Source organism: Ipomoea nil, unplaced genomic scaffold (assembly GCF_001879475.1).
Source record: "Ipomoea nil cultivar Tokyo-kokei standard unplaced genomic scaffold, Asagao_1.1 scaffold1407, whole genome shotgun sequence".
NCBI lineage: Eukaryota > Viridiplantae > Streptophyta > Magnoliopsida > Solanales > Convolvulaceae > Ipomoea > Ipomoea nil.
The window spans coordinates 3,596,141-3,731,644 of NW_017617835.1; the positions used below are offsets into that span (position 1 = coordinate 3,596,141).

At 34.7% G+C, this 135,504-nt stretch overlaps 28 protein-coding genes and 1 pseudogene across 43 annotated transcripts; 15 read left to right on the plus strand and 14 right to left on the minus strand.

Annotated features, from left to right (window-relative positions):
* Window positions 1-4,374: 4,374 nt before the first annotated feature.
* Window positions 4,375-6,873, plus strand: LOC109186398 (protein trichome birefringence-like 36). The gene is made up of 6 exons (XM_019336359.1): window positions 4,375-4,520; window positions 4,553-4,942; window positions 5,556-5,727; window positions 5,859-6,040; window positions 6,121-6,279; window positions 6,354-6,873. Exons 1-6 carry the CDS (start codon window positions 4,411-4,413, stop codon window positions 6,649-6,651), a joined length of 1,311 nt encoding a protein of 436 aa, XP_019191904.1. The 5' UTR covers window positions 4,375-4,410; the 3' UTR covers window positions 6,652-6,873.
* Window positions 6,874-7,360: 487 nt separating this feature from the next.
* On the minus strand, window positions 7,361-8,307 carry LOC109186404 (germin-like protein subfamily 3 member 2). Its single transcript, XM_019336365.1, has one exon. It carries the CDS (start codon window positions 8,092-8,094, stop codon window positions 7,456-7,458), a length of 639 nt encoding a protein of 212 aa, XP_019191910.1. The 5' UTR covers window positions 8,095-8,307; the 3' UTR covers window positions 7,361-7,455.
* A 1,368-nt stretch (window positions 8,308-9,675) lies between these two features.
* On the minus strand, window positions 9,676-16,539 carry LOC109186402 (ACT domain-containing protein ACR12). Of its 2 annotated transcripts, XR_002055134.1 has the most exons (11): window positions 16,314-16,539; window positions 15,765-15,822; window positions 14,803-14,913; window positions 14,255-14,349; window positions 12,182-12,266; window positions 11,975-12,034; window positions 10,852-10,907; window positions 10,586-10,691; window positions 10,426-10,494; window positions 9,901-10,135; window positions 9,676-9,870 (listed from the first exon to the last, which is right to left on the minus strand). XR_002055134.1 is itself a non-coding variant. In XM_019336362.1 (10 exons), the coding sequence occupies exons 1-10, from the start codon at window positions 16,478-16,480 to the stop codon at window positions 10,073-10,075; spliced, it is 870 nt and encodes a 289-aa protein (XP_019191907.1). In that variant the 5' UTR covers window positions 16,481-16,539; the 3' UTR covers window positions 9,676-10,072. The 2 variants fall into 2 exon arrangements, 1 of the variants encoding a protein (XP_019191907.1); XM_019336362.1 differs by having other exon boundaries at window positions 9,676-10,135.
* LOC109186405 lies at window positions 12,774-14,248 on the minus strand. 2 transcript variants are annotated; one of them, XM_019336367.1, is made up of 2 exons: window positions 13,850-14,248; window positions 12,774-13,278 (listed from the first exon to the last, which is right to left on the minus strand). In XM_019336367.1, the coding sequence occupies exons 1-2, from the start codon at window positions 13,917-13,919 to the stop codon at window positions 12,884-12,886; spliced, it is 465 nt and encodes a 154-aa protein (XP_019191912.1). In that variant the 5' UTR covers window positions 13,920-14,248; the 3' UTR covers window positions 12,774-12,883. The 2 variants fall into 2 exon arrangements, with proteins under 2 accessions (XP_019191912.1, XP_019191911.1); XM_019336366.1 differs by having other exon boundaries at window positions 12,774-13,270; window positions 13,842-14,248.
* A 1,545-nt stretch (window positions 16,540-18,084) lies between the features above and the next one.
* LOC109186403 lies at window positions 18,085-20,612 on the plus strand. Its single transcript, XM_019336364.1, has 2 exons — window positions 18,085-18,844; window positions 20,184-20,612. Exons 1-2 carry the CDS (start codon window positions 18,298-18,300, stop codon window positions 20,420-20,422), a joined length of 786 nt encoding a protein of 261 aa, XP_019191909.1. The 5' UTR covers window positions 18,085-18,297; the 3' UTR covers window positions 20,423-20,612.
* A 325-nt stretch (window positions 20,613-20,937) lies between these two features.
* On the minus strand, window positions 20,938-23,032 carry LOC109186406 (iron-sulfur assembly protein IscA-like 3, mitochondrial). Its single transcript, XM_019336368.1, has 3 exons — window positions 22,827-23,032; window positions 22,485-22,602; window positions 20,938-21,344 (listed from the first exon to the last, which is right to left on the minus strand). Exons 1-3 carry the CDS (start codon window positions 22,966-22,968, stop codon window positions 21,230-21,232), a joined length of 375 nt encoding a protein of 124 aa, XP_019191913.1. The 5' UTR covers window positions 22,969-23,032; the 3' UTR covers window positions 20,938-21,229.
* A 3,159-nt stretch (window positions 23,033-26,191) lies between these two features.
* LOC109186627 (ferredoxin, root R-B2-like) lies at window positions 26,192-27,115 on the plus strand. Of its 2 annotated transcripts, none has more exons than XM_019336695.1 (2): window positions 26,192-26,382; window positions 26,468-27,115. In XM_019336695.1, the coding sequence occupies exon 2, from the start codon at window positions 26,471-26,473 to the stop codon at window positions 26,924-26,926; it is 456 nt and encodes a 151-aa protein (XP_019192240.1). In that variant the 5' UTR covers window positions 26,192-26,382; window positions 26,468-26,470; the 3' UTR covers window positions 26,927-27,115. The 2 variants fall into 2 exon arrangements, with proteins under 2 accessions (XP_019192240.1, XP_019192239.1); XM_019336694.1 differs by having other exon boundaries at window positions 26,192-26,373; window positions 26,465-27,115.
* LOC109186626 (uncharacterized protein At2g38710-like) lies at window positions 26,895-48,916 on the minus strand. Of its 2 annotated transcripts, XM_019336692.1 has the most exons (6): window positions 48,486-48,916; window positions 47,681-47,800; window positions 46,996-47,110; window positions 46,506-46,599; window positions 46,116-46,337; window positions 26,895-27,011 (listed from the first exon to the last, which is right to left on the minus strand). In XM_019336692.1, the coding sequence occupies exons 1-6, from the start codon at window positions 48,587-48,589 to the stop codon at window positions 26,986-26,988; spliced, it is 681 nt and encodes a 226-aa protein (XP_019192237.1). In that variant the 5' UTR covers window positions 48,590-48,916; the 3' UTR covers window positions 26,895-26,985. The 2 variants fall into 2 exon arrangements, with proteins under 2 accessions (XP_019192237.1, XP_019192238.1); XM_019336693.1 differs by lacking the exon at window positions 26,895-27,011 and having other exon boundaries at window positions 45,960-46,337.
* Window positions 34,298-35,102, plus strand: LOC109186628. Its single transcript, XM_019336697.1, has 2 exons — window positions 34,298-34,556; window positions 34,734-35,102. Exons 1-2 carry the CDS (start codon window positions 34,469-34,471, stop codon window positions 34,976-34,978), a joined length of 333 nt encoding a protein of 110 aa, XP_019192242.1. The 5' UTR covers window positions 34,298-34,468; the 3' UTR covers window positions 34,979-35,102.
* On the minus strand, window positions 40,596-43,177 carry LOC109186623. Of its 3 annotated transcripts, none has more exons than XM_019336690.1 (4): window positions 43,165-43,177; window positions 42,170-42,764; window positions 41,310-41,464; window positions 40,596-41,197 (listed from the first exon to the last, which is right to left on the minus strand). In XM_019336690.1, the coding sequence occupies exons 2-4, from the start codon at window positions 42,678-42,680 to the stop codon at window positions 40,901-40,903; spliced, it is 963 nt and encodes a 320-aa protein (XP_019192235.1). In that variant the 5' UTR covers window positions 42,681-42,764; window positions 43,165-43,177; the 3' UTR covers window positions 40,596-40,900. The 3 variants fall into 3 exon arrangements, with proteins under 3 accessions (XP_019192235.1, XP_019192234.1, XP_019192233.1); XM_019336689.1 differs by lacking the exon at window positions 43,165-43,177 and adding an exon at window positions 43,127-43,161; XM_019336688.1 differs by lacking the exon at window positions 43,165-43,177 and having other exon boundaries at window positions 42,170-43,088.
* On the plus strand, window positions 44,186-45,652 carry LOC109186630 (probable small nuclear ribonucleoprotein G). Its single transcript, XM_019336699.1, has 4 exons — window positions 44,186-44,293; window positions 44,410-44,432; window positions 45,098-45,219; window positions 45,386-45,652. Exons 1-4 carry the CDS (start codon window positions 44,259-44,261, stop codon window positions 45,443-45,445), a joined length of 240 nt encoding a protein of 79 aa, XP_019192244.1. The 5' UTR covers window positions 44,186-44,258; the 3' UTR covers window positions 45,446-45,652.
* Window positions 48,917-49,366: 450 nt separating the features above from the next.
* LOC109186624 (multiple myeloma tumor-associated protein 2 homolog) lies at window positions 49,367-51,273 on the minus strand. Its single transcript, XM_019336691.1, has 4 exons — window positions 51,126-51,273; window positions 50,611-50,700; window positions 50,150-50,417; window positions 49,367-49,810 (listed from the first exon to the last, which is right to left on the minus strand). The coding sequence occupies exons 1-4, from the start codon at window positions 51,166-51,168 to the stop codon at window positions 49,510-49,512; spliced, it is 702 nt and encodes a 233-aa protein (XP_019192236.1). The 5' UTR covers window positions 51,169-51,273; the 3' UTR covers window positions 49,367-49,509.
* Window positions 51,274-52,759: 1,486 nt separating this feature from the next.
* Window positions 52,760-54,801, plus strand: LOC109186629. Its single transcript, XM_019336698.1, has 3 exons — window positions 52,760-53,068; window positions 53,169-53,246; window positions 54,540-54,801. The coding sequence occupies exons 1-3, from the start codon at window positions 52,904-52,906 to the stop codon at window positions 54,567-54,569; spliced, it is 273 nt and encodes a 90-aa protein (XP_019192243.1). The 5' UTR covers window positions 52,760-52,903; the 3' UTR covers window positions 54,570-54,801.
* Window positions 54,802-63,503: 8,702 nt separating this feature from the next.
* Window positions 63,504-64,712, plus strand: LOC109186742 (transcription repressor OFP13). Its single transcript, XM_019336858.1, has one exon. It carries the CDS (start codon window positions 63,771-63,773, stop codon window positions 64,491-64,493), a length of 723 nt encoding a protein of 240 aa, XP_019192403.1. The 5' UTR covers window positions 63,504-63,770; the 3' UTR covers window positions 64,494-64,712.
* Window positions 64,713-66,542: 1,830 nt separating this feature from the next.
* On the minus strand, window positions 66,543-69,309 carry LOC109186743 (eukaryotic peptide chain release factor subunit 1-3-like). The gene is made up of 2 exons (XM_019336860.1): window positions 69,212-69,309; window positions 66,543-68,195 (listed from the first exon to the last, which is right to left on the minus strand). The coding sequence occupies exon 2, from the start codon at window positions 68,156-68,158 to the stop codon at window positions 66,845-66,847; it is 1,314 nt and encodes a 437-aa protein (XP_019192405.1). The 5' UTR covers window positions 68,159-68,195; window positions 69,212-69,309; the 3' UTR covers window positions 66,543-66,844.
* Window positions 69,310-76,035: 6,726 nt separating this feature from the next.
* Window positions 76,036-77,008, plus strand: LOC109186246 (annotated as a pseudogene).
* Window positions 77,009-80,175: 3,167 nt separating this feature from the next.
* LOC109186457 (apoptosis-inducing factor 2-like) lies at window positions 80,176-83,027 on the plus strand. Its single transcript, XM_019336443.1, has 4 exons — window positions 80,176-80,575; window positions 81,160-81,416; window positions 81,923-82,368; window positions 82,618-83,027. The coding sequence occupies exons 1-4, from the start codon at window positions 80,475-80,477 to the stop codon at window positions 82,879-82,881; spliced, it is 1,068 nt and encodes a 355-aa protein (XP_019191988.1). The 5' UTR covers window positions 80,176-80,474; the 3' UTR covers window positions 82,882-83,027.
* A 727-nt stretch (window positions 83,028-83,754) lies between these two features.
* Window positions 83,755-87,011, plus strand: LOC109186462 (charged multivesicular body protein 5-like). Of its 5 annotated transcripts, none has more exons than XR_002055140.1 (6): window positions 83,755-83,930; window positions 84,037-84,116; window positions 85,317-85,468; window positions 86,071-86,164; window positions 86,369-86,691; window positions 86,802-87,011. XR_002055140.1 is itself a non-coding variant. In XM_019336448.1 (5 exons), the coding sequence occupies exons 1-4, from the start codon at window positions 84,054-84,056 to the stop codon at window positions 86,447-86,449; spliced, it is 390 nt and encodes a 129-aa protein (XP_019191993.1). In that variant the 5' UTR covers window positions 83,942-84,053; the 3' UTR covers window positions 86,450-86,691; window positions 86,802-87,011. The 5 variants fall into 5 exon arrangements, 2 of the variants coding, with proteins under 2 accessions (XP_019191993.1, XP_019191994.1); XR_002055141.1 differs by lacking the exon at window positions 83,755-83,930 and having other exon boundaries at window positions 83,942-84,116; window positions 86,369-86,485; window positions 86,591-86,691; XR_002055142.1 differs by lacking the exon at window positions 83,755-83,930 and having other exon boundaries at window positions 83,942-84,116; window positions 86,369-86,485; window positions 86,656-86,691.
* A 121-nt stretch (window positions 87,012-87,132) lies between these two features.
* LOC109186459 (basic leucine zipper 6) lies at window positions 87,133-90,402 on the minus strand. The gene is made up of 5 exons (XM_019336445.1): window positions 90,065-90,402; window positions 88,621-89,265; window positions 88,132-88,207; window positions 87,665-87,791; window positions 87,133-87,540 (listed from the first exon to the last, which is right to left on the minus strand). The coding sequence occupies exons 2-5, from the start codon at window positions 89,130-89,132 to the stop codon at window positions 87,410-87,412; spliced, it is 846 nt and encodes a 281-aa protein (XP_019191990.1). The 5' UTR covers window positions 89,133-89,265; window positions 90,065-90,402; the 3' UTR covers window positions 87,133-87,409.
* Window positions 90,403-96,451: 6,049 nt separating this feature from the next.
* LOC109186456 (dnaJ protein homolog) lies at window positions 96,452-98,777 on the plus strand. Of its 3 annotated transcripts, none has more exons than XM_019336440.1 (5): window positions 96,452-96,600; window positions 96,705-96,865; window positions 97,358-97,942; window positions 98,024-98,222; window positions 98,308-98,777. In XM_019336440.1, exons 2-5 carry the CDS (start codon window positions 96,716-96,718, stop codon window positions 98,628-98,630), a joined length of 1,257 nt encoding a protein of 418 aa, XP_019191985.1. In that variant the 5' UTR covers window positions 96,452-96,600; window positions 96,705-96,715; the 3' UTR covers window positions 98,631-98,777. The 3 variants fall into 3 exon arrangements, with proteins under 3 accessions (XP_019191985.1, XP_019191987.1, XP_019191986.1); XM_019336442.1 differs by having other exon boundaries at window positions 96,470-96,600; window positions 96,685-96,865; XM_019336441.1 differs by having other exon boundaries at window positions 96,470-96,600; window positions 96,696-96,865.
* A 188-nt stretch (window positions 98,778-98,965) lies between these two features.
* On the plus strand, window positions 98,966-100,133 carry LOC109186247 (F-box protein At5g07610-like). Its single transcript, XM_019336172.1, has 2 exons — window positions 98,966-99,887; window positions 100,000-100,133. The coding sequence occupies exons 1-2, from the start codon at window positions 98,966-98,968 to the stop codon at window positions 100,131-100,133; spliced, it is 1,056 nt and encodes a 351-aa protein (XP_019191717.1).
* Window positions 100,134-100,884: 751 nt separating this feature from the next.
* On the plus strand, window positions 100,885-101,802 carry LOC109186461 (CASP-like protein PIMP1). Its single transcript, XM_019336447.1, has 3 exons — window positions 100,885-101,100; window positions 101,189-101,321; window positions 101,463-101,802. Exons 1-3 carry the CDS (start codon window positions 100,934-100,936, stop codon window positions 101,670-101,672), a joined length of 510 nt encoding a protein of 169 aa, XP_019191992.1. The 5' UTR covers window positions 100,885-100,933; the 3' UTR covers window positions 101,673-101,802.
* Window positions 101,803-104,296: 2,494 nt separating this feature from the next.
* On the plus strand, window positions 104,297-105,755 carry LOC109186460 (CASP-like protein PIMP1). Its single transcript, XM_019336446.1, has 3 exons — window positions 104,297-104,587; window positions 104,690-104,822; window positions 105,406-105,755. Exons 1-3 carry the CDS (start codon window positions 104,421-104,423, stop codon window positions 105,643-105,645), a joined length of 540 nt encoding a protein of 179 aa, XP_019191991.1. The 5' UTR covers window positions 104,297-104,420; the 3' UTR covers window positions 105,646-105,755.
* Window positions 105,756-106,825: 1,070 nt separating this feature from the next.
* LOC109186298 (uncharacterized protein At3g28850-like) lies at window positions 106,826-108,184 on the plus strand. The gene has a single exon (XM_019336221.1). It carries the CDS (start codon window positions 106,901-106,903, stop codon window positions 108,104-108,106), a length of 1,206 nt encoding a protein of 401 aa, XP_019191766.1. The 5' UTR covers window positions 106,826-106,900; the 3' UTR covers window positions 108,107-108,184.
* Window positions 108,185-110,425: 2,241 nt separating this feature from the next.
* Window positions 110,426-113,410, minus strand: LOC109186765 (IRK-interacting protein). Of its 2 annotated transcripts, none has more exons than XM_019336888.1 (2): window positions 113,231-113,410; window positions 110,426-111,960 (listed from the first exon to the last, which is right to left on the minus strand). In XM_019336888.1, exon 2 carries the CDS (start codon window positions 111,898-111,900, stop codon window positions 110,632-110,634), a length of 1,269 nt encoding a protein of 422 aa, XP_019192433.1. In that variant the 5' UTR covers window positions 111,901-111,960; window positions 113,231-113,410; the 3' UTR covers window positions 110,426-110,631. The 2 variants fall into 2 exon arrangements, with proteins under 2 accessions (XP_019192433.1, XP_019192434.1); XM_019336889.1 differs by having other exon boundaries at window positions 110,426-111,990; window positions 113,231-113,390.
* Window positions 113,411-114,679: 1,269 nt separating this feature from the next.
* LOC109186767 (signal recognition particle 14 kDa protein-like) lies at window positions 114,680-116,343 on the minus strand. The gene is made up of 4 exons (XM_019336890.1): window positions 116,241-116,343; window positions 115,825-115,918; window positions 115,625-115,734; window positions 114,680-115,074 (listed from the first exon to the last, which is right to left on the minus strand). The coding sequence occupies exons 1-4, from the start codon at window positions 116,241-116,243 to the stop codon at window positions 114,901-114,903; spliced, it is 381 nt and encodes a 126-aa protein (XP_019192435.1). The 5' UTR covers window positions 116,244-116,343; the 3' UTR covers window positions 114,680-114,900.
* Window positions 116,344-123,110: 6,767 nt separating this feature from the next.
* LOC109186350 (ethylene-responsive transcription factor 1B-like) lies at window positions 123,111-123,958 on the minus strand. Its single transcript, XM_019336297.1, has one exon. The coding sequence runs from the start codon at window positions 123,894-123,896 to the stop codon at window positions 123,147-123,149; it is 750 nt and encodes a 249-aa protein (XP_019191842.1). The 5' UTR covers window positions 123,897-123,958; the 3' UTR covers window positions 123,111-123,146.
* A 4,237-nt stretch (window positions 123,959-128,195) lies between these two features.
* Window positions 128,196-129,999, minus strand: LOC109186092 (peptidyl-prolyl cis-trans isomerase CYP19-3-like). Of its 2 annotated transcripts, none has more exons than XM_019335994.1 (2): window positions 129,903-129,999; window positions 128,196-128,977 (listed from the first exon to the last, which is right to left on the minus strand). In XM_019335994.1, the coding sequence occupies exon 2, from the start codon at window positions 128,967-128,969 to the stop codon at window positions 128,442-128,444; it is 528 nt and encodes a 175-aa protein (XP_019191539.1). In that variant the 5' UTR covers window positions 128,970-128,977; window positions 129,903-129,999; the 3' UTR covers window positions 128,196-128,441. The 2 variants fall into 2 exon arrangements, with proteins under 2 accessions (XP_019191539.1, XP_019191540.1); XM_019335995.1 differs by lacking the exon at window positions 129,903-129,999 and adding an exon at window positions 129,560-129,636.
* Window positions 130,000-130,958: 959 nt separating this feature from the next.
* Window positions 130,959-134,505, minus strand: LOC109186887. Of its 2 annotated transcripts, XM_019337070.1 has the most exons (6): window positions 134,181-134,505; window positions 133,114-133,403; window positions 132,931-133,020; window positions 131,536-131,888; window positions 131,143-131,441; window positions 130,959-131,110 (listed from the first exon to the last, which is right to left on the minus strand). In XM_019337070.1, exons 1-5 carry the CDS (start codon window positions 134,374-134,376, stop codon window positions 131,177-131,179), a joined length of 1,194 nt encoding a protein of 397 aa, XP_019192615.1. In that variant the 5' UTR covers window positions 134,377-134,505; the 3' UTR covers window positions 130,959-131,110; window positions 131,143-131,176. The 2 variants fall into 2 exon arrangements, with proteins under 2 accessions (XP_019192615.1, XP_019192614.1); XM_019337069.1 differs by having other exon boundaries at window positions 130,963-131,441.
* Between the last annotated feature and the right edge of the window lie 999 nt (window positions 134,506-135,504).

Here is a 135,504-nt window from a genome sequence, read left to right on the forward strand (position 1 = left end):
GACTATTCTTGAGTCAATATATAAAGGTACAATAATTAAAGAATGAGATACATTTTTGAGTAATGACTGTAAATTTTGTTCTGTCATTTAAAAACTCTTGTATTTTCGTTCAAAAAGTCAAAAACAAAAGAATGTCAATTGAACTATTGAAGTCAAAACAAGAGTGCTAAGCTAACCATTTTGAATTCGAATTTCCAGTTTGTCCATGATTTAACAAAATTATTATACACAAGAGGGATGCTAATGGTCTCTCTCACACACACACACACATATATATATATATTATTGGTTCTGTTACCAGCCTACCACATTACATTTTAAAAAAAATGAAATTTCTTTGTTGTGCTGCTTGCTGTCCAACGCCCACCTATATTTTTTTATTGAAAAAAAAAAAACAAAAAAACATCATCACATGTACTAGCTACAAGACCATAGTGATTTTATTAGAGCATTCTCAGAAGTGACTTTTTCATGAATTTTTTTTGCTTAAGTGTAAGAGAAAAAAGGTGAATTGGAGGTGAGAGAGTGAGAAAAGAGAAGATTTTGATTTTGCAGTAAATGTGAATCTCACCTAAAATAAATAAGTAAATAAATAAATAAATAAAATAAAAGAAAACTTGCGCTGGTTTTGCGCACCAGTTATTTTTTACAAAAATAATAATAATAATAATAATAATAATAATAATAATAATAATAATAATAATAATAATAATAATAATAATAATAATGGAGACGTAAAAGTTTTTTTTTTTTTTTTTTTTAACTTTTTGTGATTTTTTTTTTCTCTCTTATTTTTTCCTCTCTCCTATATCTTGTTGGCAAAAAAACTAATAAAAAATCATGGCTGATGGTGTTACTCTTATTTGGTTTGCGTGAGGGATTATTTCATCTGACATGACAAATTCAATGCATACTAAATTAGAGCAATCCCAACATGATTTTTTGTTTTTTTTTTTTTTTTTTTTTTTTGTAGATTTTAGAAAAAGTGTCAAATACATCTCCAAAATTTATACGAGAAGTTAATTAGACTTTTGAACTTTTAAAAGTTACAATTAAACATATAAACATATCAATGTAGTGCATCAATGCCCAAAAATCAGTTATTGACTTGTAATAATAGGTCACTAAGGTTTCAGCGGTTGTCCGCTCTTGTTCCGATTACTTCTGGTGAAAATCGGTGACGGGCGACCAGAAGATCATTAGAGAAGGTGTCGCAGTTGGTCGCCTTCTCCGCCTACTAGAGATGGTGACCAAACTGGCCGCCACAAGTTGGTCGCTATCTCCAATCGCCTTCTCTGTTGGTAAAGATGGTGACCAGTTTGGTAGCCATCTCCAGTTCCCAGAAAAGACAACCAACTGTGACGCCTTCTCCGGCGACTTGTTGGTTGCCTGTCGTATGTTTTCACTCGAAAGTAATTTGAACATTGTCGGACAATCGTCGGGGTCCTAATGAATTGTTATTAGAAGTCACTAACCAATTTTTGGTTTTTAATTGATACATTAAATTGATGTTTATGTGCTTAATTGTAACTTTTAAAAGTTTGAGAGCTTAATTGACTTCTCGTATAAAGTTTGGGGTGTATTTGACAATTTTCCCGTAGTTTATTGTAAGGTGAACAAGAGAAAGAATATGAGAGAAAGAAGAAAATAGTTGCTCCTACAATTCTACAAATGATAGTTTTTTATGTAGGCCCTGCTTGGAGGGGAAAAAACACACCAATAGTGCTAGTGTGCGTTTAATGGTGCACCACTAGTGTCCAACAGGTGGAGGGGTGAGCAAACGGTCGGTCAGTTATGTTTATAAATGACCAAAGTAAATGCTATAACCGCCAAAATAATTGACTGTCAATTTCGACCGATTATATCGGTTACTTAAAAACCAAAAATTATTCTGGAAGTGTTTGGTAAATAACTATTAGCAGATTTGGTTAGCGGATCTGACTAGTTGATATCATTAGCTGATTGTAGAAAGATGTTTGGTAAATTAGTTGTTAGCTGATAGTTGATTACATGCAAATGACCTTTAAGGGTATACTTTATTTTCTCAAATTAAAAAATTGATCGAAAAAGCTGTTTTGAGCAGCTTTTTGAATTTTAGCGTTTTAGAACAATAAGCTATTACTATTAAAAAAAAAAACTATTTAATCAAACAATAATATTGATTGTTTAACCAAGTCAAACATCTAATAATGGTCAAACAAATCAAAATTAACTAATAAGCTAACTTTGTTACCAAACATTGTCTCTATATTTTATACTTAAAAACTAAAATTTTCATATATGCAGTAGTCCAAATCTATCTATACATTCTCAATAAAGTTCAAACCTATGAAATAAATAATAATAATAATAATAATAATAATAATAATAATAATAATAATAATAATAATAATAATTATTATTATTATTATTATTATTATTATTATTATTATTATTATTATTATTATTATTATTATTAAACCACAACTAATTGTATATATTATATTTCACCCCAAAAAAATGGTATATTGGTATATATTATAAATCAACAACACATATTAACTCCATAAATCAAGTGTGTATGTGAATGATTATAGTTTTTATTATTCTCGTTCTCTTCTATCAATAAAATCAAGACACGTTTAAGTCATATATTATTTAAAAAAGAGTAAATACCCAAAATGGTCTCTCGACTATAGCTAAATTCACAAATTGATCATCGACTTTCAATTTCAACCAATTAAGTCCTTAACTTTGTAATTTTAACACAATTTGGTCCTCTGTCTATTTGACCGTTTGTTGACTGTGATTTTTGAGGATATATATGTAATTTCATGGTCCATCGTCAATTTTTTAAGGTTCCGATTGCATTTCCAGACCGCACTGTTACATCCGAATCCACTGTCGAAAGCAATCTACCAAATCCGGTCGCCTTTCTTCATCCTCCCTTTGGATTCAATATAGTTGAGTTCATACCAGAGCGAAGAAGACGACGTGTTTCCAAATCGGTGCAACGTCATCCTGGAGGCCTCCACGTGCTCAGACGAGAGTTTAAGGTTCTTCTGGAGATTGTCGATCACGGTCAACAAACGGTCAAATAGATGGAGGACTAAATTGTGTCAAAATTGTAAAGTTAAGGACTTAATTGGTTGAAATTGAAAGTCGAGGACCAATTTGTAAATTTAGCTATAGTCGATGGACTATTTTGGGTATTTACTCTTAAAAAATAAAATGTAAATTGTAGAGATTAGACAGTCAAAACAAAAAAGATAGTGTACTAAAATAATAGAAAAGTGAATGGCCTACCACCCCCAATTTTAGGCTACTTAATCCTTGCTTGCTTCACTATTCTCACTGTCAAATTTTATAATTTGTCAACAACTATCCAGTAATTCACCTACTATATGTACACTAATTTTAATTGTAATACTTTTTTTTAAAAAAAAAAAATATGAATTAGCTTGTAACAATATTACTCAATGTAGAAATGTCTAACAAATAAAAGAAAATAACTATGCACATCAATCACCAATAAAATCAAATAAAAAAATTAGTCTCAAAATGACTCGGTGAGTGGTTAAACATAATTTTCGTATCAAAATGTCACGTGTTCAATTTTTACTAACACCCTTTCGATCGAGTCCGTCACATAAGGTATTCTTAATGCAAGTTACCTCTCATGTGTGGTTTGTGAGTTAATTATTACACAACAATGAAGTCTACCCATGAGATCTATTACAAAGGAATGAGATCTACCTAGTGTAGGGTGGGAAATTATATTGTGAACCATGTTCTATATTGAAATATGGACTATGGATAAATGTTTATTTTTAGCATATTGAATATTATTTTTAATGTATTGAATTTTTTTTTATAGGTAGTATACCACATAATAAACTTTTAGCACACAAAAAATAAACTTTCAAAAAATAAATATTCAATATATTAAAAATGAACTTTATGTCGGTAATTCACCTTAAAATTAAAGGTAAACGATACTCCATTGTATAATGATTGATGCAAAGTCTATCTAGGAAGAAAAAGGTCTATCTAATGTGATTGTGTGCTATTATACAAGAACAAGATCTACTGAATTATATTACAAATAGACCCTGTTTGGTAAATGGCATAGCTGTTCGTTGTTAGTCGATTTGGTTAATTAGAAAGATGTTTGGTAAATTAGCTGTTAGCTGATAACTGTTTGGTATTATTTCCTTTCTCATAAAGCTAATTGAAAAAATTGTTTTGGATAGTTTTTTAATTTTAGTATTTTGAAGTTACAAAAAGTCTAATTAACCAAACACGGTCATAAGCGGGGTAAAACACACTGATGTCACCTTAAAATTTTGTGTATAATTTATTGTTTAACCCATCTCCGGTAACTCTGCAAGTATAATGCAAAATTGGACAGTAATGAGTTAGCAAGAATGGATGATGCATTTGATTGTGCGTCCCACCCAGCAGCGCAAGTCACGCCGCGAGGCCCTTCAATTTCTCCACTTTAAAGTGCACCATGGACGAGCTTTAAAGGAGCTTCACCATGGGCGTGATGAGTCCCCCCCAGTCCCACTACTGACTCTACTCTCTGCTACACTTCCACCTTTCCTCCTACATTGCCATTAATGGCGAAAAGTTTCTGTCTTTTCTTCTTCTTCTTCTTCGTGTTCCTTCTTCTCTCGAGCTTCTTCTTCTGCGCAGAGTCCTCGCCGTACGAAATAGAGGAACTGTCATGGCTGGACGGCGACGACCACGACGACGAGATCAGCATGGTCCAGAGCCGCCATGCATCCCTCAGAAGCTGCGATTTCTCCACCGGAAAATGGGTCTTTGATCAATCTTACCCTCTCTACGACCCCGCCCGTTGCCCATATCTTAGCACCGCCGTTTCGTGCTCGAAGAACGGCCGCCCCGATTCCGACTACCAAAAGTGGAAATGGAAGCCAGATGGCTGCACCATTCCCAGGTACTACTAATTTCCGGCCGACCACTCTCTTCTGCCGCCATTAATTTTGTCGCTTTTCATTATCTGCTTCTACCTTGAGCAAAAGTGTTTGATATTTAGGGACAACTCCACATAAGTTTGTTGGTTAGCCGGTTAACTTGGTAATTATAAGATTATAAGTTTGATTTCTACTCAAAGCGGCCTATTGGTTATTTTGTTCTTCTTGATTTGAGCTGGTTAGTTATGACAGGCTTGTTGACTACCTCAATCCAAGTTTATTTGTTCGTAGGCTAACTTGGTAACTACAATATTACCAGTTTGATTTCTAGCTAGAGCGGTCTATTGGACTTTTTGGTCATTAATTTGAGCCTATTAGCTATAAGCAACTTAGTCTGGTTTACCAACTCGACCTAAGTTGGTTGGTTAGGCAGTTAACTTTGTAACTATAAGATTACAAATTTGATTCTCAGAGAACAACCTATTGGTCTTTCTTGATTTGAACTAGTTAGCTATGAGCAATCTAGGCTGGTTTACCTAGTCAGTAACAAGGTGGGGTTTGCCTAGTACACACCTGAGGCTACGGTTTCTCTCGTCACTAAAGAAAAGAAGTGTTTGATATTTTTGGATATTGTAGGTTTGATGCATTGGAGTTTCTGGGGAGGATGAGGAGGAAAAGAATAATGCTTGTGGGTGATTCTATAATGAGGAATCAATGGGAGTCTCTTGTTTGCTTAGTACAATCTGTTATTCCCACTGATAGAAAGACTGTCACCTACAATGGACCTTCCATGGCTTTCCATGCTCTGGTAATTAACAACTTCCCAACTCAGATTAACTCCAAGTAATCTGGTTGTAATTGCTCATTGTACTAGGTTGTCTTTCTTGACTGCTAGCATCTACCTAGGTAGTTAATTACAAACCCTTGTGTGTTTCATAGGATTACGAGACATCCATTGAGTTCTGCTGGGCTCCATTCCTCGTGGAATTGAAGCAAGGAGCAGAAAACAAGAGAATACTGCATCTTGATTTGATAGAAGAGAATGCAAGGTACTGGAGAGGCTCTGATGTGCTTGTGTTTGATTCAGCTCATTGGTGGACTCATTCTCAAAACCGGAGCTCGTAAGTCTTGATTGAACTTCCTCTTAAACTTCTTCTTGATTTTAACTACTTAGAAGAGAATATGATTGTATGATTTTCAGGTGGGATTATATTATGGAGGGTACCAATTTCTTCAGATATATGAACCCTATGGTTGCCTATGAGAAAGGGCTCATGACATGGGCTAAATGGATAGACTTAAACGTCGATCCCAGGAAAAGCCGAGTCTTCTTCAGAAGCATGTCGCCTAAGCATAACAGGTAGCTAGGATGGTGAATATATGCATGAAATTATGTTTTGAAATCTTACGGTTTGCTGTGAATGGTTTGTTTAGAGAAAACGGGTGGAAATGTTTCAACGAGAGGGAGCCTCTGGAGCACTTTAGTCGCCCCCGAGTACCTCAACAGCTGGTGGTACTAAAACAGGTGCTGAGAAGGATGAACTTCCCGGTGTATTTGCAGGATATCAGTACAATGTCAGCGTTTAGAAGAGACGCTCATCCCTCCGTTTATGGTAAAGTCGTAGGTCAAGAAGAGAAGCAGCACCTCCGAGGCTACAAATCCGATTGTAGCCACTGGTGCCTTCCTGGCGTGCCCGATATTTGGAATGAGATGTTGAATGCCATGCTCTAGAGCCTTAGCTTGTCTCTAAGTGTGAAAGGTGTCTCATGCTGTATAAGCTCTAGGGATGGGTCATTGAGATCTCTTGTCTCAAAAGATCTGTTGAGTTTCTTTTCCCTTTTCTCTTTCTTTCTTTGTGAAAAGTTGTTGACTTGAGTTAATTGTGGCATTCTATGCACTAATGTTAATTGCAGCTTCTCACCTTCCATGAAATGATGGGTTCTCATTATGTTCTTTCTTCTCTTTTGGATGAAATGATGGTGTCATCTTCTAAAGCAATTTCTTACCATATATAACAAAATAAGACCGAAACAACCTAGACTAGTTTACCACTTTGTAATCCTTTGCCGGCTAGGATCAGAAGGCGAGATTTACCCACTGCACACTATCGAGTAGTGGTTGTGGGTTTCTCTCTTTATCAAAAACACATAGTTTACCTTCTTATGATCCTTTGCCGGTTAGGACCACAAGGTGGGGTCCACTAACTAGGACCACAAGTCAGGATTTATCTAATGCATACCGGTTAGGGCCACAAGGTAGGATCCACTAACTAGGACCACACGTCAAGATTTATCTAATGCATACCAGTTAGGACCACAAGGTGGGGTCCACTAACTAGGACCACAAGTCAGGATTTATCTAATGCATACTCTTAAGTAGTGATTACGAGTTTTCCTTGTCACACAAAACAAGAAAGATAGAATTTGCAGACTTATGACAGTAGTCTAAAGAAATATTTCTAACATTCAACTACTAAATCAAGAAACAGTGAAGAGATTGGGACAACAATTTGTCATAATCTAAGTACACAGCAAACTACTGAGGAACAAACCTCTTTCTCAGTTTATCAGCTTCCTTATCACTCAGCCCAAAAGCCTTCATCAGCAACTCTTCTTTTATGGAACTTCCAAACACAGCATTAGGGATTTTCACTAACCCTGGATTCTGGCTGTTGAAACTCCCCAGTATACTAGCAGGGGAATCACCAACATTCATCTGAAAATGAACCAGTCCCCTCGGGAACACCATCACCTCCCCCTTCTCCACAACTCTCGCGAAAACTCTGTTTGATGAATCAACAAACCCCGAATAGACCTTCCCCTCCAGCACAAACGCGGTCTCAGTGGCCCTGGGATGGTAATGTGGCACGTTAATCCCACCAGCATCAAAATCAGCACGAACAAACGACATGCCTAGTGTGTGCAGGCCTGGGAAGACAGCTGAGCTCACCGGGATGGATGCAAACCCGGTTTTCTTGAAATCCCCGGGGTTTTTAACGCCTGAATAGACAAAATCTTCAACTGTGACTAGGGATGAGTTCTTGCAAGATGGGAAGATTGATGAAAATTCGGGTATTGGTATGCAGTAGTCATGGACTGGATCAGGATCAGATGCCAAGGCTATGCAGCTCTGAAGGAGAAGAACTAAAAAAACTGTCATCTTAGTACTGAACATGGTTGGTACTATGTTCTTGTCTCAATATTCAAGAATGGCTAAAGATGGGTGATATGATTCTAAGGAATCAAGGGCGGGGCATTTAAACAAATAATTAGCACTCCACCCCCCAACTAACTTCTGCTTGGAATTTAATCTTCTTGAGCCTAAAGTCATGAGAGTGATTCTTCATGCACCAACTGGCAACTGCTGCTGTAGCTGTTGAGGAATATATATATTGAACCAAAAGAATTCTCTAGTAATTATTAGTAAGGCATGTACATACTGTGCTTTCCAAGTAAAGTAGTTTGCTTATAAATGAAGATACTATTATTATACCCTTATTCCCCAACTTGTAGCCATTGCCAACCTAATGGACTCCATGAACCCGCCCTCTATATGATAGTTCTAGTATATTCACGCAAGGTACCAAAGGTGCCAAGTGGGTGCGTGCTCTTCACGTGCCCACTATGTGATTAGAGTGATTGCCAGCCTAGTGAACAATCCAATTTTCCTCCCTTTTAATTTCAATTATTATTATTATATTATAAATAAATTGGAGATTTGGAGCCCACAAAAAAACTTGTAAAAAACATTACCATTAATGCGCTAAATGATATGAGATGATTTATCTGGTAAAAGACTGGATGACTAGTAGGCGAGAAGTGACCAAATGACCTTCCCCAACTTGAACAATTGAGTGTACCAAAACCTATTGGTTAGACTCAATAAAGTACAGATAATAACGCTAACAATGTCTCAGGAGTAGTTAGCTTGAACATGGCATTGCTTGTCTTGCTGCTGTTGTCTTGGTGCCAGATGATGGCACAATGTGAGGATTTCTGAAATTCTTTAATTGAATCTTGAAAGGTGGAGATCTGATATTCTCTTATATATTAAAAGACAAGTGAATATAATATCACACGATGTTCATCACAAGTCATAACTAGCCCATTTGACAAAAGCAAGATAAATGATGACTACAAACATGATGAGAACAAGAGCATATAGGCCACTTTAAGGGTGTATGTGTGTGTGGTGGTGGTTGGGGGGGGGGGGACCAAAGTAATAGTTCAGAAACCAATTGATTAGATCATGAACAAAACTCTGAACCACCTGCTGCACACACTTTATTCACCTACTCCAAACCTGAAAATTAATTTCTATACCAACCAAGCTTCCACGAGATTAAACTCTGACTATAATCAAATTCGAAAAAGGCATTCCACAACTGAAAGAAATTTTAGAAACTAATCAAGCAATGCTTGCACATACAATCTACTATAGGAGTTACCTTTGATGTAAACCAAAAGGCACATTCTATTACACCTTCACACATCATGATATCAAGTTGCCAAGCAAAGTAGAAAAGACTACTGTACTTTCTATGTATTAATGTATAGAGATTAGAGAACCAATATTTACATACCCGTAGAAGCTAAAACTTGAGACAGCAAAAATTGTTAGTGGAAATATAGGGTTTAAGACCATAACTACTAGGGTTACTATGTCCAACATCATTATTACTTTCAACATAAACAAAGAAACTCAATTACTATTCCCCTATTTTGAACGATGCAAACAATGGAAGTGAAACAAAACTCATAACGAAAACAAGGTCAAACTTGGAAAACAGTATTCTACATTCAATACACTTGTCCTCTTACAATAAGAACATGAGGAACAGTGCACAATGTGGTATATCTTGACAATCACAATCATCATTAGTAATGGGAGAATACAAGTGATGGTGAACATCACATGAAGTCGTGAACTAGAGAAGTGTATTTATGCAGTGCAGGTCACAAGTCTATTGATGATATGTATATAAAAGGGGAGAAGCACTGTAGCAGCATGCTTCATAGACACATACACACAGACATAGAGTAGGGGAGTTCTGTCTTTCGTTTACACATAAGGGCCGAATGAGGTGACTCGAGCCAATGCAGAGATTGGTAGAAAAGATGCTTGATTAGTCTGGCACAAGTCTCTCTGCTGATTAATAACTGTCTTCATCTGTTTCAGGCCTTCTAAGATAGTAACGTAGGCAATTTACAAGCACCTGCATTTCAGAAGTGAACTTCTAAGATGGGTGGGGGAGAGACAATAGAAAGAAAATTGAAAATATTGCTGCAAGCACATAAAAGAGTTAGTTTTATGAACTTGCATCCCATACTCTACCAAGGTCAACTAATTTCTCTAAGACATCAGTTTGATAGGTTGATACTCAACATGAAAAGTGGTGGGCTGTGTTGGTGTGCAATCTACTAAGGCCTTAGTGGTCGATGACTATGCATAAGTTCCTGATACAAGTATAAGCTACTTTATAAAATGCTAATTGATTATAGTTACCTGAGACAGGGAATCGTTTAATGCTGCCCCTCTATAACTGACATAAAACGTGTCTTTCGCTATAAGACCCTACATAGGGAAGAAGAGAAGGATAGTGCATAAGTAAGGATACAAATATATGAATTCACTTTCATACATATGTGGCATCTATAGAGCATACTTCTGTATCAATTTCCGCTGATTCAACATCAATATTAATATCAGCCATAATTTTGATTATTTCCATCAGCAACCCAGATCGATCAGCAGTTTCAACATATAGCATGCTGGAATGGACAAAAAAAGAATTCCTCATAAGCTTTATTATGTTAGCTCAACATATTGGTTAATGAGAACCACTTCACAATTTACAACACTGAACAAACTGAAAAATTCAGCATTATAACTCTCCATAGGAGTTATATTAGCATCTCAAAGAACACTCACCTCTTCTTAGTTCCTTCATTCTTGACATGTATGTGGGTTGCAACATCGACGTCAGGCTGCCATTAGTTGACAAGTCAAATTCCCAAGGTTATGAAACTGTAGCACCTCAAATAGATTACTCTCTCCCCCAGGGAAACCCAACCACAACCAAAAAGATGGAAAAAAAAAAAAAAAAAAAAAAAAAAAGATCCAGGCCCTCATTAGGCACAATCTTACAATCTAAATTCAATCAAAATCTGAACCCCAGCACCCAGCTATAACAATGACATATAAACAGTGACAATAATTATAATGAAGGAAGACAGAATATTGTAAAGAATCTGGGAGTCAAAAACTATTTATTTATTTATTTATTCTTTATGAGTCCACAACTATGAATCATGAGATAAATGACCTTTACTTTCAAGTTTCAACTGATATTTCATTTATGAGACAATAACTGTGAATCATGAGAATAAAATTCCAGCGAACATGAAAAATAAGAAACAAGAAAGGATTAAATCCATTGTTAAAGAGCATCCATAGAATGTATTGATTAAGAATAAACTTGTAGGGGGAAATGAGGATGTGGGAGATATAGTCTTCCCTGGGGCGTTGAAGAGTTCTGCAAAAGAGATGGTACAGATAGGAGGTTGTGAGTAGATAATTGAGCTAGCAGGTGGAAGAGAACAATGAAGAAAGCAGCAGGAAATCACTTATCTGTTATATAAGGGTATGCAATGAAAAAGCTGGACCTAAAAGTGGACAGAATGGGGAAGGGGTTTCCTTCCCAAATGGTGTTCTTTAGGGTAGAATTTTCTGCTGATCGTTCTGTTAGAATTCTAGGTAAAAGGTTCTGCTTTTGTGGCTTCAGCTCTATGCTTAGATATGGAAAGTTCCACCCCCCCCCACCCTAGCACCCCCCCCCCCCCCCCACACACACACACACAAAAGAAAGAAGAGAAAATAGTAGTAATGACTTTTATTTAATACAAAGCATAAAGGAGGACAATAATGAGGGGGAATCTTAAACAGATATCATACAAAATATACTGTGGCGTAACAAGAATATCAAATATATCTACACAGTACACAGAGAAGAGAAGGGTAAAGGGGTTGGATTAACTAATTTTTAGACTATCACCTTCTTTTCTGGTGCTTTTATTCCAAAAGCTTCACCCATTGCAAGCCGTTCACTGGACTCCTGATGGCACAAGAAGCTATAATTACTGAGAAGAAAGAACAGTATAAAGTACAGGTTTTCTAAGGGGTACATGAATAAACTTTTGGCACATAGGTTCTGGATAGCTTTAGAATTTATACAATAAGGGAATCACTTTGGTAAACATACCGGATGATATTTGATAAGGTTGTTGATGATGGTCAAACGAATCCTTTCCAGCAAATCAGGATCTTCAACTTTTCTCCCAGTTGCTCTAAGGAGCAATAACTACAATCCATTAAATATGGGGAAAAAAAAGTGTAGGAAGGTAACTCTGTTATCTATTAACTTCCTAGCACTTTTGGAGTATTACAAACCATTTTGAAGCATGGTTCTATACTTCTATACATAAATTTTCATTAGATATACATCAAAGCCACATCCCCATAATACAAGTATAGGAAAAAAATTATCTTGCTTCTAGCTGGTATTTTAAAGTTACACAATTTTCTTGTGGCACTTTATGAAGAAGTATGGCACTCTCGGCATCTTTCCCGTAGATATTATAGCTTTTTTTAATTGAAACAATGATAAAAATTTATTACAAATGAATCAAAGTACACATTACAACGGAAAGATCACAAAGTCAGCTCAAATAAACAAAATCAAACAGCCAGAAAAAACAAAAAAAAAAAAAAAACAAAAAACAAAAACAAAAAACAAAACAAAAATAGCAAAACAAAAACAAAAACAAAACAAAACAAAACAAAACAAAAAAAACAAAAAAAAAAAAAACAAAACCTCAGTGTGCAGACAAAACCATAAAATTTTGTGGGAAAAAAAAAAATCAAATACACAACTCAAGGCCACCAACACTATTTGTCTACCTTCCTAAGCACGTTGCTTTGCATCACCATTGCTACAGTAAACACCATTGGCCACCGTCCTCCAACCTTCTTCATGCTTAAACCTTGCTGGAAAACTGACACCAAACGCCACCATCCTCTCCCAAACTTCTATCACCCCAAAAACCTCCAAATTCAAGGCTACCACATACGCAATCTCTAGATCCACCATAAGCTCCACCACCAAAAAAACCTCACAACCACAATTTTCACCACCTTCCTCTCTCAACCCCATCAACATCACCACCTCTTTCAACCTGCACCCCTCCACCTCCATGAACCAAATGACCCAAAAAATCACATGGATACAACCTTCAAAAGTGATTCGCCAAAACAGCTCACCACAGCTGAAAAAACTCCACCATCTTAAGCTCTTATAAGCATGGTTGCAAAAATCGCGCCTAGGCGCTAGGCGCCCGGCCGCCGCCGCGAAGAAGGCCGGAATCGGCCTCCTCCGCGGCCGGCCGGCTAGGCGACCGCCTAACCGGCTGAACCGGCGCTTTAATTTTTTTATTTTTTTTATTTTTATTTTTTTTTTTTTTGCGTTTTAAATTGCGAAAAGTTCGGGAAGGCATAACTTTTGACTCGGTTGTCCGTTTTGAACAATTTTTTTTTTCAAATCGCGTATTTTTTCGAGATCTATCCACCACAAACAGCCGAAGGCGGTTTGGTCCACTAATTTCTCAAAAAAATGCTTCTTTAGCTCTTAATTTTAGTTTTTTTTATGTATTTAGATGGTTTAAACAATCTTTTGAACACTTTTACAACCACTTTCGTAAATAGTTTCTAAGAAATAACTATGGAAACCTTATGTTTTATGACTAAATTTTAAAAATTTTTAATTTTTAATTTTATTTTTAATTAAAAATAAATAAAATAAAAAAAATCGGCGCCTAGGCGCCCCCTTGCCGCCTAGGGGGCGCCTAACGTGTTTTGCAACATTGCTTATAAGTCACAAAACCTGGAAGAGACAAGGATCCCTCCTCCAACAGGAAAAAGGACAAAAAGAGAGAAGCAGACATGCCTACCGTCCTCCCTGGTGGCCAGAGACACCAGCAGGAGGCAAAACTCCAAAAGTATACAGTGAGAGAGATTGAGATTTAGAGAGATTTTCTCTCTCTCTCGCTCCACACATTCTCCCTCAAACTCAGCCAGGTTACATATGCAACATTAAGAGTAACATGCCAAAAATAAAACAAAAATGACAAAGAAAGAATCAAGGTCTTTAAAATGCCAAGTGTAACTGAATTATGGGTGCAACATGGACTAAAAATAAAATTTGATTGAACTAATTGTTCATCCCACTATAGTACCATGGTAGCAATGCCTTTTCCAAAATAATAAGTTGGTTACTTACATCCGAGTAATGAGAAACCTAGTCCTTTTCACTGTGCCCTCAGTAGTAACAAAGCCTTTATTCACATCCAAGCCTAAATCTTTCAGAGACTTTATCTGCACTAGAAGAGAAAGTACCAACTCATTAGTTAAGCACTATCCAATTGTTCCTTAAGACAGCAGCAAAAACTGAGATTCTTCAAAAAGATATATTCCACAAAGAAAAAATTAAAAGTTTTTTTTTTTTTTAAATAGCTAAAATGATAGTGACGTGGAAAATAATAATATCCTACACCTCTTTTAATGTTCATGTCACTTTTATAAGCTTTCAATACTACTCGTAGTTCCATTCCACTTGAACAACACCAAAATTTGGATAAAGACTATAAACAGAGAGGATGAAATAAATGAAGTTACTGAACAGCATGCATAACGGCTCATAAAAAACCAAGGTGTGCCCAATGGTGCAAAAATGGTTACATCCTGTGAATGAATTGTTTTGTCTTATTTATGATATTCTTTTCACATTTCAGAGAAGTGCATAATTAATCAGGTACTCCATGACTTCACCGTATCAATAAGGGCACCGAGGCGATCTCCAAAGCTAAGTTCCACAGCAGTTGCATCACTTTCAGGATCTTGAATTATCTGAACAATTGGTGTTGGAACAAGAGAAGAGTCCTGTTCATGCTTTTGAAATATTAATGTGTTTTCTGAGGCATGAGTTTTACAATGAATATAAATGAGTAGAAACTAAAAACTATAAAAAGATCAGAGCCTTAAATAATTTTTTTTAAATAAAATTAAATAATAATAATAATAATAATAATAATAATAAAAATTAAAAAAAAATTAAAAAAAAATTAAAAAAAAAAAAAAAAAAAAAAAGAGGAGATTTTCAAGATTCCTAAACCCAACTCTTGCCTTATTACTTTTTCTCTGAGCATTCAGTGCCTTTCTATAAGAAGTTTAATGAATTAATGGATATGGCATGCAAGATAGCAAAGCCAAAAGCTTAATGACAAGTGACCCAACAGTCTATGTAACTATTTTTCAGATAACTAAATAGTTGGTTTAACCAACCACCTCTAGTCTAAGTGGAAGGAGTTTAGTTCCCTTTAAGGAAGGTCTCGGGTTCAAATATTGTGAATGAAGCCTTATCTGCTCCAAGACCTTGAAATACTAAAAATCTGGTCTCCAATTTCAAGGCATTGAAAAATGGCTCAGGAAGTGTTCTTTCCTTCATTTTAATATCTCTTATTCACAATGAACTCAGATTCTGGCTTTGGCAATGAAAAATGATAAGAGTCAAACTTGGAAAATGCTTAGAAAGCTCAACAAGACTTGGACATTATTCCAAATTCTCTTTATACTAGTGTAAAGCAATAGGAAATCCAAAACATCAATAAACATCAGCAATTTTGGTAAAAAGATGCACACTAGTATTTACTATGTCACATAATGGCACATGTTCAAGCAATCAATCAGAGAAAAACATCATATACAGAAGCTGGAAAAGGAGTTTGACTCACCATTGCTTGTGAAAGACTGGATGATTCCACGCCATCTATAGTACAAGAAACAGCAACCCTGTAAAATTCCTTACACAATATTCATATCACCAGGTCAACAGAGACGATATAAACATTTATCTATGAATCCAACTTGCAATTTGCACATTGAAGTATTGAACTATTAGTTGCAGTTCAGAATAATAAATGTGAATCACGTGATCATCTTTCAGTGCTTGTTCAAATAAATCAGCATATCAAACAAATAGTAGTTTGCTAAGAAACGATTATGTATTTATGTGATTAAATTTTGTCAGAATTTATTGATTCCAAACAAATATCGATACATACCATATAGAATGCTAACGCTTTACATACTAATAACAGCAGCTAATAATTAGCCAGTAATCCACCAGCTACTTAACAGATTAAATCGAAATGCACAGATTGTTCTCTCTCTCGCTGGACAGGAAAATACACAAGTATATGCAACAATTGAAAACTAATAACAGCAAAAGCGAAAGGAAAATTTTAAGTGTTCTTTTTGTCTTGTTTTTTTTCTTTTTTTACTTTTTCCTGGGAAAAGTAGCGGTTCCAGAGCGGGAAATTCCACGGTGAAGCGGAAAGCAGAGCTTGGAGAGCGTGAACTGCTGATCGGCGGCATCGGATCCTGCGTCGGGAAATGCCGATCGCGGCGGAGCAAAGGCTGCAGTCAAGAAAGCGTTGGCTATGGCCATTGGGAATGACAGGGAGGCGCTGATTATAGAGCGAAAGTAGGAAAAATGCCAAAAAGCTGCTGTAATGAGATTTTTATATTTGGAGCTCCGAACGGCGTTAGACGGTTAGCGGGTTAGGTGCTTTGTGGCGTCAGCTTTTGGGGCCCACAGAGGAATATGCTCTTAAAATATATATGGATTTTTTTTTTAAAGGAAAAATAACTTTTATTAATAAAGATATGCAAACAATCAAGAATAGAAGATAATCAAACACTAGAATCAGCTTGAGAACGAGCTGCTCTTATTAAAGCGTGTACAAATTTATTCGCTGATTGAGGGATAAACTGACAAGACACCTCTTCAAAGTGTGGATTATTGTCTTTTGTTCATTCACATTTTAATTTTTTATATTGTTAAATTAATTTTGACATGTACAAAATTACAATTGAATTTTATATACAAAGATCAATGATAGATTTAAATATTTATCTTACAAAATATAAATATTTTTAAAAAGTAATATAGAAAAGTACTCCGTAAATTAATTGCAGCTTTTATTTTAAAAACTAGCCTCCATACATAATTCACAAAAAAAAAAAAAACACAATATTAATGTCCAATGTTAAATAAATAAATAAATAAATAAATAAATAAATAAATAAATATATATATATATATATATATATATATATATATATGATCAAATGAGTATCAAAAATGTACATTTCATTTAAATAAGTCAATGACTATGATTTAATTCTATGTAATAGATTTAATTTTTCTGTGATATTTTCATACTTAATTTATTGTACATTCTTTGTTATATATATAAGAGACTGATCAAATAAAATTTTACTTAAAATAATAATTATATATATATGACTTCTTCTTTTTTTTTAAGGTAATTATATATATGATTTTTTTTTGAATGCTAATGGCTCTTACTTAAAATAATAATTATATATATATGACTTCTTCTTTCTCAATCTACTGAAACACAGAGATTAATTTATTGTACATTCTTTGTTATATATATAAGAGACTGATCAAATAAAATTTTACTTAAAATAATAATTATATATATATGACTTCTTCTTTTTTTTTAAGGTAATTATATATATGATTTTTTTTTGAATGCTAATGGCTCTTACTTAAAATAATAATTATATATATATGACTTCTTCTTTCTCAATCTACTGAAACACAGAGAACCAATAACGCCTCCACTGAGGCTCGAACTTACAACCTTCCAAATGGAAATTCAACTCGGATACCATTAGATCACATAATCTTGGTTATATATATATATATATATATATATATATATATATATATATATATATGACTTAATATTGGTCAAATTTAGAATGAGAGCTCTACATCTATCACTCAAACACATCACACATCAAGAGGGCGATGTTACATTGTGGTGGGTGCTTTGAATCATTAATCATAGAGTTCAGATGAGGATAAATGTTTACGGATAGATGCAATTGTCAATCATAATCACGGCTAAGAAATGGCGAGAATTTGCAATTAATGGAACTTCGTGGAGAAAAAAGAATTAGAGAAAAGCACAAGGACTTTCCAGAGAAATCTTTGGATTCTTTGCTAGTTGTACTTTGCTTCTTCCTGTTGATATCGCCATCGAGGCCACAGATCAGAGCCAAACAGCCCATACGCTCCATTGCATCTGCTCTTCCGTTCAGTGATCGACCGGTGAATTTCTCTTCATTTTATATTCAGAAAAGTCACTCGAACTCTCTCAGTTTTTCACTTCTGCACAGCATTTACTTCATTTTCTTCAGAAGCTGTGTTGTTTCTTCAGGAAACTTAAAATGGGTGTCGGAATTTCTGTGCTGGTAGGGATAAAGGCAGCAACTTTATTCATAATTTTTGTGTATCTTAGGAATCTTGGTTTCGTTCTGTTATCATTCCCTGTTCTCTATGCATCACTTATATCTTTATTGGTTTCAATAGCCTCTAACCCATTAATCAATCTCCCAATCCTATTGGGCAAAGGCTCTGATGGGACTTTCCCACTATGGTCCCTTGTCATGTTCAGCCCATACTTGTACTTTGTGAGGGCCTTCTCAGCATTGAGAAGACTGAGAAGTGGGGAGCCTCCTTATTCTGAGATATGTGAGGGTTTGTATGTAGGGGGGTGGCCTTCTTCACCTGATAAACTGCCACCAGGTAGACCTGCTATTATTGATTGTACTTGTGAGTTGCCAAGGAAGTTGGAGCTCTCTGGAAATCATGCATACTTCTGTGTTCCAACATGGGATACTAGGTCACCCCAGCCAGCTGATATTGAGGCTGCTGTGAAATGGGCTTGTCGAAAAAGAGCTCAGAAGATCCCGGTTTTTGTTCATTGTGCATATGGTATTGTGATCAACTCTCAGCTTCTGTTAACACCTTTTATGATTGAGTTTTATTTGGTAGTAAAATATGTTTGCTGATATGCTTGGCATTAGATTGAATGGTGAACATGTGTTTGATATAGCATATAAAACTGCTTATTGACTTTCTTCAGATTGTATTTCCTCTTCTTTTGTGGTCCTTTTGTTATATGTTCTTGTTTTGTGTTGGCGGTATTTTGGTGGATGGGGGCGGGGAGTTTGTCAAATATCATTATATGTTGAGCTGTAACTGAAACCTCAGTCATCGAGTAAGTGGGTAACTAACTGAGAACAAAATTTCATCCAAGTTCTGGACTTTTGCCTAGCGCTTTCTTGCAAGACTGGATTCAAGTGACACAAACGGAACTGCCTATGCCATTTTTGCTAAATGTATCATATAATGTCATAGGAAACCTCAAGAAAATATATCTTAGGGTTTCATGCATTTACATTCTCTGTCTCGGATGATCATTTTCATTAATGGGGTTTATATTTGCACATTTAGATGTGTATGACCTGCCTATCTGTCCAGCTAAACTTTTTTTTTTCTCCTTTGAAAACGGTAAATAAGTAGATAAACATTTAGATGTGTATGACATTCATTAATGTTTTTGCAGTGTGTAGATTTTAAACAATAGCTTGTTAAAATAGTTGATGAATCCCGCTTTACTGCCATACTTGTATGCCTTGCTTAAGCAGTTAACCCCCTTGTATGTTGTATCATATTGAAATTGACTTGAACAGCATGGTAAGAATAATCGGTACTGAAGTGCTAAACTTCCCCTTTTGATCATAATAAATGTCTCTCAAAGACTCTTAAATCCTTTCAGTTCTGTTATGTAACACATTACACAGTGGTTTCTTGTTAGAAAAGAACATACTTTTACTATGTTAAGAGTCCAAGTAGGAATAGACAAAGGGGTGCTTTTGTACTCGTAAGGAAAAGGCATAACTAAGAGAGTGGAAATTCAGTAGTTTTTGCAAGCTTCCTTATTATCGTGAAAAGCAGCTTTCACCATTTGTTTGTTGAGGTCTGTAGAGACTAATATTAGATAGCAATACAGCATTAACAAGTGCTTTTCAATAAGCTAAAAACGGTTTTCAACGACGTCGACATACGCTTCTGTTTGTTTGTTTGTTTGTTTGTTTGTTGAGATTTTGGTTTTTGGTTAAGCCGAATGGTTAATTCCATTGATCATGTGCCTTTTCCTTCTTATTTGAGTTCTCAATTAAGATACATAGTGATTTAGAAACCTTATTCCTATTGAAATCAAGAACTTACGAACGATACTTATGTATACATCACTATATGCTTCCTCTAGGTCATGGGCGAAGTGTTGCAGTCATGTGCGCGCTGTTAGTAGCTCTGGGCATTGCAGACGACTGGAAAACTGCTGAAAAGTTTATCCGAGAAAGGAGGCCTTATATCAGGATGAACGCTCTCCACCGCAAAGCTTTAGAAGAATGGTCAAAGGATCGGATCTCTTTTCCCCAGAAACCCCAGAAACATGAAGTTGGTGTTAGTTCCGTGATTATGTCTAGTCATACTGAACACTCCTGATCCTACTGGCTTGGCATCATAGTGCAGTTGACTCCTTTTCATAGTTGTATATTGAAGTTAACATTATCCACACCATACCCATTATTTGGCATCTTTCATATCAGAGATGTGTTCTGAAGGGATTCTTAATATGTGTGTTTGAGATGTTTAAATAGATTTTACTTCAAATTGTCCACTTTTACTACTTAAACCATGTCTTTGTGCCTAAAATTTCTTCAAGCTTTAATGGATATATGAACAAGGTTGATCAAATTCGAGCTCGAGCCACTATAACTATTTCGAGCTCAAACTAAAGCCTGTCTAGATTCAATCTCTATCCAACACTAAGATGATTCTGTCCACCTTCAATTCAAGGTAGATGAAAACCAACAAAGCAATTAACACTGCATTATACTGACAGAGTACAGGATGAACCAATTTATAAGACCAACCAAAACTGAGAATAAACTGGTAATTGTTTTGTGTCAATAATTCATCTTATAGGGACAGAGTGCAGTATGAAAACACACCAAAACTGGAAAATAAGAATTTGAAAATACAGTTTATAGCTTTGTGCCTTTGTGCATGCACAATGTAACCTTTTAACTTTATTATTTACAGCAGAGCACTAAGTTGAGCCAACATGGCATGATATTGCATAGAAGGGGGGAAAAACCTTTGAACATACTACGGAGTAGCAAATTTATCGCGAATTAGAGACTGCCAGAAACTTGTTACTCTCAGCTACACATCTTCACAACTAGGATTGTATTACAAGTACGTAAAGTTCATCAGACATGCTTGGAAATATGTAAGCATTGAATGAGTTTATGTCCCTGCTCTACCATGAAGTTTAGCAGCTTCTGCATTAGTTTTGGTCATGAAAGATTCTCCACAGCCACACTGTCCTGTTGAATTTGGATTGATAAAGATGAACTCAGATCTGCAAAAAGGAAAATGTTAAGACTTGGACCTTCCCTAGGGTACCTACATTCTCAAAAACAATATTACAATAATCTTTTAAATATTTCCGCTGTAAATTAAAAGTGTTTGTCAATATACAACAATGACCTCAAGCCAGCTGATTCAGAGTTTCAGACTAACTTCCGGTTAACACAGATGCTTCCTTAAACATAATCTAACTCAAGCACATATTCAATAAAAAGCCTATCAGAAGTGCTTCAAACATATACTAACTTTAGAAATTCAGTAACGAATAACAAAAGAATTTATAAAAGCATCAACAAAATAAGGCAAAAAGCTCTGCTTCAAATCTTCAAATCAGCTTCCATTAATTTCACATAGAGAAAAGAAGGGGGGAATAGCTATTTAGAGTGTGTTTGGCAACAAGCTATTGGTAGTTTATAGCTTCTCAGTTTCTTATATGCCAAAAAAAGTAGCATTTAGCTTATACAAAGCTAGTTTTTGTAAATAAAATTTCCAGCCTTTTGTTATTAAAATTCATAAATAAAAATTGATCAAATTATTAAGATATTAATATATGCTTTAAAGTTATTACAAAAACAAAAGCATACCTTTCTAATTACACTAAAAACTAGTACATTACCAAACACTTCCCATTCATTCAGCTAGCTCATAAGCCATCGGCTTCCAGCTTCTATTCCTTCTAAGAGCTACTAACAAGTACAGCTAACTTATCAACTAGTTGTGATCAACAGAGCCTTACCAGAAATACCTAGTGTTAGGGTATCCTAATGTTTACTTAAAGAATTCGATAAATGATCATGTGAGAAAGTCAGAAATCTCAACACACTAAATTATTCAAGCAGATATATGCAGTATATTGAGACAATGAGACTTGAATTAAGATCTCTGCTCAAAGACCCAATGCTAAGTCGACAAATAGGTGTTGCCTAGGGCAACCCAGCCAAGTTGGTCAGGCTGTTTGGTAACCACCAGGTTACAAGTTCGACTCCCCGTGGTTTAAGCCAGCCTGCTATGCTCAACTTAGGTTGCTTTACCTCTTTGGTCCTTTATGTTATAAGTAGAAACCATAAACTTCAAACATTTGATGTTCACTACAATATGGAAAGCTAATGTAATTGGGAAAGGCATCAGGAACCTGAGTTTATCATCAACAAAATCCATCTGGGTGCCAAGAACGTGCATGAGCGCTTTTGGATCAATCAATATCTTCACACCCTTGTCTTCAACTAGCTCATCAAATTTCTCTTTCTCATCTACAAAGCCCAAGTTAAATATTGCATAAGAATAATTTCGTAAATTTCCAAACACATAAATGAACAAAAGGGGTATTAATCCATGCAAAAATCATTAATTCAACGACCTATAGTTAACCCTAGACTTCAATTGCAATGTGTAAAATGCGGATTGGCATTTAATCATGAAAAGGTTGAAAGTTTTCTAATGAATTAGTGGTGGTGATTAGAGTTGGGAGGCGGACCTGCGTAATTGAGGGTGTAGGATAAGCCGTTGCAGCCGCGAGACTTGACGCCGAGCTTGAGGAAATTCCGCTGGCGATGCTCTAATAGCTGGCGTATTCTGGCCGCTGCCGTCTCCGTTAAGCTCAGAACTTGCTTTCTCATTTTCTCGTATCCAGATTTCTCAGCTCAAGCTTCCAGAAACACAAAGCCATCGAAGAAGACAGAAGAATCCGCTTTGAACATTGAAGGCCCAATCAACTTAACCCGAACCCGAAATTGATATGGAAATGGGTCGGGCCGATAGTTTGAGATAAGCCCAACTGATTTCTTATTAGATCTCAAAAATTAGAAAAAGAAAATGGCCCTGTTTGGTAAAATGGCTGTTAGCTGATAAGTGTTAGTTGTTAGCTGATTGTGTTAATTAGAAGGTATAAATAGTTGATAACATTAGCTGATTGTAGAAAAGTGTTTGGTAAATTAGCTGTTAGCTGTTAGCTGTTTGGTATAATTTCTTTTCTCAAAAAGCTAATTGAAAAAGTTGCTTGGGGTAGCTTTTTCAATTTTAGCCTTTTGGAGTTGTAAAAAGCTAATTAACCAAATATTTATATTGATATTTTAACTAAATCAAATAATTAATAGTGGTCAAATAAGCCAAAATTGGCCTATAGGCCAACTTTTTACCAAACAGGGCCAATACTTAATACCTAAAATGGTCCTCGATTATAGTGGTTTTTTTCAATTTTGTCCTAAACGATTTTGGTGACCTAATATGGTCTTATACTCTTGTGTTTTTGATCAATTTAATATTTCGTTTGTTATTCCGCCAAATTAATGTTAAATAAAGGAACAATTCAGTAACCTCAATATTGACATCTTTTTACCCCAGTCATGCGATTTTTTTTTTCTTTTACGAATTACTCCGACCAGCGAATCAAATTTTATATTCGCAGATTTGGGAGCAATTATAGGAGTAATTTGTAAAAGAAAGAGAGATGTTGCACTTCGTAGATCTAGGAGTAAGGAGATGCGGCCAATATTGAAATTACTGAATTGTCTCTCTATTTAACACCAAATGGACGGAATAACAAACGGAGGGTTAAAGCTAAACTGAATATCTTATGTTACCTAACCGATTAAATCACCAACTGACTTAATCTTCTACTTGCACCACAGTCACATAATTAATACAATATATTATATTAGAGAAAATACTTACATCTTGAGATGCAAAATAAGAGAAAAATTATATCATTGTATGATAATTAAATATTTCATGACAAACTTTGGCCAACTACGTACGAGTTATCTTCGTGTTGGGAGAAGGTAGGGGTGGAAATAAGCCGAGCCGAGCCGAGCTTTAGAAAATTAGGTCTGGGCCTGTTACGAAAATCTAAAGCCTGGACCTAGGCCTGAGCCTGTATGTAGGCTTTTTGTTAGGCTCAAGACTGAGCCTGCAATTAGCCTGGCCTGGCCTGAAGCCTTTTTAAAAGCCTGTTTAATATTTAGGTCATTAAAAATGCTTCTAAGTATGTCCTACCTTGAGCCTATTAAAGCCTACATGTTAAGACTTTTTAAAAACTTTAGTATATCTAAATAATATAAGAAATGTACCTAATACAAAACAAATACATAATTACATAAGTATATCACCACAATGCAAACATAACAGTATTAAAATGAAAAATAAAATAAAACAAGTCACGACTTCAGCATGCTCGTTAACTTGTTTAGAAATAAATTCAATTGTATTATTGTTTGTTATCCTATATAACAATTAACAATCAACTCACATAATTAAGTTGTGACATTTCATTAAATATTATGATAGTTAGAACAGTTAATAAAAAAATTACACAATAAAAACACTTATAGCAGGATTAACATCAATGTTTATAGTTGAATCAAAATTTAGAATGAGATTTTGGAGGTGAAGGGTTACAGGGCGTTTGGTTGGAGGGAGGGAATTATGTGGGAAAAGAATTGTAATTCCATGGGAGTTGAATTACTGGGAATAAGGTGGGAATTTAAATTCCAGTATTTGGTTGACAGGAATAAAATTACTGGGAATTTCAATTCCAATGTTTGGTATACATGGGAATTGAAAGGGAATAAGTAGTATAAAGTCAAAAATGTCCATTATTGTTATTAGACATTAATTTTAAGTTAAAAAGGGAAGGGGTAATTTTGACTCATCACTATCTTTTTTTCCCAGGAATTAAAATACCAGGGGGGACCTGGGATTTTAATTCTATGAAAATGGGGGAATTGCAATTCCCTCCAACCAAACTACGGAATTTAATGGTCTTTGGAATTATGTGGGAATTAAGTGGGAAGGGAATTTAAAATCCCTCCAACCAAACACCATGTTAGAGATTGGTAATTATATATACAGGGGCTTGGCCTTTTCCCACCTTAGGAGAAGGGTTTAGAGAAATAAAACTGTAAAGTAATTCGTTGTTGGCAATAGAGGGATCAACATTGTCATATCTTATTAACTATCCAAAATTTAATGAGATGTGGTTGAGTTTTTTCAGTTTGATGTGTATAGAAAAGCAAATCATTGTATTGACTAGAACATATCCAGTCTTAATGCAACTCAATTTGAACTTTACTTCTTACTTTTTTTTGGGGATTTTATCGGAGTGTCTTAATTCTAAATTTTAGTTCGATTTTAATTTGGAGTTTGACATGTTGGAAAGTAATCATCAAAAAAATTAAAAGATGAATCATTGATTAATATGTTTGGGCTGCAAGAATCTTTTTCCGACAACCTGCGGTATATTATTGGTCAAAAGACGTTGCAGGTTTGCACCATTGCCTTTTTAACACACGTAGGAGCCATTGCCCTTGCAAAAACTGTTTATACTCTTGTCCTTCCACACATGTAAAGGCCAGATTTGGTTCATGTCACTCAGTCAAACCAACACATTGCCCTTGCACAAACTGTTTTCTGTATAATTTGCTCCATAGCTCAAATGATGAACCAATCAATATTTAGTTTTGCCTACACACCAGTAGAGTGATGATGAAAATTTTTATACACAAGGAAAGTTGTAATCATTTAGACATCTCAAATTTTACCTCCTTCATATATCTTAGGACATGTTCATAAGTTTAGGATATGATTCAGTAAAATTGATAAATTAAATCTTAAATAAAAAGAAGAAATTTACATAGTGTGTCCCTCAAATGTGAGGTTTCAGATTCGAACTTCAGTATAGGGCATTGACTCTTTCTATTTCAGTAAGTTAAGAAAGTATGTATGAACAGATACTACATTATACAGAATAATGAATAGTAATATGATAGAACCAGTGATTAAGACATTGATTGAAAAAATATAAAATAATATTACCTAATAATTACACCTGTCTATAGTCCTTAGATTGCATGATGATGACACCTGTCTCCTTTCCGGCTCTCTCCGGACACTTCTTATACTCTCTAGGATCTTCCACCTTAGTAGCTTACATCTGCGAAGCGTTTCTTCTAGACTGATCTGATCTCTACTCTTCTTTTTTCTTGCTTAAACTCTGTCTCGACCGGAAAGCTTCAATTTTTGCTTCTGTAAGTTCTCTCTCCCTGTCTCTAACAAATATATGTGATTGTATACTTGTATCTGTAAACCCCTTGATTAATCATGGATTTAATTTGTTAGGTTAACATGTCTACCATTGGCCTTCCTTCATGCCACTTACTTGGAGGCGTGCAGCCACTGAGACCTTCTCCCTTCACAAATGGGGCGAGGTCTCTGCCTTTGCTAAACAAAACTTGGAAGAAACCTGGATTGAAGTCACCCCCCTCCCCCTTCAAAGTGTCTGTAATGGCTGCATACAATGTTAAACTGATCTCCCCAGAAGGCGAGGAGAAGGAGATCCAAGTCCCCGAAGATCAATACATCCTTGATGCAGCCGAGGAGGCTGGGGTAGAGTTGCCATACTCGTGTCGGGCTGGTTCTTGCTCTACCTGCGCAGGACAAGTGGTTTCTGGGACGGTGGACCAATCCGAAGGGTCATTTCTCGACGAGACCCAAATGGAGAAAGGATTCGCGCTGCTATGCATTTCGTACCCGAGATCAGACTGCGTTATACACACCCACAAGGAAGAAGAAGTTCACTGAGAAATCAAGAAGCAGCAAGTGTTCATGTCTGTCTGTAACATGAAAAGTAAGAAGACATATTACATATTAATCTTTTGGTATAATTCTTACATGTTATTAGTCCTATGAAATTTGACTTTAATTTGAATCTTTTGGTACAATTCTTAGCTTGTTGCTTTTCAACATGTGAATTGATGCTCGATCAACTTATAATTTTGTCAATTTTATTTTTGCTTTTGGATTCTGTAGTTTAGATGGTGGGTGCCCAAGTAAAAATTGCAAATGATTTTGTTTGAAAAGCTTAATCCATAGGTAATTAATTTAATTTAGTTTAATTAATTATTTTTTATATATAATTGATACTTAATTTTGTATAATAGCATTATCCAATGAAAATAATGAATATACTTTATACAAAACTTAGATTTCTTGAACTATCATGATTGGATTGGTGAGAATGTATACAAATAGCCTCTTGAGGATATTTATACTTGTTTTATCTTTTTAATGAATGGTGAAGATTTATATACTTAATTTTGTATCAATAGCATTATCTAATGGAAATAATGAATCTACTTTATATAAAACTTAAGATTGCTTGAAGTATCATGATTTGATTGGCGATAATGGATACAAATAGCTTCTTGAGGATATTTATACTCATTTTATCTCTTTAATGAAAGGCAAAGATTCATACACTATCTCTATAAGAAGAGCCCAATTCATAGGTAATTAATTTAGTTTATTTAATTAATTATTTATTTTATATAATTGATATTTAATTTTGTATCAATAGCATTATCTAATGGAAATAATTAATGTACTTTATATAGAACTTAAATCCCTATTAGATTGATCCCTATTAGATTGGTGAGAATGGATACAAATGAGCCTCTTGAGGGTATTTATACTCATTTTATCTCTTTGAATAGATGGTGAAAATTTATACATTAGAAATTAATCTCAACTTTCTAAAAATCTTTATACAAATTTATGGACTTATCGATTTTAAAATATTTTATAAATCTCTATCCAAACCTATGTACATGCTTCTAGAAAATTTTACAAACAATGATAAATTATATAAAAATGTAAGAATGATATAGAATGATGTAGTAAATTTCGGAAATATATAGTAAAGATGCGCGTGTTACACTATTTCCTTATTAGTTTATGTTTTCAATTTATCCTTATTAGATTGTGTTTCATCTTCATAGCTCGTTTTAATTTGAAGTCCTTAAATTTTAATGTTTTGATACACTTTGTACTGTTCTATTTAGATTTATGATTTCGTCAAGTGTCATGTTTGAATGAGCATGATAAATCAATGCACATGTGATCTTATGCAATAGTTTCAATGAGCATATGATGCCTTCTTCCGGAAGAAGGTAGTGAATGCCTTTTCCAGATTAGAAGAAAGCATTCGTTATTTTTCTCTTGTTTGTTTCTTTTCTTTACCTATATTTTTTCTCCTTTTCTTCCTCCACATCTCTTAATTGTTATTTTTAATTTATCATGCCTTAACTATATCCAGCCACATTTGATGCATTCGTATATATTTACAAAGAGTAAACACATTTATTTAATTTCTTGCTTGATTAATTATGGCCTTACACAAAGGGTGTACCGTGTATATACAAAGAAGATCATACTCTATCATTACAATATTGCATAACATTAGTTCGATTTGTAGCCAATTGTCAAGAAGTGTGATTTTTGACCCTTTCACAAATAAAGACAGAGTCAACAACACCTCTACTGAGACTCGATCTCATGATCACTCATATACAGTGGCGGAGCCAGGATTTACGTTGAGTGGGGGCGAAAATGTAAAAGTAAAATGAATTTAAAAATGTTCAAATACGAATAAAATTGTTAAACAACAATATGTTAACTAACATTAAATAATTATTCCAAATAAACAACTATACCAATTAACATTAACGATCAGTACAAATGGAAGGTAACTAAACCTCACAAAAAAAAAAAACAGCTCTAGGATTTGAACTGCTGACCTTTCACTTAAATTATAAGGTCAAATAACAACCTAACCATCTCAGCCAAGCCTAACTTTGCTTAATTGTTGATATGTTTAATATATATTCAGTTTATATGGAGTAGGGCAGTGGGGCAGCAGCCCCCACTGCCCCCATTGTGGCTCCGCCACTGCTCATATATGAGAGGTCATTACATATTAGCTGAGCATAATGTGTTTGGCTACTTTAGAGAATGTTAGATTGTTAAGAATGTTAGATTACTAGGAATGTTAAATTCATGTGTTCAATTATATATATATATATATATATATATATATATATATATATATATATATTTGGTACTACTAACACTGGTACAAATGTAGTATATGTTCATAATTCTGTGTTTGGTTTAAAACTAAGGTATGTAATATATACCTGTTTGGTTGAAAAGTAATTCTTTTACAGTACGATGATTATTTTTATTTGAATACTGTTAATCTGTTTTTAAATATTTTAACAAATTTAAAATTAAAATAAATAAATAAGATAATAGTAAGATATAAAAATAAATAATTTAAAATTAATTAACTAAGAGTTTGAATAATAACTAAGGCAATTGATTAAAATAAAAAAAATTAGTAATACGAAAAGAGAATGCGAGAACACTTCATAATATGAAGGATATCTTATATTCTTTTGTATTAATTAAAATTTTATGTGAAAATTATATTACATTTCTAAAAAAAATAACATAATTTGAACTAAACACATGAAAATTTTATATTCCTATTCTCTAAATAAATATAATTTTAATTATCTTATATGCCCAGAACAAACGCCCCATTATATTCCAAACTTATAACGGAAAAAAAAAAAAACACAATATTTTGAAATATTTTCTAGAAATTTTTTCTCCAACACAAAAAATCTCTAAATCTACGAATTTCTGGCAGTGGGCCCCGATTCCTCAAGTCACGGCATTTACTTTGGAACAGCAGGTACGACGTGGGACCCACTTACGAAGTTCGTTTCAGAGCTCGCTCTGACTCCGAATTTTGTTCTCCGACTGCGATTCGCTGCTGCTGCGTTTGCTGGCCACCCGGTTCGGCGCAAACCGGCTTCTCAAAACCATCCCGAGCCGTCTCCACAACCCGGTTCTCCTCCTCCCTCCTTCCTTCTCCGACGACCTCACCCTTCCAGTACACGAAACCTTGGGAGAAACCGGCTCCGCCGCAACGCGCATTACACCTCCGCCGCCGGGTTCAGACATGCTCCTGAACAACCTCGTACTCGCCGCCGGCTTGGGATTTCGAGGTTTGGGAAGAGCGAGGAGCGAGGAGGAGGACTTGTTCAGGCCGGAGAAGGAACGGTGAGATACAGATGATGACTTGGAGTCGCCGCCGCCGGAAAACCCCTGCTGGCTCTGCAGTTTCATGGAGGTTCTGCGTTGCATGTTGGCGTTTTGGTGGAACCAATCTTGTTGGGAGTCATACGGGACCCAAAATGACTCCGGCGGGAGATCAAACAAGCTCTCCGGAGAACCCGCTATCTGTTCATAGACTTCATCGAAGCCCAGAAGCTTTTCTTGGCCATCTTCACATGCAGAGTTGCAGGAGAGATGGGACTGTAGTGAAGGCATAATGCTTCAATTTCCTAATAGTGCAAGAAGAGAGAGAGGGAGGTAGGAGGCGAGTTTCAAACTAGGAAGTTGGGAGTACAGACGAAATTAAAGTCTGCAGTGCCAGGGGATGGGCAAAGTGCCTTTTTACATATAACAGATGTAATCACGTCTGGTTTTAAGGTTTTATCTCTATATAACTTCAAAAATATATGGTAGCTAACCAACTTAATTGTTTAGACTGTAGTTTGACTCAATCTATAGTGTCTGATTCTGTTTGAATCCGTGGTTTCGAATCGAACTGTGATGATCACCTGTACTGATTATGGTTACAAAACGAGATTTACTCAGTGTAGGATGTGGTCATCCAAAAATAAAATAGAATTGTAACTGGTTGCAAATGTGAAATTGGTCATAAGATACAAGGGTCGAGTCTCACCAACGATAGAGTGGGAGCAACCTCTCAAAATGAGTCTGTCACAACAATCTAGCCTCTGTTGACCAGTTGAGCATTATGATTTACCTGAACTAGACGATTATACCTTGTTATAAAATATTGGTAAAAATTGAACTCGTGATAAATATGAAAAATGGTTGGCGTTTTCTCACTTAAGGACTTGATGGTGACATGCATGCATGAATATAAGAGAAATGAGAAGCCAATCACGTTACAGTGCCAAAGAAATTTGGGCACATGCAACAAGTACGCTAGAAATGTAGAAATTAAATGGGCGTTGCGCAAATTAATTGCATACATAATCCATAAACGTGACCGGCCGCAAATGCAATGGATATAAACGCCTTTCAGGATGTTTCCCAGCTGCATGTGTAATTATGACACTATTTTTTTTGTTAGGAGAAAAATTCGGCGATCACTATTTGATGGTATATACTAAAAAAGTATTTTAAAATATAAGTTATGACTTTTATTTTTTCATGTTCTTTCTCTAATTAAATTAGGATTGCGATGTAATTTTAATATTTGAAAGCACACTTGTCAATTTCATTAGGGCGTCGACACCGCGCTAACAACGCCACGATCGAGGGAGTCTGCCGGACTTCCGCATTGGCTTGGCTGCGGCCAACACTGGGCGGTTTCGCCCCCACGATGGCGCGTGTCGCTCCTCCCCACCCTTCTAATGGGCCACCATGCTTCTTTACCCTTTAGCCCACCAAGACTCCTCCGGCAAATTGGTCCACACAATTGTGTATACTATGAATATCAGATACATTTTTAATATATTAAAAATATATTATTTTTGTATTGAAGATACATTATATAAAATAATGTACTTTTTATTTATGGTCCATGCAATAATGATTGGACTCCTCCCCCTTCTTTGAGCCACCATGTCCCTTTCTCCTAGCCCATCAAGACTCCTTCCCCTCTTTGGGCTACCATGACTCCCCTACCTCTAGTCTAACAAGATTTTCTCCTCCTTTTGGGCCTAGATTTCCCTAATAAAATAGGGTCCATGGCCCCATCACCACATTATAAGTAATAAACGCAAATTATGCCATGAAATCGTGTTCACCGAGAATGGTGAACACAAGGCAAAACGATGTCATTTTTAGGCAAAAAAAAAAATTTGCGGATGTGGAGTTAACGGCGCGCGTTTGATCAAATTATGAATTTTCTGTTATGAGATTATGAATTCTATGAAAATTCATAATTTCATAACAAAAAATTCATAATCGCATAACAGAAAATTCATAATCTCACAACTGAAAATTCATAATCTCATAACAGAAAATTCATAATCTTATAACAGAAAATTCATAATCTCATGGTTCCAAAGTGAATGTGTAGGCATGGTTCCAAAGTGAATGTGCAGGCATGGATTCATAATTTATGAATGTCCGTGATTTCGGACGGGAATATGTAGGCATGGTTCCAAAGTGAATGTGCAGGCATGAATTCATAATTTATGAATGTCCGAAATTATGAATGTAATGAAAATTCATAATCTCATAACAGAAAATTCATAATCGCATAACAGAAAATTCATAATCTCATAACTGAAAATTCATAATCTCATAACAGAAAATTCATAATCTTATAACAGAAAATTCATAATCTCATGGTTCCAAAGTGAATGTGTAGGCATGGTTCCAAAGTGAATGTGCAGGCATGGATTCATAATTTATGAATGTCCGTGGTTTCGGACGGGAATGTGTAGGCATGATTCCAAAGTGAATGTGCATGCATGAATTCATAATTTATGAATGTCCGAAATCTTTGTTCACCTCAAATTAAAGTGAAACCGCAAAATGTGAAAATAAAGAAGAAAAGTCACGCAATTAATTAAGAAAAAAAAAAAAAAAAGATAACAGTATACTAACACCGTTGGAACCGTGTTCACCATGAATGGTGAACACGGTTCCATGGCATAACGTCTGAAGTAATAAATATGATGCAATGATTTTAATAACAGATACACTAGTACAACATTAATATTTGCACGGCTGGATTATTATTGGTGCACAAAGATATTATAATGAGGTATTCTAAGGTATAAGAATCATTAGAAAGTTAAGGTATCGGAACTATTAGAGAAGAATAATATGCAAGTTCCTTTGAAAAGTTAAAAAGGAAAAGAATGAGAATATGTCAATTTTAAAGAATTAAGCTAACTATTTTTTTTTAAAAGAAGCTTATGGTGCACTAATTGGACCTAAATTAATACACATTTATAATTTTGAGGTCCCCCTCTTTATTAATTTTTTATTGGAAAATTTTCACATTATAGTCCCCCGGACTATAATGATTTTACCAATTTTAATTCTAAATTACTTTTAGTTATCAACTTATGTAACTTTTGTTGTCGGTCCAATTTTTAAACATATTTTCAGTTGGTTTCAAGGACAAATAGTAATTTTCTCAAATTCACTCCTAATTTGTTTTCATTCTCCAATCTTGTTCAAATAGGAAGAAATTCAATAAATAAATGATAGTTTTTATTTTTTTCTTTAAATTTTTTTTAATGAAATGAAGGGAAATAGGGTTTAAGAATATTTTACATGAGTGGACTTTTTTCATGTTTGGCTAAAATTGGTGAGAGGAGAAGTTAAATTATGAGTGGAGTTTTAGAAAGTATCATTTTATCTTCAATGATAAAAAAGATTTGTCAAAAAATTAGACGAAAGATCAAAAGTAACACAAATATTGATAGACGTATATGAAGCCTATATACAAACTGATAAGTCGACCAATCATTTTTGGGACTTGCCTGAGTTCTATGACTAGAAAGCCAACCTTCAATTGTCATCATGAGAGTCACATCACTTCCCGATAAGTACTATCACGATTTACATTAATGGCATGTACATGTTTATCACACTAAATCTTGTCAGATGGTCTCCAACACGCGTCTCACTCTCCAAATCTATGACTACCCTTAGCTCTCCTGGGAGGTCTGACTCTTGAAATCATATGCAATTCTAATTTTATTAAAATTTTCAAATTCATTATTATTTGGATATGTACCTAGAATATATATTGATTACTTCATATAGCATATACTCTACTTACTACCACTTTCATAATACTCTAGTTACAAACAATATTTTACTTCGTAACATATAGCTTAACCTATTAACTCTACCAAAAGTTTAATTTATTTGTCATTTTTTAACATGGGAGATGGTTACGTTACCACTAAATCACTAGTGAACTAAACGACACGGAATTGCAGGCTCCACCACTCAGTAGTCAAGCATGGGTAGCTGGTGGGATCGGATAAGATAGGTGAAAATAACTTTTTCTTGAGAGAAATAATGATGTGTTTCTAACTTTACAAAAGCTAAGGTTGTAAAATAGTGGCAAGGATTCCTGGAAAGCCACGTCAATTATAAATATGGATCATTGGAGGGGATATATATATATATGATAATGTATATGCGATGGGTGTTTTGCCTGAGAGTTGAAACATCATCATCATCTTGGAGCAAACTAAGCAGACAGCCATGGCAACCAGTCAAATGATCTTCTTTCTCATCCTCTTCCTATGTTCTTGCTCTTCTTCTTCTTCCCTTAGGAGGACCTCACCTTCTGGTATGTTTCTTGATTTCCTTTTTAATGGCTTTTCTTGAACGTATACCCAACATTAGTGTTTGTTAGGTTCGATTTGAACTGATCTGCTATGAACAATTTATATTAATTTTTGTGATCATTTGCTGATTAAGATCACAATACGAGATTTATCTAATGCACGCTTTCTAATGGTGACAGGAACTATAGGGGAGAAAAGCAAGCTGAGTGGAGGTGGTGGCAAAGGAGGAATGAGCAACGGCGGCGGCCAAAGCGGCCAGCCCGACGTGGGATCAACCAACCAAAATCCCCGCGGATCGTCGGCGGTGATACCCATATATGCTGCGAATGCCCACCACAACTCCCACCGCAACGCCGCCGGCGGCAACAGCCCCACAGCAATTCCGCCCCTGTTTTGTGCCACTCTTTTGGCGTTTCTTGTATGAACCAATTAAACTAGCGGCGATTAACAGGAGCTTCTATCTTTCTGTTTTTTTCCTGCTCCGATTGTACATATCAATCACTTTGTAAGTAAATACTGTGCAATATACTTTATGTTTCTCCAGTATCGTATGCATGTGTCTTGAATTTTTTGCCTATCATACAATTCTACATCAATTTTATAAAAGATTGTAAAATGGTATTAATTTTTGGTTAAATCTTCACTAAAAAAACAAACTTTAATTCTATGGTACAATTAAAAGACTTGGCTTGAGTGCTATGTCATTTGGCACTAAGGAGTAGATAATGATATGGATCCCACATCATCTATACACTTCTCACGAGTCATTTGGTGCTCACATACCCTTCTCGATCAAGGACAGATGGACAATGATACTTATTTTCGAGTCAAATCTCCTTAATATATACTCTTGGATAAAAATAAAAAAAAAAAAAACTAATAAAAAAGTATTTATCTTTATTTTTTTAAAATACAAAATGCCACCTTTGCCTTTTATTTATAGTAGTATGTAAGTAATTTTACTATCCGAAATTATAAAATTTCTCTAAATTGCAATTTAAATATATTATTGGTAGCATATATCAAGAACGTAACTAATTAATGTTATGTTTGGATGGGTGGGTGGAAAGGGAAAAAAAGTAGAAAAAGTGAGAAGGAAAGGAAATGGAGGAAAAGAAAACCTAACTTTGTATTTGGATGTTTGAAAAATGAGAAATGCATGCATGCATTTAGATTAAGCAAATGGTTTAGTCATGGCCAATGGGTCCAAATTAAAGGAGTGACTGAATGAGTATAACATGATTTTTGTTCTTAAAATTTACAAGTTGAATTCTTGTCAAAATTTTCTTAGTCAAATATTTTTACACATAATCTTTTTAGTATGGTTTATTTTTTTGTGTGTAATTTATAAATACACAAAAATTGATCATCAAATAATGATTGAGATTTTCCTCGTTACTAAAAACAAAAATAATTAAGGCATGTTACATATGTATGTGTATGATGTGTTAAGAAACATATATGCATTTAGTTTTCTATTTATTTATTTATAAGAAACATATATATATATATATATATATATATATATATATATATATATATATATATTAAAAAAAAATGGTCGGTTGCCATTTTAGAATGGACAAAAAAATTAAAATAAACAATATAATTAATAATAAGGTTAATATTATAGCATTGTGGTAATTACAATTTAATATTGTCATATAATATTTGCTCTAGCTTCAATCATTTAGCAATAATGATTTTGCAAACTTGGCAATGAGAAGGGCTAAAGTGTCCTTTTATGAAATTGAATTATGAATCACTGGGATTACAAGTAATACAATTTGAAGTAAATGGCAAGATCTAATGTCATCACTCATCAGCATAAAAGAATAATATAGTACACATATTTTAGTTGGTTTAAAGAATGGAAAATAAGTAAATATTGGAATAATTCAAGAGAAAATGACATTTTTAATTTCTAAGGTGTACATGTAGTGTAGAGTCGGTTCCTAAATTATTAAATATGTAAAATTAGTTTAAGTAGCATTTTTAGTCTCACTTAATAAAAATTGTAACTAATTGATTGTAAATGTGTGCAATCTAATTAATTTGGTAAGGTCTTTTTAGTGTGATATGCACAAGAGAAAATAATAAATATTTTTGTTGGTTGAAAGAATGAAAATAGTCCGCATGCATAGCTCAATTCGTTTTATGGTAGTAGATTAATGTATGTAAGGACGTATGATCAAACCCTGACAATCGCAATTTGAAGTTTCACCCTCCTCCACAATCTTGTTAAGTCGAGGCGTAGAAGAAATAAATTTTATTTTTTTGTGAGTAGAATGAAAAATAAATAAATATTAGAATAAAAAATATCTTTAATTACATTCAATGAATCTCGATCATTGAATTGATGATGATCACATATATACTATTCTTGCCCCAAACATATATATTATTCTCATAATTAAAATGGTGATGAGACTTGCTTATTGTTCCTTGCCAAATAGATGATGGTTAGCCATCATGATCATTCTTTTACCCTAGATTGATTCTGTCTTTGTTATTTGGTCTAGATCAATGATTGATCATACTTCGAGATTTTAGTAAAGAAATATTATTTGGTAGAAACTGATCTGATCTGATATATATATATATATATATATATATATATATATATATATATATATATATATTATTTTCAAATTAAGAATACTAGCCAATTTTCGTTTCTTAATCAAGAATGACATCTAGCCATCATTCTAGTGGGGAGCAATGACAAATTGGTAAGATTTAGCCATAATCATCATTTTTATGCCAACGATGATAATGTTTAATACTTTTTTGTCATTTTAATATCATGTCAATTCTTAAATAATGTAAAATTATGATTTTATAAATGGTCCAAACGAAATTGTTGTAAAAGTTATAATAAAGTGATTTTAATCAATTTCACTAATTAAACATGTCTTTTGTAGAAAGCAAGAGTAGTAGTTGTCAAAATTTTAAGGTCTTGCTTTCTTCTAATTAGGTAAACCAAAAAGTTTTGTTCACACTTCACATCATGTACAAGGAATCTTGTCATTTTGTACTAATAGTTCCAATCCATCTTAATCTCCACTACTTCCAAAAGGATAAAATCATAGAGAATATAATCTATACCTCATCGCTACACACATAATCAATGTTTAATTAATTTGATTGTGCAATATAAACCGTTCAATGAAAGTGTTCCCCACAGGATTAAAATTATTATAATATTAAATATTATCTTCAAAATTATCATATTTTTTTTGAGTTACAAGAAAAACTTGCAACTATTACTCGAGAACTAGTATAGTACCCGTGCGATGCACGGAATGAATATTGTTCAAGATATTGCGGGAAAATGATTTAAGAAGATTTTATTTTTATAAATGTGATATGAGCTTTATTCATTTATATATATATATATATATATATATATATATATATATATATATATAATTTTTAATTTAATAATTATATTGATTTGATTTGTATTTATTAAATTATTATATTAAATAAATATTTGTAATTAAAATAAAAATTAATATATAATAAAAATTAATTCATGTGAATACAATAATGTAAATACAATAAATGTTTTTATTAAATTATTAAATTATTAATTATTAATATAAATATTTGTAATTAAAATAAGAATCGATATATAATAAAAATAAATTCATATGAATACAACAAATGCTTTCATACTTTGGAGGGAAAAAAAATTTGACCATCATTTTACTTTAATATATATATAGAGATATATAGGGACTAGACATGTGCAACGTTCTGATCAACTAAAAGGATATTAACAAAAATTAAAGTTGTGATCTTCAGTAATGAAAAACGTGCTTTAATTCATTCATGACTCGACCACTCCTTTTGGGTTATTGTATTTGATGGTTTTTGGGTTTTCGGGCCCAAGGAGGTCCAACACAACCTTTAGCTGGAGGATACACCTTTCAATAAAATGTGTGTCTCGAAAGAAAGAAAATGCTTTGTTTAGAATCTCCTCTATTCCCTCTCCGGGTCCTCTTTTTCTATGTTCGTCCTCTACAAGAGTGGAGGAGCCTTTATATAGCAGCTCCTCCCCCACTGACTTGAAGGCCCTTAATAGCCGACTTCAAGACTAATTAAAGTATAGAGCCGTTGGTCGCCTTTACTGAGTCGGCCAACGGCTCTCTCAAGCTCGTAACAGCCGGACCAAGTCCGGCCTTTTAATGCTCTAACGGTTCCCTGTTTAAGAGTCTCTTTGATGATCTCAACGGCTCCTTGAGCCGAGTCTTTCTCTGGGCTTGGGGCCTGGCCGACTCCTCGCCCTCGACCCAAGCTCTTACTGGGCCCTTCTTAGCAATCCTGAGCTAGGTCCCCGTACTTGGGCCTGGGCTGATTTCTGGACTCGGCCCAAGCACCCTCCGGGCTTCTCCCGATGCTAGCCCACCTTTCCTGTCTTGGGCTCTCTTCTTTGGGCCAATCTTTCTTGGGCCGGGGTCCTCACCCCATCAGTATTCTTTTTTTGATAGAACAAAACATAAAATACGGTACTCCCACATTCCGATCTAATAGAACATTTAAAAAGATGAAAATTACGCTGATTTAATGATTCAACAGATCGACATGACCAAATGCTTGGCCCGTGTGCACAAGGGATTTTCATTATTTTGTCTCTTGTATTATTTGTTTTGTTTTTTTCTTACATGCATGATTCACTAATCACTATATGGTATGGATTTCAACTCCTACGTGGAATCCCTCAGCTCAACCATATATCCGAATAAGTTCTGGTTGTCCTCTTTGGTTTGACTTTTAATACTATCAGTAGAATTTTGGCATGTTTACTAATTGATTTATTGATTTTTTTTTTCTAAAGAAAACGGAGAATTGAAAAATGAATAACTGAAAACCATGGTTACTTGCACTAATTTCTATTTTTGAAAAATGAAAAAAAAAACTTAAAAAAAAAATCTAAACAAAAAGTGTTTTCCAATTTAGAAACAAAAAAAAAAGGACAAAACAATACATTCCCTTCTACCACTTACCAACCTATATATCTACCCTTACAACTACCTACTTATTACCGTATTACATTTTTCTACTTACATATTTTACATATTACTACAATTAACTGTATTCTTTATCATCTCCTTTTTAGTACATATCGCTATCCAACTTCTATCATCTCTATTCTCATTTACTTACACCAACATGTATTTGCAAGGCAAAAGGGGGTTAGGGGAGCTGATGACCCTCATCCCCTTTCCCCCTTCCCTTAAAATTTGTTTATTATATTGTAAGTTATAATTTTTATTTTCTTATATTGGCTTAGTATGTGAAACTTGAAATCTCCAACTAAATGGTGGATTATGAAATTAGCAAACAAATTGAACTTGAATTGAAGCTATTGATTTTCTTGTGACCTCTCAGCATTCTTTAATTTGTATAGCAATTTACATTGTGGTTAGTTCAATATATATTCATTAATAGTTATATATAGATTGTGGTTAGGTCCATGACCATTATTGCTTAATGGGCTTATTCTCCCTAGCCTTCTATCTACCTCATGGAGTAATGGTGGAGAAAAGAAAATGGAGAACACAATGATATGATTGTTCTAATGATCCCTTATGTGTGAATATTAACGCCATATATATGTCCATATATGTCAAAGAGTTGGTAATATATAGCAATATAGTCTATAGTTTTTATATTCAAAATACATACAAAAAAGTTATTAGCTTTTCATATTTAGATTGAGTGCCCTAATTAGTTGGTAGCTTGAACTGTATAAATATTCTTAAAAAGACTTGTAAGGGATTCGGAATCTTTTTCACTCAAAGCAATATAATAACAATACCCAATTTCTTCCAAATTTCTTTAGCATCATACTTTATTTTCTGCTTTGATCGTAAAACCAACCAATCCCTCAAATAGGGAAATGTAAGAAGATAAAATGGAACATGCAATAAGGTTCTTAAATTAGTTGTTCTTATCCAGAATCTTGTCTTTGCTTTTGCTTTCTGCCTTCCTTATCACCAAAGGCAAACAAGGCATGTTCATCACCATCATATATATGACATTCCACCTTAGCTTGCTTTAAACATCAATATTGTTTACATGAATAAATCAAATCACAAAAAATGTATATAATCAAGAACATATATATATATCCTAGCCTATCCATTTACAGATCAACTTATTGTTCTCGGATCTGTATCTATCTGTCTATCAATCATCACCAACCAAAAGAAGTCATAAAAATATACATATCATAAACTGATGGTCCTAGCTAGAGTAAAGTAAAGCAACCATCATATCATCATATTCACTTACTTCATCTAAAAGCAAAGACAAAAAACAAAACATCCTCTGCCAACTATTTTAATGTATTGCTGATTGCCAACCCTAAGCTGTTCTCTTTCTCGACGAGCAAGCGGAAGAGCCTGCACACTCTCTCGTTGTCGCTGCACCGGGCAATGATGTCCATATAGTGCATGGCGTCGCGAGGGAGAAGGCCTTCCATGAAGAAGCTGAAGAGATGGGAGTGAGTTCCCTGCATTGTGTCCAGGCACTGTTCCAAGGCCTTCACTTGCTGCAGTTTGCTCAGATCTGTTGCTTCCATTAGTGGCAGTAACTCCCTTTCTTCCTCTTCAAAGTGTTGCTTTGAATGCTCCTGCATGCCAAATTCACATCAATTTCATACACAATAACCCCGAATCTAGCTAACTCCTCTGATACCAAATTAAAAGATGTGTTCCGCTTTGAGTAAGAATATATATATGTACCTTTAAGGTTTTGAGGCGAGTTTTGAGATTGGAGAGGGCTTCTTGGTAGACAGGTTTCCCTGAATCCAAAACTCCTATGGATTTAATGTCTTCTTTGATGCCATTCATTACAGGCAGATCTCTTGCATGCTTCTCATTTGCAGCTCTGCACAATCCTGCATTATCACCAATCATATCATTCCACTCACTATCTTGCTTACAGATAGAACAGTCCTCAATTCTCAGCAAGAAACAAGAAAAATATGGGACAATCCAGTCAAGTTGGTCAGACAATCAAACGTCCTCAAATCTCAAACAAGAAAAACATGGAGGCAACCTAGCCAGCAAGTTGATCGGACAATTAACTTGGTAACCACAAAGTTCTAAGTTTGAATTCTTTGCCAGCTATGAACACAAGACTAGGTTTACCAGTGCATACCCTATAGTGACTTTTAATTTACCTTGTCGCTCAAAAAAATAAAGAAACAAGAAAACATTATCCTGTTGGCACGGGCAATTTAGTTAGTTCCGTAAATTGTGGATAAATTAAAGACGGACACAAATTTGAACCCTAGATATAGCAGCGTGAGAGTTACACCCAATATGGTGGACTTCTTGTAAATACCAGACAAGTCTTTTTACCCAATGAGTGGTTAGTCACCATAATTTATCTCTCCAGTCCCCACTATTCTATCGGGGTGTGGGGGTCTTGAGATAAAGAAAATTTTGACTTGTGGACAAGAAAAACATTATCCTTAAAAAAATATAGCAATCAAGGATTTTGGGTAACTTGTATATTAAAGATTGATGATTATAACAACTAGTAAGTGAACTAAAAATGAGTGCTAATGAAATTGAAGGGTGGTGAGAATTATGAATACCTCGATCGGCTTTTTCCAAGATTGGGAAGACAACTTTCTCTTCCATTTGAGCATGCTCGAATAACAGCTCCAGCAACTGAGAGTAGCTCCTTCCAAATTTCTTCAACTCCATTCTGGGACTACCCATCGCCGGATCGCCCCTCGCCTTCCCTCGACGCGCCGCCAGGTCCTCCGCCCACCTCACCATCCTCTCCAGGTGCCAAACCATGCTCCGGTGCTGCAGCACCACCACCCACACCACTAGCGGCGTCGTCGACGTTTCGCCGAACCGCGCCCCGCCGCCAGTCATCACCAGCTGCGGCTCCGGAAACTTGTCGTCCAAGTAACGCACCAGGCTCTCGACGGAGCCGGAAACCACGTCGGACTCGTATTCAATCGCCGCCGTGTCGTGGCTGTCGGACGCCACGAACTTGAGAGCCACGGGCTTGTACTGAAGCGCGAATCGCAGGTAGTAGGTATCAATGCCGAACGGTGTCCCGTAGAGTTTGACCGCCGGTTGGTCCTTCTTCATCACGTCGCCGGCCGGCCGGTTCTCGACCGGCGATCGGTGACTGATCACGTCGCCCGGCGCGATCTCTGCCGTCGAATCCCTCGGCTTCTTGAAGCAATTACCCATCAATTCAAGAAAATGGGAAATTAAAATTTCTTGGTGGTTTTGATGAATTGAAATCAATGGAAGCTAAGAAACCTTAATTAATAAACCACCAAATTAAGAGGTAGAGTAAGCCAAGAAACAAGAATCCTTAGCAGAAGTGAAAATGATGATGTACAATAATCATTGTTTTATCCGAAAGACAGCTTACTACACACTTTACAGTGTGTGTGCAGAACACTTTAGTATGTATATATGTTTGTGCATATCTGTCTGGGTGGGTAAATATATTGTACGTACAGTAGAAGAATAGAAGCTTGAGTGTGAAGGGATATGATGAAATGAAATGAAGAAAATAAGCCAACTTTCATGAAAGCTGTCGGAAAGTGTAAAGACTAAAGACGCTCCCGTTGGGACCGGGCGGGGGTGGGTATGATTGTGTGCTTCGTACGTTGTCATGTTATGCTGGATTCGTTGTTACTGATGGCAGATAAGCAAAACATGCACCCAAAAGGTTGAATCGCCCCAAGGGTCGCCCCGCCAAAACATCCTCGATCTTGATTCATTGTTCTCAAACTTCATTATTGAAACTAATTAAGCTGTTCATGTGGATAAAAATTATCATTTGTGCTCCAGAGTAGCTTGATTAAATTTTAAGTAACAGATTACATTTCAACTTATAGATCAAATTGAATCTTGACAGCAACAGTGTAATTAAGAGTTTCACTTTCTTGTAAGAGTAGCTCTTTATGGACACTATGTACTAATCCTCTTATCTATAAAGTTGCTGAATTATTATGATTTAACTATACTTCTCCATAATTTCTATAAAGTCCGAATGTAAGGACTCTCAAGACAAAAAAATTAAAATCTTTTATACCCAAAGAATTAATTATCATTTGTAAGCAGGGAAATAGTCATTTTTAAGCAACAATGAGTTGTGTTTCCTAATTGGAAAATTTTCAATTTATCATAAATATTTTTGTCTCATTATTTAGTAGTTAAATGACTTAAATCAGGTCTTTCTTTATTATTATTTTTTTGCTTATTCTCTTTAACATTTTTTTTTTATAATTTGTAAATTTCATATTACTTAGTAGTTTTAAAATATATAAACTTTATCTACTAACAATAAATTAAATATTATTAAAAAATTGAATTGTAAATAATTTTAATCAATCTTGATTAACTAAATTGGACACATAAAGAGAGATGAATGGAGTAGGAAATTAGAGAATTGAAAACAAAAATGTATTTCTTTCTTTTTTTTTACTTAAGAAAGGCAGCCGTTGAGAAGGCGCGGCCCAGAGCTCAGTTGCGGCCTGCGGGCGTGGATTATTATCGAAATGGGCCGGGTTATCGGCCCGACCCCGTGAACATTGATTGCCTGAGGCGGGTGGGGGAATGGGAAATAAAGCTTTAGCTTTTAGCATCGTCAAGCTACAAACTTTCTTCTTCACTTCTCTGGTCTGAGACGAAAACGGGAAGCGCAGCAGCATGAGTCGGTCGGGTCAGCCTCCGGATCTAAAAAAGTGAGTCCCTCTCTTCTCTCGTCTTTTCTATTTTTGTTAACTATATTACGTTCTTTCGAATTTTGACCCGAAATGAATTGTTTGTTTGTTTTTTTTTTTTCCCCTACATTCTGCAGGTACATGGACAAGAAACTCCAAAGTAGGTTACTTTTTCTTAATCTATCAGTGAAATTAAGCTTTTTGTTGTTTAAATCTTTACTTTGGCGTTGCCATGGTCTAGGGTTTAGGGTTTAGAATTTGCGATTTAGGGTTTATCGATAGTCTATTTGTTTATGGCTACTACTTTTATTATTTGGATATACGAGATTCATGAGTTATATTGCTCCTTGTTTTTGTTGCTCTGTATTTTCTTCTTTTTTACCCTTTGTTATTTAATTAGTAAATATTTGAAAATAGAGAGGTTGCTCTACAATCTTAAATTATATATCCATGGATGGATGAATAATTGAATATGCACTGTATTACAATCAATTACAAGATGCATTTCCAAGCAAATCAGTTGTTTCTTGTTTTGACTTTTATGTTGAGTAATTACTTGCATATTGCATAAATGCTTTTGGCTCATTGTTGAGTTTGTCTATCATGTGCTTTGTGGAATTTGCTTAAGATGTGTGGATATATAAAACGCTGAGGAATTAGACAAGATTGTTGAGCTTAGGAAACACAAAAATGTGTAATGCTTATGGTGCATCAATCTCCGAGAGTTAATGTCTTGTGTTTGACCTTTGTTTCTTTATAATAACCCCCTCTACTTAGAGGGGGGGTTTTCAGATGAAATGTAATCCAATTCACATTCTTTTGCAGTTAAGATGAATGCCAATCGCATGGTAGTCGGGACTCTTCGTGGGTTTGATCAGTTCATGAATTTGGTCATTGATAACACTGTGGAGGTTAACGGCAATGAAAAGAATGATATTGGCATGGTGGTTAGTAGTCTCCATTTCCCCTAACTTACGATCTTCATTGAGTTCAGGCATTTCTTTTCTTTTGGATGGACACGAAGTAGTTACTATAAAAGATTTACATATTGTGCAATCCCTGTTAAAGTTTTCAACTACCATTTGTTACTTACTGCAGCGTTACTTTTTTCAGGTTATTCGGGGAAACAGCGTTGTTACTATTGAAGCATTGGAGCCCGTTGCCAGATCGTAGCGCTAGTAGCTGCTGATGCAGTCATCACCTTGTTAATTTCATCTATGTACCAATGCCTGCTGCTTTGTGGAAGCATTATAGGTCTACTAGTACTTTTTGTTAGGTTTCCAAAGTATTGAAGCAGAACAAGTTATCATATGACTGAGCTGAATTTGATTGCTATTATGTACTTTGGTGGCAATGGATTTTAATTTTTAGTTTATCTAGTCTTTCATGGTGTGCATATTCTAACTTTGGCTTGCATCGGTTGCGTGACTTTAGGGTTCTGTCTCCGTTTATGGGCCAAGTTACTTTCAGTGAGAATTGTTTATTGGTCTTTTTAATTTGAACCAGTTAGCTATGGCAAACTGGTTTATTTCTCTGAGTTTGTGGTCCTTTATTGGCTTTTTTAAGTTTAGAGAACTGACTATTAACCTTTTTGATTTGAACTGGTTCGGCAAATCAAAGAAGCACAACAAAGGTGTAGCCTTTTTGATCATTTCTTGTATTTCAAACAGTGAATAATGGTCTGATATTGTGAACTTGTCAAGCACAAACTGATTTTGCTGTCTTTAGATTGGTGTTAGATACACTATCAATTATTACACCATGTTGGAACATAAACACATTAGTTTCATACTTCTCTGTAAATGAAAATTCCTCCAGATCAATTAAATCATCTTAGGGTAACTAAATGTGTTCTGCAAGTCAAAAGTTTCTTGGTCTGTCCCATTAATACTCGGAGCGACGCCTCTGGTTGTCTTCACATAGGCAACATATTCGCGGTAGTGCAAGGTAAATACCATGCTCTCATACCGCGTTAGCTGGATGTTCTTTCTGAGCAATTCGGTGATGGTGCCAGTGTAGCCCGCTTTGCACATCAGTGAGTTGATAGCTTCGGTTTTTGTCCAGCCTGAGAGCAAACGAAAGCCAGTCAGTAAATCCCGACCACTAGCTATAAATCGGTCAGTTCATTTGGCAAATTTTAGTCTTGTAGTAGCGTCGTGAGTGCAATATAGGGGAAAAGGTTGTTAGTACTCGGAAAGAAATTAACAAATTGATCAATTAGACCAAATTTCACCTTCGTGAGCAGCTACCTCCGGGAGGTATGTGGCACTTCTCGTGATATTGTAGTCCGGGTCAATAAATTCAATAATTACTCCGTGCTTCCCAACCTATAAGAAAACACAACATTCTTGAAAATCAAAGATAATATATTGTTGTGATAAATGCAATATTAGCTAAGAGGGACCAAAAACTGGCCTACTGGTTTGTGTGATTAAAGCAATAATTTTGCAGTAGCATCAACCGTATCATATCATCTCATACTGCGTCTAACTAATACGGAGTATCAGATAATAATTGGAAGATTGCTCAGAATAACTTAGAACGTTACCCATCATGGTTTAGAATATGAACACTAAAAGTATGCAATTCAAGAAGTTATACTTTTTTTAGATGAAGAGGGAAATCCAATCAAGTTGCTTATTGAACTATAAAGTTGGATCACAAAACAAATAGCATTTGTATTTCTATCATGCATAAACCATCATATTACGTCAGAGCAATACCTCCCAATCGAGATAGTTAAGTGCAGTCTCATAATTTGTCAGAACGGATACTGTACATTCCAAACTAGGTAACTCTTTAGCCTGTATTGGAGGGAAACGGCGGTCCCTTAGAGCACTGTGACATTTCGAGACAAAAAATGTTAGGATGTAAGATTAATTCATCAATCAGGATAAATAAAAATAGATTTGGATATTGCTACGGAATATGATTACTTTGCCCACAAAAGGCGAAATTCCCTCGCCCCCAGGCCCCTACACCCTAGCCTTACAGGATAGTGGAAGGGTAAATTACAGTGACTCAACGGTCCATTAAGTGGGAAGACAAGTGCCTGGTGCCCACAAGGAGCCCATCACATTGGGTGTAACTCCCACACTGACACACTGCGGCTATCAGGGCTCGATCATGTGTCCTTGCCCACAATCTACCACATAGGAACCAACTGAGTGCGGGCAATATGATTACTTTTTTGGGTTGACAACTACTTAGTTCTTCATTTTGCCCACACCAAGTATATGATTCGGCTTTTAAATAAAAACAAAACGACTTGAAACAACTGCATAAAGAATTACTGTAAATCCAACTGAAGAAGTCTACGACCAGAGAAAGTTTTCCTATTACCAAATCCACTAGAGTAATCAAGAAGAAAAAAGATGAATTCCTAAGGCAATTTCTTTCCCAGATTACCTTGTTAGTGCGTAATCTTTGAAACCGTTAATAAGGCCACAAGCTTCCAAAGTGCCAATGCATCCACGAAGACGAGGCTCGCTGCCATTCACCGCTTTCTTCCAAGTCACAAACAGTGGGCTGAAGCCAAGATAATTAGATCAAATATGGTAAATCCAAAATTTTATTTTCAGATCAGTGCATTCTATTAAGGGAAACAGTAGCAATTCAGTTTAGCTTATCAAATAGAAATCATTGGGATCCTACTAAGCCAAAAGGACAGTTTGCAAGGTTCATATATACACATGACAGAATTACAAAATAGCCTCGACTCTATCCAATTCCACACGAAAACAAAGCGGCCCAAAAGGCATTTCATTAAGCATCACATAATCCATGCAATTACCTCATACACTCCTACAACCTTAAAAGCAAACTCTCAGATTAATAGTTGCAGTAGGAAAGCGAGGAAGTTTAAACTCATTAGTCATTACCATGTTGCCTTCAACCCAAATACCCAAATCACAATTATGACTGAAGGGCATAGAGACATAGAGTTCATTGCTCAAAGAAACATTCAAAAACAAAATATCTCTGCAGTCTGGACTATCAACATCCAAACAAGGAATCAATACAAAAAGAATATAAACAAAGAAAGACCCTTTCAAACACACACTCAAAAGTGGAAATCTTCAACAATTTACAAACAAAACAATAAAAAGAACGGAAATTATACGAAATGGAAGTTCAAGTTCATGGAAACTAAACCCCCCCAAAAAAAATTGAAATACAAAATTATATACTACTTAAAGTAACAGAGATTTACTGTTGACCCTCATCGAAAGCAGGGGGAGGGGTTTGCTCGCTGTTGTAGTAAGCCACCAAGGTATCAAAGCAATACACCGCCATTTCTCTATTTGCAGACACCATTTTTCCCCCTCTCCGATTGTTTCCAATCAAATTTCCCAGATTCTTTGGCCGATCAACGAATCAATTCAACAATCTAATCCAGTTAAAATTCAACAATGAATCATTTAACTAAGATGTTTTAAATCCGGCTTTCAACAATTTGGTGTCCCTTGTTCTTCTTCTGGTTTGTTTCTATCAAGTCGAGTGAATAATAGGATTATAGATTCCACAACAGTAACAGAAACGAAAAAGAACGAAACTTTGGCCTTTGGGTTATATTCTATTCTATTCTCTTCCCTGTCAGCTGACATTTTATGCTTCGACGGAGAAGAAAAGCACATTTTCAGGTTTCGTGAATTACGAGTGTCAAACTTAACTACTTAAAGCTAGGCAAATTGAGTTCGAATTTCAAATCCTACTCTTTAAATTTTATGTTAAGAATAATTTTTTTTTTTTTTTTTATGTAAGTCCTAATACAAATGTCTTATGTCAAGATATAAGAGTACACATTGTATTTTTTTGATAAATTTTTATGCTAACTATTAAAAATTATTTTTTAATATACTAAAAATATATTATTAATATACTAAATGTATAACATATTTTGAGTACTTAGATAATGTACTTTTTTTAATACAATGTACATTAAACCCTTCGACCATCTCAAAATCAAGATAAAATTGTATATCCCTAAAATATCATGTCACTTGATATAATGATACCAGAAACATATAATTGTATGGGCTCAAATTCAATTGGTAGGGAAGGAATGTAATCATGTTATCATTTGCTATGAACTCTATGAATAACATCATATATTAACCAACATCCAACATCATCATATGCAAGAATTCAGAATCAATTTCCAGTAAAATAACAGTAGCAACTTTTGAATCACATCCACAAGAGTACATGATAGTTGATACATATTCAAAGGCCAGCTAATCAGAATCATGTCTTCTCTTCTCCTTGTCTCTCTTATGTTTCCTCCTTTCATCCGAGTCACGAGAATGTCGCTTCTCTTGCCTATCATGCTTCTCCTGTTTCTCTCGCCTATCATACTTCTCGTGTTTCTTCTCTTCGCGTCTTCTCTTCTTCTGGCTTCTTTCATTATCTGAGCCTTCTTGCTCGCTTCTAGTGGGCGCCTCGGGCCTCTGCACATTTGTGTTTCCTGAAGGCTCCATCTTTTCACTGGATGGAAGATTGGACAGTGAACTTGATTCTTTCCAAGGTTGAGGCACTCTGCACAGCCAAGTTCCACAAGTTTGAGTGAGCAATAAAAAAACAGAGAGATATCTAATTTTATTGCAAGTGATATTTTATACCATTGTTCCTCTTAACTATGTAAAAAAAAAAAAAAAAAAAAAAAAAAAAAAAAAAAAAAACGTACGGTTCATTTGACAAAATTTACTCGTTTTCTTTGCTTTGCCTACCCTAGGAGGGCAAGAAGTGGGAGATGCAAGCAGAAACATAAAAACAATGACAGATTGACAGACACTTATAATTAACAGTTTCTGCAATGAGAAATGCAACTTCTCAGATTCACAAAATAAGTTCTCTAATAAGACATTTTAAACTTACTTAGAAAACCCAAGGCCATGAACCCGAGCTGCTTCAGCGTGGCCAGCTCCCAGGTCTTCAGCTGTGGAGCCTCGTTTCACAAGCTCAGAGAACTCATGCTTGTCTAGTCGGTTACCTTGAGACTGGGTAGCACGTTTAGGAGCTAGGCCTAGAGCTTCCCGCATGGCTTGCTCCTCCTCTTCCTTAATCCTTTGTATCTCTTCTTTAGCTGCATCCATATCTGATTGTTGAGATTTCTTATCACGTGCATACCAGAAGAGGTCTTTACCTGTAGAATAAGGTCAAATAAAAAGTAAGATCAATTGAAAAGAACAACAACAATAGGAGATAGAAGAAAAGAAACAGTATAGCGTTAAAGCTAGGCAAAAAGGAGGATATCACAGAGCATCGCAATAACATCAATACATCAGTAGCTCTTTCGTTGTTGTCTGTACAAATACAAATTAAGTACACAATAATACCTTTCTGCCATCTTCCAACTGGTGCTTTGATACTATGGCCTATATAGTTTTCACGATGTTTATCAACTTTTACATCATCCCAGGCAAATTCTGCAAAAAAAGAGGAAATATTAATCACATAATCCATGTTGAATGCAAAATCAAACTTACACAAACTACATAAGTTACAATTGTCTATTAGCATGAACTATAAAGAGAAATTAGCTCCAATGGCTTGTCAGACATTAAGAACAGCCACTTTAACATATCTTAGTTAAACTCCATAAAAAAACCTTTGTTCTAAACCCTAACGACACCACAATTACATCCAGTAGATTATTTTCTGTAATTTTCACTAAATTAAGCGGTAATGAATCAAGTACAGATCCATAAACAGGTAAAGCTAACAAATTTAGGAATTTCTTATACGAATTTCTGCATAGATTAGTCCTTAGTAGACGTATTACGCGTATACGAAAGGAAACCCTAAAACTGCGGTAATGAAAGTATGAAATTGAAGAGAGGGGAGAACTTACGATCGCGACCACCGCGAACACCACCTCTAGTCGGATGATACATATTCTTCCCTGCCTCACTGTCTCGCCGTCAGCGCGATTTCGATTGCGATTCCGTTCCCGATTTGCAAATAGCTGCCACAATTGAATGCTGAGTCTTCCAATGATTGTCCAATAGAACTCAATCTGAAAATTTACAATAAAGTCCCTACATTTTCATCTTACTCCTGGATGGACCCGGTTTCCAGGCCAGCATATGGCCCACTGGACCAGTCAACTGAAAAGCCCAAAATCCATTAAAGAAAATTAAAACAAAAAAATCCATTAAAATTGAAGTGGCAAATTATTCTGTGCAACTAGGCTGGTGCACACAATTACAAAAACGACATCATTTTATTTTTTAAAAAAATTATTTTTAATTGCCGTTAGTTACGTAAACAATATATGTTTATAATTTTATAATTTCACATTCTGAATGTATAATTATGAAGTTATGGATGTGTAGTTATACAATTCTGAATGTATAGTTATGAAGTTATGGATGTGTAATTATGCATGCAATTCTCAATGTATAGTTATGAAGTTATAATTTCACATTCTGAATGTATAGTTATGAAATTATAATTTCACATTCTGAATGTATAGTTATGAAGTTATGGGTGTGTAGTTATGCATGCAATTCTGACTGTATAGTTATGAAGTGATGGATGTGTAGTTATGTAATTCTGAATGTATAATTATAAATTTATAGATGTGTAGTTATGCAATTCTGAATGTATAGTTATGAAGTTAATGGATGTGTAGTTATGCAATTCTGAATATATAGTTATAAAGTTATGGATATGTAGTTATGCAATTCTGAATGTATAGTTATGAAGTTATGGATGTGTAATTATGCAATTCTGAATGTATATTTATGAAGGTATGGATATATAGTGCAAATTGTGCACAACAAAACGCCATCAACGACAATTGAAACTAATTTTTTTTTAATTTTTAAGTTGGACGTCAAAACGACGTCGTTTTTAAAACCGTGTGCATGCATGGTGCACACGGTTGCAAAGCATAACGCTCCAATTGAAGTGATAACTTTGTTTTAAAAAATAAAATTGGTATATCATATATCATGGTCCATTTTATATTGTACAATTTGATTTAATATAATATTAAAATTAAATATTTACAATTAACATATTGTGTAATTTTAATTAATAAATTATATATTTATTATAATTATTATTATATGTAATTAATATATTATGTATTTATAGCAATTAATATATTATATATTTTTAGTTAATAAATTAAATATCTGTTGTTATTATTATTATTATATTATTATCACTAAATAATTTGTAATTCAATGACATTTCTATGACTCTTCTAAATAAAAAGTTATATGTTTAAATTCTGATGAGACAAAAAGAATAGTATATAAATTTTACATGTAAATTTTAAATTTAATATTATAAAAAATTAAGTTATAAATAATTTCAATCAAATTTTGTTAATCAAACTCTACATATAAAATGGGAGGGAGAGAGTAGTATAATTTGCATAGTGGCCTTACGTGGAAGGCATACATTGTGCAGGCTCTCGAACCTTCACCGGTTTTGCAGAACCGGTACGATACAGAGTTTAATCTTATCCAGATTCCAGAACCCGGTAACCCGGTCCTAACACCGCCTCTCGTATGGCGGCGCCTATAAATGCACCTTCCCCAGCTTCGTTGACTTGGCCGTCCACGTCACTGTGACACTCTCTCCTAATCAGTAATCATCAGAGAAGAAGAAGAAGATATGTCTATGAGATCTTTGGCTTTGCGCACTGGACTTCGTGGTTTGATGGAAGGCACACCATCTGGAGCTGGACGATCATCCCTCTCGGGGCTCCGATACTTCAGCGACAGCACGGGTCGGATCCTCAGCGAAGAGGAGCGTGCTAAGGAGAACGTCTATATCCAGGTGGATAGATTCTCTCTTCTGCTTTCAGTATTTAATTTCATCTATCCTTACATGTTGTTTATGTCTCAAAATTTCTGTTATTTATGTTTGGTTGGTAAAGAAAATGGAGAGGGAGAGGCTGGAGAAGAAGAAGAAGAAAGCCGAGAAAGAGAAAGCTGAGCGCGAGAAATCGGGGAAGGTACGGATCCATTGTTGCTGCTTGAGGAACAAAAATTATTTTTTTCTGTGCAGTATTTTTAATTTTTGTTTTCCTTCTAGTTTATTCATCTCAATTCTTTTTGAGTATCAAGTAAATTCGCAATTACTATTTGAGGACGATGGTAAAGGGGTTAAACTCCGTCATATTTACTTAGTCGGTAAAAGATTATAAGGAAATCAACCACTTAGGTTATTCGATGATTGATTCAAACTAAAAAGGCTAATAACAAGTGGGAATTGAACTTGTAATCATGTGATTAGTAAACAACTTGCTTAGTGTTGGGTTTTGAACCTGAGGTTACTAGCAGTAAGCACTTATGTTTAGATAATAATAAGAGGCATAGGTTAAACAAATAAATAGAATAAATAAGATATTTAGGAAAAAATTCTGGGTCATTTAGGCCAAGTCAATTGGTTGATGGTTCTACTATTTTTGTTGTGATTGTTATGGTTGAGTTTCTTGGAAGTCATTAATGGAGATTTTAGCATGATGAGGAGATGAAGTCCCATATAAAGTCCATGGAAAAAAGAGGAGATAGGTACATGGTCGAGTTTCTTAGAAGTCATTAATGGAGACTTTAGCCTGATCAAGAAGATGAAGTCCCATATAAAGTCCATGGGCTAATGGTTGTAGGTAGAGCATGTGTGTCAGTGTGTGAGAGTGACATTTTGGAGTTGTCTTGGATTCTCATGTTCTGTTTCATTTGATTCCTTTCTCTTTTATAAGTTCAATTCCAAATGGATTTGGATTAGCCAGATTTAATTCATTCAATGATTATACCATGGAACATGGTCCATTTGGAACACTGACATAATGTTCATTTTGAATATACTGAAGTGTCATTTTTTGAAGGTTTATTCTTAAGTATACTACCTAAAAATGAACTTTAATTTCAGTACACTAAGAATGATTATTTATTCGTGGTCCCCAATATAATTTGCCTAGTTCCTTAAAATGGGCTAAGTACATTGCTTGGGCTTCTGAGATGAGCCCTGGTTTATCTGTATTTCTTTAAGCATGACTAAAGGTTTGTTCTCGTTGGAGCATTTTTAATGGTTACTTATTAGTTTTGGTTTGTTTAAAAGTATTTTTTAAACAAGAGTGGATGTTAGGAATCCTTAACAACGAAATGTTAAATGCAGAAAGCTATCAAATTGTTTATCCAGTATGCCACAGATCTAGATACACAGCTCGATAGTCTGCTGTATTGTACTTCTCTTCACCATTCTGGGTTGAATTGGTTTGCTTACTTTTAGTCTTTTTCTTTATCAGATAGCTGAAGAAGAGGCTGGGAAGATCTGAAGTGGGTTGCCTACTTACCTCCAATGACTTGTCAAACTCTTGCTTTCAAGAACTCGCAACAAAATAAAATGTATATATTATGCAAATGCATAGAACTTCCAAAAGGTGTGTGCCCTTGTACAGAATGTTGTGGCTCTTGTTAATATCTTGGATGCATCCGTGTGTGTTTCGCTGTGCGCTAGACTGTATGTAGTTCCATTTTACTTCTTTAATAAACGTCTGTTTGATATTTGCTTGTTTTGTCAGTGCCATCAAGTTAATGTTGTAGAGTGGTACTTAAATTGTTCAATTAAGTCTAAATTGACTTGTTTATCAGGTTAAATCTATGCGGTAGACACATGTTCTTTTTATTTTATTTTATTTTTTTAAACAAATATTTTTATTTATTAAAAACTAAAAATATTATTTATTAAAAAAAAAAAAAAAAAAAACAGCCACCGAGTGTTTGCACTGAACAGTCGTTAGCTGTCTTCTTCACGGACAACCGTGACTGTTCGGCAGAACGGCTACGGCCGATGAAGGAAGACGACTATAGGCATTTTTTTTCCTTTAAACAAATAAGTCTGATTTAATGACACGCAAGGCATACACCAACATCAAGAGTCAAGCCCTAATAATCTACATTGTTAATATTATGCAATTTTCTTCATGTCCAAAGGGGGGACATTATGAATGGTGGTTACCTGACACTACCTGTTATAAAACTGTTATCTTATCATCTTTTTGGTAAGCAATGATGAAGATTGTTGGGTTAATTAATTAATTAACACTGTAGTTTTCCCTACTTCAATCATGGAAATGTCAAGCTTGCATGTGCCCTAACTGCTGTCTTCATAAATCATGGAGGACAAGACCATCCAGTTCATGCAAACACATTCTTGCCCCCTTGGCCCCTTCTCATTAACAAATAACCTAAATATAACCATGATGTTTGATAATCTCATCATTATTCCTACCAAAATCTTCTGCTTTCTTGCACGAGTGAAGGATCAGCTAAAGTTTCCATCAATATGTATAGAATTAGGATCAGATGAACTAGCAGTCTTGTGAGAATGTGTGAACTAATCTCAACAGTCTATCAAAGATCAAGAATTAAAAATTAAGAAAAAAATGTTGTGTCATTTTTGTAATTACGACGGGATATTTAGATCAGAAATGCTACATAGTGTGTCTGGAAATATTTGATGTTGTACTCAAGATCTTTAATAGTGCACTCATGTGTGTGCACTATTAGTTTTCAAATGTACCGTCGTAATTAAAAACGGTCATCGTATTTTTTTTTATTTTTTTAAATTAATTTTTAGTCTTTGATCAATTTAGAAGGACGGATGAGATTAGTCTGTACATTCTTATGGGACTACTAGTTCTTATTTGAAATTGAACATGTGTTTGGTTTTTGCACATTTTTTTAGACCCAAAAAAAAAAAAAAAAAAAAAAAAAAAGGTGAGGGAAAGTCGCTCGCCTAATAGTGCGTCAACAAAATATTTGGGTTTTGTTTTTCCTTTCCAAGCTAGTCCACAAAAAACTCGTGCCAAAAATTTTATTTGATGGGATGTTCTAAGAAAATGAATATTAAAAGATAAATTTAACATAATAATGCATATACATAGTTAAATATTTGTAAATTGATAGTGCCAAATACCTTGTAATTTGATAACATCACTCTTGCTTTCCATAAAGAAGGTCTCAAAAAAATTTCCTTTTTTTTAAAAAAATTTTAATTTAATTTAATTTTGGCAGGTAAGATTTGCACCTAATAGAAATTTATAAGTTCAGTACAAAACTGTTGTACTTGAACTTACCTGTCATATTTTTTTATTTTTTTTTAAAGTTGCTCATAAATCAAATTTACTCCGTATTACCTTTCAAAAAAAAAAATTTACTCCGTATTAATTTAAGTACAGAACTGTTGAAATGTCTTCTTTTCCCCATTGAAATATTGAATGAGTAGGTGAAGTAAATACTATTTCAGACATTTAATTTGAATTACTTCACTGTTATCTACACTTTTGAAATGTATATAAAGTTAAATTCAATTGAATATTATGAAAAAAACTTGTGTGAGACCGTCTTATGAATTTTATCTGTGAGATGGGTCAGATCAAGATCAAATGAAATATTAATTAATAAATAATTATATTGATTGATTTTTACTACAAATTGATAAAATAAATATACATTATATATATATATATATATATATATATATATATATATATATATATATATATATATATATATAGAGTTATCCTTTTCTTTTTTTTTTCTTTTTTTTTTTGTGACAATCACTTTTTGAGATGCACACTAGATAAATTACATCCCTGAATAATATAGTCCACAAATCATATTTCACTCACTTGAGCATCTCTTTTGGACCGAATAGATCGGGTTATCTATGTCACATGATTTTTGTCCACTAGTCCAAAACTCACCCTGCATTGTTCCAACTTTCAACAAACACTTGGACTCACCAATTTTAGCTATGATTGAATTGAAGCTTTGTGAATAAAAAGTGATACCAAGAAGAAAAAAAATAAAATTAAAGTTGATATATGATTCCCTATTTCCCTGCCATGACCCCATTCTATTTGTCTTCTTAAACTTTCATGTTCCAAATGTCCTTCACTGCTTTCACACACACACACACAAACATTGGATCTCACTTGTGCATGGAAACTGCAGATGACAATCTACAAATGTTTGTTAAATGTTTGCCCCCTTTGAATTGAATTATTAATTAATTATTATTATGTAAGGTACAAATAATAAATTATTACCGATCTCACACCTTATTGTTCGTAGCTTAATCTAGAAAGTTAAAGGATAAAAATGTTATTTATATAACAATATGATATTCTCTAACTGAGATCTTATATTTATAAATCAACTTCATAATCTAAAGTCAAAATAAAGATTTTAATTCAACAGTTGATAAGCGAATTGCTAATGCAACTGCAAAGTTGAGGGTTCAATAATTCTTGTAGGGTGTATCATGTCTCAGCTCCATGTTAAAGAGGTCTTGGCTACACTTTTCCACAAGAGACCAAAAAAGTCAAAGGGTCTCAAACTTATCAGCTCGACAATTTGTTATGGACTCGGACTTGTGCTTAATTTTTTTTTTTTTTTTTTTTTTTGAGTACTATTGATTTGTGCTTAATTTAGATAGTCAAGAGATAAAACACCATTTATACAAACAGACATGATATTTCAACATAAATTATTTTCGATGGGATCAACTTTATAACCTAAAGTTAAAAGTTCTCAAACATTTTAGCTTGAAAACCATATTATTGGTGTGGACATATATATATATATATATATATATATATATATATATATATATATATATATATATATATATACACACACAAAATTCTGTAAGGTACAAATGTACAATTGGCTGCCTAATCTGATCTGGAGAGCCAACATGATTATCATCATTGAGATTAATGTTTAACGCGTCAATAATAATTGAATAATTATATTGCAAGTACTCCTGGTGCCGTAACTAATGTGATAGGACAACTTTAAATGAGATTTGGCAACTGAAAGTACACTAGACTTTGCATTTTATTTTTTAAATTATTAATAATCTTGTAATAATAAGCGTATATATCATGAATTTGTATCAACTTAATAAGAGTCAACAAAGAAAGAGAAAGAAAAAACAAAACAAAAAATTTCGATTGTTACTAGTTGGCGATGACCCTAACGTGCCCGTTGAGCACACAAGTATCTTAAAAAAAAAAAAAAAAAAAAAAAAAAAAAAACTGCCACAATTATGAAAAAAAAAAAAAAAAAAAAAAACTCCAAACTAACAATATGAACTCCCCCTCCCCCTCCCCCCACCCCCCCCCCCCCCAAAAAAAAAACCTCAAAAATAGTCAATGGGGATGCTTTAAATTAAAGGGTTCACCATGTTTTTTTTAAAAAAACTTTGAGTCAGGTTGTCTCTTGAGTAAGAGTCAAACCTTACAAACACGATTTGAGTTGAATCTAAATTAGTCACACTATGGTGAGGATACTAAATGCCATATGAAAAAAAAATTAATTTTTTGCTTTAACTTTTGTCGATGATAGACAAGTTCAGAAAAAGTAAGAACCCAAGCGACGCTTGTAGGGTTTGACTTGTAGGCTTGGCAAGCGTAACCCTACATGACTTGTAGGCTTGGCAAGCGTAACCCTATATACTACTTGTCAACAACTTATTACAAAAACGAACGGATAAATATATTACACAAGGTAATTTATAGACGAGATCCATTGAGTTGTTCAGATTAAACTATAACACGAATGAATTATCGCGTTGATCATTTAACTAATTTATAAATTTAAGAGAAAATTACACTTTTGGTCCCGTGACTATTGTTGTCTTGTTAATTTGGGTATTTGACTTTAAAAATTATCAATTTAGTCCCATAACTATGCAATTTTTAACACATTTGGTCCTCCCGACCAAATCGCCGGTCATCAAATGTTGCCGGAAAAACGTAATTCCTTTAAAATTGTTTATTCATGGGGGCAAAATGGTAATTTCAAGTCAATTTCTTCTTCTTCCCTGTTGGCCGGAATGCAGCGAGACGCAACTATTGGCCGAAATTGCAGCGAGAATTTCCTCATTCGGAGCTTTGAGTATTGCGGCAGAACTGTTGCATATTCGGATACGCGGACATCAAACCATGTGGAGGGAAGTGGGTAATATTCCACTTATGAAATAATGATATAGACACTTAAAACCCACGCTGCTATGTTGATGTGCTGCCACCTTGTTTTGCAAAATTCAATACACTTCAAAAAGACAAAACTTCATTACAAATCAAGCCTATAAATTGTAGGGAAATTAATTGTTGAAGTATCATTACTTCTTCAATTATGTCGACAAAAGCTGGAGTGCGTAGAGGTCTGCTGAAGCTCAGGCCCAAACAGAGGAGATCAGAGACGAGTTTCCACCAACATTCTTAGACCCACCATGCATTCTCGCACAAGAAAGGATGCTAGCAAGAAGAAAGAAGAATACAAGCAAGAAAGATTCAAGAAGAAGGACAGAAGAGATTGAAGCAGACTGTGATTCAGGAATCCGTCGTGTTCGTAAGCCAAGGGAGCCTACTGGAGAATCAAGTGAGAGAGATCGTCGGAGAACCAGCTTTCCCCTTTTTTGTTAACTTAAAATGACCATTTTACCCTCATGAATAAACAATTTTAAAGGAATTATGTTTTCCGGTAACATTTGGCCGAGAGGACCAAATGTGTTAAAAATTGTATAGTTACGGGACTAAATTGATAGTTTTTAAAGTCAAATACTCAAATTAACAAGACCACAATAATCACAGGACCAAAAGTGTAATTTTCTCTAAATTTAAACAGTAACTAACAAACGAATTAATTACTAGATAATCTAAGAGCGAGTAACTTCTATTTTTTTTTTTTTTATTCTCTCTTTATTAGTACCCAACAAAATGCTAACTGGATCGGATAATGATTGATGAACCACGTACAACTTCTCCTTAGATTAGACACTACATGCATCTAGTATTCTAGTGTTATGAAAAATATAAAATACGTACGCATATATATATGATAGTAAAGTAAACGATGCATAGTTAGAAGAAAACAATATAATGAATTGAATAAAGCAAATTAGGAGTTATCGTTTTCAAAGCAACAACGTTTGTTTGAATTGTACATTTGTACGAAGCACTGCAACGAAAGTAATGGAAGAGGCAGTGGTACGTTTGTAACACTGTATGGAGGAACTTTACGTGGGCAAAACTCAATAGAGACAATGCATGCATGTAAAAAGGCAAAAATATGGTAAGCTATGCTTTTCTTCAATTCATAGGTGTCAATTCTAAATCGATCTATCTGAAAGTACAACTAACACTAACGCTCAAACCAATAATATAAGGCAAGACAATAGACAACTCCCATATGATCAGAATCAAGCTTGAAATCATGAGGTTATAAAGTTAACTGTGTGAACAACTTGATTGGGGTTAGGTTATCCTCTTTCGTTTTAAAATTTAGCTAGATCTTAATTAATAATTTAATCATTCACATAAACAATTATAACAAAGGTAGGGCTGCTTAAACTATATTTTTTAGTACTACTAACTCTATAATACAAAGAGTCAATACCTCCACTAGGGTTCAAAATTGTGACCTCCTATTTGAGAAAGTCAAAGAAATGTCATGGAGCTACAAGCTACTTGGCACTGCTTAAACTATATCACCAAAATCGTCAATAACAAAATATAATCAAATTATTACCTGGACATTAAATTTTAAAATATATTGGCCCTGCTTGGTAAAATAGTTAGCCTATCAACCAATTTTGACTTATTTGACCATTATTAACTGTTTGACTTGGTTAAATAATCAACATAAGTGTTTGATTAATTTAGCTTTTTATAACAATATTTTGCTCTAAAATGCTAAAATTCAAAAAGCTATTCAAAGTAGCTTTTTGATAAAGTCATTTTTATGTAATTAGTTAACAGCTAACAGCTAATTTACCAAATATTTTTTTACAAACAGCTAATACTATCAATTAGTTATACCTACTAACTCAATTCAGCTATCAGCTAACCGCCATTTATCAAATACTCCCATTATCATAATCGAGAACTAAATCGGAAGTTAACTCAATAGTTTATAACAATATATGTTTGCTTCATTTGAAGGTAGTTAGTTATATTACTGTATAATATATAATGAGGATAGGGTAGAGAGTACATGTCAATTAATAAATTACTTTAATGACATTGACATACATAGAGGGCCGGGGGACAAGGACAAATAGTGCATATGATTAAGTGTATGTAAGATATACGGTACTGTTTCTTCATTAAATAACTCACATGATATCCGAGCAGCGGTTTCCGCCCCTTTCGCTTTTCTCACCATAAATTTCTTTACAAATATTTGGATATATATTTGGTAATAAAACGTAGCTTACAATAATTTTTTATACTAGCTGATTGCATTTTATTTTTAAAACTATATAATGTCTTCTTTATAAATTATAACTATGACATTAATAACGATAATAATAATAAGGAATAAGGGTCAAATAGGCCTCTGAACTGCACACCAAATTACAATTAGGCCATCAAACTCAAAAAAGATGCAATTAGGTCCCTGAACTACACAAATTTATGCAATTACGTCTAAAATGTCCTATTTACCTGCTATGTAGGTTGGAAATTTTAAAAATAATTTTAAACAAAAAATTAAATAATTAAAAAAAAAAAAAAAAAAAACAGAACGGCCGGAGACGATTTTGTCTCCGGCAGTTCTGTTTTTTTTTTTTTTAATTAATTTTTTGTTTAAAAATAATTTTTAAAATCCGCAACCTCCACGTCAGCAGAGTATTAGGTAAACAGGTCATTTTAGACCTAATTGCAACGTGGTGTACAGTTCAGTGGCCTATTTGACCCTTATTCCTAATAATAATAAGAACAATATTTGAAACAATAAATAATGGTCCAAAAAGGTGGTTGAGTGTGATAAGCATAATTTTCATATTGTCATATGTAGGGTGAAATGTATAGGCAAATTATGCTCTGAGCACGTGCCCACCTTGCAAGGTGGGCACGATTTCATATCCATAATTTTTATACTGTAGATTCATAAAATTTATACTTTAGATTCCAATTGTTAAACTCTATTTTCACAAATCAGAGAACTATATGTTCATAATTTGATAACTATACATTTTAGAAATTATGAATTTACAATACAGAAATTATGAATCTACAATACAGATATTATGAATTTATTGTATATAAATTATGAATCTACAATTTAGAAATTATGAATCTAAAGTATAAATTTTATGAATCTACAGTATATAAATTATAAATCTACAGTATAGAAATTATGAATATAGAACCGTGTCCACCTTGCTCACAGCATAACGTTCCGCAGCGTTCACTATCGGATAATAACCACAGGTTTCTCATGTTACCCAAAAAAAATAGCAATAATATTACTAATAATTTTTAAAATTTATATATCTAAAACTAAAAATAATTTAGTATGGAAAAACAAATGAGGGAAATTAATTTGTTCCAAATGGTTACCAACAAGAGAGTTGAGCATCACCAACCCTTTTAAAAACAAATTAAAGACTACATTAATTACATTGAAAATAACTTATAAACACCGATTAATTAAGTTTACCTTTCCAAAAAAGAACAAAGTGAACATGACAAAAGTAGTAGTCAACCAACATACTTTATCCTCCTAGTACCTAGTCAAACAAGAGTTGATGTATGCAAATACGAAAGCTCTTTGTGAGTTCCATGTGTATGGCTGTTAAGACAACACATAAAACAATATGGGAGGCTACAATATTTTTGTTGGGTGAACCAAACCCCACTTTAGTATCTACAAGAACAAATATACAACATTATAGAATTATATCCCATTTGCAACCAATTAAAAGAATATAGATAATTGAATTGGTCACTAATGATTGGTGTACAAAATTTCATAAGTATATGAACAAATGCTAATAGTGTGAAATTAATGAATAATATTAATTAAAAAAAAACTATATGCACATTAATTAAAGAAATTGAATAGGGATACCCATAACAAATGTACAACTAACTACTATGTATTTAATAATGCACATGTTCATTTAGTAAAGCATACCTATTCATATTGAAAAATAAGCATAAATATGGACAACCTAATGAAGTTAGTAGGCTACACTATTTTCTGTAACCACAAGATTCTAAGTTCCACTTCCAAATCACGGTGAGGAGACAGGACCAAATACTGGTGTACATAAAGGATCTATCCACTTTGAGTATAATCTTCACACTGACACTATGGCTACCAAAATTCAAACCTGAATCTTTTCTTCCAAATACTGTTTACTGAACCAGTAAGCTAGTGAGCTAAATCTGTGCGGGCAACTCATAACTCATTTTTAGCCTGCTTTGTCATGAGCTTTGTAGAGGAAGAAGATAAAACAAATAATAAAACTTGAAACCAACAATTTAATACAAGCATGAATGGTCCAACCCACCCCCCATGAAAGTTCCACCACCTCTCACCTCTCCTCCTTTATATCTCCTCTCCCTGCAATTCCTTCTGATTACAATTAATGCCCTTCCTCCAAATCAACCCACACAAAACTCACAACTTTACACATCCAAACAGCCCCTAATAAAACTCTTCATCTCCCTCCCATGGGCAAGAAAATGAAGCTCCTCCCTTCCATTTTCAAGAACAGAGAGCTGCTGCAGAGTTCATGGCAATGGCCGTCTTGCGCCCAAGCAAAGACCCTTTCTTTCCGGACACCCACCGGCGACGAAACGGCCATTTTCAAGACTGTAAACTCCGTCTTCTCCGACGGGGCTGACTCGCCGGAATCTTGGTTCACCAACACCCCGGAATCCACCAGCTTCTTGACTGATCATTCGGAGGACAGCCACCTGGAAACCATCATACGCGGAGTAAGATCATCGGAGAGGCTGTTTTTCGAGCCCGGCGAACAAACTACCTCGTCGATAATCATGGCAGATCAGTCAAAGGAAAAAACAACGATCGATGGAGAAGAAGAAGAAGGAGGAGAGAGTCCGTTCAAAGAAAGTGTGATTCTGGCCATGGAATCAGACGACCCATACAGGGATTTCAAGAGGTCCATGCAAGAAATGGTGGAGAGCTATTCCGGGATGAAGGATTGGGAATGGCTGCAGGAGCTTCTTGGATGGTATTTGAAGATGAATGGGAATGGGAATCATGGGTTCATTGTGGGAGCTTTTGTGGATTTGCTTATTGAACTTTCTGCTCCCAAAACTTCTGCGGATTCTCTCAGCACTTCATATTCATCTGCTCTTTCTTCTTTATCTTCCCCTACTTCTCCTTTGTCTCCTCTAGGTCACAAGGAGATTGTGGAAGAGCAAGGATGAAGATATAGTTTCAATGATTTATTTCATCACTTTCATTTTTTTTTTTTCCTTTTTATGGGTATATTATTTTTGGGATTCATCCCGAGGGCTCCCACTTGCTCTAGTCTCGGAGTTTTAGTGGAGGAGATAAACCATGGAATGTACTTTAACAGCTTACTAGTTCACCAAATGTTTGTATATTATTATTTTATTAGGTATAAAGTTTCGATACTCTCATTTTGAAGTTTTAGTAAAGGAGGTAAATCATGGAATGTACTTCAATAGCTTTTACTAGTTCACTATATTACTCGATATTATCTTATATTAGGTATAAAGGATAGAGGATGTTGGGTAAAAAAAGCCCATATGTTTTCACTTCTCCTCTATAAATGTGTATTGAAGTAACTATTTTTAAAATTATTTAGATGTTATCTAGACATTGGGTTTAACTTGAGATTAAAAGTTTGGCAATTTTTTTCATGATTCTTGCCTTCTTGGCATGTAATATATTGTGATACAATAACATGTACCAATAATTAATGATACGAAAGTCATTTTGCATATAATCAATTATCAGTTAATAGCTAATTTATCAAACAACTTTCTATAATCAGCTAATGTTATTAACTAGTCAAACTCACTAACCTAATCAGCTAACAGCTATTTACCAAACACTTTTAACTCCTTCTGCCTAGAACTTGTAGGTCAGAAGGCTCAGAAATCTGGGACACAAGAAGGATGCAAAGAAGGCAATAATGAAGGTATAAGGTTGAACCAAATGTACCAGACCACATGGGAGCAAGAAGACATGAGAGTGGCATCTGTCTATTTTACATAGGAAAAAAAGCAGGACATCATAACAGTATAATGAATACTTGTACTTCACCTCACATGCACCAAGAAATGGTCAGTATTAACCAATGCTGCTACAGTGGCATTCATTTCCCTGTTACATCACCATCCTTCTCATTGTCAAGAAGCCAAGAAACACAGTATAAATGTGTATGTATATAAACATGTATGCATATATCCGGACCACCTGGTACCAATTTGAAGGAGGCCTGCATTTAAGAAGTTTGGTAGCTGAAAGGTTTTGGTACCACTGCACAAGTTGGGTAAGGACTGTTTTAACACAATGCTTCTTCCCCGGTTCACGAGATCATCTGGCAAGAAAGCCATGAGTACAACATCCGCGTCTCTGTGGTAAAGAAAGCGCCTTTTCATAGCAGCATGAGTTTCTGTTGCTTGTGTAACAGTATCATACGATATTCAGATCTGTCTTGAAAAACATTCACATCGCGATTACCTAAAACATAAACCAAAGCAGTTCTGATAGGTTTTCATGTCTTATGCAAGGGGTAAAGAAGAGGTATCAGTTTCACCTTTCTCAATCCCAGAATAGTGGTACTCGGGTAGACAACACATGAACAGATGATGAATCAAAGCTTAGCCCCTGCAAGATCTAAAAGAAGACCTGTTCATTAAAAAGAAACTGCAGTTGATAATTCACATCACTGAATGCGGGGTGTTATCACACTGTTACATGTGCTATCTCTGATGCATCTTTTTCTTTTTCTGCATGGTACCCATAAAAGTTATCTACAGTTAATGCCAATCACCCTCCACAATCACATATAGGTTTCGTTAACTGACAGTTGATCAGCCAATGTCGTATCAATTCCCTTCCTTCTTCAGTCCATTTGTTCGCTCCCGAGCTTCTGCAATTGACCATGCCCATACAAGGAAACTCAGTTAGCAACACTCATTCTTATGCATCATGACAGAAGTGGAAAATCAGCATGTATAGATCATGGCTCACTAGCAATTTTCTAGATCAAAATGTTACACGTGTAAACTAAGAAACAGATAACCATAACAATATAATTTCAAGATCATCCAATCTCATCCCTTACTATCAGTCTTAGAAATAATCCCATTTGTTTTCCATACAGTTCTTCTATGCCTTCCAGTTTTATGGTTTCTTCATAAACCAAACATTTCTGTACATTTGAGAGCAGATTTTCTTGTGTATGGCAAAACAAAACTTTCAAGCTCAATGAAGTACAACTATGATACAAAGACAACATTATATAGCTATCAAGAGCAATATAGTCAAAAATCTAATTAACTCAAAAAGGATGAAATGGCACACAAATTTTAAGACAAATTTAAGAGTCCTGTTTCAACTATTAGGCTAGTCCCATGACTCATATAGTAAAGATAAAGAAATACAACACCAGAAGAGAACATAAACTGCGTGTTCGACTCTAACATCACAACCAGAATCTCATCATTGTTCTAGCCAAAAAACTTCCATGCAATTGTGAATCTTCCATCAATCAACCAGAATCGGGAAGAGACTGGAAAACAACTTAATCGGAATCTTCGTACAATTCTCCTTCATCAGAAGGCTCATCAAAATCACGCATGTCAAGCTGGTATCGAAGGATTCCACCAATTCCACCAAACCCTCTGCAGAATTGCGATCCCTCTTGAGACTTATTGGTTACAAATTCAAGTGAACAGCCAAAATTCCTGTATTCATTGGCAAACCACTCCAGAAGCGGCATTTTGTCTTGAACCTCCAACTCAGCAGACGTGGCAGGGTCCTTGAAGTTGCTATGATTAGTCTCTTGGTCCTTGTTAAAGTGTTTAACAATAATCTCATTGGTAACACTGTTTTTCAGCATATATCGATTAATATCAAGATTCTCCCACACAACAAGTGTTTCAACAGCTCCCATCTCAAGAGCTTTTATTGTGTCATCCACACCAAATACATATTTCCCAGTATCTTGACTAATTTCCTCAAAGAACTTCCCTATCAACTTCTTTTCCTGTATGAACTTCACATTAGACAGAATCTCAGCAGACAACTCGATTGCCTGGTTGAAACCATTCTCCCCACCATAAGACACATCAACCACATTAAGGATCTTAGCTTGTAATCGAGGATCAAACATATCTGATTGACTTAGCTCAGTCTTGAAATCAGCAGATCCAGCAAGAATTAACCCAGAAACATTCGGCTGGCTTGTTGCAGGGTTAATAAAGAACTGTGTAGCAAGCTCTGCTGTCTTCCTAACATAATTGTGTCGTTTTTCCATTCGAAGACGAGCAAATCGAAGAGCTGATTGCCCTCCTCTTCCATGCTTCTTTGGGAGATCAACAGTGAATTTGTGAAGCACTTCTCTGGTGTTTCCACTTAAGGTACCAAAAAGGGTGCCATTCCCATCCATGACAATAAAACCAAACTTCTCATCAGATTCCAAAAGTTCACCCAGAGGTTCAGTGTGAAATTTATTGTCACACAGGTATAAAGAAGCATTAATGGGCTTAAAAGGTGCAAAGTCAAAGGTGACCTTCTTTTCTTTCCCATCGTCCGTCACAATAGTTCCTGTATAGAGCACCAGTCCATTCGGGGGAACTTTGTTATAAAGTTTGAGCCTTTGCTGGGCAGATGTTATTGCACCCAGGACTGACTGACGGTTCACTCTGCTTTTGATATTTGATGCAGTTCCATACTCTTCTGCCAACATCTTTGTAACTCGAGATATTTGGTCACCTGGAGGTATGATAAGGGAGATCATGCTGGTACCATTTCCTCTTGCAGATTCTAGAGCTTTAATCAGTTTCTTCATTTTCCATATTTCAATATTCTTGTCATGCTCTTGACCATCTGCCATTGTGGAATGACACCTCAAGGCTTAGCAGCAAAGAGACCTGACCATTTTGGCATAGATAAGAGAAAATTAAATTCATGTTTACCAAGAATGTGAAATAGATGAATGATGGTAAATAAGAAGCACATAAATATAAACCAAGAATAAAATAAGAAAATAATTACTCCGTATTATGCAGTGAAGGTATAAAATAAAATGCATCCTAGTTGCCAGTAATTTGTCTAACAGGTTGTGCAGTACAATACTAGGAAAACAAAAAGCCACAGCCAGTGTATCAAATTCAAGAGTCACAGCCAGTGTATGAACTTCATTCACATATTGTACCTTCAAGAGATCTCGAACCAAGTAAATCAGTTTTTTCTTAACAGAATCCATATTATATCAGCAGAAAGCATTCAGGGCCTCGAGATGCAACTTTCTTTATATGCTTTGCTTGTTGTATAGTTCATTATCTTAAAAAGATAATCAGTAGTTTCACCGTCCCAATAAAACCCAACTTGAAACTAATTACAATTTCTATTTTTTTTAAACGGACCAACTCATTCTATAGGCCATGGAGCAGGAGATATGTGAATATTTTTGCTACAATCCTCCAACAGTTCACCACAAGACCCAAAAAAAAAAAAAAAAAAAAAAAAAAAAAACGATTCTTGGCACTAGTTAGGAAAAACCCATTTAAGTTTAGCTCGATTCAACTCTGGGAATCTTACATACAAAACCATAAATTTCACTTCACAAACATTAAGGCAACATTCAGAGACAAAAATAGTAACCTAAAAAATCAGAGATCCAGAAATTCTCAAACTACAAAACACTAAATCCGCATATTCAAATCACAAGACAGCAGTAAGGCCACGAAACAAACAGATATATCGAATCAATCCCAACACTCGTCAGAAGAAAATCCAAAAAAAAAAAAAAAAAAGACAAAGAAGAAACAGCAACGGTTCCGGGAATGATTTAAGAAGAAAGCTAAATCGGAGCAAACCCAAATCAGATAGCCAAATCGGGGCACGAAAATAAGAAAAACAATCGGAGATAGCGGAGCTAGGGTACCTTTTTTCGGGGGTCGAAGAAGCCTTGAGCAAAGCTGACTCCAAACGCGCAAAGTGTGTATATATTTGGTTTTTGTGTGTGAATTATAAAATTGGATAAAAGTTTGATCCTTTCGAGAATTTTTTTATTTATTTTTTTTTGAATAATTTCGAGAATTTTATTAAATAGGAATTTTGGGCTACAGATTTACGTTTACTTCATGGTATGGTATTGATAAAATGTAAATTTTGGTAAATGCCCCAATTTCCTCCCATACGCAAACAAAACTTGTGGCGAATTTTTGTCAATACTTTGATTATTGGGGTTCCACATTTTGTGTTGGAATGACAATGGGTAGGCCCGGCCCGACTTCGACTTCGACTTTGACTTTTCTCTTATCTTCCTTTTTTGCTATTAATAATGAAAAAAGATATGTTCTTGAACTCCAATTGTAAGTTGGTCAGGGGTGGTAGACAAAAATTCTACTTCAAACTAGAAAGATATGTTGGTTACCGGTAAAAGGATGACAACATGACCTATTTTATTACTTTGTAAGGGTTTTGACAATCACGACTGTTGTCATCATTCTTCTTTTATTTGACGAAATAACTACTAACCATAATGCAATGCAAGTCACCGGCATATATATTTATTTCTTTTTGTTATTTGTGGCTTGACACATAAGCATTACCCGTTTTTACTAGTGGATAATCGAATATTGGGTCTAAATGTACAAAAAATGAGACGTTAATATGTTTAATTGTAATTTTTTTTTAAGTATAAGTGCCTAATTGTTTTTTATGTATATAAAGTTCAATGGCATATTTGACTTTTTTTCCTTTTAAAAATAAAAAATTTTAAGATTTTAAATGTCCACCGTGAACAGTTAACGAGTTCAGGTTAAAATAGGCACTTTTGAGATAATTGAGTGGTAAAAAGTACAATAATTCAAGAGGGACATAAGTTATTATTACTATAGGGAAAAGTGTCAATTTCCTTAAAATTTATTTATGTAGCATTCAAATATAATAATTAGGGTTAACATGGCTTTTTATTTTCTAAGAAGGGGTAATCGCACTTTTGGTCCCTCAATTAGTGCTCATTCTGCAATGTCATCCTTAGTTCTCAATTTGAACACATTTGGTCCCTCAATTATTCGACCATTAAGCAGATTTGGTCCTTCTGTCTGTATGGTCGTTTAACATCGTTTAAAGCATGGGTAAAAGTGGAATTTCACATAGCATTGTTTATAATAAGTATGGGAAATTGCACTTTTGGTCTCTCGATTAGTGCTCAATCTGCAATGTCATCCTTAGTTTCCAATTTTAGCAGATTTGGTCCTTTTGTGAGACCATCAATTTAACTTCGTTTAAATTAGGGGTATAATTGAAATTTCACATAGCCTTGAATATAATAAGCTAATTTTTCCCCTTTCTCTGCCCGGTTGTTATTTCCACCACCGCAGATGCTCCGCCACCGTCGAGAAATGTCTTGGCATCCACCATTTGCAAGTCCACTCCCTACCCATCTTACTGTCAAACTGTTTTCCTCAACAACAACTCTTCTTCCAATGTCTATGAATATGGACGATATGATTCTCCGTCTGCAAATCCTTATCCGCTGCGTACAAGTTTCTGTCATTGATCCAGAAGTACCTTCGTCGCAATTCCAAGTCGTTAACCACCACCGCCGTTCGAGCTCTCAAGGATTGTGAGTTCCTCGCCGATTTAAACATGGATTATCTCTCCAGTTATTTCAAGACTGTCAACGGGACTTCCCCGTATCTCCCGGTGTTGGAAGCCGACGACGTGCAAACATTGCTCAGCGCCATTCTCACCAACACGCAGACATGTATAGACAGCCTGCAAGTGACGTCGTCGACTTAGAGTGTTAGGAATGGGATCGTGGCGCCGCTGGCGAACAACACGCGGCTGTTTAGTATTTCTCTGGCTTTGTTCACTAAAGGGTGGGTGCCGATGAAGAAGAAGGCCGCCGGCGCCGGAGCTTGGCGTCCGACCAAGAAACAGCTTGGGTTCCGGAGCAGGCGTTTGCCTCTGAAGATGTCGGAATGGACGAAGGCGATTTTCGAGCGAGTTAGTCAGAGGGACCAATTGTGTTCAAATTGAGAACTAAGGATGACATTACAGATTGAGCACTAATTGAGGGACCAAAAGTGTGATTTCTCATACTTATTATAAACAATGCTATGTGAAATTCCACTTTTACCCATGCTTTAAACGGTGTTAAACGGCCATACAGACAGAAGGACTAAATCTGCTTAATGGTCGAACAATTGAGGGACCAAATGTGTTCAAATTGGAAACTAAGGATGACATTGCAGAATGGGCACTAATTGAAGGACCAAAAGTGCGATTACCCCTTTCTAAGAAATAAAAAATTGGCCACGGATGTTCACCATGGCTAATGTCTTCGTTGGCCATTACGATGGCTAATTTGGTTATTTGGCGAATAATTCAATGACATATTTGACCTCTATTCTTTTAAAGTATTATTTTTAATTGAAAATTATATTGTGTAATAGTTTATTTGTTTTTTTTTCTTTCAAGGATATTTGGATATGATTTTTCATGGTGTAATCATGGGGTTTTGTTTAATTATATCTATCAATTTTATATATTTTATTTTATGATATGGATGTTTTATTATTTTTAATAGATTAAAAAAGTTGACTACCATTTTAATTGATTTGTTAAAGACAATCTTCTAATTATCAATTCTCTTGTTGACAAATAATTGGATACTTGAATTCAACAACTTGGGCATATAGAAAAAGTGTATATAAAAAGTTTCCATACAAATTATAAACACATGTACACTTCAGAAATTAAATATTAAACTTATAATATCTGAACTTAAAATTAAAAATATATGTCACTCATTCACTCAACCACAAATAATATATATTGAACTTAGAGTAAATACTCAAAATGGTCCCTCGACTATAGCTAAATTCACAAATTGGTCTTCGACTTTCAATTTCAATCAATTAAGTCCTTAACTTTGCAATTTTGACACAATTTGGTCCTTCATCTATTTGGCCGTTTGTTGACCGTGATCTTTGAGGATATATATGTAGTTTCACGTGCAAAGCTCAAGAAAACACTCTTGGAGGTGACATAATTGTTTCAGAGGGGGAAGTGCTTCTCTGCTTGCTGCTTGGGGATCACGAGCCGGTTCAGCTTAGAGAACGCTCTTGGAAGTGACAGCGCCGTTTCGGAGGGGGGAAGTGCTTCTCCGCTTGCTGCTTGGGGATCCCGAGCCGGTTCAGCTTGCCTACATCGCTTGGAGTCACGGTTTTCTCGAAGAGCCACTCCAGGGACTTCGGCGATCTATCTATCAAAAGCTATAATCTCTCCGGCATGGGGTGCAGCGCCAGCAGTGGATTCAAATGTAACAGTGCGGTCTAGAAATGCAACCGGAACGTTAAAAAACCGACGATGGACCATGAAATTACATATATATATCCTAAAAAAGCGCAGTCAACAAACGGTCAAACAGACAAAGGACCAAATTGTGTTAAAATTGAAAAGTTAAGGACTTAATTGGTTGAAATTAAAAGTCGATGACCAATTTGTAAATTTAGCTATAGTTGAGGGACCATTTTGGATATTTACTCTTGAACTTATAATATATATTACTTGATAGGGCCTCAAGGCTAAATCCAATAAAGCAAGAATGATTCTCACTTAAGGAGTAATAAGATTGGGTTGAAAATACTAGGAAAATGGGACGTGAAATATGAAGATGCGGAAAATTTGAGAATATAATTAACTTATCAGCCAAGTTGTGAATATGTGTGCCTTAGGGCATATATTGGCTCATGTCTGGTAATATAGTTAGCTTATCAGTCAATTTTAATTTATTTGACCACTATTAGGGGTCGTTTGGTTCGCTAGAAAATATTTGAAGGGAAATGGAATTGAAATTCCATGGAAAATAAATTCCAAGAAAATAGATTTCATTGTTTGGTTGGTGGAAAAGAAATTACTAGGAATATGAATTCCATTGTTTGGTTGAGTTTGGAATGGTAAGGAATAATGAGTATAATGACAAATATAACCCTACACAACAATAATAATATAATAATAATAAAAGTAATTAATAAAGAATGTTGAGGGTAAAATTGTCATGTTAGTTTTCCATGGAAAACAAAATACCTAGCATGAGCTAGGAATTTGTTTTCCTCATCCTTAAGGAAAACTTTTTCTTATGGAAAATGTTTTCTATCCAACCAAACAACATAAAACATCATTTTCCTTCACTTTTAAGAAAACGATTTCCATGAAAAATGTTTTCCATCCAACCAAACACCCTCTTAGTTGTTTGATTTTGTTAAAATATCTAATATAAGTGTTGAGTTTTTACCCATTTTGGCCCCTTGACTATGGCTCATTCTCAATTTTACATTCTGACTTTTAATTGCACTCAATGTGGTCCCTTGACGTTTAAAAATTACCCCAAATTAGATCTCCGTCAGATTTTACGTTAACTTGGGGTTAAGATTGAGGATATTTCCGTCCATTCACCTCCTTGCACCTATGTCAACTGCTATTTGGATGTCCACATCACCTACGACCCCTTCCCGAAGTCCATTGGATGCGTAACGTGAAGCACTCCAACGCATTCCTCCACCGAGGTCTGGAAACTCTTCGGCTGGCCGAGATCGGCCTCGAAAATGCGCAGTCTCTCCGATGATGCTCCAGGCAAACTCGTGAGATAGCTCAGATCTCTGGTCAGTGACCTCACCGTGGTGTTAACGGAGTAGCCATCTTCAAGTTGTCAACTGGACATTTCCCGTGAATTCTGAGTTTTCATATCTATTCAGACTCTATTTTTGCGAGTTTGATCCCGAAATTGATGCCATCAATGAACGAGTTCTCTCCGTGGACATAGCGAATACAACGGATGAGAGATATTTTGATGTTTTTGAAAGGGCATGCGGCTCCAAAATCCGATCTTCACGGAGTACATATTGCATGTGCCGGCAATAATATTGGATGGTCGCCGGAGCAAACAATATGTTTCAATGGCTATAAGGCCTAACATGGAAACCCGACCTGTATATGCGAATGCGCTCTTCTGCGTTGTACTTTTCTCTTGTACGGTTCTAAATTAGCTTTACCATCTGGTCAGAAATTAAATGGCAAAAACAAAAAAAAAAACATTCTTGATGATCACAGATCATGTGTTAGACGCTAGAATTGCTTCTATAACCACCACAAAGTTAGTTGTAATGGAGTGTACAATTGCAGGCCATCATCGATGCTGCTTCGTATGTCCGTCCCACCACCTCCATCAGAAGAGCAAGTGAAAAGAATTGCAAAGTTGTAAGAGTTCACTTGCCCCGTCTTCGCCATTACTGTTTCTTCCATGGGATTGCAAAATTTTAGCTTTGTCAACTTTCCTAAGACTGCATTGCACTAGAGTTATGACTATAGCCCGACAATTGACCCCCTCTTTCTTTCCTTACCTTCCATTATTCTCCCCAACTCAAAGAGCTCTGGGGAGCGTATAAATGCCTTGACAGCAAGAAGGCTCTTTCCCAGAAGAAGGGTATGAGAAGAAGCAGGGATAGTTGGGATTGAATATTGATTGATTTTACAGGTTTATGAATTAGGCGCAAAAGTTCTTTCCAAACACGGGTATGAATATGGAACTTCATCATCGATCACTTTCTGTGATCTCTATGTTCATAACATTGATAAAATGCACTGAGAAACTCATGCTTTAAGCTCTACAGGTATTTCAGCCAACCATCACTTGTCTCTAAAGGGGAAGTAGAAGTCACCATTTTCCCAACACAAAACAGTTTTGTCGTAGTGAAACGATTGAACAAGGCGGAGTCGAGGCAAAGGGAGAATGAGTTCTGGATGGAGATCAAGATGCTTTCTCATCTCCGGGTTCACCGTCGTAGGAAGGAGATAACGAGTTCACTGGGACGCAGCTTTGGTGGCAAATCTAACTAATAATTGTCATGAATGGACAGAAATACCCCCAATCTTAACACCCAGTTAACGTAAAACCTAACGGAGGACCAATTTAGGATAATTTTTAAAAGTCAAGGGACCACATTGGGTGCAATTGAAAGTCGAAATGCAAAATTGAGAATGAGACATAGTCAAGGGACCAAAATGGGTAAAAACTCTATAAGTGTTTGATTAATGAGTTTTTTGTAACAACTTATTGTTCCAAAATGTTTTTAAAAAAAAATGCTGAAAGTAACTTTTTTTCATTCAATTTTTTTTTAGAAAGTTGTGTTGCATGGAATCAACTATCAGCTAAAATCCAATTTACCAAACATCTTTTACCATAGATCTTGAGAGGTTATCAACGTCAATTTCAAGTAGCCAGATGCAATCCATGGACGAGAACATATATTCTCGAAAGGAAGCTGAAGTTCTTGGCATCCGGAGAGCTCTTAGTTGGCTAAAGATGATGGACTATGCTAGTGTTGAGTCTGATGCTATTGTTATTCAATGTCTTAGTATCCGTTTAGAAGACTCTTCATTTGATTTGATTTTGATAGATATAATTAGTGTTGTTTTTCAATGTTTATATATCTTTATTAAATCGAGTGACCAATGTCATATGAATAGTCATTTTATTGTTAATTTTCCAACATACAACTAATGTTTGTCGTGAAAAATCAATTTCAAACCACGAGAAGCAACTTTAATAGATTTCGCTGAAAATGAGAATTAAATCTCTTAGATTTCCACAAAGTTTAATGCTGTTTACATCTTTCCTTCAATGGACTTGCATGAGCTGCCCACTACAAAAAGGGCATGTAAAAGCTTTGCGAAGTGTTCAGTTCTTAACCATCAATGGAGAATCCGCCGGAAGGTTACCGGAAATGCGTCGGCATTTGCCTGATGAACCCTTCTGACAAGAAGGTGATACTAGATTATTCATATTCGATCAAACTAGTTTATTTGTACGCATTCTCGACTGTCTATGGAGTTAGTTCATTTACTGTGTATATATATGAATTCTGCAGATTTTTGTAGCTTCAAGGATTTACATCCCTGGTTCCTGGCAAATGCCGCAGGTAAATTCTGAGATGATCTTTTTCGATTTGGAATATTGTTTATCTCTCTGTAACAAAATCACGTTTGAAAACAGGGAGGCATTAATGACGGTGAAGATCCAAAACATGCAGCAATTCGAGAATTGAGAGAAGAAACTGGAATAACTTCAGCTGAAATTGTTGCGGAGGCATACACGCAGCAGATTCTATTACAAATTTACAATTTACAATTTGTTAGATCTAATGAAGGAAGAGCAGATTTGTTGTTGAGCAGATCAATGAAGATTTGATTGCTCTTATTTATCCAACCAAAATGCTCATTTTAACCGAGTCCTCTTGTTTCGCTTCAGTGAGATATTTCATCGAACAGATTGTATGCACATACCTTCCTTGCAGGTGCCGTTCTGGTTAACATATGCAGATACCCACCAGATGTCAGGGAAAAACTTAAGCGTAAATGGGGAACTGACTGGAAGGGTCAAACTCAGAAATGGTTAGTATATGCAATTTCCCTTCAAGTTGCTTAACTTTAAATCAGTTCCTTAATTCTTACCATTTGTTGTTGCATTTGAAAGATATGTTCTTGACAATTATTGCTACCTGGGATTTGAAACTCTTTTGGTTCCTCTTGAAGTTTACTGGAAAGTAGGAAGAAATCAACCTTCTTGCGTGATGGGATTGAGAAGCCTGAATTTGGAAAGTGGGCATGGATGTCAGCAAACCAAGTTGTTGCTCATGTTAGTGCCCCCTTTTATTCCGAGATTCTGTGACCCAAAAGATCACAAGGAGTAGGTTTCATATTTTTGCCTAATTTTTGTTGTACAATTAAGTTTCTAATTTCAATACTTTATTTTTTAAGTTTCTAATTTCAATACATTTTATTAACATTTAAAAATGATATATCTATAGAAGTATTTCGAGAAAGTGCATGTCATCGATACCATCAATTCATTAATGAGATTTATTTTACTAATCATGGAATGCATTAATTGAGTCTCAATCTCATAAAGCATATATCTATTGAAATTATAATTTTAAAAAAATATATGTATTGAAATTAGAAACTTAAAAAAATATGTATTGAGATTAGAAAATTAAAAAAATATGTTTTTCTAATTTCAATACATATTTTTTAAAATTTTTAATTTCAATACATATTTTTAAAAATTTTATAATTTCATTTCATATATGTTTTATGAGATTGAGACTCAACTAATGCGTTCCATGATTGGTAGAATAAATTTCATTTATGGTTTGATAGTATAGATAACATGCACTTTCTCAAAATACTTCTATAGACATGTCATCTACAAATATTTTTTTTAAAAAAATATTTATTGAAATTAGAAATTTAATTGTACAAAAAAAATTAGGCATCAAAACATTTATAACAAAAAAAAAAAAAAGACTCGCATTCTCCGGTGAGAAAGCAGCCCATTTAGTAGGTCGCCTTCTCATCGGAGAAGTTGAGTTTTTTTTTTTTTTTTTTTAATGTTTTTTTTTATTTTTTAATATTTTAATTAATTTAAAAATTATTTAAAATGAGATCTCATAAATCACATCTGACTAAGGTGGTGTAAATAACAAAATGAACACCTCCATTTACACCAACTTAGTCAAATGTGATTTATGATATCTCATTTTCAATAATTTTTAAATTAAAAAAAAATAAACATTAAAAAAAACTTCTCCGGTGAGAAGGCGACCCACTGGATGGGCTGCTTTTTTAACCGGAGAATGCGAGTTTTTTTTTTTTTTTGTTACAAATGTTTTGATGCTTAATTTTTTTGTATAATTAAGTTTCTAATTTCAAGACATATTTTTTAAAAAATATTTGTAGATGACATGTCTATAGAAGTATTTTGAGAGAGTGCATGTCACCTATACTATCAATCCATCAATGAGATTTATTTTACCAATCGTGGAACGCATTAGTTGAGTCTCAATCTCATAAAACATATATGAAATGAAATTATAAATTTTTAAAAAATATGTATTGAAATTAGAAACTTAAAAAAATATGTATTGAAATTAGAAAAACATATGTTTTTTAAGTTTCTAATTTCAATACATATATTTTTTAAGTTTCTAATTTCAATATATTTTTTAAAAAAATTATAATTTCAATACATATATGCTTTATAAGATTGAGAATCAACTAATGCGTTTCATGATTAGTAGAATAAATCTCATTAATGGTTTGATGGTATTGATGACATGCATTTTTCTCAAAATACTTCTATAGATAAGCCATCTACAAATATTAAAAAAAAATATATTGCAATTAGATACTTAAAAAAATATGTATTGAAATTAGAAACTTAAAAAATAAAGTATTGAATTAAAAAATAAAGTATTGAAATTAGAAACTTAATTGCACAAAAAAAATTAGGCAAAGCAATATAAATCTCCATTTGGTTGATTTAACCACCTATGTAATTATTGAAAGTTTTCAGCTTTTTATAATTTCAAAGTACTTTATGTCCACTTTTGACTAAATGGTGGTGTAAAGAGCAACACCGCTTTTCTTACCCCACTTGTAAAGCTATCACATCTATTAAATGGGTGGTGTAAATAGCAATTAGAGTGTTGCAAATAGAATTCTTCATTCCCATATGTGATTTTTCACAATTTTTTAGGAGAATATGATTTATGCGGAGGAGAAATAAGAGTTGGGTTCTTCTTGCAAGAAGAGTTGTTTGCATCCGCTCTGTTTGTTTGTTTGTTTGTTTTTTTTTTTTTTTTTTTTTTCGTTAGACATGCTTTTAATTTTTTTTTTCTTATTCTCTCTCCTAATTGACACCTCAAAAATCAAAGAAAAGTAAATAAAAAAAAATCAATACTATCGAGAATGCTCCGAGTATGATAACTCTTTTTTGGCTAGTGTGGCTCTTATTAAGAGATTCTTTTCATACTTTTGTTGGGTCTTATCAGTGTTGTATGTTGGAGAAAGTTACATTGATTTTTTTGGGCGTAACATAGTGTTTTCACCGATGACCACAATGGTTTATCATTTTGTTGAATTGTACACACCTTTCCGGGTGAGACAACTAAAATAGGGATTTAAGGTTGCTCTTTACCAAGATCAATGATTGATCCTTGACGCTTAGTTAATGATGGATATATCATTTTCACTCAACGACATCCCAAAAGTTTTGATATTGATACGACTGTACGAGTAGTATATGATACAATCAAGTATATATAATCCGAAGTGATATTTCAAGTGACAAATGAGCTCTTTTTATGAGGAAAGTTCTTATATTTTGTTAAAATTACATTTTTTTAAAGAGTGTATCATGTATTAACACAACAAATTAAAAGGTGTAGAAATCCTTCTTCTAACTGAAAACACTAAAAAAGTAATCAGTGACGAACTTCGCCGTCAACGTCACTGCTTAGGTCATCAGGTCTTTAGAAACAAATACTCCATTTTAAATTATTTGTGTTCATTGATTATTATTATTATTATTTTGAAATCAAATGAGTTTGAAATTTTATTAATGCAGGAGGGGCAATAGTAGGTTTGATTAATTAATATCACTGTTTTAGAATGATGTTTTATAAATTAATTGTTAACTGACAGTTGATTATATGTAAAATGATTTTTTTAAAAATTAATTTAAAAAGTTATTTTAAACTATTTTTTAAATTTTAACATTTTAGAGTGAATAAATGATTACAGAAATTTAATTAATTAAATATTTATATTAATTATTTAATCAAATCAAATAATTAATAACTATTTTCAAAAAAAAATAATTAATAACTGTTAAATAAATTAAAATTAATTGATAAGTTATTTATGTTCATTTTTTTTTTTAAGTCCTAGCAGTAGGGCCGGAGGGTGGCGAAACCAAATTGACGTTCGCCTTCGCCGTCGCAATAAACTAAAAAAGAAAATACTCCGTATCAGAACGTGAACACGAAACCTGTTAACCTGTGACCTGTCCACTATCCAAAATCCGCTAAAATTTGCTGGGTTTTCGTCTCTGTAGAGAAACAGCCAGGAAGTCTGCTTTTTCAATCCTTCTAGAATTCCCTTTTGCATTTCTTGTATTGTTTCCCAATCAAGAGCCCTGCTGTTGCGTGCGTATATAAACACCCGCGATTCCCGTTCAGAATTTCCCACAGAAATTAGAAATCAGCTTCCGTTCTTGCTTCGAATTGTACACTTTTTTTTTTTTTTTTTCCTGAATTTGCATTTGATTTTGGAGTGTGGGTATTGAGAGTTCAATGGAGGGGAAGAAAAGGGTAGTGGTTGTTGGCGGAGGAGTTGCCGGCTCTCTTCTCGCGTATACCCTTCAGAACTATTGCGACGTTGTCCTCATTGATTCGTGAGTTTTTATGTACTCCCTTTATTGATTCATGGGTTTTGTGTTCAGTTGTGAAGTTGACATTGATGTGGTTTATCTAGTTTATGTTAATTTTGAAGGGTTTTTGTTGATTTTAAAGTCACATTTCTGAAGCTAAGCTGATTGCTGTCAAATTTGAGTTAATCAAAGGTCCAATGCAGAGAGAGAGGGGAAAAAAAAAGCTCTTTAAATGTTATTAGGCATGAAAGTTATGCTAGCATATTGATGATCAAAGCATGTTTGACCTTTTCCTTTCTGTGAGATTCCAGGAAAAAGAAAAAAAAAAAACATTTTGGGGTGAAGGGTTATGCAAAATGCAAGTAAAGTAAAAAAAAAAAAAATGGAGCAATAGATAAGAATGAAACTTGCCTTCTATGGGTGTCAATGTGAACTTTGTGTAGGTTAAAATGTCGTTTTTGAACTTATTCGACTTTCTCCTTGGTGTCTGAAATTATGAACTATGCTGAATATTTTGAAATATATGTTCTGTATATCGTGTTGCACTTTGTTTTGTTTTTCTTTATTTCATGTGTTTGCTTGGTTAATCAAACTATAGAATACTGCAGGAAGGAGTATTTCGAGATTACCTGGGCGAGCTTAAGGTCGATGGTTGAACCATCATTTGCGAAAAGATCAGTGATTAACCACCACGAGTACCTTCATAATGCACGCATTGTTTCATCTCCCGCTGTTGACATCACAGACAGTGAAGTGTTGACAGCACAAGGCCGCTTAATTGCATATGATTATCTTGTTGTTGCGACAGGTCATATGGAAGATGGTCCTGTTACAACACAAGAGAGGCTCGATTTCTACCAAACAGGTGCGGACTTGGATAACATGTCATCTGTATTGACTAAATACCTTCATGCCCGGGCTTTCAAATCATCAAAGCATGATGTAGTTATAACCTGATTAATGTCTATACACTGATTGGAGAGATTGCTTAGCCAATTGATTTCACAATAATGGCCGTTAGCTGATTGGGTTAATTAGAGGGTATAACTAGTTGATAACATTAGCTGATTGTAAAAATAGTGTTTGGTAAATTAGCTGTTAGCTGATAGCTGTTTGGTATAATTTCTTTTCTCAAAAAGCTAATTGAAAAAGTTGCTTTGAGAGTTTGAGTAGCCTTTTGAATTTTAGCATTTTGGAGTTACAAAAAGCTGATTAACCGAACACTTATTGATTTTTTAACTAAGTCAAACAGTTAATAGTGGTCAAATAAGCCAAAATTGGCTAATAAGCTAACTCTTTTACCAATCAGGGTGTCTTTTCAATAGGTATGGGATTCAGTTGTTCATTGATGTATCGTTTTGTTGTTTACAGAGCATGAAAAGATCAAATCTGCTAATTCTGTCCTGATAGTTGGAGGAGGGCCAACAGGTGTAGAACTTGCTGGTGAAATAGCTGTGGACTTTCCCGATAAGAAGGTGATACTTGTGCATCGGGGATCAAGGTTACTTGATTTCCTCGGAGAAAAGGCTGGCAAAAAGGCACTTGATTGGTTAGTTTCAAAGAATGTTGAGGTCATCATGGGGCAGTCCGTTGAATTGAACTCTGCCTCTAATGGTGTGTATCGGTTATCTGGTGGAGAAACTGTTGTTGCCGATTGCCATTTTCTCTGCACTGGTAAGCCATTTGGTACATCGTGGCTAAACAATACCATTTTGAAAGATAGCTTTGACGTTCATGGAAAGCTAGTAGTCGATTCCAACTTGAGGGTCGAGGGTCACAACAATATCTTCGCCATTGGAGACATTGTTAATACCAAAGTAAGCAATCTCTTCTCTTTTGTCCCTTTTGTTTTTGTTTTCCTCTCCTTGAGCCAGATTCATATTCTACTTATAAGTTATAATTTTTCTCTGTTTGCTTCAAATCGAAGGATTTTCAATTCTAATACAAAGATCAGACTCTGGGGTGTGTAAAAGAAATCGATAATGATTTTGTGTATTATGTATGGTTGGGTTCCCCGCTCCCTATGCTTTCTTTCTTAACACGTTGTTACAAATTACTATATTTAGGAACTCAAACAAGGATTTCTAGCTCAAGCGCAGGCATCAGTGGCTGCCAAGAACTTGAAGTCGTTGATATTCGGAGCAAGGGAACAGAAACTGGCTAAATATAAGCCCATGGGCTCAGCCATGGCTATAGTTTCTCTAGGGAGACGAGAAGCCGTGATGCAGGTGAAGTGTGTGACATTGGCCGGACGTATTCCGGGAATGATAAAGTCGAGTGACTTGTTTGTTGGGAAGACGAGGAAACAACTTGGCCTAAAATCTAACTAAGCCTTCTTAGTCTTTGCACAGTTGTTACATTGTAGCTGCATTTAGGGGAGGATTGTGTTGTTGGGTGGTTTGTTTTGTTTCATTTTCTGTTAATGAAAGATTTCGACAATGGTAAATGGCATGAGAATATGTGTTTGGGAGAATTGGTTGGAGTTTGTAATAATGAAAGCTAAGGTGTATAATTATTTGTTGAACCATAATTTTGAAAGACTTCAATCACGATTGTGTTGTTGGCTGGTTTGTTTTCCGTTATTTTAGTTGGTGGCAAGTGTCACACCATAATTGATTATAGTTAATATCTTATCGGTTGAACCAATCATGTTTACCTCTTCTGTGTTAGTTGTGAGAATTGAAGCATGTGTTTCATCTCAATACGCTTCTTCACGTGTAAGGGCTAATTATTTTTTATGGACTCTAAGCAACACGTGGATCATAATCTCTTTACCAAATTGAAGCATGTGTTCCATCTTAACTAAAAGTCTAAGTTGATAGTTGATTTGCACATTTATGTTTATATATTATGTATATATATATATATATATATATATATATATATATATATATATATATATATATATGTTCAACACTGAGTTATTATACGAACTACACTCTTAGATAATTACTACAAATTTTTCTCATTATTAAAAAAAATATTGCTAAATAGTAATAGTAATTGGATAGATTTTTGAAGACAAATTTGATCATTTTTAAATTTGAATTAAAGATTAAAATTGTGAAAAAATTAATAAATAATTAAATATAACAATCACAATAAAATTATAAAAATAAAAATAATCAAATAAAAAGTTAACAACATACCTAATACGGAATTTTTATTTTTTTTTTCGAAAATAATTTGTGTGAGGCCGTTAAGGACTGAAGCGGGAATAAATTGAAACCGAAGGACGAGCGCACGTGCCGAACACGTGAGCGGATCTCGAAAGACAAAACTCTTGCTCCGAGCAGAGAGCTGAGCTCTGAGAGTCTGAGCTAAAAAAGGAAAATTGCGCAATTTCAATTTTCAAGTCCTCAAATCATCGCAAATTGAGGTTTGTCTCCCAAATCCGTATACATATACTCTCGAACTCGATTCTCCATTTTCTTTTTTCTTTTTTTTTTTTCTGACGAAATTCAAAACCCTAAATCTCACCGCAGAACAGGAACTGTCAGAGATGATGAGAGTTTTCGGCGTTAAAAAAGACAAACAAGCTTCAATTCAAGACACTTCCGATCGGGTACATTACATTTATGCAAACTTTTTAAGTTCTATTTTCTGTATATGTATACATTGCGAGCTTAGGTTAGAGGGGATTTTTATTATTTTTTTTTAATTTTTTAATTTTAGTGTGCGTGAGTGGAGGCATTTGGTTCAAAGCTATTGAGGATTATTAAGGCGATTGAGTTTGAGGCTAACATAATTAGTAGCATTAAGTAAAAGAAAAAATGGTTTGCCTTCAAAAGCTCTTCAAATGTAGGATTGTTATATTTTGTGTCCTTGGTACAGGCATCTCCAAGGAAGACACCAAAACACTAACTTTTTAAAACATGTTTGTCAATTGTTTCCTTTTAAAAATTTATATTATTAGAAATAAATTATAAAGATTTAAAGATGTCATTGAAACGTTTAAAATGAGATCAATATTAATTATAAATTAATTAAAATTAAAATACATAAAAACATAAATTTTATTTTAAAATGTTATTATTTATATTAAAATTATATTTTATATTAAAATTAGCATTTTGTACGTGCGATGCGCGAAAATTCATGCTCAATATTAAACATTTATAAATATAAATAATTAAAAATTATAGTTTAAGTTATTTATACGCAAATAATATATGTATTATATACACACACATATGATTTACCATTCATAGAAATTTAATTAAAATATAATCTAACAATTAAATTAATTATATAATGATTTTAATAAAATGATAATTAAATAATAGGAAAAAGATATGATAGATATAAGTGTATGGTAATAATGATGGAGTCATCAATGTAAGAATTAAATAGTAACGGAGTTATAAAGGTGTAAGGGTAGTTTTGACTAACAAGAATGTAGTAGGGACAATTTTGTTCAATAAATTTGAAGTGTACAACATTTAAAGTAAAATGTATAACTTTATTCACATACAAAAACCAGACATAAATCAAAGATATAACTTGGATTGAGACTTATTATGTTTTTAGATCAGAAGATAATTAAAGTAAAAAAAATAATGTATTAAATTATAAGAATACAAATTATTTCAGTGTATGAATAAGAATTTGGTGTAAATGGGTTGGTGATGAAAAATTTTTGGTGTAAGAATATCCAGATAATATTCTCTTTGGTGTAAAAGTTGGTGCAAAATTTAGTGTTTTGGGTTGGAGAATGTAAGTTGTTGGCATGAGGAGATTTGTAATTTTTCTTCATGTTTTCCAGATCAATAAAAGAGGTGAGACGGTGGATGAGAAAATAAAGAAGCTAGATACTGAACTTGCAAGGTGCAGAGAACAGATAAAGAAGACCCGTCCGGGTCCTGCACAAGAGGTTATCAAGGCTCGAGCGATGAGGATTCTCAAGCAAAAGAGGGTGTGAGTAATCTTATTCTCTGTGTTTGGAGTGTGAAGGGATACAAACTAAATCTTATGCACATTAATTTTGTTAGATGACTTTGTGTCATGTTTGAGCGAATCCCAACATTTAGTTTTCAAGATGATTGCACCCTTAATGAAGATGGGCTATCCGGGATGGTTATGAACTTGGACCTTTGGACTGTTAAGAATATTAGCTCATGATGGTATCAAAGTTAGCTTGTGCTGTAATTGAATCTCAATTTACAAAAATATTAGCATGTGCAAGGATCTTTTGGTGTAATAGCTTGTTGAAGATATTACGACATTTGTTGATCTTGACTTAAATGTGCAGTGCTTAAAAAAGAAAACAGGATTATCACTTCAGTTCAATTTTCAGTGAGTTCTGTAATTGAAATGAGAACTGGGATGTAGAAAAGTGTTTTGCAAATGCACAAAATTAGTCAAACAAGCTAATTTCTGCATGATTGTGCTGTTTCTGTGTGACATCCCCTACATCTCAGTACAATGTGCCAATGTGGGGCAATGATTATTATGAGCAGATTTGATTGTGTTTGTCATAGTTTTGCTTGCACATGAACAGTCCCTGAAATTTTGAACAGGTATGAAGGTCAACGTGATATGCTGTACAATCAGACATGCAACCTAGACCAAGTTGCATCTGCTTCCGAGGAGACCAAAGATGCTAAAAAAAATGTATGTTGAATTGAGCTTCTTCTTCATGCACTTATTTATGAATGTTGAGAAGTGCATGCCTGAATTCTGCAAAGTATTATTCTAATCATGTAAATATCACTGTGTGGTAGATTTCAACTTGTGAACTTAGATGTTAAAGCTTTCTGGTTTTCACTTAACATGCATTGTGTTAAATTCACTGCAAAGGCGTTTTTTTTTTAATAGCACTCCATGGGGCATAACTCACGGCTTGTCAGGCGAAGCTTGTTCTGTAACCTGATTGGAACCTGCTGCCTACCCTCATAGCGGTAGGAGACTAGGAGGACATCCTATTTGTTTCAGGTGAGGGATTTTGTATTTACTTGACCTGGAGTTTCATGTAGAGCCAAGAAGTCTCAATTTAGATTTGGAGGCTTCATTGGGCCATTAGTTTCATTCTATTATCAGAAGCAGACGTGTAGACCTTCAATCTCGCAAGCAACCTGATCTGGAATCTGAACTTAACTTGCCAGCCCAGCTGCACCTATGGTCATTGGTCAAGCACCCAGGTAAATTTTGATCCCATACAGTGTGATTAGCCGCTCTTTGGAATAGACCCGTAAATGTATTAGAATCTGTAAAGATACAGTGACAAATTCTTACTTGTGATTCTTAACAGGTTGAAGATGAACTAGGCTTGCCCACTGCCCCCTCAAGCATCAATCCATGGCTTCTAAGGAATCTTGTTTCTGGAAGTGCTGATGTAAAATGCTGTGCAGACAGTATAAATTTTGCTTGCTATCTTGTTCTTCCAGATATAGATGGTTGTCAATCTGTTGTAATAATGCACATTATTGACAGTGTAGATAATATTATAAAGACTTGCAAAGATCGTTAGAATTTATGAATTTATGATTCATAGAAACTCTTAAGATTGAGTGTTTTTCTGTTTTCATGCTACTTAGGCTAACATCAGTGCCCTCCATTCCATGTCGGATAAAATCGCGTTGTACCCTAAAAAAACCCAACAGATTGGATGTTAACATTGTTTTTGATATGAAATATAATGTCTGATTCCATCACAGCCATGACATTGATCCTAGTTAAAAGTGGAAAATGTGTCTCTCCACCTGGGATTATCCTAGTACTACACAAAATGGAGAGCATTTACATTTGACAGGATTCTGTCTGGAGTGATGGGAGCCTGGCATTCTAGTTCTAGTCGTCTTCTCCATTAGCTTCCTCCCTCGCATGGAAACTTCAGACGTTTCAGCCCCACGGCAACATCTAGTTGAGACCCAGTTTCCCAAAGTCCAGCATCTGCCATGAAGTCTCTGCACCTCTAGCTCTGAACTTGTCCTCAAGTTTGGGCGCTGTGACTTGCCTCTCCAGCTCTTTTCTCAGCGAACAATACTGGGCTGCAAAGTCACGTAAACGCATCATTTATAACAATTCATCACTGCTTATTTGTCTCTTTGTGCCGCTAAAGAAATGGCAACCTGAATAGACACAAAGTCAGTCCACGATACATTGTGTACTTACCATCGACAAGCAGCTTTTCTTGCTGAAACTGGATTAGCTTTTGCTTCAGCTCGCTATTTTCCAAGGACAAAGCAATGTGTTGCTGAAGTAGGGAAGCGACTTTGGCAGCTAAGTCTGACCTTAGGGTCTGCATAACGAATGTTTATCGCTTCATCATTGTAATAAATTGCACAATGCACTGGTAGATTGAGGACTATCAAATAACACCTAAGATCTCTATTACTTGAAAACATGGTCCCCCTCCCCCTCATTGTGGGGGTGGCTCTTTATAGGCACCAGATATTGGTCCTCCCACGTAAGGGGCCACTGAGTTACCATGATTTAACTCTTCCACAATTCCTGTAAAGCCAGGGTGTGGGGCCCCTAGGGTGAGGGATTTCACCTTTTGCACGTAAGGATTGGCAAATTAGTTATGCATCATAATAGGTTAATGCAATGTGACATTTCCATAACAAGGAGTCAAATACCTGTAAAGTGTCAACTGTTCTTTCTAGTTCAGCAATGTATTGGAGTTTACGGACTCTCGACCTCTGCCCAGGGTGCCTGCATATAATATTCCGGGATATGGTCAGATTCCCAACTTTTCACTCCAAAATAACAGTTCTAGTAGCAATTGTATCGCTTAAAGTTACAGACTCAGAGCACGCACAAGATATTTTGATAGTAACGATTTTGCTGCAGCCCAAATCAGAATAGGTGATGGGCATCAAATAATTTACAGCCAAACTATTAAAACCAAAGAAATGAGATATGCTAAGCATTATTCAATCCGAAAGTTGGACAATCAATAAATAAACACTTGCAAAACATGACCTCAGGAGTTCACTCTTTTCATGTCTATAAAGTCTAAATTACATTATTATATGCTACACAGGCTGAGGCAGATAATGTAATCAAACACTGATAATAACATAAATTCACCATGACATAAGAAACATGTGAGTCAAGATTCTAACCTCTTAACCGGTTTTGCCTCCATATTGTTCTCGCCACTGGAATCCCCGGCTGGATCCTGCTGTCCAGTTTCAGGAAAAGAAAGACTCCAATCTGAACACTGCATGGCATTTTGAGAAACGTATTCTGATAGGGCTGAGACGATGGCATTATCTGGAAAGGTCACTTTGCTTTTCCCTCGAGGGGAATTAGGACCATAAAGACAATCAGATTTCGACCCATCATCAGATTCACCACAACCAGCTCCAGATTCTTCTGCCTCGTCAAGTTTACTTAGATTTGGCAACAGTGTCAAAGAGTCACTAGCAGACCGTCTGTGTAATACCCCACAACCATTCGATTCAGACTCACACAGCAGTTCCTCAAGCCATGCCGGTTGCTCATCTATGATCAAGCTTTGAGAAGCAGACTTATGGTGCTGAGGCCTAAACCGGTTGTCTTTGTGCAAAGTCGGGGAAACAATGGTTTTCTTCTGAAGGGGACAGCGAGGGGGAAGATGAGCTTGCCTTGACATGTTCGGTTAAACTAATTGGTGGATCAAAACGCCTACCAATTTTTGTTCATTCTTTTAGCACCTTTCTACTCCCTTCACAACAAAATCAACTAAACCAGGCCTGAATCTCATCTCCCTGCCTCCACCCTACATCCTTAATTTATACAAGATTTATACAGGAACATGAAAATTAAACTGCCATTAAAACCAAAAACCCAAATCTTGTATTGGGAAAAAGAAATTATGAATCACTTAAACAGACCAAAATTAGGAACACCATAGACTGTGAGAACACACCACAATTTAACATAAAAGAAAAAACTTTGGGATCTGACATCTGAAATTGACTCAACCAACAGCTACAATCTAAAAACAGAGAAGAGTTTCAGTAAAGCTGCTAACTCTTACCATCTTCATATAGGACAAATGTTACAAAAGGAAAAAAAAAAAAAAAAAAAAAAAAAAGATAGTGATGAACAGTCAGTTCAGTGAAATAAAATATCATATACAGACAACCCCTTCATCTTCAAAACATGAACAGTATAGCTTTAAAAAAAACGCAGAAAAAGAGTGCATGAAAATTAAAAACTCCGATCCAAGACTAAAACCTAAATGGCCGCTGAGAAAATGGAGAAAATTCAAAGCAATCCGAGAGAAAGGAAAACTGAAACGAAAAGAAAATGCAACCACATAAGAAATCTACATTTTCTCTCGATTGAATACCGAGAAAAGAAAACCAAAACAGTAAATCAATGAAAAATGGGTTCCATCCCAGGCAAGAAAACAAGAACAAAGGGCTTAAAGCTCTCGACTTTATCGTCCCCACCCGAAATTTTCACAAACCAGAACGCAAGAATCACCAATACAGCAGACACAAGATTTAAAACCCAAAAAAAAAAAAAGCGTAAACGAAAGATGCTTTGGAAAATTCTTGGAGGTAATTTCAGGCATACCTTTATATATTTAGAATTTAATCTTACGGGTATTTCCTGAAGAAGAAGAAGAAGGAGATTAAGAGAGCTGGCACGGCGGCGGAGGGGTTGCGAGAGTGGAAGGTTTTACGCCGGAGTTTGGGTATCAATGGGACGCTAAAGCTTGAAGATTTTTTCTTTTTTATATAGAAAGAGAAGAGATGCAAGTTGCTATAAGAAGGGTTTAATTAGGAAGATACGGATACGATACAAAGACGCAGCGACTCCATACTCATTGAGTGAAGGATTGTACGGACTAATGGCGTTTTGTTTGAGTTGTGCACAGCTCAGCTCAGTTGCCCTTTTTCCATTTCTTACGTTGCGTACAGATTTTCATGCATTTTTCTATCTTTCTTTCTTTTGTTTTTTGGAAATTTGTCCTTTTTTATTTCTTCTCCTCTTTTCAAACAGAAAATGTATCTTAGTAAACAACATGTTTGGTTTCTGAGAAATTGAAATAGAAAATTGTTGTCTGTTGGAATATTTTTAACTATAAGGAATGAGAATGGAAAAGGGGAGTTAGATTAGAGTCTAAAAATAGTGATTTAATGGGACTATTTGAAGTTGTAGTCGAGTTGAAGTCAGTACATAATATTTATTATATGATATGATCTTGACAAAAAAAAAAAAGAAATAAATATTTTTTTTCATGAATTACTCGTGGTAAAATTTATTATGAATTAATGCATAATAATAATAATAATAATAATAATAATAATAATAAATGGTGTGATTAATAAGAAATGATTTATATAGAATTGTTTAATATTGCTCAAAGTTATATATATATATATATATATATATATATATATATATATATATATGTGTGTGTGTGTGTGTGTGCGCGCGCGCGCGCGCGCGCAGTATAACTCTTGGGAGCATAATTTAACTGGTCAACGAAGTGTGTGTGAGTGTGTACACGTTAACTGGTCAACGAAGTGTGTGTGAGTGTGTACACGTGCAGTATAACTCTTGGGGGCATAATTTAACTGGTCAACGAATTTAAAATAAGTTTTTACTAGTACGTAGTCGCAAGGTGTACAAGTATTTTGAGGCCTATGAGCTAGTTGAGACACAACCCTTCTCCACCGGTCTCCGATGAAAGAATGGAAATTTGGGGTTCAAATTTATAAATATATGAGCAATACAAATACAAAAGTTTACATAATAATAAATATTGACATGATGACTTGCGATTTACCTCATCCAACAACTCTTGAATAGGGATTCGAGAGTTTAAAATAAATTTGGCTTAAGCTGAAAAACTTAATATATCATCAACAATAATAATAACACATAATTTGTTCGAACAATGAAAGTACTTTAATTTCTTGGAACTCTTTCATGGTTACGTTACGTTACAGGTTATGATTCACTTAATTACAATTACACTACCTTAAACTCTATTAAAGTAAACGTAGATTATATTGTAGAACAAGATTTATTAAATTTTAAAGTATGAAAATTATAAAGCATGCAACACATGTTTCTTTTTCTCCAAAACTTCAAACTGTTGGCACTATGCATATTATTGATGATCTTGAATTTCCACTTCCTCAAGCTAGGCTTTATTTAGCCAAATAATGTTAAACTTCCCACCATGCATCTCAAAATACAATATTATATATATATATATATATATCACCTTTAAGTTTGCTTTGTTTGCATATACACTAATAAAATCAATTTTACGTACAACTCAATATAATATTTGTGTATATATTATTGGAAGTTTGGTCCAAGCACCAAATGGAAACTTGTTACACTAAATCAAAGTATATATAAATGCTATAACTTGCCAATACCATAGAGCTATATATATATATATATATATATATATATATATATATATATATATATATATATATATATAGATATCGTCCCCAATTTCACAATTTTAGGTTGGGAGAAAATTAAAAATTGTTGGCTTGCATTGATGGGTACAAGGCATCTTGGGAGAAAGGACCAAGCTAAGGCAAATGGAGTGACGTATAATACTTTGGCCATAGCAAATCCTTGTTTGTCTACTAAATTAAAGACTAATAATTTAGATGTATGTAATCGTGTCAATACAATTATTAAAGTTATGCAAGGTATGGTGTGATGAGACAAGAGGGCAAGGTTATAGTACGAATTGGAAGGCTCTAGCTTCACATGGATGGGTGTTATTTAAATATTGAATTGTTCAAAGATGTCCAATATATATATATATATATATATATATATATATATATATCATCTCTAACCGAGAGTTAAAGATCAAATGAAAACGAGCACTTAGGTGTGAATGTGCAAATGCGCACCACACTAAATTATAGAGTATATCTTACTCACAAACTATAGAGTATATCTTATGATATGTAAAGAGTGCGTAATTCAAGAACTAGTATACGTTGTAGTTATTCGTATAGAGCTCTGAGTATATCGAGCTTATGATATGTAAAAAGTGTGCAATTCAAAAACTAGTATGCGTTGTAGTTTTTCGTGGTGCGCTTTTAAAATTTCACATGTTTCTTGAGTGCACTTTTACGTATCATAAGATATGATGCACTTTATAGTTTTGCACGATGCACGTGTTCTCACCTGATGCGATCCATCTTGTGAATGGCATTGAAAGATTTTGATTATTTCCACTTTGGCATTGTTATGTTTTAAAAAAAAATAAGAGATACTTTTATATGTTTTGTTGGAAAATAATATAATGATGAAGCAGATATTTTGAAGAGAAACTTGATTGAGCAAGGAATGAAATCACATATTAGTGGTGTGGAGTGGGGATGATCAAGGGACCACAATTATCTTACACAAAGAACTTGTACTAGCTATATTTCTGAAATATATACTACTAAAAAAGTATAGTATTTATATACTTTGGGATATAATTATTTTATTACGCAAACTCATGACTTCTCATTTGGGAGAGTCACTTCGTGCCACTAGATCACAAGGTTATTAATCATCCCAATGTCAACAATTTTTGTTGATTAATAGGTTATAAATTCTCTATAAATTTTTAAATTTTTATTTACGGTAGTACACTTGCATTTAAACTTTTAGAACTGTACCGAAAGAAAACATAAAATTTACCCATAATATGTTGTTTGTCTTATATTTCTTTATAATAATCAAATGAAAAAGGAATTAGTGTGTTAGTGGGGGATGTGAATCTTTGTTGGGGTTGGTGATCAATCAAAGATAATACAAGTTGTTTATTAATTAGTATAGCTGTCAACTTTTTTTTTTTTTTTTTTTCGAATGCTACAGCTCTATTACATTGTAGTATCTGTTCATATATTTTTTCACAAAGAGCTAATAACGCCTCTACTGAGACTCGAACTCACAATCTTCCAAATGGAAGTCCAACCCGGATACCATTAGACCACATAGTCCTGGTAGTATAGCTGTCAACTTGATTATACCTTTTTGTGTGTATCTCGGTTGTTCAAATGGTCTTTCAACTTGCCTTTAAAAAATTTAATTACTATGTATTTAAAATAAAATATTAGTTCCTTTAAAAAAAATTAGTTAATTAATAAGTATAGCTAACTTAACAGGGTAGATCAAGTGACAAATAAGCTTCTCTGTATGGAAAAATTTCAGGATAACTTGGGTTCGATTTCCACAAGTGATGATTCCCCTTAGTCGGGATGGACCTAGACCGTGCGGTTAACCGCACAGAGAAAGACTCGGACCACTTCCATATGTCAAAAATTAAAGTCTGGTCTTGCCCGTAGTATAAATGGGCTAGCCCTAGTTCGTTTATTGTAATAAATGTATCGGACCAGGCCGACCCAAAATAGGTCGGGCATGGACTAGACTTCGGGTTAACTCGTCTGTTTGGCACCTTTACTTGGAAGTTGGGACCCACAAAATGAAGATAACTTATCATCTCTTGACACATTAATGAGTAAAAGTGAGAAAATAAAGATTGAGAGTCCATGTAATAAAACTTGAAAGATATTGATCATACTATCATAGTAATTTTTTTTCTTCTTCTTTCTTTTCCCATGTGATCAAATTGTACTTATGCTCAAGCCCAAACTCCATAACAACCCAACTTCTTATTGTTGTTTTCTTTTTAATGTATATAAACAAATTGATTAAATGAAAACTCTAACCTTCAAAATTCGTCCTTATCCTGATATTTTTCCAATACTCTGCAAGCCTCTCCACTATCGGTTTATCAGATCAGAACTTGCATATGAATTGTATATTGCAACCATGTGAGGCTACAATCATTTTTATTGAAAAAAAAAAAAAAACACCAAAACTTGTATTTGCACTATTATATATTTATATTATGTAAATCTTCCATGTTATAAGACTTGAGAAGAACAAACAAACTCCTCTCCACTCTGATAACGACAATTAACAAGAAAAAAAAAAGAATGATATCGATGTCTATATCTTTATTTATGGCTAAAAAAGTGTAACTAAAAGGGAGGTTTAAAAAATTATATTAAAGAGTTTTGTTTTTTAAATCTCATATAATATTATAATTATTACAACAAATTCTAGAGTGCCAACATATTTATTTACTCCACATTATTTTATGCATGTTTTTTTTAAAAAAATAATGGAGAGAAATACACAAAAGAGTAAAAATATAAAAACACAAATCAATACATTTCAATGCAACAACATTAGTTGCAAGTAAATGATGAGTAACCCTGTTGATAATTTTTTTCCCCTACTTTAGAAGAAAGAGAAGATGATGCCATGAAAGAAAGATTAAATAAAGATTTTTGCTAAAGAACTAAAAAAAAAAAAAAAGTAAAATGTGTAGTTGAACAACATGCTAGGTGTCTGCTAGCAATCCCTAGCATGCATTGCCACTCTAATTCTCTTGCCTTTTTTAATTTCTATCTCTCTATTAAATACAAATGGATTGTAAATTGATGTCCATAAAAAACTTGCAAATAAAGCATACCATTACCATCGAGCATGCTCTTAGAGAGTTGTCAAATATATGTATATAATTTTTAATGGACCGAATCCACCATAAAATTAGAGATAATATTAGGAATTTGAGTTAAATATAATAATATATTTAAAAGAGTTTAAACCCTTAAAACATTGCAATGTGCTACAATTGGAATAATAAAATATGAAGTTAAAACTGGCCTATTGACATAATGTACAACCCAACTTACGTACCCACTAGAAAGCTAGTTGGAAGTTGCCCACCTGCCTTACTATCAAGACAGAATAACCAACAACCAATGATAAGTGAGGTGAAGTAGTTAAGTGGAAGTCTTGGTTGCAAAAGAGAGGTGATAATGTCTAGAAGTGATAAGTTGCCTCCCTTTTTGTATTATGTTTTGAGCAAAGACCGTGGTCATGACTAATGGATCAAGGAACCTAGCAAATCGAAGCCACCCACATACCCTTGCAAATTGCCAACCTGTTTGTAGCCTAAGAAGCTAGACGACTTGGACCAACTTACACCATTGACCACCCACAATGACAGCTGGTTAGTTGGCCATGAATGAGGGCTAGTTCGACATCGCGCCCAAAAGCCGTTGGGGGTTGGGGGAAAAATTAGCCCCCCTCTCCCTTGGGTACTTCCACCCCCCTCCCCCCCCCCTTTTTTTGCTCTAATAATGTGCAACCAAATACACCCTTAATGCTCATTTTTTATGTTGCCACATTTTTGCATCTTGCACTCTATGCATTTTCATACTTTGGCCTTGAAATTTTCTATCTAGACTCACTTAGGACCCATCCTTCCAATATTTGCACATTAATCCCCAACTATTTCTCAACTCAATCGCATCATTAACTTTCTTCCCCTCCTAAAAAAAAAAAAAAAAAAAAAAAAAAAAAAAAACATTTCTTCCCCTCTAATTTAGGCCCCAAAAACCTTAATTATGGGTGGGTTCCAATTATTTCCTAAACACAATTAACCCCCAAAATTTTGTTCTCTAGCCCAGTTATCTTAAACCCAAATCCCATGATTTCATTATAAATCTCATGGACAAATTATTATATGGACCATAATCCATACAATGTTATGTGAACCATAACAAAAAATACATTTTTAATATACTAAATGTACATTATTTTTGTACTGAATATATATTATTTTACAATAGATAAAATATGATCCACACAACTTGTATGGACCATGGTCCTGAGATACCGTCCAAATAGTGCCCTCCATTATAAAGAGACCATTTGATTTATACATTTATTAACTTCCTCGTGAACATATATTATAAAACAATATCCTAATATAGTATGTGAGAAGAGACGTGGAATATTACTTTTTCTTTCATTCTAAGGAAACCAGTAAACCAAGATTGACCAATTGAATATTGTAGACCATTCTGGATTCTTCTTTTCGCACACATATATCATGCCGCCTGTCAATAAATCTGGACCGTCCAAACTGCCCCAACTCTAATATAGCCTCCGATTCAACACCGCTCAAACCCTCTCTCTCTCCCCTCGCCGGAAAAAAAGATCAAACTTACAAGCTCTCGCCTTTCCGTCTACGCTCCCTTCGATTCTCATCGGTGAGTTCTCTCTCTCTCGCGCGCTTGCGCGCTTGAACTACAACTGTAAGTTTGTGTATCTGTATGTATAGATCGCACTGACAGGTCTGTCTTAGGGTTCGCAGATTCGTGAAAGATGTTTGGGAGGGCGCCGAAGAAGAGCGACAACACCAAGTATTATGAGATCTTGGGAGTTTCCAAGAACGCTTCTCAGGAAGATCTCAAGAAGGCCTACCGTAAATCCGCCATCAAGAACCACCCCGATAAGGGTGGCGATCCCGAGAAGGTATACAATTTTTTATTTCTTTCTGTGTAATTAGCGATTCTAATTTTGATTTCTCAATTCTGTTTGTAGATATTGACAGTTTGATGTGTGTTCTTAGTGATTCTTGTTTACCTGATGATCCGTGTTTTTGGAAATAATCAGTAGTGTTGTGTTTTTACTTGGAAGATTTCAATGGAAAACGTCTCTCTTTTTGTAGTTTTCAGTCGAAATTAGCTCGTTTTATTGAGTTCCCAATGCCCATAGCAATCTAAGATTTCCAATATGTAGCTTTTTTAATGTCTGTGCAATTTGTGCTTATTCATATATTGCCAATTCTAGTCAGAAGTTTTGAGCTTTTCTATTGTTTCCTATCTCAAATTTGAATCTATGTTTTTTTGCTGCACTTGAGACCTGGAGTTTTAATATCTCTTTGTGAAATGTTTACCTAGTCATTGTTGAGGAAGAAGTGGTTTTTTACATGTTTTGCTTTTGTGAATGGGCGCCTTGTTTCAGTTCAAAGAGCTTGCTCAAGCTTATGAGGTTCTGAGCGACCCAGAGAAACGTGAGATTTATGATCAGTATGGTGAAGATGCATTAAAGGAAGGAATGGGTGGTGGTGGTGGTATGCATGATCCATTTGACATCTTCCAATCCTTCTTTGGTGGCAATCCATTTGGTGGAGGAGGAAGTAGCCGAGGCCGCAGGCAAAGAAGAGGGGAGGATGTTGTTCACCCCCTTAAGGTGTCATTAGAGGACCTCTACAATGGAACATCAAAAAAGCTGTCTTTATCACGAAATGTGCTCTGCCCAAAATGCAAAGGCAAAGGGTCCAAGTCTGGTGCATCAATGAAATGTTCTGGCTGCCAGGGCTCCGGGATGAAAGTTTCTATTAGACAACTCGGGCCGTCTATGATCCAGCAGATGCAGCATCCTTGCGGCGAGTGCAAGGGTACTGGTGAGACTATTAATGAGAAAGATAGGTGCGGGCAGTGTAAGGGTGAGAAGGTTGTGCAAGAGAAGAAGGTGTTGGAAGTCCTTGTTGAGAAGGGAATGCAGAATGGTCAAAAGATTACATTCCCCGGAGAGGCTGATGAAGCTGTAAGTCTATTAGTGTTATTCGTTTATTATCTAAAGAATCTATCACTGGTTTCTCATTGACTCTATTTGCTCCTTTCTCAGCCGGACACTATCACAGGAGACATTGTGTTTGTCTTGCAACAAAGGGAACACCCTAAGTTCAAGCGAAAGGGAGATGACCTTTTCGTGGAGCACACCTTAACCCTAACAGAAGCCCTTTGCGGTTTCCAGTTTATCTTAACACACCTAGACAATAGGCAGCTCCTCATCAAATCACAACCCGGAGAAGTTGTTAAGCCTGGTATGTAACTTCTGATGTATTCCTATACTCTATGGTGTCTTTTTTGAGGTATTGAATATTGATCCTAACATTTGGCGCTGCACAGATCAATTCAAGGCCATAAACGACGAAGGAATGCCCATGTATCAAAGGCCATTCATGAGAGGAAAGCTGTACATTCATTTCACAGTTGATTTTCCAGAGTCATTATCCCCTGAGCAATGCAAGGGTCTCGAGGCTGTGCTGCCGCCTAAGCCCACAACAGGAATCACCGACATGGAACTGGATGAGTGCGAGGAAACCACCTTGCACGATGTCAATATCGAAGAGGAGATGCGTAGGAAGCAGCAGCAGCAGGCACAGGAAGCATATGATGAAGACGATGATATGCATGGCGGGGCACAGAGAGTACAATGTGCCCAACAGTGAGTGATGAAAACAAGGTGGAGACAACTCATGGGGTGACCTTTCCTTATCACAACTAGGATTTACAGATTGATAGTTAATTCCTGAATGGTTTCTGAATTTTTGTGTGTAATGCAAAACTTGGTTATAAATATTAAACTTTGATGGTTTCTTCATATCTTCCTTGTTGTGGAAGCTGCCTGCACAAGTGCCAAATCAGAGATGTTAGGTGAATGAAGTCAACTCAACCATTCCCCCCAGCAAGCTTGTAAAGCACTCTATCTTTACAAATTAAATCACTTTAAATACCCTCCATTCCTTCATCACACAACCTAAATCAATATCTTCATCTCTTGACAATGAATCCCAGAATCAAGAGCAGTAGTGAATCAGCTGAACTAGTTTCTTCCATAGATGATCTCTTACTCCAAATACTGTTGCTTCTGCCTATCAGATCACTCATTCGTTTCAAATGCGGATCCAAACACTGGCTCTCTCTGATTACCAATCCAAGATTTTCTCTGCTTAGAAATCCCAATCCTGCAATTGGCTTGTTCTTCCATCGCAGAGATTTTCATATCAACCCAGAATATGATTACATCCACTTTGATACTCAGAGCCAGACAAATCCTCCTTTCAAGAAGCTCAGATTCACTGAGGAGAATTCCATCAGCACCATCTGCATTCTGCAATCTTGTAATGGACTGCTGCTTTGCTCTAACTTTGTCACTTCCCACAGGTCTAAACGGAACTACTACGTCTACAATCCCACAACAAAACATTTCTCCACACTCCCAAACACTTCCCATGTTGTTCTTGGAATGAGCTTGACTTTTGACCCTGCAAGCTCACCTCACTACAAGGTTTTCTGCATTCGCAAATCTGAGTCTGCTCGTAACCATTACCAGATTGAAGTTTATTCATCTGATACTGGTCCCTGGAGAGCCGTGGGAGATCCATTTGTTTCCAATGCTTGTTTCGGGAATGGTGTGTACTGGAATGGCATGATACACTGGATTAGCCCGGGAGACAATTTTTTGAACTTCACCATCTTGTGTTTCAATGTTGATCTGGAAACGCGGGGAGAAATGCCCATGCCACCGGCTCGCCAAGGGGGATACGTTGGCTTCTTTGGAGAATCTTGTGGTCACTTGCATCTTATTGCAACTTATGAGGCAGAAGGTGAAATTGACGTGTACGAGATGAAGGGCGACTGTTCTGAGTGGTTTGTCAAGTACAAGGTTGATGTTAGGCAGGTTTTATGTTGCATTTCCTGGGATGGTTAGGGAAAATTTTAGGCCAGGAGATTGGGGTTACTATGCATTCGCCATTTTAAGTCTGGTACGAGGTAAGAGAGAAGGTGATGATTGTTTTCTGGTACTGGAAATCCCAGGAAAGGCCATAAGGTACAATCTTGTGGATGGGAGTGTTGATATGCTTTGTGAGTTTGAGGGTGCTGAGAAACAGTCGTCCCTCAGATATCTTGACCTTGGCTTTCAGTATATTGAGTCTCTTTGTTGTGTTTGAATCCTAGGTTTATTTGGATTGTAATCATCATTAATAATTTTTATGAATTGATTTACTATAACATCTGTTTTAATCTCTTTGGCTGAAACAAAAAAGGTCAATAGAACGTTCCATTACTAAGAGTTGAATTTGTAACTTTGTTGTTACCAAATCAACAAAATGACCAACTTAGCTGAAATTATAACTTGATCGAATAAGTTATTTTTTTAGGCGACGAAAGAAACCTGTGGTCACTATTCGATGGTGTGCACAGGATAAATGACGCATTGTGCTCCTAACCAGCAAAAGACTACAAAGAGGTAAACCAACTTAGGTTACGCATAAGTTTTTATTGAATGGGCACATTGATTGGTACGTAGCTTGAAAATAAAAGAGGTAAACCAACTTAGGTTACGCATAAGTTTTTATTGATGAAATAAGTTTTTATTGAATGGGCACATTGATTGGTACGTAGCTTGAAAATATATTGGAGGGACAGGAAGAACAAGAACAACCTTCCAAACATACAAAATGAAAATTAACAGTCAAATTGTGGACGTTTACGAAGAAATCAAAGGCAAAATACTTAAAATATTCCACCAAGGATTTACAAGGCCATAAGTTTAATACAAAGAACCAAAAAATTGCACCTGTCATTGACAACCATTATTAGTACGTCAATGTTACATTGGGTTTAAACCAGAAACAACGTTGTTTTTTAGGTTAAAAAAACAAGGAGATATCATATCACTCAAACAACAAAAGAAAAATGTTGGGTTTATAAAGGGGATGATTGGGAGAAGATTAAGGTAAGATTAGCAATGGGTTCCCCAGTAGTTTCACCATTGATAAACCTTGTGGTGAGAGTGTTTACAATAATCCTTTTAGTGGCTTCTCTCATTGTTCTTGCAACTGATAATATTACTTATGGGCTTGGTTTCTATGATTACGGTTATCAATTCAAGTTCACTGATATTTATGCTTACCGGTAAATATTCTATTTTTTTTTTTTAAAACTTAGAAAACATATTTATTTATCTATTTTATTAACATTATTGGTGATTAAAATTATGCAGTTACATGCTTTCTGTGATGGTTATTGGGTTGGTGTGGATTCTCCTTCAATCTGCCTTCACAATCTTCCATTTTAGCTCTGGAAATCCCCTTGGTGGAAATGCTTTTGCCCATATCGAATTTTATGGTGACAAGGTAAATATTATATCAAATATCACTGTTTGATAATAATAATAATAATAAATCAATAATAACGAGTGTTTTAACCGTACGTGCATAAAATATTGTTACATATGATATGAGACAGTTAAAATAGTTAATTTGGGTACAATGCAGGTAATTTCGTACTTGCTAGGCACAGGGGCGGCTGCAGGTTTTGGACTAACGGTTGACGCGAAACGGTTTTCTGAATTGGATTCATTCGAAAATGATTTCTTCAACAAAGCTAACGCTGCTGCGAGTCTTCTCCTTATTGCCTTCTTCTTGTCTGCTATTTCCTCTGTGTTTTCTTCCTATAATCTCCCCAAGGCGGTTACCGCCGCTTAATGCCTCGCCGCCGCCATCCGGAAAATAATTAATGTCAATCCGCCGCTTCCCGGCCACCTTTGCTTTTGCTCACTCAATTGTAATTTCGACCAATAAGTATCAATGACGACGACATTGTTGATTTGAATTGTTTTGTTTAATTTAGTATAGTATTTGCATGCAATTTGCTACCAAATAAAAGAGGTGCGTTATTTTTAGAGTTAATACCCAAAATCGTCCTCGATTATAGTGGTTTTTCTTAATTTCGTCCTAAACGATTTTGGTGACCTAATATCGTCCCAGACTTTTGTGTTTCGCTCAATTTAGTCCTCCATTTGTTATTCCGTCAAATTGGTGTTAAATAAAGGGGCAATTCAGTAATGTCAATATTGATCTCTCTTTACTTTCAACTTGTGAAGTGTAAAATTCCTCTTTCTTGTACGAATTACACCCAGAATTACTTCTGGACCTGCAAATCAAATTTTATATTTGCAGTTTTAGGATTAATTCTGGGAGTAATTCGTAAAAAAAAAAGGATTTCGCAGTTCACATGTCTATGAGTAAAGAGATGCCAATATTAAAATTACTGAATTGTCTATTTATTTAACACCAAATGGACAGAATAACAAATGAGATACTAAATTGAGCAAAAACACAAAAGTCTGGGACTAAATTGAGCGAAACACAAAAGTCTGGGACGATATTAGGTCACCAAAGTCATTTAGGACGAAATTGAGAAAAACCACTATAGTCGATGACGATTTTGGGTATTAACTCGTTATTTTAAAGTGTGCATTTCTAAACACATTACAGAAAATCTAATCCAAATCCTCAATATTCGTAGTAAAAATTAAACCTTCATTTTATTATTAAAAGGAATAAGGGTCAAATAGGCCATCGAACTGCACATGATAAAACAATTAGGCCACTGAACCTAAAAAACCAACAATTAGGTCCCTAAACTAATCAATTTCAAACAATTATTCCAATTTGAAGGTTTCCAACAGGTCAACAGGTCATCTCCCAAATTAATTATTTTTTAAAAAAATAAATATTAAAAATTAATTAGTTTTAAATTAAACTATTAAAAAAAATTTGGAATCCAGCCGAAGACTACCGTCTCCGGCCGGAACCAGTTTTTTTTTTTTTTTTTTTTTTTTTTTTTTTTTTTTAACAGTTTAATTTAAAACTAATTAATTTTAAAAAATAATTAATTTGGAAGGATGACCTGTTGACCTGTTGGAAACCTTCAAATTGAAAAAATTGTTTGAAATTGATTAGTTTAGGGACCTAATTGTTGGTTTTTTAAGTTCAGTGGCCTAATTGTTTTATCGGGTGCAGTTTGATGGCCTATTTGACCCTTATTCCTTATTAAAATAAATTTTAAGTGTGATTATTCATCCATTAGATTAATGCCCAAATTACTGTTCAGTGACTTTGAAGAATGATTTTCTTTCTAATTAAATTTAATTTAAATTTCCATTCACTTAACCAATTTATAAAATTTCATGATAAGTGACTTCCTAGACGTGCATAGAGACAACAAATTGGACAAAAACTCATTTTCTAGTAGTTTTCTCACTGAAAATTGATGTTTTCCAATACTTAATTATTTTTTTTTTTATAACCCTATATGCATATAATTTACTTAGTGATTGAGATATAATGTAATCTATAATTTAATCAAATAAGTTGAATCAAATGGGCACAATGATTGGTAGCTTGACAATCCAAAACATTCATATAACTTTTCAAACAGATATACATTAATTCAGACAAAATAAAGATTTGTCCACTAATCATGGGAGTTTATGAACAAACCAAATGCAAAACACTCTAATTTTCTACTAAAAGAAAATTGTAGTTTTAGTCCTCGAGTTATAAATTAGATGTAATTTTTGTCCCTAATTAACATGGAGTCATAATAGTACTTATGCTTTAATCAGTGACCAAATGTGACTAATTGAGTCTTTTTTGCAAAAGGTTGAATCTCCATGCCCGACAGAGCATGTGGGAAGAGGTAAACCACACATGTAATTCAGTCGCTCTTTAAGTATATATAATCCTCACACTGCCGCTGTCGAGTTTTGAACTTTGGTCTCTTCTTTCAAATATTGTCTACTAAACCACTTAACTAAGCTCGTGCGAGCATGACTAATTGAGTCCTTATTATGATTGATGATTGTGTTATTTTGGACATAAACCTAAATAATACTAATATAAAAAGTACAAAATTGCATTTTCAGTATGATTTTCTTGGGCAAAAACTAAACAATACTTATCAAATTCCTACTACACATTGGAAATAATATTTATGAATGATTCAATTGATTTTGGATGGAGGTTTAAGGTATTCGTAACATGAAAATTAGAATCATTGATTGTTGAAATAAATATCTATGACGTTTAGAAATTAATAAATGACCTTCGATTAAAACTTATAAATTTTCTTGTCCAAAATAACAACATTTGTCAAAAAATAACTAAATGTATGTCCGCATTAGTAATTAATCAGGATTACTATACACTTTGTATATAACTTAGGGATTAAACCTGCAATTACTAATTAAGGATTTTTGCAGGCCACAACAACTATTGACAACCATTATATTGTTATTAATTAATGCCAGATTTGGATTAGAACAGAAAACAATGGTGTCGTTTAGGTAGAAGAACAAGAAAACATCACACAAACAACAAAAGAAAAATGTTGGATTTTCACTTGTTTATAAAGAGGATGATTAGGAGAAGATTAAGTTAAGATTAGCGATGGGTTCTCCAGTAGTTTCACCATTAGTAAGCCTTGTGGTGAGAGTGTTTACAATAATCCTTATAGTGGCTTCTCTCATTGTTCTTGCAACTGATAATATTACTTATGAGCTTGGTTTCTATGGTAACTCTTATCAGCTTAAGTTCACTGATATTTATGCTTACCGGTAATTTTTTTTTTTTTTTTTTGGGTTTTTAATTAAAAAAAATATATTTATTTATCTATTTGATTAAACTTTGTTGGCCTGGTGATTAAATTAATTATGCAGTTACATGCTTTCTGTGATGGTTATTGGGTTGGCGTGGATTCTCCTCCAATCTGCCTTCACAATCTTTCATTTTAGCTCTGGGAATCCCTTTGCTGGTGAGGCTTTATCCCATATCGAATTTTATGGGGACAAGGTAAAAATGACATCAAACATCTTCGTCTGTTGAGAAATTTCATATTTATCACCATCACAAAGTAGATTCCGACTTTGGGTGTTTGGTAAATTGTTGTTAATTGATAGCTGTTAGCTGATTGTGTTAATGAGTTTGATTAGTTGAAAGTATTAGATAATTGTAGAAAATGTTTGATAAATTAGTTGTCAGCTGATAGCTGATTTCATGCAAAATGACTTTGTCAAAAAACGGATCGAAAAAACTACTAAATTTTTGAATTTTAGCAATTTTGAAGCAATAAGTTTGTTACAAAATGTTAATTAATAAAACATTCATATTGATTGTTTAATCAAGTGAAAACAACTAATAGTGATAAAATAAGTTAAAATGGGCTGATAAGTTTTTTTTTTTTTTTTGAATGCTACTGGCTCTATTACATTGTAGTATCTGTTCATATACTTTCTCAACCGACTGAAACACAAAGAACCAATAACGTCTCCATTAAGGTTCGAACTCACAATCTTTCAAATGAAAATTTAACTTGAGTATCATTAGACCACATAATCCTGGTAATGGGCTGATAAGTTAATTATTTTGGTTGCAGGTAATTTGCAACTTGCTAGGCACAGGTGCGGCGGCCGGTTTTGGATTAACGATTGACGCAAAACGAGCATTAAAACTGGATTCCATCCAAAATGATTTCTTCAACAAAGCTAACGCTGCTACAAGTCTTCTCCTTATTGCCTTCTTGTTGTCTGCTATTTCCTCTGTGTTTTCTTCCTATAATCTCCCCCCCAAGGCTGTAATCGCTGAAGCCACTCCGGCCACCCCTCCCACCGCTTAATGCCGCCGTCAATCCGCCGCTTTCCGCCTGATTATTCACATTTAACAGTTGGAGAGATTGATTTTGTTTGTCATTTTGAATGATATAAATTTCCATATTTGTTTCCCCCGTTGTATTTTGTTTGTTTTGATGAATAAATTTTTGATATTAACTTTCAAAAAAAAGTATTGATATTAAAGATTAACAAATAGTCAAATACGGAGTAATATAATTATTGGAGTAATTTTTAGTCCTTCAATTATTCTTTGTTAGTTGTTTTAGTTCATAATTTTTTATTATTGTAATATATACTCTTAACTTTTTTTAAAAAAAGTTACGGAGTACAATTCTAACTCCTGAAATAATAAAAGTATTAAATTTTATTTAATTCATGATGATAGAGAATATTCTCAGGGTGTACTTCTCCGTTACGTGCCATATACCTACTCGATATCCGGTCAGCTCAATAAGAGGGATCATTCTCGAACATTACCAACCACAAAGTCCACTGACCCGACCCGGTGTGCAGGACTGAACAGGCTCAATCAATAGCAATACCTAATTGTCTTTTAGTTCGCCCCAACCATCTTAGGTCGAGAATGATCACCCGACCCTCACTACTTTGAGCCTTGAGACTTATTTCTTTACTCAAATCCGGAAGCTACATAAACGAGGGAGTCAGGAATCTCGGTACACGTGGAGGAATTAATGAAGCCTCCGACCTCCCCTTGTGCATAAGGTCCACGTGTTACACATGTCAGGAGACCGGCATGTGTTCTATTCAACATCTGTAAATACGACATTAAAAACTTGGCATGGAAACTTTTGACATCTTCTCACCTAATACATTTAAGCTCGACACCCTCTAATTTTAACACTATTATCCAAATCCAAGACCAAGATAAAAAAAAAAAAAAAAAAAAAAAAAAAGACTAATTTAGGATTCTTCTATAACTCAATCCGAATAATTATACATATCAATGAATACCACCGTATTTACACTATCAAGGGTATAGCATTTCCTGTAGATGAAATGCTTGAAAATCTTAAATCACATAATTACAATATTTATTCAAATCATATCAATTGGAGTAATTAATTTTTCACCAAAAATTGCACGTGGGAAAATATAAATTTAAAACATTAAAAAAAAAAAAAACATTTTATGGCAGTAGGGCCTATCGGTTAACGACATGATTTAGGAAAGTGAAAGAGCAGGAAAAGAAAATGAAGCCCCCACCACCTTATCATTTTCGAAATTTAAAAATACCCTAAAATGCAATTTCTAGCCGTTAACCTGTCAGTCCCAGGATCCAGCTTCACATTTTCGTTTGCTCCCAACCCAAATTCAATCTCCACTTTTCTTTCACTCACAAATCACAAATTCTTTCTTTCTGTTTTGCAGATTCTGGAGATACCCGAACTTCAGATTGTTCCCAGAAAAATAAAAAAGATGAATTCTGTGAAGGGAAAGTTTCTGAAGAAACTGAAGACCATGAAAACAATCGGGTATTTGAAGGCAGAAAATATTCTCCTCCCACCCAAACCTCCATTGATTCCCATTCAAGTTCAAGAACAACAACCCAGGAAGATTCTTGAAACCAGAGTGCAGGAGAAGGAGCCTGAGATGATTGATGTTTCAGAGCTGATGAGAGACCTTGAAGATGCAGAAATGGAGATTAATCTTGATGATAAAGAGAACATCGGGCCAAACGTGACCTCATTGAAGCCAAAGATTGAAGCTTTTGGTGATCAAAGGTCTGAGATTGATGTGTCGAGTTTCAGGCGGCCGGATTTGAATTCGTTTACTCTGTTCGACCCCAACCTTCTCGCAGCTTTTGAGCAGGCAGTAATGGTGGTAAAAGCGCAGGAAGCAGAGAGAATGGCCATGATTGAAGAAACAATCGAGCAGATAATCAAAGAAGAGGAAGAAGAAAGGCAAGAACCGCCTTCGAAGCTTCGAAAAATGGAGGAAAACACTAACCCACTCTTGAAATTCCCGGAAAAATGCCCGCCGGGAGGCTCAGAATCGGTAATTCTGTACACGACAGGGCTGAGAGGGGTCCGGAAGACGTTCGAGGACTGCCAGAGGGTTCGATTCCTGCTGGAAAACTTCCGGGTTTTGTTCTTCGAGAGGGACGTGTCGATGCACACGGAATACAGGGATGAACTGTGGAGGGTTCTGGGCGGAAGAGCGGTGCCGCCGCGGCTGTTCATAAGGGGGAGATACATCGGCGCGGCGGAGGAAGTGGTGGCGCTGCATGAACAGGGGAGGTTTAGGCCTCTTCTTGAAGGGATTCCTGTTGATGCTTCTCAAGGGCAGTGTGATGGGTGTGGTGGGGTGAGGTTTGTTATGTGTTTCAGGTGCAGTGGAAGCACAAAAATCGTTGACGATGATGGCGGCGCCGGCGGTGAGAGTATGAAATGTCCGGCTTGTAATGAGAATGGGTTGATTGTTTGCCCTATGTGTTCTTTGAGCTGATGGATTATTGAATTCATACTATTGGTGTAAGTGTAACTCTTGTATACATACATATTTTCACATTCCTTTGTTATTTTGATGGATGATCTTAAGAAAAATCTATTTTTCTCCTTCAATTATTATTGGTTATATAATTGTTTATTATTTTTAGTAGTACAATGTTTCTCTTTTTTTTTTGGATGCTACTAGCTCTATTACATTGTAGTATCTGTTCATATACTTTCTCAACCTACTGAAACACAAAGAGCTAATAACGCTTCCACTGAGGCTCAAACTCACAACCTTCTAAATGGAAATCCAACCCGGGTACCATTGGACCACATAGTCCTGGTAGTAGTAGTACAATGTAGTATCTGTTCATACATGCTTGAGTCACTACCTCCACTTAGGTTCGAACCTGTGACATCCTATTTGAAAAAACCACATGTATTGAATAGTTAATAGATGTTTTTTTTTTCATGGACTCCTTACAATTTTACATGGAATGATCTTGTCAATATCTATAGTTGACATATCATAAAATTTCTGGTATAATATGATATTTAAAAAAAGAAAAAAAAAAGTAGATAAGATTTATTAATTTAAAAGCCAATTTCTTGTGACTATTTCAAACATACAAAACCAACTGGGCTGAGAGTGATAAAATATGAAAATATGACTGTTTCAAATTTATGTTAGGTTAATAGAGTGTATATATATATTCATTCCTAGATTGTTAAACCAGACATATATAGGACATAGGCAACCAAACCTCGGCAATGAAAGCAATAGTGTCATTCTTGCTTGCCTTCATTTTGCTCCATCAATTATCAATCATACACATCAACACTAAGCATGCAGTGGTGTTGCCGCTGATTCCTTCCGTGGAAGGGAGGTCTTCGCCGCCGCCCCCGCCGCCCAAGTCCGCCAAGTTCAAACATTTTGTTAGCCCAGTAGCTCCGCCGACGCCGTCATCATTGTAATTTTTTTTTTTTTATTTTTTTTTTCAAATGTTACACTATATTTATGTTTCGAGAATAAGACTGGTCTAATTGAATCTTCCTTAGGTTTTAGTTGGGACAATTTTCTCAAGGGCATTGTTGCATATCATGTATCATCAATAGTGATTTTGTATTTCGATTATCATAAACTTTGCTACTATGTTAAAGCGATATCATAAAAAAAAAAAAAAAAAAAAAAAAAAAGAAGTTTAAACTGTTTGCAGTTTTGATGAATCTTATTTAAATTGGAGAAAATAAAATTGTGACTCGCTACCAATTCCCTAGCTTGATGGAGGTTAATAATTATTGTTTTATGAAATTTTTTACTGTAAATATTTGACATAAAAAATTGCGTAAATTACGAACCCAACATGATATATTAATATTGCACACTATCTATAATTATCAACACTAAGTAAGTTGCACTGAATGAGACTTTTTTTTTTTGGTCCAGTCACAAGTGTCTCCAGTCGACTGACAACCACACATCAAGACTAGTCATGTTCAAACTGGTTAAGATCTCAAAGATGACAAAACGAGTCTTAAGGTAACTAGGACTCGAACCCGAGACATTTGGTTAAGGAGAATTAATTATCAAATTTGAATTAATACTAGGTTTAAAGTTTTCAATTTTGGCCAGTTTTTCAAATAATTCATCACATTTTGACATTGAATTTCATGATTTTATCAAATTTAATTCTCTATCGTGTAATCCATCCATATGTTGTTAATTTTATGGATAAATATATAAATTTTAAATGTCATCTTTTATATTGACCGCGCAGAATTACCAACCCTTCCAACTACTTTCATGAACTGCGTCAAATTAAAGACTTTATAATCATAGGAATAATAACATATATATACAGGTGAAGCCGTCAAATGAAATGAAATTTTTTGTGTTATTTTACAATCAAGTAGAGAAATGTCTGTTTGATTGTCTACTAATCATCTTGACTTAATCACTTTGAATGCATTTTGTATAAGATTTATACATTTGTACTAAATATTTGATCAAATGTTGCGACTTTTGAAAAATACCACAATTTTTGTAAAGGTTTATTGACTATATGTGAACCATACTGTTAAGAGTCCCACATTGAAAATATAAGAGAGAACATACGTGTTTATAAGGCCATGTGTTAGACTAACTAATTGATTGAATTCAATCTTTTAGTGTAGTTTGGGCTTATGTACAATATAACCCAATTGAGTGACTTGACCCAATCTTAGATTATAAGACATACAAACCATAAAATTATCAGTTCAGATGGTACAGAAAAGAATTGATAAATATAAAATTGTTCAATAAAGACTACTAAAGGTTTTGATAAGTTGGTGGCATTACTAATTTTTGTTCAATTCATTTCATATAGTAAGAAGCAATAATGGAGGTTGGAATTAAAAAAACGGGGTGCAATTGGCAAATTGTAACTACAAAGATCATGACTGTTACAGTTCTCAGATGGATAGTAACAAATTCATAATCTAATCACACAGGATACATATAAATTACAGGATATATTCATTCATAAAAGACTAGAATCATTCAGCAACTTTCATACCTGTTAGGTAGACTTGGCACTGGATGAGGCTTCCCCCGATGTAGAAACCGGGCATTACCATCAAGCCGACCTTTGGTTTCTGCTCACTCTCTTCAATAATGAGGTCTTTCACGACGCTATCCATGTACACTTCTGAGAACTCGCTTCCTTTCTTGACCTGGAAAACCTTTACTGGAGGATCAAATGAATATGCCAGCCTATGCAAGAGCCAGATGGACTTGGCTAGCTTTAGAAAAGCCTGATAGAAAGCTGTTCTTGGGTGCCCACCCCCTATTATAAAGTTTCGCTGATCCAAGTTCCCGAAAAATGAGGCCTCCATCTTTGGATGAAGCACTGCAAGGTATTTGGTTCGGCAAAATTTCCCAAAGAGGGAATCTGGACTTTGGCCTACAGCATCCAGTGGATCCATTTCCCTTAATGCAAGATATTGGTGGAAGAAACTTTCCTTTGTGACTCCGGGATCCTCGGGTTTCACAGAAAAGCATTCTTCCTGAAACCCACCGAACATTCTATGGCAAATATTTGATTCAAATGCATATTTCTTGTGAGCTCGCTTTGCATAGACTACATCTGGCTCAATGGAGTTTGCTGCGGCATCAAGATCCCATCCAGCTGCTTTCATCATGTTGATTACTGGCTTGGAAAAATCATGAATAGCTCGATAGGCAGCTTCCACGGCAGACCTGAAAAGATCAGGCGTTAGATCCACTGAGAAGAATCTATTTTCAGAGCTTGTGCCTTCAGATTCTTTGGCTGATAAGCCTCTCAGCTTTAGGTTTTTCTCCAGTTTAACCCGCTTCTGACTTGCCTCTTGGATCTGCTGCTGCAACTGAAGAATCTCAGAATCTTTGTTTTGTATCTCAGATTGAAATTTCTTTACCATGACCTCGTACGTTTTCAACAAACTCTGCTGTTCTTGAATCTCCGCAGCTAACCGGGAGTCCTGAGGAGAAACACATACTGGCTTGGGGTTGTGCTCCCTGTAGAAGTGCTTGAGTTCTGAGAGCATCTTCAGCTCTGAGATCACAAGCTTATCAGCGGTTTGAATCTTATCCGGGTCATAAGGAGTGTGAGCAGATTGAAGTTCGATGTAAGCCGACTTGAGCGAGGAGATATTCGTGAAAATCTTAGAAATCAGAGCATCTACTGCCTCTGGTTTTTGATTCGTTGCTTCTTCCATCGGCTGGGGGTGGACCTTCTGGCTGTTGCTCTCACGGAGTTGAGGGTCTTTTGCCCCAGTTGGTTGCATAGCTACTCGCAATAAGATGGGGATTAATCAAGTGTGTCCTATCGGTTAGGGAACTTCAACCTGTAACACCAGACAACATCATGATGGAATCTACAACAAGAAAAGAGTAAGAGAAACAAATTACGGACTGGCCTCAGACAATCGTAAGAACCATAAAAGGTCAGCAGTAGCCAATTGCCAAGAACCTCACCCTTGCTTTCACTCTTCTTAATAATTAGTAACAATTTTCAACTGTTTAGCAGAACACACTCAAATAATCAGGAGGTAACAGGATATAAACAATGAAATACAAGTGGCAATTTTTTGATACCAAACTACGCGAGTAGTTCATAGACCAGCATCATCAATAACAAGATTCTTAAAATAACTATCGCATATTCCATCATTTCTCATGTTTTCTTCCACTAAAAAAAGTAATAATAGTGAAGAACGGTTTTACAATAGGGATTGAAAACATAGCATTCCACTTCTCAAATTACACAAAAGCATCTGGCACTAAATGGAATTCTATAATACCTCATCTCCGCAGCCACTACACATAACAAGAAAGTTAAAGATTACGGTCCGATCTCAACTATTCAATAGCTACTAAACTCTCAGAGATCCCCTCTCAGACCATTTTCAACTCTCCTAAGACAAAAATCTTCAAGAATCCAGTCCAATCAAATGAGGGTTTTCACTCGAGTACCCAAATCTTCACAATCAATAAAGCAAAAAATCATAAAAGCACCTCGGGAAACAAGAAAACATTGGTCACAAAGAACAGCTATTCTCCCAAATAGAAGTTTCAGTTAACATCAACTACACACTGTTCAAATCCTACCAACTTCCAACACAATAATGCCTAGACTTGCAGTCCTGGCTGACAATAATTACAATTTCAGAATTACTTATTACGGAGTATATAAAGTAATAAACAATTATCAGTACAACATAGTAATTGCTCCAACAACCATTACATGTCTCCCCAATAGACATCCTTCCCTTACAAAACTTAAATCCGAATACTTCATTTCACGCTAAAGTTTCCAAAAATGTAAAGTTTACTTCAGTATACATACTTCATTCAGATCTATTGCTACAGAGGCTAAATTAGGGTTCGGTACAAGCATAAAATGGTTGTCCTTAAACAAACCTGGCTTACACCCACAAATTAACCCATATATCTCCATATTTATCAAAATTAAATTTGATTTCCATTTTTTTTTTTAACAAATTCAAGCTGATTTAAAGTGCAAATGATCATAATCACCAAACGCAGAAAGTTGCTCAGAAAGAAACCTAAACATATTAGCGGTAAGATGATAAGGAGAATAATTTGTGAACTCACCATCACTGTAGAATAAAGATAGAGAACATGAAGATAAAGTTAGCAATCAACACCGGCGTGGAATCTTCTGATGAAATTTTTTCCGGGGAGAAGTAGAGATGAAGACCGTAGAGTGCCGGCGGCGAGAAAGTGAAGAGTGAGGAAAAGAATATGGGTTTTTGTGTCTATAATTTGCATTACAATACATGTTTTGTTCCATTTTACATTTCAACAACACATCTTTCTAATATTTTCATTTGGACCTGTATTAGTTATGATATTAATAAAGAGCCAAACTATTTGTTTAAATTATTAACTACCATTAAAATTTGTAAAATAATTAAGTAACATAACTTTTGACATCTTTTATAGATAACACGTTTTAAAGTATTTCTTGGTACTTTTCTATATTGTGGTTGTAAAAATTTTTTAACAAATCTTTTAAAACGAGTACTTTCGGATTGACTAAAAGGTATATCATCACCAATTATAAATCTACCAAATGCATCTATCACTGATTCTCGTGAATAAGTAAAAATATCTCCGTTGGGGGTAACATACTCAAAAATTTATGTTTGCCCTTTCTCGAGTTGTCTTTCATCATTCCTCATATTGTGGTAAGAATTAAAAATATAGAATTATAAGAAATTAAAAATTTAAAGTATTGAAATTTCAGAGGTTGAAAGAAATAAAATAAATGAAAAATAATTAAGAGTAATAAAATTTATAAAGAGTAAGAGGATGTATGGAGAATTGTTGTGAGTAGAAGTAAGAGGGTGTAGGATTGAGAATTTTTGTGTGATAAATAAATTGGGTAAAGAGTATCTATAGACTAAGGAAAAAAAGTCTTCCCCCAGACAACCAGTGCAACAGCCAAAAATTTTGTCGTTGCACTGGCCGAGAACATGAAGTAGCCTCTGCCGGAGGCCACGCCTAGCTTAGCCTCCAGCAGAGGCTACTTGCAACGTGCAACGGTCAAATTTAATTTGGCCATTCCACGTTGCAGGCCTAAGTAATAAGATTGTGGCAGCTCGCCAAAATTACTATTTTATTTTTTTTTTAAAGAATTTTAGTTGCTGCTATGGTTGTGTTTGCCAAGGTCTGGGCCGTGCTCAGACCTGGACCTAGGTCGGTCTCGTGTTAGGTCCTAAATATTTTAAAAAGATCTAAACAAGTCCTTAATAAATCGGTTCTGGTCCAAACTAAACTCAACCCAAGCTCACTTTTGTTCGAATCAATTTAAGGTTGGTTCGATCTTGAACCAGCTCATGACCACCTCTAGAATTTGATATTATAAAAGTTCATCGAGAGTCAATCAACAACATGGTTATGTCCATGGAAGACATGGATACATTTGACACTCAAGCAAAAATTATCATTAAATCATAGAGCTTTAATTTATTTAACTTTTTACACCAATAAGCATTTAATAAAATAATAACTCTATTATTATCTAACAAAAGAACGATGAAAATCAAATTATAACTTATAAGCCATCAGTTAAGCCCAGCAAGAGGCAACCAATTTTGCCAAAAGTGAAGTTAACAACAAAACACAACCTCCACCTTTCATTTAAACCTGGATTCCGCATAGTAGTAAGGATCAGAGAGTGGTTGTCCCAAAAGGGATAAGAAATCTTAAACCCTATCATACAAGGCAAAAATGGGGAAAGAAACAACAAATACTTTGATTCAAGAAGAGGCCTTGGGAGCAGCAGACCGCTGCTTCTTCGAACCATCTTGCTTCTTGTCAGAATCTGCAGCCTTTCTCCGGTCCTTCCTCTCCCTCTTCTTCAACGCAGTCATTTGAGCCTTCAACAAAATTGCGTAAGAAGCTTGAAAACGCTGGTGATCTTTCGGCCCCACCTATTTTCCAATCAACCCAAGCGCATGGACAGTGACAAGAAAAATGGCATCAACATAACCTCCATACACAGTTAAATGTGACAACAATGATGAGAGAATATAGTTCAAATCTGCATTGCAGGCTTGCAGCATCCACTTTAAAGGCAAGGCAAGGCCTATATGTGATAGAATAAGGTATTTCAGGAGTCTCACTAAATTTTCATGTCAGAATCAAGCTATCTCAAATTCAAGCAGTAGAAAACCATAATAGTTAGAAGAATGCAGTTAAAGGCACAACACTTTCCATGCGACCTTTTAACTAAGGGCCTCAGAACTTTTAAAACAAAGCAAGAATGAAGCAAAAACAAACTTATAATTATGTGAAACTTGTTTACTAATTCTTATCCAAAGGGTCGGAGAGCTAAAGCATATTATTTTCCCCTTGACACATTAAAGGTTGGTTCTTGAGAATTAGCACAAGATGCAGAAAAGAGCTAGTTGAAATTTGTCATCCAATGAAAATCAAGCGAGAAGAAGTTCAAAAACAAAAATGGAGCTGAACAATTTTTACCATTGTAGAAATGTTCTTTTTCCCATCAGTTGCTCGAATAAGGCACTTATATTCAATTTTTTCACCAGCACTCTTCAGTTTATTCCGCTTGGCTTTAGATTTATCAGAAGCTGCATATACATAATGCACAGAGAATTTATTATCTTAATAAAATAAGGCAAAAAAAAAGAAAGTTCAAATGAACAGAGGCATTAAATTACAGTGTTTGAGAGTGACCCAAACAGAGCCCTTTTCTGTAGTTCGCTCAAACATGTTTGTAAGTTCATTGAGGAATGGGTCTGGCTGTAAACGTACCTAGTAAATTCAGTACAAAAGTAACCCAAGCCAAATAATGTGTATCTAGAAAAAAAAAGATAACCATTCCCTGCTCGCAATTTAATGCTAACTCTTGGTAATATTCAATATACACATTTAGGCAGCACATTATAAAACTATGAAATGATCATAATCACCATTCCCTGATCGCAATTAAATTTGATTTCAATTTTTTTTTTTTTTACAAATTTAAGCTGATTTAAAGTGCAAATGATCATAATCACCAAACGCAGAAAATTGCTCAGAAAGAAACCTAACATATTAGCGGTAAGATGATAAGGAGAATAATTTGTAAACTCACCATCACTGTAGAATAAAGATAGAGAACATGAAGATAAAGTTAGCAATCAACACCGGCGTAGAATCTTCTGATGAAATTTTTTCCGGGAAGAAGACCGTAGAGTGCCGGCGGCGAGAAAGTGAAGAGTGAGGAAAAGAATACGGGTTTTAGTGTCTATAATTTGCATTACAATACATGTTTTGTTCCATTTTACATTTCAACAACACATATTTCTAATATTTTCATTTAGACCTGTATTAGTTATGATATTAATAAGGAGCCAAACTATTTGCTTAAATTATGAGTAAATACCAGCGGAGGTCCTCTGACTTTGGTGGCACTGTCACATTCAGTCCTCAACTTTTAAATCAACCACGCTTAGTCCTCTTACTTTTTGTTTCTAGCCATCTATGGTCCTTCCGTTAAACTTGACCATCTAATGCCGTTTTCTCAAGGATAATTCAGTCCTTTCCTAATTAATTTATTAATTATTATGTTTGACGAGTCATACCGAGATATCCCGACGTCGTTTTGGCACAACTTTCGTACCAGCTTTTGTACGCCATTTTAATTCACAAGATGGTTTTGTACACGTTCATAGCTGGGAAACCATTGTTTGACTACTCTGATGAGGAAATTAAACATAATAATTAATAAATTAATTATGAAAGGACTCTTTTAGAAAATGACATTAGATGATCAAGTTTAACGAAAGGACCATAGATGGCTAGAAACAAAAAGTAAGAAGACTAAAAGTGGTTGATTTAAAAGTTGGGACTAAAATTGGCAGTGCCACCAAAGTCAGAGGACCTCCGTTGGTATTTACACTTAAATTATTGATGCATTCCTTGTGTAAAGAGTTGTTTCATTCTTTTTATAATTATTATTTATGAATAGTTTTTTTTTTTTTTCACAAGGAAAAAGACTAAGGAGATTAGGGGTGATTACTAAAATGAAAAAATAGAGAATTGGAGAAATATAAGAATGAAAAATGAAAAATTCGTATGGTATCTCTCTTCCTTTGTAATAAAAGAAAAATGAAAAATTCATTTATCCGATCCCTATTGTTTCTTATTTTTCTCATATCTTTGGAAAAAGTAAGGAAGGAACCTAGATGCTCCTATATTAGGAATAAGGTTTAAATATGACATTTAACTGCACACCAAATTATAATTATGCTATCAAATTCAAAAAAAAAAAAAATACAATTGAGTCCTTGAATAACACAAACTCATACAATTAGTCAAAAATAACATCTTTACCTGAAAGTATGTTGACGTGACACTTATCAATTTTAATAATAATTATAAATAAAATAATTAATTATTTAAAAAAAAAAAAAAAAAAAAAAAAAAAAGAAGAAGAACTGCCAGTTGGCTTCGTCACCATGCCCGGAGAGAAAGACCTTCAAACGGAACATAATTTAATACTCCGTATTTGATTATGTTGTCCTTACTGTTTTCATTATTATTTTTTATTAATTAGATGTTTTGGTCATATTTCCTTTTGATTTTTTTTTTATGTTCATCTGCTGAATTGCTCATAGTGTATGGCTTATCTTTTGGTATCCAACATTCCAACTCATGAAAGTAAGTTAGATACTTTTTCTTTTTATAGTTTAGCATTATAGGCTTATTCTTTTAGTTCTGAATTTCTTAAATTGTGTAAATTTATCGTCACATAATATTTACATACTGTATTTAGTGTGTAATTGTGAATGTTAAAACATGTTGAGCGAGTAAATATTGCAAATATATTAGATATGTGAACATACTTATAATGTTGTGCGCAATTTTTTTTTCTTTAAATTAGCATGCATTAATATTTTATTGTTGGTGAGTTAATTGTAAATATACTTGTCTATTTTTTCTATTAGTATGATATTGTTATGATTATTGCTATTATTTACTTTGCAATTTGAATAGATCTTTCTTTGATTTCAAGTTTTGAACGGAAAAAATATCTTGAAATGTACCATGAGATCAAAAGGCTACAAAGTTTGATTGAAAAGTTGGGGAATTCGAAGAATTCTCAATATTATTGCATGGGTTAAAGTACCTACGAGGTCCCTGTACTATAGTGTTTTGTTCAATTTAGTCCTCATACTTTTATTTTGTTCAATTTAGTCCCTGTACTTTCAAAAGTGGTGCAATTAAAGACAATAGTTAACGATGTTAATATTATCGTTAACTTAGGTTACGTGGCGCTGATGATATTTATATTCCTACTCATATATTACTTTATAAATATTTAAAATTTATTATTTTTACCACCAATATATCTAATTAGTATGTCCAAAATAAATAATTACGATCATGTTCGTAATGAGATTTGGACAGTTGTCCTTAATTTTATCACTTTTTAAAGTAGAGGGACTATATTGAACAGAATAAAGGTACAAGGACTAAATTGAACAAAACACTATACTACAGGGACTTTATAGGTACTTTAACCTATTGCATGACTCTTGCTCTCTATTGCAATGTGTGCGGAGGACCTCATGATACCAGGGAGTATACGTCTCCAAATGCTTTTGAACAAGTTGATGCCATTGGTTATTCACAAGGACTGTGAACAAAAATACAAATTTTGGAGGAGCCGTAACCAAGAATAGAAACAAAGAAATGATTGGACTCAAAGGAGGCTACACCAACCAAGGTAGACTTCTGGTGTCAAAACCACCTATGGACCTATTAGGGAAGGAGGCACAATTGCCAACGGCCCACCCAAAGAGAAAACCACATTACTCCCTATAGGTCACCTCATGTGTCACAAGGAATTAAAGACCATTGTTATTATTGACTTCTTAACTCGTAGCTATGTGAAGTTGTGAACTTGTTTTGAATTTTTTAATTTCTGAAGGGTGGGCCTACTTTTGAATTTTGTTTAAAGGTTTTATTATCTATGTATGGTTATAACAATGTTTATTATTAATTGAAGCATAAAGTTAAATAGGTTAAACTTGAGCTCAAATTCAAGCTTAAAAGTTCGAGCAACTTTACTCGAACCCGAGCTCATTCGGCTTGACTCGTTTACATTATGTTAATTAAACGTAAACTTGGATACTTACAAATGTGCCTTTTAGAGGGGTATTGGCTCGACTCGTTTACATTATGTTAATTAAACGTAAACTTGGATACTTACAAATGTGCCTTTAGAGGTATTTATACTTATTCATCTTCTTCAAAAGACGGTAAAGATTGACTTGATCATATAACAATGATTTCGTCTCTAAAATTTTCCGGATAACTCCATACAATTCTTTGAGTCCTCTAATATTTTAGAAGATTTTAGAAATTCTTACATCTTTAGAGTAGTTATGTATATAAGTCTATAATATTCTAGAAACTTGAAAAAAAATTATGTACAAATACAAAAAATATCAGACGATGTAACTAACCTCCAAATTGTATAGCAAATTAGCTCGGCGTCTCACATTTAGCTTTAGCTTTTGCCCTTCTTGTTTACCATAAAGAATTAATTAAAGTAATGCTAAGTTTGACATTTTGAATTTTGTAAACAATGTTAGAGAATCCGTAATAGTTATGTTTTTCTTTTGATTTTTTTAGTAGTTTTTGTAAGTATGATTAGAAAAAAGAAAAAAAAAATAAAATTGATTTAAAAAAAAAAATAAAATTGTTCGTCCTTGTAACACGCGCTCGGCTGGGCATGCTTTGTTTCTCGCACGTAGGCAAGGTTTTACTTCAGTAGTCAATATATGGGCCCCACAAAATAACTTAATTTGCAGGAGAAATTTTTGCCAAAAAACTTCACTTCACATAAGTAAAAACCATTACATAGTTTTTTCTACTATTCGAAAATGTAAGTATAATCCACAGCTGTGAATGCTCTCATGTGCACTCTAAGCGCACCTTCGGGTCTTCCTATAAGAGCTGTCTATTGACCGTTACCCTAACTCCCGACAAATTATTGTGTGGACCATGATCTATATAGCTGTATGACCCATGAATGCAATATACATTTTTAATATACTGAATGTACATTATTTGCGTACTGAATGTACATTATTTTATAATGTATAAAAAATCATGTACTTTCAAATAATGTACTTTATGTATACAACTAATGTACATTTAGTACATTAAAAATGTACTTTTTATATATGGTTCACACAAATGTGTGGACCATGGTCCATGGAATAATGATTGCTAACTCCCTGAGCGCACCTTCTGGTCTTTTTATTGGCTTGGTTGCTTGCTAAGGTTACAAGACAAGATTTACCTTGAGTACACATTTAGATAGTGATTGCGGACTTATTTGTAAATCAAAGATTAAAATAAACAGTTTTATTTTTGTTAATTAAAATTGTGATAGGATGGGATTAGTTTAATTTGTACTTAAGAAACCATAGGATGTGATTATTATTCCTGATAATAGAAATGGTTACCAAACAAAGGAATAGGCCTATTACTGGGAATGCTATGCCATTCTCGGCCTATTCCGTGAACCAAACGGACCATAATTCCTCAAGGAGTTCAGAGTGTAGTTTAATGACAACTATATCTTAAAATTAGGTTTTTTTTTTTTTTTTTTTTTTTTTTTTTTTTTTATAGCTAAGATTGCTCAATTGATCAAATCTCTTAAACTAAAATTTAGTGGCTGCAAAGATTCAATCGTTATGCTGTGGAACCGTGTCCACCTTTTAAGGTGGACACAGTTCTATATTCATAATTACTGAATTATATGTTTATAATTATAAAATAGAGGAAATTTCAATTTTGGTCATATGACTATAGGGGTCTTATTAATTTTAGTCCCTGGCTTTCAAAAATGTTAATTTAGTACCTTAACTATACAATTTTTGTCAATTTTGGTCACTCCGGCCAAATTGCCAGTCAAATTTTGCCGGAAAATTTTAATAATTAAAATAATGAGGATATTTTGGTCATTTCACGCATCTTTTCTTCTTCTCCGGCGAGTCCATCCCTTCCTCCCCTGTTTCCGGCGTTCTTTCTCCCTGTAAACCCTATCTTTAATATCATCAAGCATCCTTTCTCCATCATCTTAGTTCATTGCATTCGCCGGAAACGGGGGAGGAAGGGATGGACTCGCCTGAGAAGAAGAAAAGAGACGTGAAATGATAAAAATACCCTTATTATTTTAATAATTAAAATTTTCTGACGAAATTTGACCGGTAATTTGACTGGAGTGACCAAAATTGACAAAATTTGCATAGTTAAGGTACCAAATTGACACTTTTAAAAATTAAGAACTGAAATTAACAAGACTCCTATAGTCATAGGACCAAAATTGAAATTTCCTCTTATAAAATATATTCATAATTTTTAAACTTCATATTCATAATTATTGAATTCTATATTCACAATTACAGAATTCTATGTTCATAATTACTGAACTATATGTTCATAATTATAAAGCTATATATTCAAAATTTTCGAACTTCATATTCACAATTATTGAATCTCTATATTTATAATTACAGAACTATATTCTTTCAAAAAAAAATACAGAACTATATGTTCATAATTTTTTAACTATATATTCATAATTATGAACAATTTTGGAACCATGTCCACCTTGCTCGGTGGGCACGGTTCCACAGCATAATTTGCCGCAAAGATTAATATAGTGAAAACTGAAATACTTGTTGACATGATAATTAGACAAAGTATTAGATCTGACCCGAAGCACATTAGGGCTGATTCGCAGTATTCAAAGCAATCAACACGGTCAATTGGTAATTGACTAATTATCAAGAGTGAAGTAGGAAGTGACAGAATGGTTCATAGAGTCCAATACCACCTCATCAAAAAGCAGTTATTAGGAGCACGCAACTATACAATTATGGAGGCCAACACAATTATGGAGGGGAACACACAGTAATTACTAAGGAGCCAGCCATTGTACTTATTAATAGGAGGCCATTGTGCAATTATTATAATCGTTACAAGTTTGTAATATAAAGGATGAGCCCATGTCACATGGGAGGGGGACACATTATGAAACTTTATAGAACTCTTAGCAATACAAAATTACTTTACAATATTATTTTGGTAACATATTTAGTGTCACTTGTGTTATTGAGCTAGTTCTGCAAGATGTTTCTAATATGATTTCCTATATTATGTATGATTTGTTAACTATCATATAAAAATAGAGCTTACACAATACATATGGACTGCGTGTTTTCATTTGTCACTTAAAAAAAAAAAAAAAAAAAAGGAGTTAATACCCAAAATGGTCCCTCGACTATGCCATAATTACCAATTTGGTCCTCAACTACTATTCTTACCTAATTAAGTCCTCAACTATGTAACTTTTACTCAATTAAGTCCTCAACTATACAATTCTTACCCAATTTAGTCCTCAACTATAAAATTCTTACCCAATTTAGTCTTCTGTATTAATTCGATTGTTTGTTGACTGTCAAAAGTCGGGATAAAATTATAATTTTACAAGATTTCTCCTTCCTCTCCATTTAGCAGCGCCAAACCATGCAGCAATACACTCCGATCAGATTTCGATCATCAAAAAATCGTTGGAAATCAAATTCATGGGCTATCCGATGCATAACCACTACTTCGATATTGACAGGTTTAGAACCCAACCGGAGCTTATTGCTACATGGTTTGGCGCTGCTAAATGAGGAGGAAGGAGAAAACTTGTAAAATTACAACTTTATTTCCATTTTTGACAGTCAACAAACAGTCAAATTGACAAAGGACTAAATTGGGTAAAAATTATATAGTTGAGGACTTAATTGAGTAAGAATGATAGTCGATGACCAAATTGGTAATTACGACATAGTCGAGGGACTATTTTGGGTATTAACTCAAAAAAAAAAAAAAAAATGACATTCTTGTGCCATGAAAGAGATAGCCGAGTGGATTAAAAATAGTTGTACCTACCTAAAAGTCACGATTGAACATAGTTGCCGGCCACTAATTAATTATCAAGTTTAGCCTCAGATAAGCTAAGTAGTTGTTCTAAATACTCAGCCCCCAAATCCTCAAGAACCAACACTTCTCCATGCACCCTCTCAAACTCATCTTCTTCTCCACCATCTTTCTTCTTCTTCTTCAAAGCATTATTATTATTATTATTATTATTATTATTATTATTATTGCTCTTCTTGTTCATAACACTGCTTCTCCTAGTGTTCTTGCAGTGCCTTCTCTTCAATGCCAGCACCGGCGAGCCGCCGTCCTCGAAGCCGCAGCCCAGCTCCACCAGCGACTGGTACACCACCTCCGCCGGGAAGTTGAGCACCGCCGTCGACCCGTGCAATGCGAACGCCGCCTGGTCATAAACCAGCGCCGCCTCCTCCGCCGTGTCGAACGTCCCCAGCCACACCCTCACGCTCCGCCGCGTCGAGTCCCGTATCTCCGCCGCGTATTTCCCCCACGGCCGCTTTCTCACTCCTCTGTAAGCTACGCCGCCGGCGCTCGTCCTTGTAGAAGACCACTCTTCTTCTTCCTCCTCTTCTTCTTCCATGGACGTCGCGGGGCCGCCGCCGCCGAGGAACGCCCCCGACATTGAGGAAGACGACGACGAGGAGTTGGCGGCGGCGGCGGCGGCGCCTGCCTCGGCTAGGACGGTGTAGAGAAGCATGTCTCCGGCGTCGTTTTCATTGAAGGGAAGATGATATGGCGGCTGCAGGTTTTGGAAATTTGACTGGGAGAATGAAAAATCCATGAATTCAGTACAGTGAAGATTTATATATATATAAATTTGTTTTCTTTATTCAAAGATCTTTAGTTGATGAGATTCTTGGATGGAATGTTGCAGAAGTGAAGTGAAGATTGGGGTTTATATATAGAGAGAGCTGGTGGGTGGGGTGGGTATGCACACGAGGGGGTTTAGTTAATTAATTATTATAAAATAATAATTAGGCCCACAAAATTTATATTAGATTTAATTATGATTTTGTCCCACCCTAAGTCTACAAGTATTCAAATTTGATTTTTATAAATTACTCAATTTTTATAAATACTGTTTACTGAATCAATAAGTTAAGCACGTATGCTACTGCCCTCTCTCACAATCCGGGAATGCAGTCTCTGGACGACATGCCTCGGTGGGTTGTCGACGTTATGTGGGAAGACAAGTTTGGTGCCAGAATGCGTCGGGGCTTCTAGTGTGGGCAATTGGCTCTTTTGAGTTGCCTTTGTTTGTGCAACCGGGTTCATCCCTCTTTTTGAACAAAAAATAATAATAATAAGTTAAACATGTACGAATAACTTGTAATTTTACTATATCTACTAGTAATTTAACAATGTGTAATTTTACATGGTCAATGTGTAATGTCCAACAACTAGCCAATTGTGTCTTTGTCAATGATCTTATGGTCTAGTAGCACGAAGTGACTATTTCGTATGGGAAGTCATGGGTTTGATCCTCAATGAGGGCAATATTTTGTACTTCAGTAGTGTGGACTATCATTTTATACACCTATTAACTTCTCGATGAACTTTTCCACCATCTTTATTATTGGTTGGAGCATTGAAAAGTTTGCGAGTTACACTAACTCTCAGGACTGCACAAAAAAAAAAAAAAAAAAAACAATAAAAGGGGACAATCACGGCTAAGTTAGTCATGTTGTTGGTCTGGTGATCACAAGGTTTCAAGTTCGACTCTTAGTGGATTGTCTAATTTTGGCCTTTCTTGGTTTGAGCTAGTCAACTATGGGGCAACCTATGTTGATTTACCTCCTTGCGGTCCTTTGTCGGTTCACCTACAATGCAAGTTTAATCTCGTGCATACTCTTGAGTTGTGATTGTGTGACTTAACAACACCGGTTTCAACAACACTTAATAGACAACGATTCAAAAACCGTTGTTGTTTTTAGAAAAGGTGACAGTTAAAAAACCATTGTTTATGCGCGGGACTTACAACAACACTGACTTCAACAATAGAAATTTTAATCCTACAACAACGGTGAAAAATCATTATCTATGTGCATTTTTCTTTGTAGTGTTGAGAGTTTCTCTAATCACCCAAAAAAAAAAAAAAAAAGACAATATATAACAATAGGAAAATGGTGCACGTGTGGTCAAAACCCCCTTTTCTAGAGACAAGGCAGCCAAGTCATAGGACAATTCAATCCAATTCCTTGTCTAGCTTAGGCTAGGTTTCAGATCAGTCTAAAGTAATCCACAGGATTGTTACATATATTTATTCTGCTGCTACTATTTTCTTAGTTTGGCCTATTGGTTTAATGCTTTGATCCATACTTAGAATATTATTTGTTGGGTGTTAATGATGTGTTCAAAGTCAATAAACTTTTATTATAATGAAAGGTTGGCCCATAAGGTTAATGAACCGGGTTATTATTTAGTTGAACATCCATGAACATCATCATCCAAACTTTAAGATCCTAGCTTGCTTTCACACTACACTATTAATTAATTGGAGATTAATCCATTGTGGTTGCAGGTGAATAGGTGATGATGTATTGGCTTATGATATATTCTTTGATGGGTTTGCTATGTGTTTACACTGCTTTTATCAAAACATTTGACACTATATATATATATATATATATATATATATATATATATATATATATATATATATATATATATATATGCTTTGAAATAGTAACTATAGTGGTGCATTTTTTTTTGTGTGTGGTGCATTTTCGAATACTGTGTTGTGCGTTTTTGCATATCTAATGGTGAATTCGCATCGATCGCATGGGAAGCATTGTCCGCATTTGAACTAGTATATATATATATATATATATATATATATATATATATATATATATGTGTGTGTGTGTGTGTGTGTGTGTGTGTGTGTGTGTGTGTGTGTGTGAGAGAGTTTTAGTAAAAAAAAAAATACAAGGTCAATTTTAAAAATATTATAAATTTTTAAGTTTATAATATTTATAAAATTGACCCGTATATCCACACAACCACATAGGAGAGGTAAGCTACACTAAAAGATTATTTGACGAATTTGATCAAGAGTGTGTTGACAAAAATCGAACTGACGATCTTTAGGATGACTGTTATATACCTATATAGTTGTCAACATTAAAATGAAATATTGTTAATAGCTGAATTATATTCCTTTTAGATGAAAGTGGAAAATATAATAATATAAGCATTGTTCTTGTTTTGTATGATTGTTTCAAAGTCTTCTAAGTTGAATGTATTCAAAGGGAAATGGACCAGTGGTCAAAAAGTTTCACATATGAATTTTTTAAGAAAAATAAATTTAATTAATTTTAGGAGATGCAAGTGGGTGAATTCTTTATATAATTATATGTGAACATTTGATTCCTTTCAATCTTTCATGAATGGGTGCATGCATATAGTTTAGAGCTTGGCTACAAAATTTCCAGGATTAGCAATCATACTTCCATTCTTGCTTTCATTGCATGGATATTTGTGTACCTGTTACAGTGTTACCTTTATTGAATTACAGTCCTTATCTGTATGTATTTTTTTTAATAAGCAATTTGTATATAGGAAAAGTGTGAAATACACTTTTAAACATTACATAAGAAGTCGATTAGATCCTCAAACTTTTGAAAATTATAATTAGGTATTACATAAACATGTTGATATAGCGCATAAAATCCAAATATCTGTTAGTGACCTGTTATTACATGTCACTAGGTTGTCCGGTGGTGAAAATCGAAAACGACGACCAACACGTCGTCAGAGAATGGTTGGTCGCCTTCTCCGGCAACTAGAGATGTTGACCAAATTAGTCGCCTTCTCCATCGTTGGAGAAGGCGACCAAACTGGTCTCCATCTCCAATGGACGGAGAAGGCGACCAGGTTTGGTCACCATCTCCAAGGGACGAAAGGCGACCAGTTTTGGTCGTCATCTCTAAGGGGGTCGGAAAAGGCGTCCAACCCTTCTCCGGCGACGTGCTGGTCGCCATCGTCGGTTTTCGCCATGGAACATGGCCAGCAACCTAGTGGTCTTTTTTTTTTTTTTTTTTTTTTTTTTTTTTTTTTTTTAATCTTAGTGGCATGTTATTACATGTTACTAATAGGTATTTGGGTCTTGATGCATTGAATCGACATATTTATGTACCTAATTGTAACTTCCAAAAGTTCGGAGACCTAATTGACTTCTCAGATAAAATTCAGGGGTATATTTGACCCTTTTGCTTTTTATATGTTATTTTAATTTTAATTTTAAACTTAGTAAATTGTTATGTTTTTAGTTGAGATAGTCTCTCTTCATTTAATCTGATCAATCAAGATTGTCCATCAATTTGTGTGGATATGTTCATACCTATTGCCTTTGTTGAACCATTGGGATAGTACCTTCTTAGATAAATTTTTTATAACTATTCAACCATTTCCACATTTGATCGTTAACAATTAATTTTTCTATATTTGGTGCAAGATTTTTAAACTTTTACCACATTTAGTCACTTTAATCTAATTTTCAATTATCAGTGATCAAATAAAATCATGAGCTATGAAATTTACTTATCTTAGAAGTGCAATGTTAAGGACAAAGTTATCTAATAGAAATAGCATTTGCCCTTTCTTGGAAGGGAATAATAGACCCCCAAAAAAACAAAATGAGAAAATTGGCTGAAATGAAAAAATTGAAAATGGTCTTGTAGGGTTAGGGTTGAAAACCAAGTTAATAAATCCAAAACATTATATCATAAACCATAATCTATTTTAGTACCTTATAAGATAGCATAACGGCATTAAGTAGCTAAGAAAGTTGGGGTACAAGGATATATTAGAGATTTCAAAACATTTCTTGAAAAAGTTTAGACAAATCAAATATGTTAATTAATTTTCTAGGTAATTTAATTGTTATGTTTCTCAAATAACATGGGAAAGTACCAAACGCCCTCTAATATGTTAATTAATTTGTGTACAAAAGGTTTATGTTAAAATATACTACTTAAAAATAGCATTCAATATATTAAAAATAAACCTTTAGTATACTAAAAATGAACATTTATTCATAATCCACACATTGCAAAATAGACCATGGTCCACGATATAATTTGCCACTAAATCTACAAATAATTTGAGGGCCCCAAATCTTGGTATGTATGGTCAGTACCACCTTCCCCTAATCCATTGTCTTCCTTGAGAGCAATAATATACAATGTAAAATTATGAATGCATTTATTCAAATGTCTGCCAATTAAACATGAGCTAAACATCATATCTATAATCTATGGCAAGCCTGGATAAGAAGGAAGGTTGTAATACTAATCGATATCCCCATAAGGTTGATTATTACAAGCTAGTTCTCTGTTACCTGTCCACAATCTTCAATCACAACCTGTGATGCAGGCTTCCCAGACTCCGAACCCACACATTCCATCGCTTTGACAACACTATATCCATCAACCACCTTCCCAAACACGACGTGCTTCCCATCAAGCCATGTAGTATTAACCGTGGTGATAAAGAACTGAGATCCATTAGTGTTTCGCCCGGCGTTTGCCATGGAAAGAAGGCCGGGCTCGGTGTGCTTCAGTTTGAAATTCTCGTCTTCAAACTTCAGTCCATATATGGATTCTCCGCCTGTTCCATTACCCCTCGTGAAATCTCCACCTTGGCACATGAAGCCAGGAATAATGCGGTGAAATGCAGAGCCCTTGTAATGTAAGGGCTTCCCTGAATTCCCAATTCCTTTCTCCCCCGTGCAGAGGGCTCGAAAGTTCTCAGCGGTTTTGGGTGTAACATCTGAAAACAATTCCATGACAACCCGACCAGCCTTGTTCTTTCCAATTAATATGTCGAAGAAAACCTTTGGGTTTTTTGCCATTTTTAAACCTAACAATAAATTAGTAAAACAAAGCCAACTTTAGCAAATAAGACAAGGAAATTATTTTCATTTTGAAAGTAAGGGGGGTATAAGTACAAAAATGGGGGTTTTCTAATAAGGTTCCCAAAACATACAAATTCAACCCAAATTCCCATAGTACAAGAAAAGAATCAAAGAATATAATTCAACAAAGGTCAAACTGCAACCTGCACAAATCAGTTCTTAATTTTTGGCTAGAAAAACACGCACTGTAAATTCCCATAGTACAAGAAATAAAGAGTAGTGTTTCCTGGATTTCTATTAACTAAACTGCAAATCTACAAGGTAGGTGTTCACGGGATTTTCTCCAAAAATACAGTCTTTCTAAAAAGTTAAGATCTTACATTCATTTCATAATAAAATCAAGACTAATTCAATAAAATTAACCACAAATTACCACAAAGCACGTCTAAATAAGACTAATAGATCTATGCTGGGAAATACCCAAAAAAAATAAGTAAAAAAAAAAATCAGAGATTGCATACAATGGGAGCTAATTTTGATAAGAATTCCAACAAATCTAAATGTAAACCATCATTGCATCTAGAAACCTCGTCCAAGAAGTATAAATCTGAATCAGCTTTAGCATGTAGCACTAACAAGCAATGAGGTCAATATCCACAACATACATTTCAATTTTTTTCTGGAAAGAGATAGAAAAAGGAACTAAGGAAGAAAAATGTTGACCATAAAGAATTATCCTCGTGAAAACTGCAAAATGCTAATCAAGAGGATATCAAAAAAGATGAATGGTCTATTTTATATTGCACAATTTATGAGCTCCACAGGGTTTCAATAAGCACCCATCAAGCCTTCGATATGTGCTTCAAGCTTCTTTCTCTTCTTCTACTCATTTCAAAAAAATGAAAGCATTAAAGCAGTAAAAGATCGCACCTTGATGAAGAAGCGGAGGAGTACAGTGTTCGAGAGTGGCTAGGGTTTTAGTGTAGAGGATGGTTATATATAGAGTGAGAGAGAGGGTTTAGGGTTTTTATTTCCAAAAAAACGGGGATCCATGTTTTAGGGATATTTTCGTTTTTACCCCTCAAAAATAACAAATTTCTATTTTTCCCATGAATATGTTCTTGCTTTCAAAAAGACTGAAATTTTCTCGTTTTCATGTCCTGACATGACAAGATAGTAGATGGATAAATCATAGTACTCAACCCATTAAATTTTACTACATAGAAATCAACAAATTCTTATGTTGAGTGGGAGCTTACTAAGGCTAACATTATCCCTCCAAACATCTCCCACTCTCAAAAATAGATCCCACTTTCACATCATCTTATTTGCAAATCATTTACTATTCACATCACATCCCTACAAATCTAACCAAATTTGCAAAAGTGGGCTCCACATGTTAAAATAATATTATTATAATTATAAAAAGTAAAAAAATTAATAAAAAAAATAAAAAAGTACAAAAGGGGCTTTGCAAATTTGCAAAGCCCTTAACTATATATAAAAAAAATGATGATATGGCTAATCCACATCATCTTGCCAATCCCTTCTTGGTTGGGATGTGGATAGCCTAAGAATCATATTTAGCGATAGCAATTATATATTTTTGTTCATAAAAAGACTAAATTTTCTCTGTCTCCAGGCCCACACCCACGACAAGACAGGATAGTGAAGGGTAAATCACGATAATTACAGGATAGTGAAGGGTAAATCACGATAATTTAACGTAATTATCGTGCAAGAACTTAGTAAAAGTCAAATTCAACGAGTACAATTATATTTCTAATAAAATTTTACAGATATTTAGTTTTTAGAAATATGAGATTTTTAAATGTAACACAAAAATTCTTTATAATAAATTTATGGTTCACTTTTTATCACATATTTTAGAATATCATTTCTTCCAAATTCTTATGGAATGTGAGATTTTCAAAAACGTGAAATTAAAATCCAGTATATGAACTAAGCATATCCTAACATATGATGGGAATTTCATAATGGTTAATTATTGTATACCCATTGTATTAAAAGAGAGAAAAAAAAAGTGTTTTACACAAATGTAAAGCATAAGGATTGACATTACAAACACAAATCCAGTACGCAGGGCCATGATTGTACTTTCATTTTTGGCAGTGCAGAACTGCAGATATGGTGATGGAGGTGATAGATATTACAGAGCTGAGCTATATAAACAATTACATGGATCAACCAAGCCACTGTGTGCACCGCCTATCTCCGCTGCCGCCAACCGAGTGCCGAATGCTGATCTTCTCATTGGCGTATTTCTGCTGGAGAAGTTCAAAACCATTCACATCAAGTTTTCCAGACACTGATTTGCCTTGCTTCCTCCTAACTTGCTGCTCTCTGACAGAGACCCAAAGTTTCTTGATGGCTTCCCTTTGTTTGGAAGTGAACCGCGAGATGTTATCAAAAGCGTGCTTCACTAATATGTCGATCCCAGTTTGGCACCTGGCAAAATAAATCAGTTCAGCAAGATGTATTCGGTAAAAAAAAAAAAGATGCATTTAGATTGTGGGGTTGGAACTTGGAAGAAGAATTTGACCATGGGGTTTTGTAGCGTTTTGCTGCAATCTCTAAACATGAGATCCAAGCTTCTCTTTTTGACTTGAGGAGTCTCTTGGCCTCATCCGGTTCTTTCTTTTCTTTCACTGCCTTTGCTTTGTCTTCTTTCTTTGATGTGCTTGGAATCAGAGCATCAAGGCCGAAGGGGTCCTGCTCTTCTTTATTATTTATCTCGTTTTCAGGACAAGGAGGCTCGCCCTTATTTGTCTGCCCATTGACATTTGCTGGCGGCATCTCATCTTCCAAGGCAGCAGCTTCTTCTATGTCATCATCTTTGGTTGCAATCGGAAGGTTTGAAATCCCTTCTTTTACTTTCCCAGTTGCTTTTGAAAACTGGCAGATGTGCCACAATAAAGACGTGGATAAGTATGACAAATAGATACTTCAGATAAATACATGATGAAGATGAAACTGCATAACACAACCTAATCAAAGTTATAATATTCAGATATTCCCAAGGATCCAAATAACAGGCCTGCTTTAAGTTTCTTAACAATGCTTGGAAAAAAAGCAGGAAGATCTGTCATGGTACTCTGAGAGATATACAAGTTCTTGTGATTTTAATGAATATGTCACCCACTAGAGTCCAATGTCCTAAGCCTAAGTCCTATAGGAATAAAATAGAGGGGAGACAAACCATATATTTTAAGTGTTACCAAAGCAAGCAGAAATCTTCCTTTTTCTTCTACACTTCTACCACATAAGCGATGTAGAAAGGTGTTGTCATGTTAAGACAATGAACCACTTCAAAATGAAATTATGTTTTCACAACATTCAAGAATGAAAACAAGGTAATAGACCAAGTGTCAGAGAAGTAGATAGGTGATAGGCTTCATAAGGCAAAACAGTAGGTGGTTTGTGGGAAACTAAGGCCAGTGATAAGACAGAAGGCACGGCAATCTCTGCCATGCCAAATTGCCAACTACAGAGCAGCAAACAGTAATATTAGCTATTTAGCTTCCATCTATCATCAACTGCATTATTTGTAATGGGAAAGCAAAAAACTAAAGAATTAGCAGTAAAACGTAAGCCAAAGAGAAAAGTTATAGCCTGAACAGGCAATCATCCTATGTAACCGCACCCACAGAGAGAAGGAGAGAGTGGGGAGGGAATGAGGAAGAGAGAGAGAGAGAGAGAGAGAGAGAGAGAGCATTGTGTAATGTCTTCTTTTTCCGAAGCAGTTGAACAAATGAAATTATTTTCTTGAAGTGTTCTTAGAGAAGCTAAAATTAATTATGGTTCCCTACCCCCAATAGTCAGGCACAAGAGAGAAAGAAGTTAAATGGTTTTAACTTACATTAAAAGTACAAAAGACAAACATGCAAATTCATAATTGGGAATATTTTAAACAAAACTAATTAGAACAAAAGCATACCACAAAACTGTCATCAGTGAACAGGTCATTAGCTACTACCGCCCTGATCGTCCATACAGCTAATGAATTCTGCTGCTTCTTTGAGAGGCACTGCGCGAATTAATATGTTCAACATGAGCTAATTTTGACTCAAATAAATTCCATTTAGAACTTTAACCACATCATATAAACTAAATGCCTCACCTCAACTACATCTTGAGATGCAGAGAACAACGCGTGATAGTCAGCTCGTACTGAGGGCTCATTGCAGGTAGTGGATGATGACATTGCAGCTTCAAGTATAGCAAAGAAGTGGTCACTAGTTGAAGGTTTAACACTACCAGCCTCAATCAGTTGAATTGCAAGTTTTGATGCCTTGCCGAACTTTGATAGGTTCTTTATATGTGATGATATCTTCTGCATAGCTTCTATCACTTGAGTTTCAGAGGCATCAGTAGTCATTTTAAATCTCAAGCGTTTTCCAGAAGCAGAAGCTGTAGGGCAAAAAAATCCATATGGTGTTTCTCAGTTCAAGTAATCATCACAAATCATCTATTTGGATGTTCTAATAATCATATACATAATTTACATATCGCAAGCATCACACTGCTTCCTAACGAAGAAATGCAATTAGTTAAAACAAGACTCACCTTCAACAAAATTAGTTAATATTATCAATTATGATCAAGAAGAAATGACAGAAAGAACTAATCAACATGTTCCAAAAGGTACAAAATGAAATAAAATGCTCAAGGGGTTGCAAGAACCTAAAAATCTAGAATTGCCCCTGCTATATTGTTAGAATGGGGTGTCCACAAACATACAAAGATTAATCACAATAATTTCATCTGATCAAGCCATTATGTAAACTATAATATGCATATGAAATGAAAATAAAAGTGTTTTTTGATTTGCCTTTCACCTATTATCTATCTGATTTTGTCATCAAGGATTAAAATCTATCAAATGTTTAGCATTGGATCAATTTAGTCATGCTTATAGTTAGAATCTTACCATCTCTTAATGAATTCTGAATAAGAACGGAAAACTAAATGTATAGTACAGTAGAATTCAATCTTACAAAACAAAAAAAAAAAAATCCAGGAAGGTTTTAAAGTCACTGTAATGCACACGATTAACCCAATTTTCAGCATAATTTTGACTTGTAATAGAAACCCTAAGGACAGAAATTAAAATTTTAAAATCCGTTGAACAAAATAATAAAACAAGGAGAACGCTTTACAGGGACACAAGAGTAGAAATTCACCTACTTTCAGGTGGGGTGTCTTGAGGTGGCTTGGGGCGTTTGAGAGCGCTCTTAAGTGCAGGTTTAGGCGGCGGTGGTGCGGCTGGGGAAGCTTCTACACTAGCGGCTGTAGCGGCGGCAGAGGAGGAGGAGGTACCGGCGGTTCCGGTATTGGGTGAAGCGCTTGGCGGTGGCAAATCTTCAAACAGGTCTCCGGCCATCTCCGCTCTGCTGCGTCACTCACTCTTACCTCTGCTTCTCTTTTTTTTTTTTTTTTTTTTTCTGGTCTTCCTGAAAAGGTAAATGAAGGAGAAGACAGCAGAGCCTATGAATTGGACTCCATTTGTAAAGCCGAGTTTAAGTGGGCCGACCCGAAATATATAAATGGAATTGATAAAGCAACCATATTAACCAAATTTACCAAAAAACTTTCACAATTTCATTGTTCCCAATCTTTTATAATTTCAAGTGTTAGGTATACTCGTTGGGTCAAATTTGTAACTTTGTAATTATTAAAATAACAATTTGACCAACTTAACTGATTAAATATGTGGACCAATTCAAGTATTTAAACAATATTTTTTTGTTATTGTGAATTAACTTATCTCATCTTACGTTATAAAATAAATTTATTTATTATTCAAATACGAATTATATAGATGATTCAAATTTTTTGTGAAAATTTTTAATTAACTTATGCCTTGTTTGGTAACATAGTTAGTTTATCAGTCAATTTTTTACTTATTTGATCATTATTGACTATTTGACTTTATTAAACAATCAATATGAGTGTTTTATTAATTAGATTTTTGTAACAGCTTATTGCTCTAAAATGATAAAAATCAAAAAACTGCTTAAAGCAATTTTTTTTTCGATCAATTTTTGTATGTGATCAGCTATCAACTAACAGCTAATTGCTAATTTACCAAACACTTTTCTACAATCAGCTAATGCTATCAATTAATCAAACCTACTAACCTAATCAGCTAACAACTATTTACTAAATACACCTTAATCTAAATTAAATATGTGTATCGATTCAAATATTTAATCAATTTATTATTTATTATTTATTATTTGATTAGATAAAATCTTTTTTTTTCCTTTTTTCTGTAAAAAATAAATAAATGAGAAGTAAACCGCACATTATAATTTACTCATGAAACTATTTGTAAACCCACTTTCATTACAAAATTAACCACTGTCGGAGGAAGTGAGGAGCCACAATTTATTGTGTAATAATATGCAAATAACACACAACAAGTAAATTGCACTATAAAAACTATATGTGACAAACTCGATCAAGTATGACAAACTTAACTGAAATGAAATTTACAAAAATTAAGCTC

Coding starts and splice junctions, on each gene's coding strand:
- LOC109186398 (XM_019336359.1), top strand. CDS start 4,411: ATGATGCATTTGATTGTGCGTCCCACCCAGCAGCGCAAGTCACGCCGC. Junction 4,521..4,552: donor GCTTTAAAGGAGCTTCACCA/TGGGCGTGATGA, acceptor CAGTCCCACTAC/TGACTCTACTCTCTGCTACA. Junction 6,041..6,120: donor CATTCTCAAAACCGGAGCTC/GTAAGTCTTGAT, acceptor TATGATTTTCAG/GTGGGATTATATTATGGAGG.
- LOC109186404 (XM_019336365.1), bottom strand. CDS start 8,094: ATGTTCAGTACTAAGATGACAGTTTTTTTAGTTCTTCTCCTTCAGAGC.
- LOC109186405 (XM_019336367.1), bottom strand. CDS start 13,919: ATGTCTGCTTCTCTCTTTTTGTCCTTTTTCCTGTTGGAGGAGGGATCC. Junction 13,279..13,849: donor GTCTCTTCCAGGTTTTGTGA/CTTATAAGCAAT, acceptor TTTGCAACCATG/CTTATAAGAGCTTAAGATGG.
- LOC109186402 (XM_019336362.1), bottom strand. CDS start 16,480: ATGGCCATAGCCAACGCTTTCTTGACTGCAGCCTTTGCTCCGCCGCGA. Junction 12,035..12,181: donor ACCTTATCAAATATCATCCG/GTATGTTTACCA, acceptor TTGTGCCATCAG/GAGTCCAGTGAACGGCTTGC. Junction 10,908..11,974: donor TAAAAGCACCAGAAAAGAAG/GTGATAGTCTAA, acceptor AACTAATGGCAG/CCTGACGTCGATGTTGCAAC.
- LOC109186403 (XM_019336364.1), top strand. CDS start 18,298: ATGGGTGTCGGAATTTCTGTGCTGGTAGGGATAAAGGCAGCAACTTTA. Junction 18,845..20,183: donor TTTTGTTCATTGTGCATATG/GTATTGTGATCA, acceptor TGCTTCCTCTAG/GTCATGGGCGAAGTGTTGCA.
- LOC109186406 (XM_019336368.1), bottom strand. CDS start 22,968: ATGAGAAAGCAAGTTCTGAGCTTAACGGAGACGGCAGCGGCCAGAATA. Junction 22,603..22,826: donor CTACACCCTCAATTACGCAG/GTCCGCCTCCCA, acceptor TGGGCTTTGTAG/ATGAGAAAGAGAAATTTGAT. Junction 21,345..22,484: donor TTTGTTGATGATAAACTCAG/GTTCCTGATGCC, acceptor TCCTTTTTGCAG/ATCTGAGTTCATCTTTATCA.
- LOC109186627 (XM_019336695.1), top strand. CDS start 26,471: ATGTCTACCATTGGCCTTCCTTCATGCCACTTACTTGGAGGCGTGCAG.
- LOC109186628 (XM_019336697.1), top strand. CDS start 34,469: ATGGCAACCAGTCAAATGATCTTCTTTCTCATCCTCTTCCTATGTTCT. Junction 34,557..34,733: donor TAGGAGGACCTCACCTTCTG/GTATGTTTCTTG, acceptor TAATGGTGACAG/GAACTATAGGGGAGAAAAGC.
- LOC109186623 (XM_019336688.1), bottom strand. CDS start 42,785: ATGGGTAATTGCTTCAAGAAGCCGAGGGATTCGACGGCAGAGATCGCG. Junction 41,465..42,169: donor CTTGGAAAAAGCCGATCGAG/GTATTCATAATT, acceptor GTGATAATGCAG/GATTGTGCAGAGCTGCAAAT. Junction 41,198..41,309: donor CTCGCCTCAAAACCTTAAAG/GTACATATATAT, acceptor TTTGGCATGCAG/GAGCATTCAAAGCAACACTT.
- LOC109186630 (XM_019336699.1), top strand. CDS start 44,259: ATGAGTCGGTCGGGTCAGCCTCCGGATCTAAAAAA. Junction 44,294..44,409: donor CAGCCTCCGGATCTAAAAAA/GTGAGTCCCTCT, acceptor TACATTCTGCAG/GTACATGGACAAGAAACTCC. Junction 44,433..45,097: donor CATGGACAAGAAACTCCAAA/GTAGGTTACTTT, acceptor ATTCTTTTGCAG/TTAAGATGAATGCCAATCGC.
- LOC109186626 (XM_019336692.1), bottom strand. CDS start 48,589: ATGGTGTCTGCAAATAGAGAAATGGCGGTGTATTGCTTTGATACCTTG. Junction 46,338..46,505: donor GGAGGTAGCTGCTCACGAAG/GTGAAATTTGGT, acceptor GTTTGCTCTCAG/GCTGGACAAAAACCGAAGCT. Junction 27,012..46,115: donor TGACTTGCAGAACACATTTA/GTTACCCTAAGA, acceptor ATAACATGTAAG/AATTATACCAAAAGATTAAT.
- LOC109186624 (XM_019336691.1), bottom strand. CDS start 51,168: ATGTATCATCCGACTAGAGGTGGTGTTCGCGGTGGTCGCGATC. Junction 50,701..51,125: donor TGTTCGCGGTGGTCGCGATC/GTAAGTTCTCCC, acceptor CTTTTTTTGCAG/AATTTGCCTGGGATGATGTA. Junction 50,418..50,610: donor AGTTGGAAGATGGCAGAAAG/GTATTATTGTGT, acceptor CTTATTCTACAG/GTAAAGACCTCTTCTGGTAT.
- LOC109186629 (XM_019336698.1), top strand. CDS start 52,904: ATGTCTATGAGATCTTTGGCTTTGCGCACTGGACTTCGTGGTTTGATG. Junction 53,069..53,168: donor AGGAGAACGTCTATATCCAG/GTGGATAGATTC, acceptor TGGTTGGTAAAG/AAAATGGAGAGGGAGAGGCT. Junction 53,247..54,539: donor AGCGCGAGAAATCGGGGAAG/GTACGGATCCAT, acceptor TTTCTTTATCAG/ATAGCTGAAGAAGAGGCTGG.
- LOC109186742 (XM_019336858.1), top strand. CDS start 63,771: ATGGGCAAGAAAATGAAGCTCCTCCCTTCCATTTTCAAGAACAGAGAG.
- LOC109186743 (XM_019336860.1), bottom strand. CDS start 68,158: ATGGCAGATGGTCAAGAGCATGACAAGAATATTGAAATATGGAAAATG.
- LOC109186457 (XM_019336443.1), top strand. CDS start 80,475: ATGGAGGGGAAGAAAAGGGTAGTGGTTGTTGGCGGAGGAGTTGCCGGC. Junction 80,576..81,159: donor GACGTTGTCCTCATTGATTC/GTGAGTTTTTAT, acceptor AGAATACTGCAG/GAAGGAGTATTTCGAGATTA. Junction 81,417..81,922: donor GCTCGATTTCTACCAAACAG/GTGCGGACTTGG, acceptor TGTTGTTTACAG/AGCATGAAAAGATCAAATCT.
- LOC109186462 (XM_019336448.1), top strand. CDS start 84,054: ATGATGAGAGTTTTCGGCGTTAAAAAAGACAAACAAGCTTCAATTCAA. Junction 84,117..85,316: donor TTCAAGACACTTCCGATCGG/GTACATTACATT, acceptor CATGTTTTCCAG/ATCAATAAAAGAGGTGAGAC. Junction 86,165..86,368: donor CCAAAGATGCTAAAAAAAAT/GTATGTTGAATT, acceptor TTTTTTTAATAG/CACTCCATGGGGCATAACTC.
- LOC109186459 (XM_019336445.1), bottom strand. CDS start 89,132: ATGTCAAGGCAAGCTCATCTTCCCCCTCGCTGTCCCCTTCAGAAGAAA. Junction 88,208..88,620: donor GAGGCAAAACCGGTTAAGAG/GTTAGAATCTTG, acceptor TATTATATGCAG/GCACCCTGGGCAGAGGTCGA. Junction 87,792..88,131: donor GAACAGTTGACACTTTACAG/GTATTTGACTCC, acceptor TTCGTTATGCAG/ACCCTAAGGTCAGACTTAGC.
- LOC109186456 (XM_019336440.1), top strand. CDS start 96,716: ATGTTTGGGAGGGCGCCGAAGAAGAGCGACAACACCAAGTATTATGAG. Junction 96,866..97,357: donor AGGGTGGCGATCCCGAGAAG/GTATACAATTTT, acceptor GCCTTGTTTCAG/TTCAAAGAGCTTGCTCAAGC. Junction 97,943..98,023: donor CCGGAGAGGCTGATGAAGCT/GTAAGTCTATTA, acceptor CTCCTTTCTCAG/CCGGACACTATCACAGGAGA.
- LOC109186247 (XM_019336172.1), top strand. CDS start 98,966: ATGAATCCCAGAATCAAGAGCAGTAGTGAATCAGCTGAACTAGTTTCT. Junction 99,888..99,999: donor ATGTTGCATTTCCTGGGATG/GTTAGGGAAAAT, acceptor TGGAAATCCCAG/GAAAGGCCATAAGGTACAAT.
- LOC109186461 (XM_019336447.1), top strand. CDS start 100,934: ATGGGTTCCCCAGTAGTTTCACCATTGATAAACCTTGTGGTGAGAGTG. Junction 101,101..101,188: donor ACTGATATTTATGCTTACCG/GTAAATATTCTA, acceptor AAAATTATGCAG/TTACATGCTTTCTGTGATGG. Junction 101,322..101,462: donor TCGAATTTTATGGTGACAAG/GTAAATATTATA, acceptor GGTACAATGCAG/GTAATTTCGTACTTGCTAGG.
- LOC109186460 (XM_019336446.1), top strand. CDS start 104,421: ATGGGTTCTCCAGTAGTTTCACCATTAGTAAGCCTTGTGGTGAGAGTG. Junction 104,588..104,689: donor ACTGATATTTATGCTTACCG/GTAATTTTTTTT, acceptor TTAATTATGCAG/TTACATGCTTTCTGTGATGG. Junction 104,823..105,405: donor TCGAATTTTATGGGGACAAG/GTAAAAATGACA, acceptor TTTTGGTTGCAG/GTAATTTGCAACTTGCTAGG.
- LOC109186298 (XM_019336221.1), top strand. CDS start 106,901: ATGCAATTTCTAGCCGTTAACCTGTCAGTCCCAGGATCCAGCTTCACA.
- LOC109186765 (XM_019336888.1), bottom strand. CDS start 111,900: ATGCAACCAACTGGGGCAAAAGACCCTCAACTCCGTGAGAGCAACAGC.
- LOC109186767 (XM_019336890.1), bottom strand. Junction 115,735..115,824: donor TTGGGTCACTCTCAAACACT/GTAATTTAATGC, acceptor ATGTATATGCAG/CTTCTGATAAATCTAAAGCC. Junction 115,075..115,624: donor AAAAGAACATTTCTACAATG/GTAAAAATTGTT, acceptor ATTGGAAAATAG/GTGGGGCCGAAAGATCACCA.
- LOC109186350 (XM_019336297.1), bottom strand. CDS start 123,896: ATGGATTTTTCATTCTCCCAGTCAAATTTCCAAAACCTGCAGCCGCCA.
- LOC109186092 (XM_019335994.1), bottom strand. CDS start 128,969: ATGGCAAAAAACCCAAAGGTTTTCTTCGACATATTAATTGGAAAGAAC.
- LOC109186887 (XM_019337070.1), bottom strand. CDS start 134,376: ATGGCCGGAGACCTGTTTGAAGATTTGCCACCGCCAAGCGCTTCACCC. Junction 133,404..134,180: donor TCAAGACACCCCACCTGAAA/GTAGGTGAATTT, acceptor TTTGCCCTACAG/CTTCTGCTTCTGGAAAACGC. Junction 131,889..132,930: donor TCACTGATGACAGTTTTGTG/GTATGCTTTTGT, acceptor CACATCTGCCAG/TTTTCAAAAGCAACTGGGAA.